Source organism: Thermobia domestica, chromosome 2, assembly GCF_964235325.1.
Source record: "Thermobia domestica chromosome 2, izTheDome1.hap1.1, whole genome shotgun sequence".
Lineage (NCBI taxonomy): Eukaryota > Metazoa > Arthropoda > Insecta > Zygentoma > Lepismatidae > Thermobia > Thermobia domestica.
In genome coordinates this window covers 144,683,841-144,828,019 of record NC_137455.1, presented here as the reverse complement: position 1 = coordinate 144,828,019, position 144,179 = coordinate 144,683,841, and the positions used below count along the sequence as shown (strand labels likewise).

Here is a 144,179-nt window from a genome sequence, read left to right as displayed (position 1 = left end):
TATTTAATCGATTCAGCATCCATCTGTATCTCCCTACTAAGAGCGAAATTAGTTTTATTTTTAAAATTGGTCTCCATAAAAATAAAAAGAAAATGGTAAATTATAGCAAAAAATTGCTTTCTGATCTGGGTAAATTTCATATCACCCCAGGAATAAATTTCATTTTGACCTTTGTCCATCGATAACTAGAAATGATGGAAATCTAAGGCTTCCAGTTGCAACAGTGATCATTACAGTGCAAAAATGATAATACATTCTGAAATGTAGAAATCTCTATGGCCTATGGAACCCAACATTCAATGTAGTATTCACAAAAGCTCTTCATTGACTTGTGCCCTTAGTCAATTGGATCCAGTTTCTACTTTGTATTCCTATTTCTACAACATCCATCCTAATATTGTCTTCCCGGTTCTAAGATTGATTCAGACAGAGAGAAAACTACAATAGGAGGTGACAAGTGGTCCTTGATATGGATTCTGAATTCCAAAAAATGATTTCTGAAACCGGAAGTGTTAAGAACTAATACAATTTCGAGTTTTAATACTGGATTGTGATAGTTTGGAAGACTACCGTGGTTTTACAATGTCAAACGAAACACATAATAATAATAATAATAATAATAATAATAATAATAATAATAATAATAATAATAATAATAATAATAATAATTATTATTATTATTATTATTATTATTATTATTACGTTAGTAAAGACGAACTGATCTTACTGTTTCTCTTTGAGAGAGCGTAAAGGAATCATATTACGTTAGATAAATTGCTTCATCCATATGTTGAAAACTGGAACACAATCTTATAGATTCATCACAACTCAGATGATAATAAAGGGAATATGATGACTCATGTTTCTGAGACATAAAACAAAAAGAAGCACATATCTAAATTTCTCCCTCAGGAATAACAAATCCTAATTTTTATTTTAGACATAAATATATTCTCTTTCTGGTAAGAAATAAAAAAATGCTCCCATATAAATTGATACAGATATGTTTCTCGCATAAATCATTTCGTTACGAAACAATTCTATGTCATTGTAGCATATCTTACAGCAAGAAAAAACCACATTCTTTTCAGTGGTATTTTTTGATATCCTTTTTAATGAATCTAACTAAACCTAACTTATTTCATTATTTTACGTCACTAAATAAGTTTACAAAAGTAATACTTATTATTATGCTAACTAAAAACTCAAATATTTTGTTATAATTATTTAACATTATTTAGAATAGTAAATAGTAAGTATGATAACTATTTACTACAGAAAGATTTAGATATTATTAGTAGATATTGTAAAAATTACTTATTAAAAATAAACATTCTATCAGGCCTTCTTTCCATACTGTCAAACTAAACACAACGACACACTGAGCAATGCTATATGATAATATATATAAAACATATAATCACGTAACAATTTCAACACAATAACTGTGTCTTCATCAGACATCCACTCCTCTGGAAATAAATTGTGAGAAAGCTAAATAGGAGTGTTAACATTGACAATATATTCAACATTGACAATATATTTATTTATAACTGATACAAAATAGATATATATTACAAAGGTTTATACTCCTTCAACGTAGTCTTCAGCATTGTGTATAACTCATCGTCAGTGAGGTGGAAGTCATTGTATACCTGTAGCAGCACCTGTTATACTGCTCTATTGGACCAGTTCACTGGCTGAAGAATATCTTGAGCAGTTCTGAAACGGATATCATGAAGAAGAATGAAATCAATGTCATAAGGACTTAAGTCCGGGGAGTAGGGTGGATGCTACAGCAGTTCCTACACACATCGATCGAATAAATTAGTTCCTCCCTGCGGTTTATGCGCCCGAGCCTTGCCCAGTAAAATGATAGGTGAATTCTATAAAAAGTGTCGCCGCTTCTTTCTCCAGGCAAGTTGTGGAACAAGAAAGGAACAAAAATGTTGCATTTTGACGGTCTGATGTGCAGGAATGGTATGCATTAGGATTACATCAAACTAGTTGTACACGAGAATCGTCATAACTTTCACATTACTGAAGTTCTGACGAACTTTAGATTTCCATGGTGACCCATAATGACGCCATTCGTTTGTTTGATTGTCGTTTCAATTGTGCCTCGTACGATTGGCTCATGTTACATCCAGCGGCGTGCGTGCCTCTCCTTCCCGTACAGAGCGTTCCAAGTGAGTACGAACAGTGTCGTATAGTAGCCATTTCTGCATTTCCGTCGGTACTCATCGTGATGCAATATTACTCATATCTAAGCGTTTCATCGAAATGCGTTGCAGAAGAGTCGTATGCGCTAATCCTGTATCTTTGGCTAACTCACGAATAGTATGGCGTCAACCAATGTCCGGTAACACGGTAACAGCATTTACGTCTTCTTCACTGACACCGGAACGATCAGGTAGTTGCATATCTATCACATTTCGGCGTCCCTCCCTGAAAGCTTGTATTCACCTTGCTACTGTTCTGTAAGGCAATGCAGGTTCTCCCCAAGAATCTCGAAGACCTTGATGACACTCTCGTGATGTGTGCCTTTTGGCACATTCATTTTTACCCAATTCTTTTGTAATTGTTTAGAAAACATTGTGACAACAATAATCTTGCCTTACACCGCCCCCATACGCGTGTGTGTTTAACATAGACCGCAAGCTACACGAGGCTCTCTTCTTCTCGTCTACTGTACTCCCCTTACATGTGACTCGGAAGAGAGAGTCCATCTGCGCTTAGGTAAGGTAGCTATGTAACTAACATGTGGTACGAGGGACACTATTTGATTTCCTTTCATAGCGTCTCCAAAGCAGTGTTGCCACTATTAAAGTTCCAACCCTCGTATATATATAATAACAAAACCCAATGATACGTGAAGAAATACATAGTTCATGGAGTAGCTCTACATAAAGCTGAACAAATGAAAGGTTTCGGCATATTATTTGACAGAAATATGAAATTTGACTATTATATTAATGACCAACTCAAGAGACTGAAATAATAATAGAGTCAATTTTCAAACAATGGTCTGAGTTTACAAGTGCCAGCTTATATATATATTTATATAAGATACTTGCAAGATCAACACTAAAGTTTGGTGCAGTTATTTCGAATAGTATATGTAGGACCTACAACATTGGCAAACAAAATTTAGACAGTCTAAAAATATTTTATTAGACCATTATGCTGTAAAATGAATGGAGAACACTATTTACGTAACTATGAATACTGGAATCAATTTTGGGGAATACAGATATTGAGTGATAGGAGAAGACTTATTGAAAGATATTTTCTTCAGGAAATACTAGATAATAGATATCATATTGAATCCTGCCTACAAAATATAGGTACGAGAAAAGTGCGAATGCATAATATGAGAAATGGAACAATATTAGTTCCCTTGAATCCAAAATTTGTAATTTTAAGAAGAATGACCAATTCTATTAATCCAATTTGAAACGTTCATTTCTAGTCAGTACAAAAGTATAAATTCTTTTGCATTAGATGCCACATCAAGATAAGTTCCTCTACCTTCAAACCTGTAACCCTTAAATCTCTTTTGGTAATACAAAGTTTCAATTGACATTTCCTACATTTTCCGTCTTTAATTAACAGAAACATCTCCACTGGTGAGATGGAGAGAGGTCGAAGTTTCAAGAAGCGGAGCATGACTTTTACAGATATCCTTCTCCTTCCAGCTTCTGTGAAATTCGGTTAGTTTTCTCTCAATTATTGGAAATAAACCAGAAAATATTATAAGGAATAAGAGAACTGTCATTGTAATATTAGTGCTAATTCAGAAACTGATTAAAGTGAAATTGTATATGAAAAACATCATTGACTAATTCTTCATAGAAACTTGTCAGTTACTAATCATACTAAGGAAAGCATGTATTAGAAGGAGGAAATCTATCTTCATGTGTTATCTCATTGATCAACGATAGTGCTTCACTTATAGGATAATTAATTGCAAATTACACTGTCGCTTATTACACCAATTCCAATTGCTACACTAGGCACGTGGGTAGGATTTGATATGTTAACTGGTACCTGTTTTGGAATATTCAAGTCGATCAGCTGAGTACTTTTAAAGCTATAGATATATGTGTTCAGTACATCGAAAGTCCCATTTCCTTTATTGCTTATTCCCTTAACCAAAGGGAGTTACATCGTTCATTTAACTATTTTCTCAATTGTTCTCGCTACGCCTGGGGAAACCACACTGACAGCACCATCTGCTCTTTCTTTCCTTTTTCCTTTTGTTTTCAGCTGACACTCACCCATGTACTAATTAGGCCCAGTGCTATTTGACTACGGGAATCCGTAGACTAGTGCGGCTATATTGGTAGCATAAAGTCGAATATTTGCTTGCTTAAAAATGTATTATGCAATATGTATTCTAAATAGAAAATAGATCAAAATGAATTATCGTCACGCAATGCATAACGTGGGGTCCATTTTTTAATTAAGCAATTGCTAGTTGATTCCATTCTTTTTGTGTGATTTATTTGATTCATCCATTGAGATTGTAGAAATATTGTATAACCAAAACTAAGGCTCCTATTTACTCATTAGGCGAAGTCATAAGCTTCCTTAAAAAGAAAATTCTAATACACAGGGGGCGTTCAATACGTTTGGTACAGATTGTTATAATATTTTTATTAGTTCCAATATGATGATGAAATTTTAGGTGAACATACTCGATCCTTTGCCTACAAGACCATGTTACTCAATATAGCCTCTATCTCCTGTGACGCATCTTGTCCAACGTTCTTTCCGTGGATTGAATACACTTTGGTAAAATTCAGGTGGCTGATTTTACATCATTGTTTCACACAAGAAATTAAGGCCTAGTCGCTCTAGAACGTTTTTCATCGCAGACGGGCCCTCAGACGACCAAACAGGAAGAAATTGGATGGAGCAAGGTCCGGACTATAGGGACGCTGAGGGACAACTTCCCATACCATTTTGATAATTTTCAGCTGTGTCATCATGACTATGTGAAGTTTAGCATTGTCATGAAATAGTTTGATGACCTTACCCTGCTGTTTCTGCTGTTGCGGTCTCTTGGTCTGGAGAACGCGTCATACCTTATTCAGTGGCAAACAATAATTCTCTTTATTAATAATGGCTCTTTATTAATTGAGGAGCAATGTTCCAAGAAGTCTATGAAAATGACACCACACTGATCCCAGCGAAAGGAGATCATAAGGTTTTTTAAACCGCCGCAACTAACACTGGGTACTAGTGTGGTTCAATGTGTGATTCCCATAAACCGGAAGCAACTTCCTATGAATCGGTGGGGTTGATTCATCGCCGACTTTGAACAGGAATCCAATTACCGACCGTCGTGAGGTCCTGATGTCTACTTGAGTATCAATTGTGGTAACGCCCTTTGCATTTATATTTTGAATTAATCATAGAATAGAACAAGGGAGTCTATTTACAAATAAATATAGAAGAGACGAAAATTATCTTCAATGAAATAAGAATTGAAGCTGAAAATGAGGAATTAGAAGAAGTGAATACCACCTATGCATACCTGATCTACGCATATGGAAATAAAATATAAATAACAGGATGTTAAACTAGGTTGAAGTGCATTCGGAAGAAACAGCTGCATATTGAAAAGTAAAATGTGAGTATGTTTAAAAAGTAAACATTTCAATGAATGAATTCTACCTGTTTTGCATATGCATAGAAGACATAGTCACTAATAAAATGAGATTTAGACCTCTGCATAATACACAATGAAGTAAGGAAATAAGTATGCTAGGAATCACCCAGAAAAGTAGTACGGATCAGAAATATGAGAGGAGTGAAATATATTATCATGAAAACAAAGGCTTTGGAATGAAGGTAGACTGCACATATTGTAAGAAGAAGTGATGACCGATGGGCAAAAGCAATTCTTTACTGGATAAGAGACAATAAAAGGCATAGGAAATGTCCTGGTACAAAGTAGTGTCACAACATCAAGAATCTCTGAGGAAAGGAGTAACATAGATGACTGGAGAAAAGTTGGAGAGACTTTTGTCCAGCAGTCGATTGGCATTAATTGACTTTAATGACAAACTTGGTTTGGCTTTAATACTATTCAAGATTGTTTGGTATTAATCGCCAAAATACTACTAAGTAAGGTGAGTTTAGATACTTTTCTCATTAAAGAAGATTTATGTTAGCTGATGTTATGATTATTTAGTTGTTAGTATAATTCCTCTCAGTGAATACATATCTCGAAAATACTAATTATGTTACTGTGTATTTTGTAAGCATGCTGCAGGAAGAAAATTCTACTTAATTCAGAAGCATATAATGGAAAGAAGTTCTGTTCACTCTTGTTTTCCTTCATTACCGTTAATTTCTGTCAGCAACGACACAAGTCATTAAGAACTACTACAACTGAAACATGTTGTGAAATGCCAATTAATTCGGTTCCGTTAGTTATTTTCTTATATATATATATATATATATAGAATTTATGGGAGAAAGAGATTTATCCATATCCTTCAGATCTTCTCAGGCACTAATCCCTCACTGAGCATTTCTACTGAATTAGGTGAGCCTTCATGCACACATTTACGTAATAATTAAGACAAATTGCATCTTTTTTAAAATAATAATAATAATAATAAAAGGCAAAATTGTATATATATATATATATATATATATATATATATATATATATATATATGATTGTATTTTTCTACACATATGTCGTTTGCAGTTTTTCGTCGCTCCAGTTGTATTTTAAGAGCACGAAGTTTTAGGTTGACTATAAGGACAAAAATGCAGTCTTACACAGGTTGGGTTATAAGTCACTTCAGAAAAATGAATTTGAATTAAATTATTTATCAACTTCGAAATGATAAAATAGTTACAAGTTGTATCATAATATTAAGCTAGTTTAGGAAGTTAGGTAACCACATCATAACGTATTGTTTACGTCAAACTGTTTCTGCTACTGTCGTCAATCGAAAAACGAATAACTGCTAGTGTAAAACGAGTTATACCCCACGCTGAACTGTAGGCCTACACTCTTTAAATTGCCAGAATGGTGTTCAAACGACAAATGAGTGGAGTGGTGTTCAATGAGTAGAGAGAATTTAAGGGTAGAGCTGATAAGCGTGCAGTGCATGTCTCTTTAAAGTTTACATTAAGCGAAAAGCATATCTTTTCTTCTCTCTTCAATCAAGAAAAATCAGTTTGTTTTTACAAAATTGCCAAATAGATTATTTCAGAATGCCTTGGAATATGTCTGTTAGTGATAGTAGAAAGAACTCATTTTGATACATAATGTCAAATCAGTTAGATATTTACAACTTGAAGACGTAAAACTAGCTTAAAAGATAGCTATTTTGCACTCCAATGTCATGCCTTGAAACAATTGCTTGGGGGGCATATCTTTCCAAAAACAAGAACCGTTATTAAAGGGACTTAAAAATTATTTAAAATGTCATTTAACCCCTCTTATGCCCAGAATTTTGAAGGGTTTTTGTTCTGTCTAGGTATAGGCAATATCGAATAAATTGTTCCGATATCGCGACATCGGAACTTTTAAATTTCAGGTTTTATAAAATTCTCCTGAGTGTGATTTTTCGTTCTACTGCGAAAAATAATTGTAGTTTACTGGTATTCTGATCAAATAAAAGCAAATCGATATTTACAAACAAATCAAAACAAAACAATTGTTTTATGTTTTAACAACCTTATAATATAATAGAAGTACGTGTTTTCAATGTGATATTTCCAGAAAGGAGTTTACTCTTAACTTGAGGTATGTTTGTTCAAAAACAAATCAGGTATTTTTTTTCATGTTTCATAACTAAATGTTTCATTAACAATCCTACATTTTAAAAATACGTTATTTCATTAGAAAAATCCATTAGGGGATTTATTATTGTGGCTTTTTGAGAAAATATTCTCAACAAAGACTTAATAAGCAATTTTGTCCATATTTAGTATTTAAATATTTAATTCACAATCTTACAGTATGGAAAAGTGATCTCTCTTGAAAAATCCATAACAGCAGTTTACTCAGTTTTATTTCCTTAAAAAAAAGAAACGATTATTAATATTTCGTAAATATTTCATTAAAAACACTAACACTACTGGAATATAGTGTTTTTCTTCTCTTTTAAAGTCAGTACCTTTCTGCGCAACATGCAGGACCAATGACAACAAAACAGGCAGCAACACCTGCCCAAAACGGCCAAAAACTGCAGCTCCAGAGAACATCATACGGATATACCCGAACGACAGGAACAAAACGCTCTTCAACAAGACTCCAGAGGCGAACACCGCAGTAAACAACGACCAACATCCACCAGCTCAAGGAAACACGGAACAGCAGCCCAAGCCACCTCATCCAACCGCCGACGCCACAGAAGCAATCAAAAACGCCATCGAAGAGATCACACATAATATAATCCAATGGGTAACTGCCGTACTCACGCTAGCGATTAAATCCAACGAAACACAAACACTCCACGCCTCAATCAAGAAAGCGACAACGGCAATATTTCATGAGAAGATCAACATTCTAAATTCCAGCCAAGGATACGCTTACATCAACGTACCAAAATCGACAAGACAAGATGTGCAGAAACCAAACTAAGCAGGACAGACCCAATCGCGCCACCACAAATATAATGTTCATCAACATCCAGGGCATTCGCTCCAAACTATATGAAACTCTAACTTACCTACAGGACTTTAATGTCGACATCGCCATCATTAACGAAACACATCTCACAAAAACTTACCCAACACACCTGAGAAAATACAAGATCGTCAGACATGACCGGGACATACCAGCCGAAGGAACGGCCATCATTCTGAAGAAGGGGATCAAATACGCCGAAGTCACCATTCCAAACACGCACTACAAGAAGATGACCACGCCAATACTGCTGAAAGTACAACTAGAAACACCCGTCCACATAGCCACTTTCTATAACAACCCTGGGTCATCCATAGAAGACTCGTTCAAACTGCTCGATCACCTGTCATAGTTTCGTTTTCCGGCTGGATCTCATGTAGTTCGGAGCCGACCTTAAGCTGTAAGCCCACAAGTTATAAAGTTAACCAAGAAAGTTCTGTCGCTTTTTCTCCCAACGCCTTTGAACATCGATATGACACCTAAGACGTACCTGGAAGATCAAAAATAGTCCCCATCAGCATTGACAACCTTCTGTCAACATTCTGGAAGGCCATGAATTCCACTGCGGTAGAACTTGGTGGGCCATGAAGCGAAGAAGGTATCAAGTACATTTTGCATCTCTACTAGGGATTTGAGCTGGCGTCGTCTTAGGTGATTGTCCAAGGAATCGGACGGTGCAACGCCCTGGGAGTATGGAAGATGCAATAACATTTCCCATCCAAGTCTTAGAATGGTGTTCCGGGTCACTCTAGCCGCGTGAGGCTTAGCGTTGTCCTGTAAAAGGAGGAACCCATTACGATTCAGAAGTTCTAGCAACAAAGTTTCGCGTTTTTCTTGAACACGGCTCAACTACTGACAGTACACAGTAGTATTGATGCTCTGACCAACTGGTAGCAGTTCCCGATGCACGATGTCACAAGCAATGCACCAAACACACAGGACGACCTTCTTCTTGTGCAGTGCTGGTTTCGACTATTTTGAAACCATTTCATGGGATGCTAACCAATGATGACGGCGCCTTGGAGCTTGCTACAGGATCCACTTCTCATCACATGTCAACACTCTACCAGAAATGGCTTCTTCCTCAAAGGAGACAGCAAAGAAACAAAGATGTCCGCTCGCGTTGCCTTCTGTCCCGGAGTCAAATCATGAGGGACCCATCGACTCAACTTGTAGTGCTTCCCAAGTTGATGGAGGGTGCTGCCGAATGGTTTTTCTACTCACACTGAATTGTAGTCTCAGTTCCTCACAAGTCTGGCCACTGTCCGTCTCAATGAAAATATTCATTTTGAACGTGTGTTGGTCTTCCGGCGTATGCTGCATCTTCGAGTGTTTTGTTACTGTCCTTAAGCTTGTTAAACCACCGCTGCACTGTTCGAGTAGTCACGACACTATCCAAAGGCCTGGCAAATCTTCCGCCCCGTTGCAGCGCTGTTTAACCCCAGTTTGAACTCATACGGCATACACGCCCTTATGACGCTCTGTGGAAGTACAATGTTCACTCTGTCCTTAACCAAGTTAACGGTGTAACGGAACTACCATAACCAGGTAGTATGTTGTATATACCAACACCAAGAACTGTCCTTCGCCTTATCTTCATTCGCATTCAACTCACAGTGTGATGGCCAATTGAACACAGATCTCCACAAAAAGCGGCAGAACTTTCTTGGTTACCTTTATAAATATATAGTAGCTGAAAGGGACGCTAAACCCGAATTCAATCAAATGCATTTTTTTCACGTATAAAATATAGGTCTATTTCTTCCGATAATGATTAACGTAGTCAGAATTTCAAGCAAATAAATTTCCTACATTATTACTACTATTATATTTGTAAGTAGCCTCAATTACCCGCTTTGCAATGTTAAAATAAGAAAAATTAATAATGTGTTAGTCAGTCACTTTTTACTATTCTGAAGCGCTCTCTGGTAGACGATATTTTATGCCTTGGGCTATTATTTTTATATATCTTTCCTCCCCCTCCCCAAGTTGTGGTGCTGAATTTGTATTTAAATGGCATCGAAAGTGTCACTGTTCATCTCAGCGACCTCGAAAACTATGGATTCGACACCAATATAGGTTATTTTCTATTATATATATATATATATATATATATATATATATATATATATATATATATATATAGGGTGGGTGCGCCATATATGGAATACGTTCCTAATATGAAATACCAGTCTATTTTGTCTGCTATGTGCTGCCACCGAATAGACTTTACGTAAACTTGTACACAGTGACACCCTCAGTCTGCGCATGAGTGGTTTGCTGCCGAACGATAACATAACATTTCCTTTTGTTGCAGAATAGTTTTTTGAAGAACTTGAATTTTTCGGACGAACATTTCCAGGCTGCTGAATATACGCAAAGAGTCATATATTATTGTTGAGTTTGTGATATTTAGATTACGTATATAGTGTAACATAAGGGCATAAAGATTCAGTACACAGAGAATCACGTAAGCGTGTGTAGGAAGATAACTATCCAAAATGGGGATTTTCCTAATATGGAATACCAGCAGGATCCTAATATGGAATATTCCTAAATAGGTTCATATGTATGTGAACTGGAAGTGATGAAGAATAACTGAATTGTAAGTTATAATAGACCTGACATTGTTTTAGACCGAGCATCAGGGAAGTCTCCTAGTTGAAACGTTTGGCATTTATGTTGTCTGTCTACAGAGTGTCCATAAAGTCTTGATACATGGGGAAAAGCACAATTTAGTCAATTTAATGTTAATGAATACTATTTTCTATATTATTTCCGTGCTGTTCAATGCATAATTTGATGTGCTTTGCAAGATTACTGTGAACTCGATGGAATAGGTCTGAATTGCCGTTGATTTCAGCACACCGACTGGTAATGCGTTCTGTCAAGTGATTTAAATTTCCAATCTTCATCGAATAAACTTTCTCTTTCAGCATATCTCAGAAAAAGAAAACAAGTCGATAAAGGTCTGGCGAACGAGGAGACCACTTCACATGATCTCTTCTCCCAATCCAGTGAGGGAAATTGTCATTCAACCAATCTCTAAGTTGCAGCAAAATGGGCAGAGGCCCCATCCTGCTGAAACCAGTCTGGAAGTCCCTCACTCAAACGCTCAATTTGACGCATGTTTAGAAAAGTTTCACTAGTTATATGTTCATCAAAGAAGAAAGATCCTAGCACAGAACGGAGTTTGTCCAAATACTGCCTGTTTCTTTAATCTTGGTGATTAATTTCCCGACGGCAGTGAAACAAATAGGTTAACAATGAGGGTGTCGAAGGTTAAATTCTTGCGCAATTTTGCGATACGATCATCCTTTTCGTCCACTTAAGAGTACCGACTCGACTCGTTCTTTTTTAGTCAGTCATCATTCAATCTGGAAAAATAAAAGCAAGTTACTAGAATTCCCTATTTGCCCAGACTTTATGGACACCCTGCATATGGGTATATGTTTGTGTGTGTCTGTGTCTCGCGATAACTCCTGAACGCATGAACCAATTTGAATAAAACTTTCACAGATTAATTATTTGTTTAAATGTCTCAACTGCCGTGTCGTATACAGTGTTACGTGAAGAGTACAGCACGACAGTACCGATTGAAGTAGTGAGTCCGCTACCACAACTACATCCGCAGCATCGCAGCACACGTAGTCGAAAGCAAGGTGGGCAAAAGTACTTACGAGTACTCAGCAGCAAAACGGTTTAGAAGCTGCCTCTACTTCATCACAACGGGCCTTTACCTCATCATTGCAAGTAATTAAAAAGATGTTTAGGTTTCTAAGCCCCACCCAACAAAATCCAATCGAAACAGCCAAAGAAAAGGAATTCACTCTACTACAAATTGGATAGTTAATCCGGAGAGTCAGTGAGAAACTTGAACGAAAGTAGGGACAGTTTAAGTGATCTTACTGATGATGTTGACGATGATGAGGAAAGCGGACATTGTGGTAAATTGTAGTCGCTCAATGCAGGAGAGGGAGATTGGTTAAAATGCCCAGTTTGTAAAAGGTAATCCCACGACATGTCTCCCGTGAAAGGTGGAGAAAAATATGTTTGTGGCCATTGTTCTGCAAAGTAAACCTTGAATCAAAATTTAGACGCCTTAAAACACGCTAATCCAGTATGTTTTAACTTTTTTTGTTTTTTTAATACTTTATTTGTCGCACGTAGTTTGATTCCCCGAATGTTTCGTTCTATTATTTTTATTATTGGTTGTAGCTAGTAAACATGCTTATTCCAAGTTAAAAGATATTATAGCTACTCCAAAAGTTAAAATAAGTAGACATTATAGCATATTACAGCAATTTACAAACATAGACCTAATAATGAATAATTCAAGTGAAGTTCGATAATTATCTTTGTACTACATAAAATTCTGGTATTTCTGCTGTTTATATTTTAATTATCTTAAGAATGTTATGTAACTTTTTGTGTACTTGTCTTATAGACCTACCAAATATGATATATAGGCTATAATACCTACAAGCAACATTTGGATAATTCGAGCATGGGCACGATCCCTGCTCAGACCACCCATCCTGAGTGAAATTTTTCTGGTTTTCTTCAGTCCTTTCAGGTGTATGGCGGGATAGTTCTTTTTCAGAGACCTTTCCAATTCGTAGACTTATCTTAAGGGCCGATGTGATCTCGCTGTTAGAGGTTCGAACCCTACCTTTGCTCCTTTCCTTGACCTAATAAATAAATTTATTTCTTAAATAAGCAAATAAATCGCTCGAATGCATTGTCCATGCTCTAATTATCCAAATGTCGCATTGTAGGCAGATGCGCATATTTTGTTCTAGTATTCCATTTTAAGAACAGGTAGTGTTCCATATTAGGAGCGGGGTGTGCCTAATATGGGAAATTGAGTTTCTTTCAATTTCGTAATATTGTAAAAAATCAATAATGTGGAACAAACTTTCATACTTGTATTTTGTTTTACAAAGGTGCCACAAGTATTATGATGTATAATATTTTTATTCTGGAATACACGTTTCTGAGAAATAAAGAAGAAACAAAAAGTATTCCATATTCGGTACTTTACCCTATATATATATATATATATATATATATATATATCACCTTCTCTCCTCCCCTAAGTTGCACCGTCAAAGTGAAATGATTAAGAAAAAAAACATTTAAGGCTCAAACCTTATCTATATTGAAATTTTGATCGAGATCGGTGGAGCGGTTCAAGTTATTAAGCCATAAACATAGTCACTTTAATTTTTATATGTATATCGATTTATTATATTAATAATTGAGAACCCCATAAGAAACCGATTGTCAATATAATAAATTACAACTTGAATATACCAATGAAGCTTCCATTTACAGCTACATTAACACGTATATATCGTTACTAAAGTGCTAGTATGAGAAAAATAAAGACCCCGAAATATAAAATGAGAAGTGTTTATGGTTCATGCTAAATTTAACCTCTTAATCCATACTAGTATACTCACTCTTCCTTCCTCTTAAGAAGCCATAACAATTGACTTAAACTATAACACAATTTTTAGCATGAAGATAAATTTACCAGCATTAACCACCAACATAAATTTATTGATACTACTTTGTACTTTTTAATTTTCATCTGATTCCTCTACTAAAGAATATTTTGTAATAAAAATGAACGAACTTTTGTAATTGTCTCTTTTTCTATGGTAAACGGATTACGTACTCACAATTATTGCGTACATTATTACCAACGAACTCTCAAAACAAACCCATGGCATATGTGAGTATATTAAGCACTTAAAGTCAGAACCATGGGCTGCTTAAAGACGTTTCCATGTATTGAGACTCATACGCAATTATATACGCTTACATATTTGCCTCAACACTGAGAGAGCTAATTTATTTTTATTTCTTCGTATCAAATCTCATTTAGAGCACAATATTTAACAATTTACCTGCGGTTGAAACTCTTGAGAAATTGTGTTTTGTTTCTAATTGAGAAAGAAAGTGCATTATAAAACGCGCTTTGCACTCCTGATTTATTTAATGTTGCATAAATTCTTATTTTATTTAAAAAAAAATGGATTGAAACATGATTTTATGGCCCCATTCACAGGGCGGAAGAACTGGAACGACAAAGTCGCTTGCAGTTTGTTCCTCCATTGCGTAATAGCTATCTCCCGTGCCAGCAAAATGTAATGGAGGAAAACTGTCTCTTACGTTCTCACCATTACAATGGATAAATCTGTAATGTTCTTCTTTTTTATTATTTAGGAGCAAAGTAGATGATCTTAATTCCCATAAGAATAATAGAAGAAGCACATGTTGCATCTCCTGCATACTTTCAATTCAATGTCTTTCTCTTCACTTATGCTTTATCATTTCTTAAATGAAGAAAATAAGTTTTTTTCAGCCATAAACGTCAAGGCTGGTTTTAATAAGTAGAGCATTCAAGTACTTTTTACACAGAACTAAAAATCAAAAATGAATGATTCAGTACTCCGAGTAAATATTCTCAATTTCCATATAGTATTCATTACTTAGAAACCAAAGTACATACACAGATTTGATAGAGATATAACCGTATATAGTAGGCCAATAATTACCTATTTAGTTTAAAATAGGGAATTTTTTCCTTCCTATTTTGAGCGCACTAATACTGTTTATTTCAATAAAATCGAGAAATAGGGAAGTTGAGTTGATTTTGAGTTTAACGTCCCTTTTCAGCAGCGAAGCTATATGAGACGTGGACCTACAGATTAACGTGGAATCCGAACCACATGAGGTCCCGCCGGGAATCGAACCCGGGTCTCCCGTGCCAAAGGCGCGTACGCTAACTGCTTAGCGACGGAGGAGCTCAAGAGAAATAGGGAAGTAGTATATATATATATATATATATATATATATATATATATATATATATATATATATACTAGGTTTATCATGAATTTTTGTTCTTTGAATTTATATTGATAATAAATACCACGTTAGCTTTACATATGTACGTATATCTTCAAGTTTGATTCTTGGTAAGTGTTTAATTTCTATCAGGCTACAAGAAATACTTAAACTTGAGATCTAACGTTAAAGAATATGCATAGATTTTACATTGAAATTCCTGATAAATCCATGTAGATATACTATAAACAACATTTTATGACTGTTTCAGATCGATTGATCTTTATGCTGCAGAAATTACGAGTTTCTAACATCCTCCTCTTAACTGGGCTGTAAAATAGTCTATTTTCACCGGTCCCAATAATTTTTAACTAAACCGATGAGATCACTCAATTCAGAAGGGGCAAGACACAAAATATAATTGTTAAACATCTATAAGGCATTTGTGCCTTTTCCTCATCCGAAATGATTGTATCTGAAAAAGACCAGCCACCAACCAGTTATCACAAACTTTATCAATAAAAATTACGACGAAGCTATAAAATAAATTTAAAACTAAAATTCTTAGATTGAGATACACTCATACATGCCTGGGGGTATTCGAGACTTATCCGTGATCATTCGCAACAATTTATGAAAATAGTATAGAGGCACGAATGTCCGCGAGACAGGCGTGGTATTCAGTGTTACTTGCACTCGCTTCTGTTATTATTTCACATTGCTTTAAACCATTATACACTTCTAAGAATTTCTTTTCAAAAACTACTACACTTAAAGTGACTTTAATGTGGGTACAGCGAAAGAAAAACAATTAAAGAAAAGAAACTAGTATTGAAATCATAACGAAAGCAAAATATATTTAAAAATTTGAGAGCAAGGAGCAGAAAGTAATTAAACAACAAAAAAGTATAGTCGGTTGTCTTCGTTTGGAATTTTGCACTTTTAAACACCGAGGCTATATGAAACTCGGACCTACAGCCAGGGATGTAATGGGGTGTATACGGGAGTATATTCACCTAACATTTTTATAGTCCAGCGTATACTCATCTTAAAGGTACGAGAGTGAGCGTAGTAGATGTCCCCGCGTATAGAAGGCCGAGTCATCAAAAAATTATCTTGTTTTCCTAGAATTCGGTGTCATTTCCTGGAATTGGGAGGCAAGTTTCGACAAGCCTTTGGTTGCTATGTTCATAGCCTTTTACGGGTAGTACAGAAGCGCGTGGGAAAATTTTGGTTTATTTGAACCCCCGTTACCCCCTACTCCTCTTTAGTTGCTATGTTCATAGCCCCTGGAATTGGGAGGCAAGTTTCGACAAGCCTTTAGTTGCTATGTTTATAGCCTTTTACGGCTAGCACAGAAGTTATCATGATCGAAGCTTCCCAATTGATTGATTGATTGATTTTTGTCTTCAAAGAGCATAAGCGATTTAGCCCCTTGGTCCTATTCCCACGAGATGTCTGGAGAATATGAACTGAAAGCATGATATTCAAATGATCGAAGCTTCTCAGCAGATTGTATGAAATTGGTCTTAGTTGCTAAGGTAAAGATTATATGTCATGATTTTTTTAAAAGCGTGAGATGAGACACACTATATGAGTCTCATAACGAAACACATACTCATGCAAAATCATGTTGATTAGCCCCTTGGCCCTATTCCCACAAAGTGTTTGTAGAAGACGTGATAGTCAAATGATCAAAGCCTCTCACGAAATTGGCTTAGTTGCTAAGGTAAATATTGTATTTCACAATTTTTTAAAGACGTGAGACATGAAACCAGATATAAGTCTCATAACGAAACACATACCTATACACTCCTTTCCCCCACACCTCCTGCGAATGGATTCCATTGATTGAGCAAATTCTAATAATGGAAACTTCTCATAGCATATCATATTGTTTAAAACGTAGGGTGTGAAGTGTGTTATATGAATATTCACAGGATGATATCTGCTATGCTAAGTAAATCGATATCACTTCCTGTTTAGTTGTTATGTTCATAGCCTTTGAGAACATCATGTTGCTAGAAACAAGATGAAACATGCCTTTTAGGGTTACCATCAGCTATAGGTTCATGAAAAAACACGCCTTTTCTAGTCGCCTTGTATTGGTTAGCTAATTTGAATTCCCAAGCCCCGCCCCCCTCCCGCAAAGACTCTTGAACGTCTACCGGATCTTCATCAGAGTCCTTTCAGTTACCACGATTGAAACCTACCAATTGATTGTGTTTTCAGCTTAAACTGTAGTGAGTGTTTTGTGCTTTAAGTTCTTAGGATTAAATCCTATCAATTGATTGTGTTTTCAACCTAAAACTGAAGTGTATGTGTGTTTTGTGATACCGCTCGTTCTTATTAAAATAGGTAAGTAAAATATATATATATATATATATATGTTCTTTCTTCATTTAGTTATAAAGGCAGTTGAAAGAACAAGTGTATTTATTCAAAGTTCCGTTCATGTTCTAACATTTAAAAAAAAACACACAGACACATATGTGAATGTCTGTTTTGTTAGTCTCTTTCTTCCTCTGTTTTGTTAGTACATTGAACTTCATCTTAAAATGGTTTAGTTTCAAGAACAACAGATAAGATGCCATTGTCAAATGTTTTGATGATACGTACTACAACGAGATAACAACACTGCCCTAGTTAAAAACACATAAGCGAACTTCTATGATGCTTCTAAGAAAAATGATAAGATGCAATTCTTGAATGTTTTCTGGTTCGCATTGCAATTGTCGCAAGAAGTGTCTGTAGACTTGGTATTTTAATTTTGATAATATGATGTATACGTCTGTCTTTCTGTTTGTAAATGAAATCTTTTAAACAATGAAGAGATTTACGTCCAACAATAAAGCCAACAAGGTCTGTCTGTCTTTCTATGTCGGTTATGCTAATGGAGGCGATGGTGATGAGTTGAGTTGATTTTAGTTCAGCGTCCCTTTCAACAGCAAGGCTATATGAGACGTGGACCTACTGATTATCGTGGAATCTGAACCACTAAGTTTTACGTCTTACAGTTATGTCGGCTATGCTAATGCAGGCGGTGATGATGAGTTGATGAGTTGAGTTGATTTTAGTTTAGCGTCCCTTTCAGCTGCGAGGCTATATGAGACGTGGACCTACTGATTAACGTGGAATCCGAATCACATGAGCTCCAGCCGGGACGATGGTAATGAGAAATGAATGAATGAAATGTTGCATTAAATTCACGTACACGGTGTTTGTCCATCGAGTTTTACGTCCTACGGTTACGTCTACTAGGCTAATGAAGGTGAGGTGATAATGAAAAAATGAATGAAATGATGTAATGAAGAAAGTGGAAGGAAACTGGTGAACTCCGAAGGGAAATCCACGCATATGATGTTTGTCCACCACAAAGTTCATAGGGCACGAACTGGGATCGAATCAGGGACCCAAGCACTTGAGGTGAACGCTCTACCACTGAGCCACCGTGCCCTCTGGAACGTAAAAATGAAATGATAAGGACGGTTTTCCGGGGACAGTCTTGTCCATCGAGTTTTACGTCCTACGGTTACGTCTACTAGGCTAATGAAGGTGAGGTGATAATGAAAAAATGAATGAAATGATGTAATGAAGAAAGTGGAAGGAAACTGGTGAACTCCGAAGGGAAATCCACGCATATGATGTTTGTCCACCACAAAGTTCATAGGGCACGAACTGGGATCGAATCAGGGACCCAAGCACTTGAGGTGAACGCTCTACCACTGAGCCACCGTGCCCTCTGGAACGTAAAAATGAAATGATAAGGACGGTTTTCCGGGGGGCAGTCAATAGCATCTTTTCGTTAAGTTGTAAAGGAAGCAGGGAATTTGTGGTCGCTAAAATTAATGACAAGTATATAGAAAAAAAGACGTGATTTGAACACGGGACCTCATGCACCAGAGGTGAACACTCTACCACTGAGGCACTGAAGTTAATTTCATAATTTTCTAATGTTAATAAGTGTGAAATCTAACGTTAAATACACATACACAAGTCAACGAACTGAGAGAGAGTTTCTGTATCTGCAATGTCTACTTGCAAAGAGCAGAAAAATAAGATAACAGAACATGTTTTGTATTTCAATGTTGTTCTCCAGCTGTCGCGTCAACATTATCTTAGGTCATGGTTTCAGACAACACGAAGCGAAGATATGTATGTGTGTGTGTGTGTTTTAGGTAATATTAAAACAGTGTTTGAGATCTAAAACTTTACAAAACTAGTGTTGCTTATTCATCTCGGATGTCGTTACCTATGTCATATGATGTTGATTGATTTTTGAGTTTAACGTTCCGTTCAGCAGCGAGGCTATATGCACCACAAAGTTCACACGGCAAGAGTTAGGATCGAACCAGGGACCCCAATCACCGGAGGTGAACGCTTTACCACTGATCCACAGCACCCCCACGATTTCAACATGGGGCACAAATCTTCAAGTTAAAACAATTGTCTATTTTCAAATAAGAGAACATTTCTCCATTTCTTTAAGTGGATCTAGGAAGTTGAACTTTATACAGTTTTCTCCATATTATAGTCTAAGCTGTATGTGATATTACTTTAAAAGGACGAAAGTAGTTAAAATATTCCCTATTATTATCATCAATTTCTTCTAAAATGCTCAGAATCCCGTCATAGAATTCGTATACTAACTATGTACACAGGCGTGCATTAAGAAATTTTTTGTTGGGAGAGGTCCAAGCTTTGGGCGACGGGACTCAAACACTACAAGCCTCTGTGTAGTATTGAACGCGTATTATTTTGCACTCGAAAAGACAATAAGTACTTGTAAAATACTGTCATCTATATTGTCATAGCGTCCCTTTCAGCAGCGAGGCTATATGAGACGTGGACACTAAATCACCAAGGTCCCCTATCGCATCACAAGTGAACGCTTTACCATAGATTCACAGAGTCCCCTAGTACTTGTAAAAATACTTTCATCTATATTGTCATAGCGTCCCTTTCAGCAGCGAGGCTATATGAGACGTGAACACTAAATCACCAAGGTCCCCTATCGCATCACAAGTGAACGCTTTACCATTGATTCACCGAGTCCCCTTAGATCAAAGTACAGTACTCATGTAATAATATTATCTAACATAAAGTTCAGTTGACGAGGGGCTCCCTGTGGGGTAATATTCATACACGTAAAATATTTTAAAATAAACAATATTAGTACCGATTCCATAGTTTTCGAAGGTGCTGTATTCAATAAAGACACTTTGAAAATAGTAACATGACATCTAAGGGGTAAAAAAGTGGTGAGCTCACGGGGTCTCCCTAGGGGGTAATATTCATACACATAAAATATTTTAAAATAAACAATATTAGTACCGATTCCATAGTTTTCGAAGGTGTTGTATTCAATAAAGACACTTTGAAAATAGTAACATGACATCTAAGGGGTAAAAAAAGTGGTGAGCTCACGGGGGTGATATTCATACACGTAAAATAATTTAAAATAAACAGTATTAGTAACGATTCCATAGTTTTCGAAGGTGTTGTATTCAATAAAGACACTTTGAAATCAGTAACGTGACATCTAAGGGGTAAAAAGTGTTGAGCTCCCGGGGGGTGATATTCATACACGTAAAATAAACAACATTAGTATCGATTCTATAGTTTTCGAAGGTGTTGCATTCAATAAAGTCACTTTGAAATCAGTAACATAACATCTAAGGGGTAAAAAGTTGTGGGCTCCCAGGGGGTGGTATTCTTACACGTAAAAAGGGGAGCATATGAATAAGACAAGTAAGACACATGTAGAAACGGTTTTCCGGGGAAAGTCAATAGCATCTTTTCGTTAAGTTGTAAAGAAGATAGCATTGAATTTGTGGTCGCTAAAATTAATGACAGTATAAAAGAAAGACATGTAGAGAGGAGGAGGAGGAAATACGGATTTCGCGTTCACTAAAATTAACGATAAAATTCTAAAACAGAATAAGTATAAAAGGCCGTGTAATCTACATATCTTCATTAGTCAATACATTTGAAAGAGATTGTGAACATACATTTGTTTCACTCCTCATTCCGTGGAATAGGAAGAAAAGTTAAAAATATTTAAAAGGTATGATGAGAGATTATTTCATTGACATCATAAAGTTCTGTCTTATATAGTATATATTTATATATCTAATATATATTGATTTATAAGTAACAAAATTCATTTCTTTTTTATTTTAGGTTGCATACAAATAAAGATAAGTGTAATCCTTTTCCCTATTCCCGTTGATATTATTATTATTATTCCTTTTAATTACTTATATATATCACATTTTACTTACTCGTATATTCTTTTAAACACTTATATACCCTTTCAAAATATTTATATACATATATATATATTCCATTTAAATAAGATTTATATATCCTATTATATATCATATTCATATACTATTACATATACCATTTACATATATTGCATTACGTATATATACATCTGAGGAAGAAAAATGGCAAAAGAGAGTACGCAAGATTTACTGAAGGAGATTACGGTCTTCATTAATGACATTGAAGAAGAAGAAGAGGTAGTGGGCGTAAATAACGAAACGCAAGTTCTTTTAAGTGAAATAAATGCCATAATCGGGATAGAAGAAGAAGAAGAAATGCAAGAAGAAGAAGAAGAAGAAGACGCAAAAGAAGAAATGGAAATAGATCATCATGAAAAAATGCAAGAAGAAGAAGACGGAGAAGAAGAAAGAATAGAAGAAGCAGCAACAGAAGAAGAAGAAGAAGAAAGAGAAACTATTGAAATTCAAATTCCAGTAGAAAAAGAAGAATATGATGAAGAAGAACTATTACAAATATTGAACAGTGCTAGCAATAGAACGATAACAGAAGAAGCATCAGGCCGTATTAAAGAAATTATAAAGTGGTTACAAGAAGGAACAGAAGAAGACGTCGAAGAAAGGAGAAATGAAGAAGAGCTGCTAAATCTCACGTTTTCCCAAATAATAGGAGAGGATTACAATAAAGAAGAGATGAAGATAGAAGAAGAAGATGATAAGTTTTACACGAATGAACTAGAAAATTGGATTAACAATTTGTTTCCCGATCCCAGAAAAGAAGAAGAAGAAGTAATATATCCCTCAATTATGGAAATATTAGCAGAGACTAGTGTAGAACACGAAGAAATGGAAGTCGATTTAGACGTCATAGAAAAAAGAATGGACGAATTGCTAGCCGTATTTCAAGCACAACGAAATTCAAATATACAAGTAGGATTCGGAAATAACAACCGTAATGATGGACACAATAGATTTCATATAATAGAAGAACGAAGAAGACAATACAGAAGATACAATATGGAGGGTAGAATGCTACGATTCCGTCTAGCCCCCGTACGTGCAGATGAAAACCCTTTTACGGCAATTGAAGCAAGTCTACGGGCACTAATAGATTATTTACTACGTAATGTGGACCAGCATGATTACGTAGGAATAACAATTACAAATGAGAGAGAAGGACATCGTCCATTTTGGTTGTCATTCAGAGAAGCAAGAAATCTCTCAGCAGAAGTTCTATGGATAAGTTATGAGAAAGTACTGCAAAGTAATGCGGCTTTTCTTATAAATGAAGATTGCATCGTGAATTTTCATCATGTACGTATGCCAAGAGGACAAGGTCCTTTGAAACAACATGTTATGAATACTGAAGAATATGTAAAGGCAAAACGTGGTATTATCACAATTAAGAATAAAGACACAAGATGTTTAGCACATGCAATCGTCGTTGCCATAGGACTGAAAAAATACAAGGGAAGAAATCAAACTGAATATAATAGATATGTAAAAACTCAAAGTAAATATATCATAGAAAAAGAAGCAGAAGAACTGTGTGAAGCTGCCGATGTAGATCTTAGTAATGGTGGTGGAATTCCTGAAATTCGTAAATTTCAGGAATATTTAAAGGATTATAAAATCACAGTGTATAGGGGCTTTTCAGGAAGTGATGTTATGTTTGAAGCACCACCAAGTGATAACGAAAGAATTGCTTTAAATTTACTGTTTATAGATAACCACTTCAACGTCATTGAAAGCTTGACATCATGTTTTAGCTGTAAATTTTATTGCGAAAGTTGTCATAAGAAATATGAAAAAAAGCATGAACATTTGAAACATTGTACAGCTGTATGTTTTCGTTGTCATCAGAAGCCACCATGTGATTTTAAAGAAACCCATATTACATGCAATGATTGTAATCGAGAATTTTATGGCCAGTCATGCTATGACTATCACAAGTCAGCGCCGTATCAAAATGGAAAGCCTTTATGTTCCATTGTGAAATGTTGTGCCCAGTGTTTGAAAATTTATGTAGTGAAAGAAAAACGTTCTCACGTATGTGGAGAAACATATTGCAATGTTTGCTATGCTATTGTACCACCCAATCATGAATGTTACATGAAAGTGAATGAAAGAAGAAAATCGAAAAAAGCCAATGAAAAAATCATCGTGGAGAAGAAATCTATGATTCTGTTTTATGATATTGAATGCACACAAGATACGAAAATAGAAGACGAGGACGCAAACATATATGAACATATACCTAATGTCTTGGTTAGTCAACATGTATGCTACCAATGCTATGAAGATAACAACATCAAGAATGATTGTGTCATTTGTGGAAAGCGAGAAAATATTTTTGACGGAGAAAATGTAATAGAAGATTTTCTAAAACATCTTCAACAACGTCGACCAAACATTAAAACAGTAACCTGTGTTGCCCATAACTCAAAGGGATATGACGCACATTTCATCATTAAGACCATGGTTGAGAAGATGAATTGGACTCCAGAAGTAATCATGAATGGAGCAAAAATTCTCTCTCTTAAAATAGGAAACGTAACCTTCATCGATTCACTAAGCTTTCTTCCTATGCCCTTAAGTAAATTAAGTGGTGCATTTGGGCTTCAATCGTGCAAAGGATATTTCCCACACTTCTTTAATCGACGTGAGAACCAAACCTATGAAGGGCCGCTTCCAGACATTAAATATTATGGAGCAGATACTATGAAAGTAGACGAAAGACGCAAGTTTCTCCAATGGTATACCGAACATCAAAACGATACCTTTAAAATGAAAGAAGAACTCATCAAGTATTGTGTACAGGATGTCGAGGTATTACGTCAAGCCTGTATTTCATTTATGAATACATTTGAATCTGAAACTAATGTCAATCCCTTACTTGAATGTATTACAATTGCCAGTGCATGTAATTTGGTATATCGTAGAAATTTCTTAAAGGAAAATACAATTGGTATCATACCAAAGAACGGATATCGATGGAGAGATGTACAATCAGTTGAAGCAGTACAATGGATAGCTTGGGAAGAAAAAACCAGAAACATCCAAATTACCAATGCTGCACGTAGTAAGGAAAAACGAATAGCATCAATGAAAGTAGATGGTGTATGGACAGATCCCAACACAGGAAAAATACACGTCTGGGAGTATGAAGGCGATTTCACACATGGTTGTATCTACTGCTACCCTAACGACAGAGATAAACCCATCTATAACAATGCTACAGATACCATGGAATTTCGATATGAAGCAACAAAGAAGAAGAAAATCCAAAAATTAAAAGATTTTGGCTGTGAAGTGCATGAAATATGGGGTTGTGAATTTAAAAAACAATTGGCAGGAAATGAAGAGATGAAGAAGTATGTTAGTAATCATCCGTATACAAAGAAAACACCATTAAAACCTCGTGACGCTTTTTATGGAGGACGTGTGAATGCCATACGTTTGTATCATAAAGCACAAGAATCTGAAGGAGAGACCATAAAATACAAAGATGTCATTTCATTGTACCCATTTATCTCTAAGACTAAGAAGTTTCCAATTCGTCATCCTACTATCTATTTGCCTGGAGATTCAAATATTCCCACCATTGAAGAAGTAGAAGGATTAGTTAAGCTCAGTATTTTGCCTCCAAAACAACTGTTTCATCCTGTACTCCCTTATAAATCAAATGATAGATTGATGTTTCCACTCTGCCGTACATGTTGTGATGAATTAAACCAAGCACCTTGTAATCACAACGATGAAGACCGAGTGCTACATGGAACATGGGTAGCAGATGAAGTAAGAAAGGCATTAGAAAAAGGATACAAAATAATAGATATTCATGAAATATGGGCATATGACGTTGTTCAATATGATGAAAAAACAAAAAGTGGCGGCTTATTTGCAGAATACATAAACACCTTCCTGAAAGCAAAAACAGAAGCAAGTGGATGGCCATCATGGTGTGAAACAGATGAATTAAAGAAGAAGTACATTCAGCAATTTTATGAAAAGGAAGGAATACGTCTAGATGAGAACAAAATTAAACATAATCCAGCACTTAGAAGTTTAGCTAAATTAATGCTAAATTCATTTTGGGGAAAATTTGGTCAACGTGAGAACATGGGTCATGTCAGCATTATTAATGAACCCAAGGAATTATATGAAAAATTAACATCTCATGATATAGATGTTCATCAAATATTCCCAGTAAATGATGACATGTTATATGTATATTGGCAATACACCGATGACGTTCCTGTTTCACTACCAACAGTAAATGTTGTCATAGCCGCATACACAACAGCACAAGCAAGATTAGAATTGTACAAATATTTAGATCAACTACAAGAAAGAGTATTATACTTTGATACTGATTCCGTCATTTATACGCAAAAACCTGGTCAAAGTACAATTCCAACTGGTGACTTTTTAGGCGATTTAACAAATGAAGTCCTCGAATATGGTAAAGAAGCCTATATTTCAGAATATGTATCGGCGGGCCCGAAGAATTACAGTTTACGTATTTTTGATCCCAGCACGCAGAAGGAGTTTCAAGTATGCAAGATACGGGGCTTTTCATTAAACTATGAATCTTCAAAACACCTAAATTTTGATGTAATGAAGAAAATGATAGTAGATAATGAAGAGGATGCAGAAGAAGAGGAAGAATCTCGTCCCACGGAAGTTAAAATTACCAATGAGAAAAAAATTTGCCGCAGGAAAGATCATACTATCGTCAGCATGCCCGAAACAAAAATTTATAAGATAAATTATATTAAACGACGTAGAATACCAGATTCATATGATACTCTTCCATATGGCTACACTACTTCCAACAAAAGAAGAAGAGAAATGTAATAAGGCCCTTTATAAATATTCGTATGAAGAAAGAATGATCATATTCTTTAACATGGACACGACGTGGAAACATCCTTTTTCATGTATTGTTGCCGGACCAAGTGGATGTGGAAAAACTTCCTTTGTAATACGATTCCTGTCCAATTTATCACGTATGGTTAATACATCGTTTCGTCATATTTATTGGTACTATGCAGAATGGCAAAATGCATACAGAGAAATTTCGACAAAAGTACAATTTATTGAAGGATTACCTCGAACAAAAGACTTTTTACCTGAAAATGGACCACATCTTATTATTATTGACGATCAAATGTGTGAAGTGAACCGCAATATAGTTGATTTCTTTACAAAGGGTTCTCATCATAGAAATCTTAGTGTACTATTTATTACACAAAACATATTTCATCAGGGAAAAGGAAGCAGAGATATGAGTTTGAATTGTTCTTATCTCGTATTATTTAAAAATCCAAGAGATAAATCACAAATTAAACATTTGAGTTATCAATTAACTCCTGAGAATCCAAAATTTCTTCAAGAAAGTTTCACCGACGCAACAAAGTTACCATATGGATATTTCTTTATTGATTTAAAACAGGATACGCCAGATGAAATTCGTTTTCAAACAAATATTTTTCCTGATGATATTTATCATTACGTTTATGTTCCATCGAAATAGAAGAAGAAGATGTGTTTATAATGTTTGTTTTAAACTGTGTTTCTTCATTCTGACAATATGTCTCCAAGAGTAAAACACGGAGATCTTCTTCGTACGCTGAGCAAAGCAAATCCTAAACTACGTAAAGCTATACTGGCCAATGCAGACTCTTCAGTGATTCGAAGTATTTGTGAATGTTGTTATAATGTATTAAAAGGGAATGTACCTCTTACAAAGACACAGAAAGCAAGATTAAAGCGATACAAGAGGACGCTTCGATATCTTGTGAAGAAAGGAAACTCCATCCAAAAGAAGAAGAAGCATTTATTAGTACAGCAGCAGGGTGGATTCCTACCGGCATTATTAGCTCCTATTTTAACTGGTGCATTATCAAGTTTACTATTCCGTTAGTACAATGGAACACGCAAAGAAGATGATTTTAGTTCCACCTGAAGTTCTGAATCGTATACAAGCACCAACATCATCATCATCATCAGCCCTGGAGAAACGTGAATCTAATTTGGATCAAGAAATGCAAGAGATTTTACAGTTATCATCGCTTAGTGATGAAGAAAAGTGGAATCAGTATAACAATATTCTTCAAAAATATTTACACTTAATACGAAAACAAGAAGAACCTGTGACACTTTCAATTACGTCAACTAAATCAGAGAAGCCTGAAGTAGAAGAAGAAATATTATTATCTATACCCAAAATGTTTCGTAAAAGAGCTGAATTACTACTACATAGAATGAAACATGATGATAATATCACGTGGGATAATAAAGGAACTGTTTACATCAGAGGTGATAAACTAGAAGGATCTCACATTGTAGATTTAATTTCTGATGTGTCGCGACCCCGGAAACACACAAATCCACCGGGATGGGAGAAATTTTGTAATTATTTATCTTCTAATAACACACCTCAAGAACTTATTGGAAATCCAAAACGTTTGTCATATATTTTACGACGAACTAAAGCATCACCAACAGCATCATCGTCAAGGGAAAAAATACCTCTGAAATCGTTTGCAGAAGACGACGAAGAAGCAGAAGAAGAAGAAGAAGAAAAGGAAAAAGTAATATCTCCTATAAGGAAAAGGAAACGTGCCTGTAAACGTCCAGTATGGTCAAGGTGGAAACCGTAAACAAACAGTTAAGCAAGATTTACTACAACCCTTCACATCCTGCCTCGTTTTCAACTGTTAAAAAATTGTGGATAGCTACAAAGAAGAAAATTCCTATACATTGTATAAGAAGATGGTTACTGCAACAAACAACATATACGTTACACAAACCTGTACGTCGTCGTTTTAAAAGAGATTTCTATGTAGTGAATAACATTGATGATGAGTGGGAAAGTGATATTAATGATCTTCAATCTCTTCATAAATTTAATGATGGATATCGTTATATTCTGACAGTGATAGATGTGTTCAGTCGATATGCATGGGCTGTGCCATTAAAATCTAAAAGTACAAATGATGTCTTAAAAGCATTGCAAATTGTGTTCAAAGACAGAAAACCAATTACATTTCGAACAGATAAAGGAAGTGAGTTTACTAATAAAACAATACAGAAGTACTTAGTGGACAGCAAAATAAAACATATTACAACTAAAAATCCTGATATAAAAGCTAGTATTGTAGAACGTTTTAACAGAACTTTAAAAGAAAAAATGTGGAAGTATTTTACAAAGTATCAAACGTATAATTATTTAAATGTATTACCTCTTCTTGTGAAATCATACAATGAAGGTTATCATTCAAGCATAAAGATGTCACCTGCAAATGTTTCTCAAAATAACCTATTACAAGTATGGCATAATCAATATGATAATAAAATAAAGAAGACGAAGAAAAAGAATCCAAATTTCTCAAAACATCTTAAGATTGGTGATACAGTACGAATTAGTAAAACTAAACGTACATTTGATAAAGGATATATGCAAAATTGGACTTGGGAAATATTTAAAGTGAAGAAGATAATACCAAGAGATCCACCTGTTTATGAAATTGAAGATTTAAACAAGGAACCATTGGATGGATTATTTTACAGAGAGGAATTACAACCTGTGACGTTATCAAAGACATTTTACATAGATAAAATCATACGTACAAGAAGAAAAGGCAGCAGAAAAGAATATCTTGTTCATTGGAAAGGATATCCTTCTTCTTTCGATTCCTGGATACCTGCATCATCCGTAAAGAAGATCGAGAAGTACAATGGAACCTGATGGAGATTTTTACGTTACGCTTCCCAGTAATAGTTCTATGGAATATTTTCCTGACAACACCTTAACATCATACACTACGAAACTTCATCAAAGAATGGAATTCCATGAAAAGTGGGAAGTGGCTATTGTTGAAATTCATTATCCTCATTCAATATTAAATATTAATGACGAAAATAATAAAATTTTTTACAAACCTGCAAAAAGTGATGAATGGAAATTTATAACTATTCCTGTACGTTATTACACTGACATATCAGAATTGATAAAGATAATAAATACGTACAATAGATTCACAAATTTACATATTTCTTATACTCGTGAGAGTAATACCTGTTTTATACGACGTCTTCATAAAGACATAGATGTAGACGTTGCATTATCACCAAGTGTTAGTGCGATGTTGGGGTTTGATCCAAGCGTTGATTTAAAGGATATGCAACAAGGCCAAAGCATTCCAAATTTACGTTTAGGACTTCCATCTACAATGTATGTGTATTGTGATATAATTCAATCTGTATTTGTTGGAGATACAGTAGCACCATTATTACGTATCATAAATATGAATCCTGTGAATCATACATTTGGAAGTAGTGTTATAGAAATTTTTAATCCTCCACATTATGTGCCTATAGAGAAGATGCATTTTGAACACATCAAAATAGATATAAGAGATAGTACAGGTTCTCCACTGGCATTCACTTTCGGAACTGTATGCGTTAAACTACATTTTCGACCAGTGCGTCAACATCGACAAATATGAATAATCCATATTTACAATATTATCAAAAACAAGCTCTTTCTGGAACTGGAAACGTTTATGTTGGCTCCCCTTATCAAGTTGGACATGGTATTGGAAGTTTCCTTGGAGGATTATTTCGTTCTGTCATGCCACTAGTAAAACAAGGAGCTAAAACAGTAGGAAAGGAATTATTAAAATCTGGAGCAAACGTTATTACTGATGTCATCATCGACAATCAACCTATTAACGAATCCTTTCATCAACGAATGGGTGAAGCGAGATCCGTCTTGCAAGACAAAGCAAAAAATAAACTGAAATCTATGCTAGGATCTGGATATCAACGAAGGAAAAGAAGAATTACACATCATTCCATCTTTAACCCTTCACCATTACACATCATCAAGCGCAAGAAGAAGAAGAAGGGCAAGAGGAAACGTACACAGAAAACAAAGAAAAATCAGTCTTATAAGAAGAGGAAGTTATCACACGATATCTTTGATTAAATCATCACCATTATGGCTTTCTTACATCATCAATCCTGCGAGTGTGTAAAAAGTGAACTAGATATTTTTTCTACAAAACCAACGCAAACCAGTATATTGGATAATCATGTCGTTACATACAAACCAATCAGTTCACTAGCTGATAATGCTCCTATAGAGTTTGTCATCCCAGGAACAAGTGATGAATACATAGATCTACCACATACTCTTCTTTACATCGAAGCTCAAATCGTTAAGCCTGATGGATCGGCATTTGGTGAAAGTGATAAAGCTGTGGCTCCTATTAATGACTTTTTAAATTCTATGTTCAGTGAAGTGGAAGTGTATTTAAATAACAAACTGATTTCATTTCCATCTCATAATCATCCATATCGATCATACATTGAAAAACTGTTAAATTATGATGATTCTGCTAAAAATACTCATCTTCAATGTGCATTCTGGTTTCAAGATACTGCTGGACATATGGATGCAACATCTAGCGGTAATAAAGGATTTCAACAACGTTATGAATTAACAAAAAAAAGTGCAAAATTCGACATGCTTGGACATCTTCATTGTGATATTTTTAATCAAGATAAATTTTTAATCCAAGGAGTAGAATTACGTCTCAAGTTAATTCCTGCAAAGCCAAACTTTTGTCTCATCGCTAGTGATGCGTCTGTTGAGGCTAAAGTGAACATTTTAGACGCTGCTTTACATATTAAAAAGATTAATGTTAGTCCTACAATAAAACTAGCACATAACAAGCTTCTACAATCAACAACAGCCAAATATCCTCTCACAAGAGTGCAAATGAAGTCGTTCGTCATTCCAAAGGATCTTCAATCAAAAACAATAGATAATTTATTTATGGGAGTATTACCAACTCGAGTGATTGTGGCGTTTACACAAAATGATGCCTATACAGGAACAATAACTTCAAATCCATTTCATTTCAAACATTTTGACATCAATTTCTTCTCTCTATACATTGATGGAAAACCTGTACCTTCAAAACCATTACAACCAATTTTCGAAAACAACCTCTATGTTTCCTCATATCATACCTTATTCTGTGGATCAGGCATTCACTTTTCCAATCATGGCAACAATATTCCTCGCCTTGACTTTCCTCAAGGATACACTATCTTTGTTTTCGACATTACTCAAGATGGAGAAGCCAGCGCTGTGCAGCATTGGAATCTTATACGTCATGGGTGTGTTCGTCTGGAAGTTCATTTTACGAAGCCTCTACCAGCACCTATCTCCTGCATTGTGTATGGAGAATTCCAATCTCTCTTAGAAGTGGATCATCAGAGGAACATCATCATGGATTTTTAAAGGTACGTTATTTAAATATCATATCATATATGTACATGTCTGCATTTTTATACATGATGTCCTCTACACTAGATTTATTGAATGCTTTGCAAACAAATTCTTTATTTCACAATCATTTCGTTGGCGTATATGCAGCCAATGAATTACCAGCACATGTTCCACTACCTGCAGCTATCATCATAAATACAGATCCCTCGAACAAACTTGGCACACACTGGATTTCCGTATATATTCATACTGATGGCCGTGCCCACTACTTCGATACATTTGGATCTCCTCCATATGTAATGCATCATATTCAATTTCTACGTAGAAATTCCACTTCTTATACATTTAATAATAAACAAATTCAAAGTGTAAAATCATCCTTATGTGGGCATTATTCATATCTTTTCCTATGCTTCAAAGCTAAAGGAAAGTCCTTAAATGAATTTCATTACACTTTCTCATCAACTCCAGAAAAAAATGATCGTCGTTTGCTGTATTTACTTTTACAGGTAATCATGTCTTCATTCTTCTTCTTCTTCGTTTGTTTTGATTACTTTCTTTTTTTTTCATATTATTGCAGGTAGCCATTTCTTCTTCTTCTTTATTATTATAATGTGTTTGTATGTATTATTATTTGTTCATGATTATAGATAAAATAAATTTTAAGTTTGTTTTTTCAATTTTTTTTCATTTCAGAGAGTAAAAGATCGTCATCGTGTGTATGGACATCATCTTCAATGTTCAGATTGACTTGTATCTACGTTTCATCATCAACATCAACAGCAGTAGTATCATCAGTGAACAGTATATGGCAGTTGTAAAGTTATCATCACAGGAACAATGGAAAGAAAATCTAACGTTCTTTTAAAATGTACTATACTTACCGTCGTTTTAATTGTGTAAATAGTTTCATCAGCAATAAACAATTTGTATTATTTTTTCTCTTTGAAAACAAATGTTTTATTTCTTATTTTCTCCGTTTCCTAATAAATAAATATGTTTTATGATCAGTTATGTAATTAAATACACATATCATAAAACATGTTTTTAAGTCATTGAATTAAAGAATTTCATAGTGATTTAAAAAAAAAAGATTCTAAAACTGATTTTTAATTCAATGATGTAATCATATAACTACATAATAATAATAATGAATTCAAATACTTAATCAGTTATTCTTTCGTAAATTAAATCAAGTATGTGAATTCAATATTATTATTATTATTATGATAGGACTTTTGTTTTTTAAAATTTTAATATTAATTATTTGAGTTCCTTTTTTAAAAATTAAAAAAAGTCTTATCATACTTAAGACAAAGTTGTATAATAATAATAATTTCAAATACTAATTTTTATTTTAACATTCATTTCAAGAATTTGAATTCATTATGATTATTATTATTATTATTATACGTATCACTTATAATATACGAGGAAAAAATATGTTAGGATTTTTTTCTTATAAAAAATTTTAAAATCCTAACATATTGAGGTGTATGAAACGAACACAAAACACACACACAAATAAAACATTTCACTTTCCACTATATATATATTTTTATTACATTTGATATTACGTTGTTTCGTATACATGAAAAACAAATCAATTTCTCCTTCTTTATGAAGAGTCGTTCACTTCATTGATACCCTCCGAAGGTTGAGTTTCGGTTTCCCCCCACCATGGCTGTGTCGATACACTATCAAATAAATCAGCCATAATTGAATCTATGAGTTTTTGTTTGCAAAATACTTTCATTTCCAATTTTAATCGTTCACCATCAATGTTCACATCACTGTTCTTATCAAGAGAGACACTTGGAAAACTGATGTTCATACCATTAATAATACTCTGTTCATCTACACAGGTATGGATTCCGGCAAGTCCTCTGCATGTAAGACACTGTAATTGTACATGATTACGAATAGTATCTGTACACAAGTCAAAATATTCACGTAGCACAACACTACAAACTTTACTGTTTTTCACAGCATGTTCAATACACGGTAATATTTCCAAGAAATAAAGCCAATCACTTGAAGATAAGTACACAGTGTTTCGAGGAGCATGAAGTGTTCCTTTCTTCTCTAACATCACTAATTTTTCACCCATTAGTTTTCGTACCACCAGTTCGTTTTTTCGACCAAGAGATTTTATAAATGTAATTTCCACTTGAGAATTTAAATAGTCCGTAACAAATGGGGTTAAATGTACAAGTTTCTCCCACTCTGCCAAATTTAACTCCACTCCAAACACAAGTCCTTTGCCAACACGAATCACTGGTTCAAATGTATCACTATCCAGACCAATGCAAATTAATTTGGTTTTCATTGAATTAAGTCCATATTCAACATTTAACAAGTACTCTTTCTTGGTATCCATAGTTGATGCACAAGCACTCAAAGACATGTTACTTCAGTCGCTGGTCAGCACAGAATAACGACACTATGCATACAGATGACTGCGCATGCATGAAGAGGAGGGGCGAAGAGGAAAATTCATGTTTCATCTTGTTTGTACATGTCACCATACACTTACGATGAGTAAACCAGTTCAGTAAATTCAAGATCGTGCATGTTACGTCCAGATACATTAATCTTCATTCCTTTATATATTAAACAGACATTCCCACTTTGTAAATACGTTAATAATGCACCATTATCTGCTTCCAATTTTTCAGTACAACGTCCAGGTAAAATCACTTTTTCACCTCCTTCAAATGTCACACAGGCCTTCCTACCATATACCGTTGTAATTATCTCACAGTTTACAATACGAAATGGTACTCCAATCTCCAAATCTCGCATTTTTGTAAAGGGTACCATTGATGGCTTATTAAGTTTATCTAATAAACTCATTGACGATGACATCTTTAAAATTTTTGACGTTTCTTCCTTTGCAACAGCTGCTAACAGAATGATCTACACAAGCACATACGTTCCGCTTACGCTCTTCGCAGGAGGGGTGAGGGGTTTGGGGGTTCAAATTATTAACCAATAAACGACAAGAACACGAAAATTCATGTTTTATCTTGTTTTCTACATCTAGCAGACGTCCAAGACTATGAGCATAGCAACAGCAAACCAGCATTTTCCCACGGGGCTTCTGTGGTAACCGTAAAAGGCTATGAACATAGCAACTAAAGAGGAGTAGGGGGTAACGGGGGTTCAAATAAACCAAAATTTTCCCACGCGCTTCTGTACTACCCGTAAAAGGCTATGAACATAGCAACCAAAGGCTTGTCGAAACTTGCCTCCCAATTCCAGGAAATGACACCGAATTCTAGGAAAACAAGATAATTTTTTGATGACTCGGCCTTCTATACGCGGGGACATCTACTAGCGTATATTGGGGTGCGTTTACAACAAGTAGTTTTGCGTATATGCTATAATTTTGAAAACGATCGAGCGTAAACCTACCAAAAATTCTAGCATTACATCACAGCCTACAGCTTAGTTTGGTACTCGAACCTAGGTCTCCCATGCCGAATCTGCTTATGCCAAGTATACAGCCACAATGGATAAAAATTGCAATGAATGAAGGAACATGTGAGGGACCTTCTTAATCTATACGGTTGAAAATATATAAGAATTATGTACTTCTACTTGTTTTTTTACTCAGCGACATTAGGATTCGTCTGACCATTCTGAACTATATTCTTGTATTGCCAATAATAATTTTATCCATTTATTTCGTGTTGTCTTTCTAGTTCCCTTTTCTTTTCTTTTCTAGCATATTTTCTTTAATGTATTTTGTCTGAATTTATTGAATTTCATGATTAAATGGTATTATTATAAGTACCTCAGTGGAATTATTTCAAAAACCTATTTTGCTTGGCTTCATTTTACATTGAAAAGATGTTCTTTTCGAATTCAACCTTCTATGTATAATTTTTATGAGTTACAAATAAATATTAAGTTCTCCTCTTGTTCTTTCTTTATTCTTCTCGCTTCCTTCCACTTCCTAATAATCTTTCTTTTTTCTCTTTCTAAACCTCTAGCCCCTTCCCAATCTATCCTATGTCCCGTTTCTTTCACATGTTTGTAAATAGCATTATTTTCTATTTTCATTCGAACATCATCTTTATGTTGTTTCAATCTGTCCATGAGCCTTTTTCCCGTCTCCCCTATGTATTTCATGTCACACTCACTACATTTCACTTCATAGATAACTCCTTCTTCTTCCTCCTCTATATTAGGGATGGTATCGAGACGAGACGAGACGAGACTTTGTACAGTCTCGGTCTCGTCTCGGTTGATAAGTAGCGGTCTCGGTCTCGATCTCGTCTCGTGTCAAAAATCGCCGTCTCGGTCTCGGTCTCGTCTCGGTCAACAGATGCTTGTCTCGATCTCGGTCTCGGTCTCGAAGGCCAAGTCTCGGTCTCGTCTCGAGTCTCGTCTCGAAAGTCTCGAAATAAATAGTATGAAATTAAAATTGTGAAAGTATTATTATCGTACAGTCTATCCTTTCCGGTTCTTACTTTGCCTTCATTATTGAAAGAATTATGGTATGATGTACTTCTTCGTAGCTAATTTGCTAGCGCTAATGCTTTCCATGCGTGTGTTCCGGGTTCAATCATCAGTGGGTATATCATACCTGGGATAAAACCCTAATAGTAACTCATATTTCACTTTCAGTAATAGACTTTGTCTCAAATAGCCTCAGTACTGCCTATACAATTAAACTCTATTAAATTAAGTCCAGTACTATACAGTAGTTTATTTACTTCCTTTGAATTAGAATTGTTCAATATCTCCTAACGTAACACATAGCAGTACGAATGTATTTAATCGTACCGAAATTGAAATTTTACAATTTCTTTGTTATTATACAAAACACTCTGCTTTGATTGCTATTTTAAAAACAGAATATAACGTTCATTATCTTAACAAATAGAGTAAATTAATATACCATATATTTTGTTTCAAATTGATCAATTGCTTTATTGCCGTTTCACATCTCAGTGTTTAATTGACACTTTAAAGCAGGCACTTCCTTAACCTTACGGTGGGAGCTACTGCACTCATCTTTGCTATCTGTGGTCTCGGGTTGGATCACCAAACAAGTTAGATTCAAAGTCTTATGTTTCGTATAGTTCGCGTCTCTCTTTAAGTACATTCAGTTTCTTATACAAGTTTATAAGGTCGTAATGTATTATATAAACATATATCCAGTGCCGTAACATAGATTAAGCTTATTCCTGAGTTCTCAGCAGCGCATGGGGCCGCGGTGGCTCAGTGGTAAAGCGTTCACCTCTGGTGCTTGGGGTCCCTGGTTTGATCCCAACCTCCGGCAAGTGAACTTTGTGGTGGACAAACACAGTGTGTGTAGGTTTCCTCGGGGTTCTCCCGTTTCCTCCCACTTTCTTTATTCCACCATTTCATTCATTACTCATCATCACCGTCTCCTTTAGCCTAACTGGCATATCCGTGGGACGTAAAACTCAAAGATTTCCTTTCATTTTTCTCAGCAGTGCATGTGATCTTTATTCGAGAAAACTAATCATGCGTTTATTACGCTGAAATTTTATATTGCTTGAAAATTACTTGCGAAACATGAACATACATATTATGTAAGTATATAGGTAATTCGAGCTATATGTATCTATTTTCTCTGTCCCGGCAAAACAAGTGATTCTTAACTTTCTAGTTTTCTTTTGTATTAATTTTCGTAGTATTGCTGCAATATGAAGGATCACATTTGTTTTTCGCTGTATGAATTTCGTTAAATTTTGAATATGTTTTTACCCTACCTTACCTAGTAAAAGTTATACATATACATAAACTTTAGAGGTAGACTATGCTAAGTCATTTTTGGTCAAAATTAAAAATGAAAATGATATTTTTGAGTTTTACGTCCCACGATTATGCCGGTTAGGCTAAAGGAGACGGTGATGATGAGTAATGAAAGAAATGGTGGAATGAAGGAAGTGGGAGGAAACGGGAGAACCCCGAGAGAACCCACGCACACGGTGTTTGTCCACCACAAAGTTCACTTGGCGGGAGCAGGTTTGAACCCGAGACTCCTAGCACCAGAGGTGAACGCTCTACCACTGAGCCACCGCTGCCCCATTGGTCGAAATTGAGTTAAGAATACTTTTTTAATAGACTATGTTCTTTCTAGTGGTGTAACAATGTAAGTCTAAAAGCATGCTATTATTTTGTAACTACTTAGTATAGTTTGAAAACAGTACTATATGTCTTACTTAAGGAACTGGTTTTTCGCTTCTCTTGTAAAATTACGAAATTATGACTTGGTTTAGTTTACCTGTAAGGTCCAGATATAATAAAATCATAGCCATAATCATAATCAACCATTGTCAATCCACTGCCGGATGAAGGCTTTTCCAAGTCTTCTCCATAACTATCTATCTTGAGCAATTCTTTCTCAGGTTACTCCCCAGTTGTTCTTGATTTCGTCAAACCTTCTTGTATAAGGACGTTTCCTAGGCTGTTTTTATCTCGTGGTATCCTGTCTAGAATTGTTTTTGTTCATCGATCATAATTTCTTGCAATATGTCCAGCACATTTTCCAGCCCATGTTAAAAATTATTCAATTAGTACTAGTCATTACTTGTCAAATAATTCATTTCTACTGTATATATTTGGCCTACAAATAGTTCAAATCTGCTACTTTTGGTGCACAGACACGCTACTTTTTGATCTTCGAATCTGGCAACACTGACTCAATGATTTAAATCAACACAATGTGAGGACCTCCATTTGGTCTAGCGGCTAGTACGCTTGACTTCGGTTCGCGTGGTCCGGAATTCGATTTCCGGTGGGGATACAGTTCAACGTCCGAAGTGGTTCGGATTCCATTATAATCATTAGCTCCACGTCTCCTTTAGACGCCCTAGCATAATCATGGGACGTTAAACTAAAACAAACCAAACCAAAAATCAACACAATGTGTATTACTAACTGTAAGTCCTTGAATACTTGCATATAGCTATATGGTATGGATCGAGTTTGAGGTGGTCGGTGGTCAAACTAAAACAAGTGAAATGTAACTAGGGTGTATTTAGAACTTTTAATTAAGCATTGTTTTGTGTACATCAGACCTAAAGCTTAGGGGAACAATTAATGTTACTGAAAAGTTATAAGCTACATTTAATTTCAGTTACAATTTGCATTTACATCTATTGCTGGAACGAAAACTTTGACATTAACATTATAAATAGCCCAAAGACTATGATAAACGTCGTCTTTTGAAACCATTCTTGCACCAGAAAGCAAATTACGAGTTATTAAAATATTTTGCAGCTTAGTTACGTTGTTTGTACTATATTTAGAATAATATTTAGCAATTTATTTAAGTTGGCAACACTGCTTAAAATAATGGAACTACAACTTGTAATTAAAACAACCAAAAACTATTGTTGTAATGTTATAGAAGTAAACTAAAACAACAATCATTATAAAAACTTAACACAAATGCGTTATTTTAAGCAATAAAACAATCACTATCCATGTGTTTGGTATCTCTGAAACGGTTTGAAATAACAATTCTTGTAAATGACGTTATGATCACTTAAGTCTTTTGGAAGCATCTACATGATGAGACGTGATATATCAGTACGTTTTCGAAGTAAAGTCTTTAGAAAAAGTTAAATTTTTCATTTCTTGTAACTTTGTTCCTTCCTTCATTCAAAATACATTACACCATGATCATAGTATTTGACGCTAAGATACAAATGATGCGCATTGCACCGTCTATGCTATTTGAGTTATTAGAGATCTCCAAAATGTTGATGTTAGTGATACTGTATTGTCCTTTATTATACTGAATAATGTATGTGGTATTATGGTTTTATTTAATATCTAAATTAGAAATAGGTAATACCTTACATAGTGCAATTTGAGAAAATACAACTTTAAAGTTGGGACCCGGACCCCCTTGAAGAGCGGCCCTGGGGGGCACCATGACATCTCCATTCGATCTGCCCCATGGCATTTCTTATTTCAGTTCATTTATGTTCAACCGTTATCGAGATATTTCCGTGGAAAGATTAAAATGGGCCACCCTATATACCGATATACCGTATATATATTAGTACGTCTATCTGTCTACCTATCTAACAACCGTTCAATTTATCATAGAGAGAGAGAGAAAGAGAAGATTATATACAACAGCAGTGGATTTTGTTTCGGGAGAGGCTTGAGGAACGGGTAAGAAACATTTGTGTTGTTGATGCAATGCGAAAAAATGATTACAAATTTATTTCGGGAGGGGCTTGAGCCCGATACCTACACCCTAAATACGACACTGTACATTAGTCAACCCTTCCCATATTATCTCATACAGCAACGAAACAAATTTTGAGTAAAGGCAAAATAACTATCAATATTCGAGACGAGACCGAGACTTTCGAGACTGACCATGGTCTCGTCTCGGTCTAGTCTCGGTTTATAGAAGTACGTCTCGGTCTCGGTCTCGTCTCGGTATGTAAAAGTCCGTCTCGGTCTCGGTCTCGTCTCGATATATAAAAGTCCGTCTCGGTCTCGGTACCATCCCTACTCTATATTGCTTTCCCTTCTTTTCTTTTTTCTTCCTTATACACCTAAACAACGTTTCTCCTCCTTTTCTATATGTCTTAATACCTCCTCCTCTTAATAACGTCTTTAGCACTTCCGTCTTTTCTCCTATGCTCTGAATTCCTTAACTTAATGAAGCCAACGTGGCTAATCCGGTATTGCTCCCATATCTTTATTATAATTCTTTTGTGAAACGCTTTCTTTAGCATTTAACCATTAAGAGAAGAAATACTAAAAGAGCAGCAGAGGGTCTTATTAGAACAAGCATGTATGTCACTGTCAGGAGGAATACTTACAAACTACTAGTTAATAGTACTATACAGCACCGGTATTTCGGTTTTAATCTAGCGTCCCTTCGGTTTTAGTCTAACGTGAATAACGTTAACGGAACGCTTTCCCATTGAGTCATAACTGTCCCCATTAACAGTTGTTTCTGCCTACTTAACATCCCACGAATGTCTGTTAGGCTAAGGAAGACGGATGATTAAGGCAAATGGATGATGACGATGGAAGAATTGGTAGAATGAAAATGTAGGAGGAAACAGGAGCACCCGAGAAAAACCAACGAATACGATATTGTCCATCTCAAACTTAATTGGCCGGGGATCGAACCAGCGACCCCTACGCACCAGAGATAAGCGCTCTTCACTGAGCCACCGTGCTTCCCTTGATAGTTCTTAAATAATAAATGATCCATTTCAGATTAACAAAGACTAAAAGCTTCATCAGACTGATAACGAACCTAATACATTTTATTTTAATTCCATAAAAATTAGTTTTTCTCGATTTTCTAAAAAAAAAAAAAAAAAAAAAAAATACTTATGACAATTGATCCTTAAGAACGACATTTTGTTGAGATCAATTTGATCTAAGCCTTCATAAATATCATATCTTCAGACAACATTTGCGTAGTAGTTTAGTAAAAATTAAAATTTAACTATTAATCATAATTTTATGCTATATCTCATTAACTATTATGCATAATGTTATCCTATCGTCTTAATGAAATGGTTAGTTAGTATATACTTCAGTGTATCAGTATCATGTTAGTAGGTGGTGTGTTTATGACAAATTATCAATTTTTATTTTTACAAAATACGTAATTAACTAGTTTTTCTCTATTTTCTTGAAAATATGTATGAGAATTTATATTCACCCGTATCATTATATTCAGTTGAATGAGATTAATCAATTAGTACAGTATATGTCTCATTTTTATCATTTTTTCGTTAAAGATTAATAATATTGTAAACTTTTTAACACATATTATGAAAAATTACAAATCATCTTCAATAGTTAGAGAATATTTATCTGACAATACAGCTCATAATAGGAATATTTTCTTCCCTAAATTAACACTGCTGAATGATTTGTATAAGATATTGGTTATTGTTTTCTTGAAGAATTTCTTCATATGTAGCTTGAAGTTCCTGTTCATCATTTCATGTTGTATTAATTACAGAAAGGTATGAACAGCATGCAAGTACATCGAGAACTTTTTCCAGAGTGGCCATTAAGAAGTTGTTCCTGCTTTTCTTATTAACTCGATTTCTGTCATGACAGCAAGAAGTAAAGTATATCGCCTTCCTTTTGGTGAAAGTGTATGCAGTTATGGAGAAGTTACGGTAGCTGAACTAAAAGAAAAAGGTATGTTAATTGATTTAACTAATAAAAAGTATGTTAGACATAGGAACAACTAGTTCTTTTGTTATTCATTAACACTTACACCACGAGCCAGATGCGTTTGTTAGTTTATTTGTAGGGGATGTAAACATCTAACAAATACTTTCACTATGTAGCAAATAATATAGGAATTTGTTTAGAGAATATTTTTCATGATTTTAGTTCCTAATTGTTTGATTCGTTGCTCATGAACGAAACTCCACATTCCAGAAATAAATTTCGTCATTCTCTTTCACAGGGAAATTTTGTTACAAACAGGAAAATACAATGTCATAACAAAATACAATCTTTTGGCTATTTTTGTCTTATAGTCACCATCAATTGTTGCACCATGAAATCAACTTCAACAAATTCTCCTGAAAATAAAAACGGTGCAGAGATATTTGAGGAATTCCTTTATAGCCTCTTGCACTTCTTCGTTGTTTCGTAAGTGATGTTCCGATTTTTCTGACTTCAACACATAGACAAGGTAAAAGTCTGATGTGGAAACATTGGTGCTGTGCACCGGGTTATTCAATATTTCCCATTCTATACTACGAATGTGTTCCGAAGTGTCTCTTGCTGTGTGGAGCCTTGCATTGTCGTCCAAGAACAAACCCCTAGATTCAAGAACCCTGATTTCTTGTGTCGAAAGGGAGATTTCATTTTGTTTAGTGTATGGCCAGAGTGTGCCACATTGACTAGTCCTACAGTGAGAAAATCAAGCAATATGATACCCTTCACGTTCCAGAATACTATCAGCATAATTGTCCCTCGCTGATTGCGACACTTTGAACATTTTCGTAAAGGATGAGCTTAGATGTTTCTATGTCATTGAGGTGACCCTGGTATCTGGAATAAGTTGTACACCCAGGTCTTATCGACTGTGATGATTCTGAATATAAAGTCATTGTCCCCGCGCTCATACTGCATCAGGTGTTCGAGGTTTCTTCCCAGGTGAGGTCTCTCGACACCTACCTTGGTGACACTTTTGAATGACTTAACAAATCGTAAATAATGTCATGGACTTGAGGATGTCCAAGATCCAATATGCATGTTACATCAGCCACGGTTACATGCTTATTGGCTAATACAATTTCCTGTACTTTATTGAGTTTTATTGAGGTGGTGGATGTGGAGGGACGCCCAGATTGGTCTTCATCTTGCATACTTTGCCTTCCTTCATTGCACGTTGTACACGAGCGCCCAACCACTTGACGGATATGTCGTCGCCTCCATAGATGCTCTGTAAGTGTCATTAAATATCTGAAACACTAGTCCCACGCACCTATTCATAGCGCTCGAAAGAACGTACTTCTATTTATGACCACGTTTCTATCACACGTCTTTTTGTTATATATTATACTTGATTGAGTTCAGACGCTCAGGAACGCCGGCTTCCCGCTTATTCTATTCTTCGGGATTCTATGCATGCGTCATTGCTCCTCTACTCTCGCTTCCCTCGTCATGACTTGAGGAAAGGTTGTATTTTGTTGTGGCAATGTTTTGTAAACTTTGTAAAGCTTTCCTGTGATAAAAAAAAAAGACAAAACTTATTTTCAGAATGTCCTTCGTACGTTAACATACCTTTAAGGATTTTGAGTTTTTACATAAAACTATAAAAAAATTGAACTTTGTTCATTGCACATATACAAAAGCTCCAATTTTCCAAAAAGTAACCGTATAAATCAATCAACCATGGAACTCTTCGCTTAGTCAAAGCCCTTCGTGTGCTCCAGCGTCATGATATAAAAAGATCAAATCGAAAAGTAACATGCATCTTACTTAATGACATTAAAAAAAATAAAGTTGGACAAAATGCCAGCAATCTTATATATGTGTCAGAACTATGGAAACAAACTTCTGGAGGTGACCCTACAAATTAGAACAATACAAAAAGTCCCTATCAACCCATGTACGGCAATGCATATTTCAGGAGCCACAGGCTTTCGATAATCATGGGATATTGCTAAAATACGTACCCATCATAAACTCGTAACCTGATCTATCCAAAGAAAAACATTTGAAAAATAAGAAGTTAAAGCGTTGGCTATGTAAGATATCAACATATCTCAAACAAATAACTGTTTCTTGTAATAGTAATCCAGTGGTTCCATTCATGCTCATTTACGCCCATATTTATTTTCCAGAGTTGACAGGAGCTGCCACTGTAAATTTCATATGTTTGTTTTTGACTAAATCAGATTACGAATACCTAATAGGTACATATTTTGGCAATAATCAGCACGAAAGTTCATTATGTCATGATTTTGGAAGCATGTAACTCCTGAACTAGTTATTGTCAGACATGGGTTTATAGAGATGAAAGTTAGTCCCCATAGTTCTGAAGCATCCTTTATACTCGTACCTCTAAGTAATATTGACTGGAAACTCCACGGTGAACCTTACAGATTCACTAATGATAGGAGGACAAGAGGGAAAATAGATAAACGATGTTATTGGCCAATTTTTCATCAATCATGACAGGACCAAAATACATTAACGTAATCCTCCGGAAGCTAAATTGTAACTGGAAAAAATAATGTTCAGAATCAAATGCAGGCAGAAGGTACCTGGAATACCTGGAATTAGGGACTTGATTGCTATTTAAATTCATCCTTACTAGTATAATGTGAGATTTCTCTCATCAGAATCAAGATTCCAGGAGATGAAAGATGATCTAGAGAAGATAAACTGTATCGAAATAAGTGAAGTAAAGAGAAAAAACAAGATAAGGTAATCGAATATGGGGGCAATGTTAAAATCAGAATTTGGAAGCTTGCGAGGTTAGATTTTTTATAAACGACAAACCAAAGAGCAATGGTTGTATCACTAGTAGAGTAGTAAAATTTGTTATCAAGGACTCTCCTAAGGAGACAAACTACAAGTGCTTCAGAAACATGAGATGAAGTGGAAGAATTCTAGGAATTAATTAGAGTTTAATTATCTAAAAATTATCATGCAGGCACGTAGCCAGGATTTCGTAATGGGGGGGCGTGACATGAAATACTCTGGTTATCACCTCAGGGGCTCGATCATTCTAAACAATTTTACTGGCAACGTATATTGGTTTGTTAGAACAATAAAATGAAAATATGTTAGTAAGTATTTTAATAAGAAACTATGAAGAAATATCGAGTAAAAGGATATTAAAAGGTATTGAAATTTTTTTACAGTAACTACGTTCCTTCCTCTGTTCATTTAAATATAACAATTTTCCTTTCATTATGACCTCAACTATTATAAAAAGTACATATCCTCTATTGTAAAAAGTACATATTCAATAAAGTACATATCCACTACTGTAAAAAGCATATATTCAATAATGTATTGTAAAATATTTTACAATATCTGCGTACTTTTCAATTTTCCACATAACATTTTATTTTTATTATTACGTCAACTACTGCCTTCCAAATGACAAGTTAAAGGAGCAATAGAGAACTGTTTCTCAAATAATATGTTTGATACTGCAGAGAAGCGATAACGAACAATAATGATAAAAAATGTCCATACTATTACAGAACGGCACTATGTTTTCGAAAGCTTGAAAATTCCATGACTAGTAGCAGAAATCCTGAGAATTCTGTAACTTTTCTAGAAATTTCAAGAAATTATTTTTGTTTCATCCTCCCTTAATTTTTTCATTTCTGGTTTCGAAGGCGGGGGTCCGGACCCCCCGGACCCACCCCTTGGCTACGTGCCTGGCAACAACAGACAAGCGAAAAATCGATAGCAAATTTCGGCTATGGTATACTTGATGAATGTGGAAATATTTTAGTAGAATTCGCCTAAGTCAATAAAATGTATATTATAAACTAGCATCAATTACCCGCTTCCCTGGATTAATTTAAGAAAAAATATTAGTCACTTTTTATTACTACTCAAGCGCTCTTTGATATTGATCATTTTCGATGATTTTTATATAGGCCTATACCCTCTCCTAACCATGTTGCGGGACACAGCATCAGAAGTGTCATTGTTCATCTCAGCGACCCCGAAAAGTATGAATTCGACACTGATATTGGTAATTTTCGATCATTTGTAACCGTCTTTCCCCTCCTTTAAGATACACCGTCAAAGTGATACGATAAAAATCATCTCATGTTCGAATTTCATCTAGGTTGAAAATTTGATCGAGGTCGGTCCGGTGGTTCATGAGCTATTAAGTTTTATTTATTTTTATATATCTCCCCCTCGTGCCTCCTCCACTAAGTTCTATCGTCAAAGTGAATAGATAAATATCATTCCAGGCCCGAACCTCACCTATGTTGAAAATTTGATCGAGATCGGTCAGGTGCTTTAAGAGTGAAGTCACATAGACAGTCACTTTCATTTTTATTTTTTACACACACACACACACACACACACACACTATATATATATATATATATATATATATATATATATATATATATCCGCATCCCCCTCCCCTACGTTGCACCGTCAAAGTGATATGATAAAAACCACTCCAGGTCCGAACTTCATCCATTCTGAAAATTTGATTAAGATCGGTCCTGTGGTTAAAGGGTGATGAAGTCACAAAGACAGTCACTTTTATTTTTATTCTTTTTACACATATCTCCCCCTCCCCTATGTTGCTGCATTAAAGTGAAATGATAAAGTCAACCCAGTCTTGAACCTCATCTACATTGAAAATTTGATCATGATCGGTCAGGTGGTTCAAGAGTTACTAAGTTTTATTTATTTTTTCTATGTGCCTCTCCTCCCCCTCCCTAAGTTTTACTGCCAAAGTAAATAGCTAAAAACACTCCCAGGCTAGAACCGCATCTACATTAAAAATTTGATCGAGTTCGGTCGGACGGTTTAAGAGATTGAGTCACAAACATAGTCACTTTCAATTTTATAATATAGATTTCTTCTTCAAGAAAGAAAGACCATAGAAAAATGGTATTGTGACCATCAATTGGAGGAGCAAGAGCAGTTAACTACTTCATGGCTAGCAGAAAATTTGGGATTCAAAACTACATGGTTATTAACATATTTAACACAGGAATGATCATAGAAAGATGTAAACTGCGACTAAAAATGGAATCAGAAAGAAGAAATTTTGTAAGATGAAAGGAACGTTTCAAATAAAGATTCTTCAAGAGCAGCATGATGTATTTCAATTGGAATTGTCGACTTGAAGAAGTTAAGGCTATTACAGAAGCTAACAAGATACAGAAATTCTGATGGATACAGTTGTGGAGATAGAAAGTACTACAACAATAAAGAGAAAGAAGTATCTTCGGAGGAACACGCCGTCTAATGAAACAAAGAAGAGAATATTAATATTAATAACGACAACCAACATCCCAAATAGAATATGAGAAACTTTACAACATAATACGGAAAGGAATACACAAGATATAAGAAAATTTGACCTAATGGTTTCAACTTAAACAGCTGAGACTTTAACTTCTGTCATAGACAACCAATGACTGAGCCAAAAAGAAGTATACTAATTTAGGTTGGCAATGGAGCGCGGTAAAGTTTCCGAACCAACATGAGAAATGGAAGCAACTAAATATTATGTAAGTTATAACTGAGAATAAATCATAAAATCTGAACCAAGCATTTCTACTTAGGTATATTAAAAGCAGTGATGAAAATTTTTTGGGAAAATTTTCCGATTCATAAAAACATACTCCACTTATTCCTACATCGTCGTATAGCCGTGATGTGAGGTTGAAAATTTTCTTCTATATTTTTCCGGAAAATTTTCCGTTAACAAATATCAATGATCAAGTAACAATTCCTCAGTATTCATAAAATTGATCGAATTTATGTATAGAAATGTTAAAAATTGAAAGATCGTTTAAAGAATCTGAAAATTTTCATGGCTCAGACAATTTTCAGTACTATGTAGGAACAAGTGAAACAATGTTTCATAAATCGAAATATTTTGTCTCGTATGGAAAAATTAAAGAACTTTTTATGAGTCGGAAAATTTTCATTATTATGAAGCAAAAAGTAAAACAACTTTTTGTGAATCGGAAACTTTCATTGCTCTGTAGAAACAAGTGAAAAGAATTTTTATAGATCGGAAAATTTTCATCACGATGTAGAAACAAGTGAAAACACTTTTTATAATCCGGACAGTTTTGGATATTATGTATAGTGATGTTAGGTGGAAATTTTTCCACTATATTTAACTGCACGTTGAGATATACAATTCCTGTAGAAGAAAATTAGACAGCAACAAATTATAATTTTCCAATTAGATTTCGGGAACCAGAAAATTTTCTAATATTTTAAGTTGGGAAGTAAAAATTTACATAGTGTTTCTCTCTCTCTCTATTATATCTACTTATTTATAAATGTTGCAGAATGTAAATCTATAAAAGTAGTAAAGCTATGAGAAAACCGTCTTATGCGTATTAAACTGACGAAATCTAATATTGTAAGATCAAAGGTGGATTCTGAGGGAAGAACGCATTGAAGTTTTTGAAACATTCTTGAAATGAAGAATCGTTAGATTTTCACTTCATGAAACTTTTTAAGACAATATTTATTACCAATAAATTTTACGGCTAAACAACGATGTAGGAATAAGTGGAGTATGTTTTTATGAATCGGAAAACATTCATGACTTTTAATAAATTGAAATTTTAAATAATAGAATTGGATATTTGTACTCTACTAACTCATGTTCTCTGCACTTTGCATACACACATACATACACACACACAGTGAGGAGTTGATTTGATTTTGAGTTTAACGTCCCTTTCAGCAGCGGGAATATATAAGACGGGACCAACTGATTAACCCCTCTGGAAATCGAAGCCAGGTCTTCCATGCCAAAGGCGCGTATGCTAACCGCTTAGCAACGAAGGAGCTCGCAGATGAAGAGAGAGAGAGAAACACTGTGTAAAATTTTACTTCCCAACTTGAAATATTAGAAAATTTTCCGGTTCCCGAAAGCTAATTGGAAAATTATAATTTGTTGCTGACTAACTTTCCTTTACAGAAATTCAATTTTGTAGCTGAATGTGCAGTTAAATATAGTGGAAAATTTTCTACCTAACATCACTATACATAATATCCAAAACTGTCCGGCTTATGAAAAGCTTTTTTCCATTTGTTTCTACATCGTGGTGAAAATTTTCAGATCTATTAAAATTCTTTTCACTTGTTTCTACAGAGCAATGAAACTTTCCGATTCACAAAAAATTGTTTTACTTTTTGCTTCAAAATAATGAAAATTTTCAGACTCATAAAAAGTTCTTCAGTTTTTCCATATAAGACAGAAAATATTTCGATTCATGAAAAATTGTTTAACTTGTTCCTACATAGTACTGAAAATTGTCTGTCATGAAATTTTCAGATTCTTTAAACGATCTTTCACTTTATATATATATATATATATATATATATATATATATATATATATATATATATATATATATATTTCTGTACATGAATTCAACCAATTTTATGATTGCTGAGGAATTGTTACTTGATTGCTGATATTTTTTTTAGAACGGAAAATTTGCCGGAAAAATATAACGGAAAATTTTCCAACTCACATCACTAATTAAAAGTACCTTGTATTACAGGTACGGCAATTTAGTATTCATTGCTGTCTTCAGTTACATTTTAAGGTATATATTCTAAGGATACAATTTAAATGTTTAAAATAAATACCTGTGGCCCTCTTTCGCTTTGAGGCATTTTAAAAGACATATGATTAGAACATGCCTCTTGGTGTCTGATGAAGGCAATGAGAAGTTGTTGAAGCTTCAGCCATTTTATATTGCTAATTTTCAGTTATAAACACATCTAAAGCTACTTTCAGCAATATACACATAGCAAATTCTGGGGAAAGTTAATACTAAAACTAAGCAAGATTTTAGCAGAGCTAGTGGCATGTTTTGCTTCCGTACTGTAATACTACTTTGTTAACGAATCATTTAATCTAATTAGAGGTATCTCAGTTGTAATTGATATTTAGATATAATCTTAATAGGGAATTTCACAATACATTACCATACTTCATTAATGTCAATCTGCTGTGTTGACTTAGATTTTATGCTGTTAGAATGCGGTATTCTAATGAAAGAGGAAATATCTCCTATAAACTTTCGTTGTTATAATATGTTTAACTTTCGCTCACGCATTTTTATCAGCGAGCTGTGAACATATATTTTATTTTTCGGCATGATCTATTTACTCATACTAAGAAACGCATGCAATAATAACGATTCGCTCTTTTAGCCGTGTAATTTTTTTCACTAATATCCGATTATTATCATTGGAACTTTATTTATCAACGCTTTCATGATTATGGAAATATTCAAAGAATAATTCGTCATTTTGTTGACACTATTTTATCATAAAGAAAATAACAGATAAAAATACAAGTAACATTTTCTTTACTCGCAAATCTTGCTTTTCTAAAATATTTTTACAGTATCAATGCGGATCGTCACAGACAATGGGTTTCGAAAAGAAAACAACTTACGTACGCAAACACATACAGCGTAGATATTCACAGATGTATAAACGTGTTATTTATAAGTGATGGGGTATACAATTGTAACTGATGCATGTAATAATAACCATAATGCACTTACGTACATTAGGTGTTCGATATTCGCTTTCGTCGTCTAGATCTAGATTTTATGAAATTTTACTTTTCTTTTTCATTTCCTTCCTCCACTCACTATTATTATTATTATTATTATTATTATTATTATTATTATTATTATTATTATTATTATTATTATTATTATTATTATTATATAATTTAAAAGCTATCAATAGCTTAATGAGACGTTGAATTTTTATTAAAGTTTGTGTTACCAGAATAAGATGTTAGTGTCGTTTGTACTAGAAGTTAAAGCGACATCTACTAGAAAGAAAAAGAGGATAGAGTACGAAAGGGAAGAATAATTTACAGAAACGGGACAAAAACATTTAAAAGAAATAAGAAAGAAGGAATTTGGTAAAGTTTTGGGAAAAGACAGATTTTAGAAGGATAGGTTTTGGAATAGAGTTGCAAATGAAAAGTATTAATATTTGGTAGTGTGTGGGACGCTGTTAACTATCAAAAATTATTGGCAACGAACTGCAATACTTTTTAGTGCCATAAAAAAATTTTCGCGATTTTCTCGAACACTGTGCGAAAATTTACACTCACCCAGGGGGACACCCACGGGGCGTCCACCCGATCTATACTCCCCCAAAAGACTTCCTAACTCAACATCATTTGTACACTTTCTCAATAAAACTAAACTTGTTTAAGAGAGAAACGATGTAGCATGAAAATTTGATCTTATACTTCATCTGTACTCTTTCTCTTATAGAAACAATCTATCATTTTTTCTGAAAATATAGGTGGAAGTATAATTTAAAATTACTTATCGTATTTTCGAGTGCAGAATAATACCCGTCCAATACTACATATACGTAGTGGCTTGTAGCACTGGACCTTCTTCCAAAGCTTATACCTCTCCCAACAAAATTTTTTGGATTTGCGCCTCCATTTGAGCGTATGAGTTTGCTCAGCACAATGAGGTCTATCCATTGGTATAAAGAGCATATATATATATATATATATATATATATATATATATATATATATATATATATATATATATATATATATATATATATATATATATATATATATATATATACGTTAGTATCAGAATATATATGTTAACATATATGTTAGTATCAGAAGTGAGACATAAACATTAAACATGTCCATCACTTTATTTTATTTTATTTTATTTATTTATGCATATTTATGGGCATTACTGGCATCTATGTTCTTAAGCTCGTCACGAATGAGGGCGAAAACACTATCCAGGGAAGGGAGAAAGAAGAAAATATCTGGACTTACAATTAGGTACCATTCTTGGATTTGCCTAGTGTGAATGAGAGAAACCCAGGTAAAATCTCACTCAAGATGGCTGGCATGAAAAAGTTGATACACTTTTTCTACTGATGTCCCATTGGCAATAGAACCCAGAATCGCTAGCACCAAAGATGAGAGTATTAGTGACTACACTGCACGAGCTCGGAACATGTCCATCAAATAGTGATATAATTAGTCTAAAAATGCACATCTATTTGCTTTTTTTTATTTCAAAATATTGCAAATCCGTAGAGCCATATTTATAGAATTACGAGTAAAAAATGCAGAAAACGTAAATTAACGGATTTATTATGTCATATATCATAGATAATTTCGAATATGAACGTCTCTGTGTCACAAATGTACAAAATGTTTATTGTTTTATTATTGTAAATGAAAATTAAATAAAATCCACATTGAAAACTTTTCTGCTTCAGTTATCTCTAAGGTATTATATGTCTCGTTCTGAAATTCCTTTTGTCTCTCTTCTAATCGATGGATTATTAGAAGATTCTTCTTCACACTTCTCCAACATTACAATTTTACTTAGTTTTCCTAATACACAATGTTCCAAAAGTCTCCGTGCGGTTGAAACAGTCATACAGATGGGCAGTGTGGTTAAAATCAGATTAATAATTATAATATGTGTAAAGTAACAGCGGATTCTTTGCAAATACATTCATCCATACAAGGTACCCGTTGTTCACGAGTTCCGAGAAAGATACTATGAATAATGTGTACTATATTGCCTCTGGTTTCAAAGTGTTCTTGTCATAGAAGGTAAGAGTATTCTGGATGTGATATTCCTTACTAATAAGGCATGAGGTTCTCTGGCTATGTAAACAGCCGGAACACAAGGCAGTAGTATACACATAAACCGCATGCATTTCAAGAACAAACCCTTCATGATTAGAAAGTTGGGTTAAGGGATGTATTTATGAGTACAACCCAAAGACACTTGATGAGTTGCAATACGGAACCTCCACCACAATCCAGAATATCGCCTCGTAAACTCAATAATATCTTCAGGAACACACAGTAACGTGTCCAGAGAAGGTGGACTCTAGACCTGCTTTGGAGATCGACAGTCGTATTCCATCTTCTCTAATATCTGCAGTGCAGATTCTGCACCCCTCACGTTAACACGATATCTTGACATTTACTGAATTCTATAGATATTCCCGGACACACTATCTTTATAGTGAGATATGAACGCATTATTGTGGGTACTATGTAGTTGATTCCTATATTTCAGCAGTTGAGAACATGTTCTTTCGCCTTTTGTGGATTAACTCATAACCTGAGACTACAATTGTTTTCACAATTTTCATTTTCAACAGTTGTCTTATGTTCTATTAGCTGAAATACTCTTCTTTGCTCGAGGATTACAAAATTACGCAAAATGTCTAAATGAAAATAAATGAGTGAAATTCATAAATCACAAAGAGGAACATCTGTATCATCTCCTGTTATGTAAGCTCTCAAAACGAATATATATTGTTGGTTACATACATACAATTCTTTCTTATAAACAGAAACGAAACATGTTCAGTCGTCAAGATACTCTCTAAGATGTGCATGTTGTACAGAGCCATGAGCTTTCCGAATGTCGATCCGAGATGTAAATAACTGTCTCTTTTAGATGATTGTTGAAGAGGGCTTGCTCTTTTGCTCCTTGATAGTGGCGGTGCATATCCATCTGGTTGCTTAAGAATGCTTTGCTGCCATTACCAAAATTTCCCAAATATGGTTATGATTTTATTGATTAGCTTTTGTATAGGATAGGAGTTGATAGGCGATTTTTCAGTAGCATTTCCTGTTGCTTTGTGGTGAGTGCCACCTTAAAGGTCATACACATTTTTTCAAGTATAGTCCTGCGTCAATTGTCTCGGTTCATTGATTGCCTTACAAATCACCTCCATCAACTTATTATGTAGCGAGTCAATTCGCTTTATGAAGAAGTTGTAGACCAAGTCCAGTCCAATTTGGGAGGAGTCTGATGCACTTCTTCGTTCGTTCCTTGACTTCGTCATCATTAAACTCAATCTGCGTCTCTGCTGGTTGGAATTCACTAACCAAACTACTATAATCACTCTTGTTTTTCCTCTACACATTTGTGCAATATTGCACATTGTCAGCATCATTGAGATCATGACTCCCTTCGGCTTGCTCGTCTTCGAAATCAAGATAGAACGTTTTAAACTTGAACCATTTGTTCCCTTTGCTAAACTCTTTCCCATTATAAGCAATCTTGATCTTTTTGCTATAGATCATAGTCTCATTCTTGGTGTCTTCTCGCAGTCTAGCAATGCTCTTGTTTGAGTGGATTAGGTCCTCCTTGTGCATATTAAATACTCGTCAATTCTCTCTAGCTTATGCTTGGACATTATCACATCTCACAAGTTCTATGTTGTTTTCTGCTTCTTGGTTGTCTCGAAATATTTTCGTAAAAAAAAAAAAACAAAAAAAAAAACGATAAATGATCATATTCATATAATTTATGTAAGGCCTATTGTTTATACTTAGTTTTTGTTAAAATTTCCTCAATTGATCAAAGAGAATCTACAAAATTTCACAATATTTTCCATGGAACATTCATAATTCAATTGCAAACGTTATATATAGACTATTCCTTAATATAATTAGACCTCGTCCGTAAGACTTTAAACACCGCTTGGCAAGGCTTAACCACAATTTATCACAATCAATAAAAACTATCGACGAAGTCATTCTCACATAAACACACAAATTTGAAACATTTAAATGTAAATAACAATAATGATATTTTTTTTCATAAGAAAGAAAAGGAAAGCAACAGAATCAATTCAAAAGTAATGAGAAGCTGATTATGTCGGAAGCTGATTATGTCGGCCACATATTAAAATGACCATGTCGGAAGAAAATTTGATTATATTATTATTATTATTATTATTATTATTATTATTATTATTATTATTATTATTATTATTATTATTATTATTATTATTATTGCTGTCTTCATCCTGTCTGCAGTTTTACGGTATGATGCTTTCTACAACATGATCACGGAAATATATACGAAAGGAAACAAACAAGGTAATGTTCTTTACTATACGATAAAAAAAAAACCTCATTGAAGATGGTTCCGTATGAAGAAGATTATAGATGTCTCCACTTTTCCTTTGCATATCTTTGATAGCTTCACAATAAAACGGTGTCAAAAGCGTTTTATTATTGTTGTTATTACTCTATTAGCATGAACATGTTAATAGTTCTTCAAAACTGAATAAATATACAGGTATATCGGATTCGACCAAATTCAGCTTAAATAAGAGAAGGTACACAAGCTCCACACCACAAAAGAATGAGATACTTGAAATATTAAGAAAATGTGTTCAATTTCATTTCTAGAATATGTACCAATTATTTTAAGCTGAACAGTTGTGTATTCATAATTTCCCAGTTGATATCGTTTCAGTTTATATGTACACTTGTGTCCAAAATTACTGTCGCATGTCTATAAATATGTTGTTGTAGGAATATAATTTGATAACAAATTCGTCCGGTATTTCTTATAATGTTAGTATGAGTATAATTGGCAAAGACACGTATGTGGCAAATTTCATGTCAAAAGAGCAGTAACTAAGAACAATAAAACGAAAATAAAACTTTCTTGTCCATTTACCAACATTTTGTTTTACTCATTTTAATTTTCGTATTTATAATTCTTTTCCCCCGAAATTTACCACAAATATACATTTCCCGATTATACATATTGTATCAGTATTAAAAGTACAATGCAAAATCATTATCAAATTATATTCTTACAAGAAGACAGTTATAATATCAACAATCATTTTGGACATGAGTGCAGATGGAAATGTTTATTTTTTCACATCTTGTTCAAGCGTGGTTACAACCCAGAGACTCCTCCCTTTGCGTACGGCAAAGAAGTGGAGTTATGTGGCATCAAAAATTGATTTTTTCTTCTATTTTCAATAAGTCTATGTCTATTGAATAAAGTAAATAGTTAGGCTTCTAAAAGTCCCGGGTACGAATCCGCTGGTCGGTCATCTTAAGTGAGTTTTTTCATTCTCAGTTTCACTAGGAGAATATCGGGATGATGCCTTTAAAATTAAGCCTGGGCTACTTTCTTCCACTTTCATTGCCACTGTCGTTTTGTTGATGATAAATTGTTAAGATTCTAGTGTAAAGTGTTGTCTGGAAATTTGTTAAATAAATTTTAATACCGCAATATTTAAACAGCTTTTTCCTTAGAATTTTTTAAGAAAAATCTAGAGTATAAACTCTGGAATAGCCTTCAATTATCTACAAGGTTCTTTTCAATAACTTCTCGACAAATAAAATTGTTTCAGTGCTTTTTTTGCGTAATTTAAAGAAAATATTGTATTAATGTAAATGGAAAACTGAAATTACTGAAAATTAAACCTAAACTACGAGTAATGAAACTCAGATTTCCCTCATTGAATATGAAGTTGGTCCTTGTTACTTCATACGTATTTATGATTGTAATATAAATAGTAATTGCTTTTTTCAAGTTTCAGGATGCTACTATTAACTCCTTACGAAGAAACGTAATGGGGTACACCCATTAGCGTAATGGGCCGAAACTCATCTAATTGTTATAGATACTGCTGGATGAATTCCCGTACATACATATCTACTCCTAAACCTCAAAGCAAACTATTCCTTTTTTGATGCCAGGAGGCATCCTGGCATCGCAAGATACCGAATCCTTTGGTATGACTACAATGCGATACAATCCATCCTTTTTCAAAGGTCCTTGGAACCCAAATTCCGATTTTGTCTACCTCAGATTAAGGCTGAAGAACCACATGCATTGCTGGAGCCAATGGCACGCACAAATTGATGGATCTAGGAGGGCAATACATAACGACATGCCACGTCATATCACGGACCAAGAGGAGATATATATATATATGCTGATCAGACAGCCACATCCAAAACACTGCTGAACGATTTGGGACTGCTACACAGCAACCAGTATTACTATGAACACTTCAAAGTCATCAGGCAGGACGGGTCACATTTGCACAGCATCCATTATTGTAGGTTTCTTTTGCTGCTCAACATAAGGTGTGAAGCTTCAATGATACAGCAAACGTAGTTCAACTAGCTCGACTTCCTCCTCTCAGATGAATTCTCCTTCTGTCTTCAGCATCGAGATGGCCGTATCCGTGTCTTGAGCTAAGTGAGCTGGGTGACATCTGCATTATATATCATCATAACGGTCCTGCACTGGGAGTTATAGTGTGGAGGATGCCACTGAATTCTATGGTCACTCGTGTCTATTAACAGATTTTTTTACATGCTAACCGTATATTGATGATATGTTGATCTCGGTTGTGGTCGTTTTACTACAAGTCGTATATGAAGATACTTTCCAACATGATAACGCACAACCGCATGTAGCATGCAACATTTTATATACTTCTTGAATATGTACGATGTTAAACTGTTTCCTGAAGTGGCGTTATCATCTGATCTTTTGCCGACTGAATACGGCTAGTCCTTGATTGTACACCACAGATCTCTCTCAGCTGCAGTTGATGAGTTATGGCAATATGTTACAGGCATATATTACACACGCTACTGATCATTGAATTCTGCTTGGCTCACACGGCACTCTCACAGATCGCAAAGAGCGGTAGTATAATCATTTCATACTTGTACCTTAAGTTACCTCTTCTTCTTCTTCTTCTTCTTGATGTTGCATTTTTAATGTCCGGCAGTGAATATACAAGAACAGCAACTCTGAAGTACTTGCAAATATTAATTTAGCTAACCGCCCAATATGTCCCGAGTATCATCACAAAACATATTGCTGTGTAAATTAAGCATTCGTTCAATTTTTTCCCTCAGATTGTAAATCTAGCAATGCAATTTTAACTCAAATGGTATGGCGCTTAGGTCAAGTGGTATAATGCAAAGGTGAACAAGAAACCAATGTAAAAGTGTTGAAAATACTGCAGTAAGAGAGAAAGAAACAATATAGAAATAATTAAAATAAGTTGGAATAAATTGTAATCTGATGTACGTGATGGGAGGTATAGCGGTAGGTAAACAAGGGAGGTGAAGAATAAAGCATTGATGAATGGTATCAAGTGAACAACTCTTAAGTCAATTTTAAAAATTGCCTTGATGTACGGAAACTTCTCAATTAGCCGCGAATGCTTTGTCAGTGATTAAATCATTCTTATAATGATAGAGATACTTGCCTTCTAATTCTCTTTAATTAAGCTATAGGTCTACCTGGCATCTTTCATTTTCATTCGATACTTGATTGGTGCAAGTCAACCCTTTCATTGGTAACATGATTAAATGACTTCACATTGAATTTAGCCATTACATTGCAATTAAGTTTCAGATTCAATTACATCGAAAACCTGTTTGTTTCAAGAACATTTGGTATTAGATAAAGAATAGACATGTTATTGAAGTACTAATAAATTAGTAATGAGCAGGAAGTTTGCAATTTGAGATGATAATAAACTTCCTTGTCACGCCTTTCCAAACTGCGAACAAAAGTTTCCTTTATAATTAATTTATCTTAAAATGAAATTATTAATACTGTATAATGAAAATTGCATATACTTTTAAATATTTTTATTGCAGTTACTTTTAGAATAGCTTAACCTATGTAAATTCACTGACTGATTCACTCACTCATAAAACCTTGAAATTTTGTAGAAAGGTTCTCCTTTCACTCTAGGTTGTAGATCAGAAGTGGTTTTTAGAAATACAATTCCTAAGACGGGATGCGGAGGGGCTTGAATATATATATATATATATATATATATATATATATATTTTGTCGTTCGCCACATACCCGAAGCTACGAGGGCTTCTAGAAAAAATTCTGCAATTTCTACAGTGACGCTAGTCGTTCCAATATTATAAAATTTGGAAGAATAGATCTTTCTATGTTTAAATTATCTTTGATTGTTTGTATAACTTTATTCGTTTTCTCTAAGAAATATCTCAAAAACTGCTTTTTGGAATGTGTCAACAATTGCTTCAGGCGACACACATTGAATACTACCTATTTTGTTTTTCATGTGTAGGAACAAAAGGAAGTCATTGGATGCTTCATCAGTTGAGTACGGACAACTTGTCATCAATTCGATATTCTTACTTTAAAAAAGTCAATAGTGTGGTAAGTTTGTCGTGATGAAGAATGATGTGACAATTTTTGTTTATTCTACGCAATTCATTGATGTTGTCTATCATTCAGCATGTACAGTTCTTCAATCTTGAAACGCTGTGGTCGCCACACGTCTCGTATACCCGAAGAAACAAGCAATCATTTGCTTGGCAGCATTCCTGAAATGAACGATTTTTGTTGATTTCGGTTCAGTTTGAAACACGCAAACAGTGGATTGCTGTCTAAGTTCCGGTTTGTTTGTATTAAAAGATTCAAGTTCCATTCGCTGTAGCGATGTAGTATACCAAATTTTACATATCTCGGTTGAACGTTTGAGCATTTGTTACACCAATTGACACGAGCCTGTTTTTGAGCTTCGATCAAATTGTATGGGATTCAAGGGCTTGAAAGTTTTCGTATGTTCAACTGATTGCTTTCATGTTAATGTGTAAGGATGGTGAATGTTATCGTATAATATTGTCTTATTGTGTACATGCCGATTTCTCTCAATCGTTTAATTCACATCATCATTACTAGTAATAACAAACGTGAACAGACGAACTTCACGAAATTCATCACTGCGATGTGTGCAACTAGGCTGGAATTCGAAGTACCAATTGTATCTGATCCTATTGGATGGTGTTTCATTTCCAAGAGCAAAATGAAGACGCTCGATCCCTCGTTTTAATGTTAAACTACATTTGGAATAATAATAATAATAATAATAATAATAATAATAATAATAATAATAATAATAATAATAATAATAATAATAATAATTTTCTTTTCTATTCCTTTCTGATACATATGTGTATATGTACGTATATATTATACACAATCACTTAAGTATGTGCATCATTTTATCTATACATAGTCAATCAAAGGAATATATTTTATGTTACATATAATCGAGATTGATTTCTTTGTTTCTCTCTCCTTGTATAGTTTAATATGCCTTCAGCATTGTCACTTGGTTATTTTAGTGTTTATTTTATATGTAATAAGTTTCATTTTCACTTTTCATGTTTTATTTTCTTTGTATCGTTCTGCATGTCTGTAACTCTTTAACGTTACCTAAGTGTGTATATTCTTTTTATTCTCGTAGTTAAAGAAAAAACTATATTATGAGATCCGATTGTAAAAGCAAAAAACTGTAAATGGGTGGGTGGAAGAAAAGGTTATGCTTAAACTCCACCATTTTAAATAAATCAATAAATCAATTAATAATAATAATAATAATAATAATAATAATAATAATAATAATAATAATAATAATAATAATAATGATAATAATAAAGGCGTTAGCAGATCTTCGAAGCTATAAAGCGTAGAACCTTAAAATTTTGCATAAATGTTCTCTGTGGACTCTAGACTGTAAATAAAGCAAAGCTTTGACAGCTACATGTCCTAAGGGGGGAATGAAGGTTGGCTAAGTAGATTTTTTTAACATATGTGTGCTTTGACTTACAGGATTCAATATCGAAAATGAAGAGAAATGGACGTAGGAAGGTAAAGAGATACAAAATTTTGTCTGCGATTACACTTTGGGATATACACTAGCTCATCATATATTCTAATCCTACTCAATAAAATATTGCTGGAATAGTTGACAAAATTAGCTATTTTAGAAAATGGAGACAGTAACTAAAACTTACAGTAAGTTCAAGAATGTCTAGGATATAATGTAAGATTTTGATGCTATTTGCTTATGTAGTTCAAAAATCTATGGTAACTGGACAAACAGTGAAATTATACAAGTTGTATATTCGAAGAGTTGCATAAGAATTTAAAAATTTTAGAAGTAATCACATGTTGTATGATATAATAAAATCGACAATAAGCACAAAATTTATAAGTGAAGTTATTGTTAAAAATTCGAAGTAACAGGTAAGTTAAATTATATGAAAATTTAGCCCATCTTTAGCAGAGTGAGCATTACGATAGACTGCTGGGCATGATACTGGATGCAATGTCTACCAAAATGAAATACTTAACGGATAAATACGATGAAGCAAATCATCAGTGTACTGAAATGTAACATTTTATGTGAAGTACAAGTAAATCGAAGCTATGACTTCCAGAAATAATGAGATATTGAAATTATAGACAATATGCTGACAAGGAACGGGCATGAACGTGTCATCCGGACATCCGATCAAACCTAGTCTGTTCGATAAACATAACAAAGATATGTTCATGCACAAAAAATTAGGTGCCATGGACAACGCAGTAAGTAACTGGGGCCCATTAATCTGTTAGTATAAAGAAAATCATAGACTCGCAGTGAATTAGCTATTGCATCAACACTGTTCATTACAAAGTCATGGTAATTTTCTTCAACATGAAACAAGCTTTTCAGAGGTGTTATGTGTTGGCGTCCATAAAACTTACCTAAACAGGGAAAATCGGGATAATTTCAGGAAAATTCCCTTCAAAAATCCCTCCCATCAAATTTGACCTCCTCTGGAGGGTCCCCGGCTAAAAGCAGATATTCCAAATGTATCTCGAAACATACTATAGAGGTTAGGAAATGGGTGTACCAGGTTTCTTTTTGATAGCCGGAATAGGTATGAGGGGGAAGGTTGTATACCAATATGATACGCTCGGAATAGGTATGAGGGGAAAGGTTGTACATAGAGCTTAGCTCACGAAACCGAACCTATGACCTGACCTATAAAGAGAACATAATATAAAAAATATAAACGCAGTACCATTTATCCTAATATCAAGCTTTGTTTCACATTCTCTGTATTATGAAGCAAACGTTTCGAACAGCAGCACTGTGCTACAGTTATATTGGGATAAACCGACGTTGTCCACCAACACTCCCATCCATGCCATTTTGTTCTCTATTCCGTTCTTAGGTGTCATACTATATTTCTTCCTTGTTTTAAGGATATACCTCCTATCCGTATACCTTTTAGTATTTTTCAAGGTACGTTCTAATTGTATACTCCTATTAGTGTGTGACTTACCAAGAAGGATGAGGGGGAAATCCCCCTCTGAAGAATTGGATGTCTCCCATAAGTTTTGAATTTCCCCATTTTAAATTTCTCGGATGTGTATTTTTATCACCCCCGTAAAATGTCCTTTAATTCACACACTGACTTCTACCGGCTACAGTGTCGGTTTAGAGGACTTCACAATAGAGCTATTTTGGAAAACATTTTTGCGACGTATCCTCCCTCTCCATATATCACGGAACAATATGCGTGATAACTATTGAAACGCTCGCTTCATTCTACAGAGAATGTGGTACACTTCTTGATATCAGCATAAATAGTATCGCGTTTATATTTTTTTATATACAGTATTATGTTCTCTTTATAGGTCAGGTTATAGGTTCGGTTTTGTATGTACAGAACGTATTGGTATACAACCTTTCCCTTCATATCTAATCGGTCTATTAAAAGGAAACTCTGTACACTCACTTCTTATCCCTATAGTATTTTTCAAGATACATTTCGGTTGTGTGCTTTTAACCGGGGCCACTCCAGAGGGTGGGGTGCTGACTGCCACAGCCAATTATTGGTGCTGATTGCCACGACTGGCGCTGATTGCCAAAATCAAGGTGCTGACTGCCACGATGGCGTGCTGACTGCCACGAGCCTGAGGAAAAGTTGCTAGACGTAACATTACCGGACGCCAAGAAGCATAAAAGAAACTAGATGAACCTTAGGATCATGTTGTTCACACCAACATCTAACAAAGGTAAACAGGTCTCTGTATGTACACTCATGTCCAAAATTATTATCGCATGACTACAAATATGTTGTTCTAGTAATATAACTTGATAACGAATTCGCCTGGTATTTCTTATAATGTTAGTATGTGTATAATCGGCAAAGACAAGTATATGGTAAATTTCATGTCAAAAGAGTAGTAAATAAGAACACTAAAACGAAACTAAAATTTTCTTGTCCATTTAGTTACATTTTATTTTACTCGGTATGATTTTCGTATTTATAATCGTATGGATTCGTATGGACACGAACTTTTCCTATGAAATTTACCACAGATATACATTTCCTGGTTATGTACATAATATCAGTATTAAAAGACTCTGCAAAATTATCAAATTATATTCTTACAAGAAGACAGTTATAGATATGCGACAATAATTTTGGACATGAGTGTACTTTCAGTTTTGTCAGGGAGCGGTGCGTACAAAATTGGTACGATTTATGTATTCTCACTTGAACTCCCTTTGTCAGCATGAACTGTGTACAGCAGTATAAACTGTTTCGAGCAGCTCTTGAAAGTTCCATCAAAAAAGCACTCCTGGCTGTCCCTCACAAGGGAAGTTCAGGAGAAAGCACTCGCCTGCAGAGAAACTAAGCATGCCATTTGAAGCCCCAATTCATGCTCATTACAAGCTAATAAAATTCCTGTACGGTTGAGAATGGTTCGAGATATTCAACTTGGAAGTTTATATGAAAAAATGAGGATATACGCATTTATACGCGTTAAGTACAACATAATTAGTAACGAATATTGATTGACATACGAATTGAAAGCTATCGGAAGTAACAGAAAAAAGTTTTGCAATAACTAACGGTTTTGATAGATACAATTAGTCATTAGTCATTGTTCACAATAATCATAGGTTAGAGATGAAAATTGACCACTGTTGTTTTTCTGTTTTATGAAGAAATGACGCAGGCAAAAGACTCCCTTGCACCATGAACATTTCATATGTGCAATTGCGTTGCATCCGTCAAGAGAACAGTTCGCAGAACCAAAGCAAAAAGCAAATTCGACAAGTGAGTCAAAAGTTATAGATTTATACTTTGTTCGCAACCTGCCTTGTAGAACGCAAACTGAAATAATCCAATATATCGCGGGGATCGGAAGTGATTCGTATGGACACGAACTTTATTTGACTGTTTCGTTGGTACACTATAACGTCCAGATGAAAAAGTTTCATCTCGTGCTATAATTTTTGATTGATCGGAATCAAAACACATCAAATAGTTGCACAAATTGTGTGCAATTCTTTGGTATCTTCTCAACCATTAGGTCTTTGCCATCCGTAATGCTACTTGTAATGGACAATTTGTCTGTGAATGGACCCCAATGATCAAGCAATAACAAGTTCAAACCATCAGGCTTCGCCAAGGGAGAGAATACTTAATGGATTGAAACGCGCATCCACTCATTTCCTCATATAAACTTCCAAACTCAATATCTCGAACAGTTCTCAAGGTACAGGGGTTTTATTACCTGTTTTAATCAGCATGAATTGGTCCTTCAAATGACATGCTTATTTCTCTGCAGGCGAGTGCTTTCTCCCAAACTTCCCTTGTCAGCTGGCTTCAGACCATCATATTCATTAAATAATACAATAAAAAATTAATATAAACAATGAAGTGTGCAAATTGTACATATAACAGAAAAGACAATTCCTTTATTCCTAGATTTGCTGCGATGATTACTAAATTAATCCCTACTAAATTAATTAATAATCATAAATTTAGTATGAGGGATTAATTCCTCTCTTTCCAAATACAGTTTCTCCCAGGCTCGTGGCAGTCAGCACGCCGTCGTAGCAGTCAGCACCTTCATATTTGCAATCAGCGACAGTCGTGGCAATCAGCACCCGTGGCAATCAGCACCTATCCCTCCAGAGTGGGCCAAAGTTGATGGGAAGGAGTTTTGGAGGGATTTTTTCCCGACATTATCCCAATTTTTCGTATTCAAATACGTTATGGGCGTCAATACAAAGCATCTCTGGAAAGCTTGTTACATGCTGAAGAGAATGATCTATATACCGTAATTTCCAATGAACAGTGTTGATGCAGCAGCTTTTTCACTGTGAGTCTACGATTTTTTTTATATATACTAACAGGATTAATGAGCCGCAGGGACTTACTCCATTGTAAATGGCATCTAACTTTTTTGTGCATGAACATATCTTTGTTATGTTTATCGAATGGACTAGGTTTGATTCGGATGACATGTTCATGTCCGTTCCTAGAGAGCATCATGCAACTAAAAGTACCAAGTCTTGTTTTCTCAGTTGTCAGTAACGTCTAAATAAAATGTTTCTTAGAGAGTCTCTTTTGATGATTAATCTCAATCTAAGGTCTGTGAGTAGGTAACTTAAATAGTTAAATTTTGTTTCAATTTGAGTTCGAGTTTCACCTCCTCATACAACATCGAAGTTAATGAGGAACAGTACCTACAGTTAACATAGGGTTAGAACCATGACAGTGCCTTGAGTTCGGTGTGTTTGCATACCATCATGCACGATCTCTCTCTCTCTAGCGTATAGGCTGTTCCTTACCACAATATACATAACAGTACCATACGTTATCTATCAATATAACATACATTATTTATCTTGCAAAAAATCCACAACGAATAGTTTACTCTTGGAGTGAGTTTTTTCGGAAGATTTTCTCAAAAGCCACTAAAACAATTTTGTTCATATCTCGTAAATAAATATTTCATTAATAATTTAATAATGTATATAACATTACTTATTTTTTCCGAAAAAATCCACAAAGAGTTCTTTAGTCATGGGATTGAGCTTCTAATACCATGCATTCATTGATTAAGTTTGTGGGTACTGTAAACTAACCTTTAAATCCAAAAGGATATGAAATATATTGATAAATGTAAAATCGAAAAGTATCATCCTACTACTTTTAGAAAAAAAGACAACCACGGAAAAGGGTTAATAGTAAATCAATTTTGGGCTATATCATTAACTATACTATATATAATTCTCTTGCTAGTGCCGTATTGAAAAGCTCAATAAGAATATGGTTCAGATTAGTTTCATTAAATAGGTGGCAGGATTATAGTACAATTTTTTTAACGTTTACAAAATTCAGTTTTTTTCATTTTTCTCGAAAATTACTCATGAGGATTTATACTCACTTATATCATTGTGGTCACCTCAATGATATGTATCGATTGGTGTTGTTTCATCTTTGGATGTTTTTTCGTGAAACGATAATAAGTAGCAGTGTCACCTATACGCCATATCAAGCAGTTTTGTTATGTGGAAGAGACCTCACGTTTATGTACTGTTGGACTGCATACATCAAAGGGGGAATTAATAAGTAAACAAATAAATAAATACATACATACGAGCTCAATCGTGTCTAAGCGGTTAGCGCACCTGCCTTTGGCGCGGAAGACCAGGTTCGATTCCAGGCGAGAGCTCACTTGGTTCGAATTTCGCGTTAATCAATAGGTGCATATCTCATGTAGCCTCGCTGCTGAAAGTTAAAGGGTGCATACATATATACGTACATAGATACATACAAACGTACGTAGATACATACATACATAGATATAGTGTCCATGTGGTTCGGATAATTGAGATTTTTTTTATGTCCGTTACGGACAGACAGAGTAAATATATAGAGAAGTTTCGGTAAACCAAACTCCTCAACAATATTATACAACATTATATAATTATGTATTTTTAGTTTTTTATACAAGAAATTATGTTATTATGAATAAAGGAAATTTGCATAAACAGCCAAGATAATAATTTGTATTAAGCTGAAGTTTATTTTCAGGTTTAACTTCTATTTGTTGCAATGCACACTATACTAGCAGTAATACTGAGCAGAATATACAATGGCATAATGGACACAAATATTGAACAAGAAATGAAACAAATTACATAAGATAATTGGGTGTACGTAACTGTTCGTTTTTTGTTTTTTTTTGTTGTTTTTTTGTAACATGTACCGGGATCATCACGAAAGTTCTTTTTTTTTTTTTTTTTTAGCAATATTGATGACTTTAATTTAAATTTTGATATTTATTTGTTTTATTAAATAATCAGGAAATATTCATAACTTGAATTATATCATTGAGACTTTTACTTAGAAAATAAAGAATAAAATAAAAGTAAACAGAATTTAGTACTATTTCCTTCCTTAACTGTATATTGTTGATAGATTTTGTTTTTAGCAAATGCAGTTTCAAAATTAATAAAGGGGATTCATTATTAACTTTTTTTGATATCTGAAAACAAATGGTCTGAAGAGCTAAAAATCATTATGCACAGTTAACTTCCTGTATTAATTTCGACTTTCTGTTTGAAATATCCACTTGATCCCATCGAGAGCGAAACCAGTACTTGTCCAGCTAAAATGATTATATGAAGAAAAACTGTATAAAAACCAGAAGGAAACTTTTCCTTGAATTCTAATTAAATATTTGTGAGGTAGGTTATGAATTGGTTGGTGGATGACGATCAATGTTTATGCTGGAGATATCTCGTCCCTCCCGCTTGAGTATTGGTTCGATTGATATTGCAGGTGTAATATTACGAACCATAGACGCAACAACCCTCTCGCTCATTGACTCCACCAGCTTTGGTTCGTTCTTTAGCAGTTTCCCCTCCTTCGCCATCATCCTTGACTGGAGAGAGTGCAGTAATCCAGGCGTTCCACTTTTTAACTGGAACACTATAAGAAGCTGCTAGGCCTTGCGCGCCTCAGAAGGTCTGTGACGCTGTAAGACGACGCATTTGGACTTCTGTGGAGGAGAGGGTTTTCTCTTTTTTTAAAAAAAGCATTGTTGGTGTATTCTTGAATGTAGGAAGTGACTTCAACGCACTACCGGAGCGGGAACTTCTTTTTTCAGTTTGTTATAGCATCAACGCGCACTTATTTTTACGCGGTTTTTCTTGTGTTTTCTGGTTTATTTTTTTTGCATTAACTTTCAGTGACAGTTGTTTTGTTTTCTTTAACAACGAAAATAAATAGTGAATATGTTGTGAACTAACGTGGATTTTATGGTGACTAATAACAGGGAACAGTGATTTGTCTTTTATTTCACCCTATTATCCAAGAGTAGCTACCAAAATTGGATTCTTTCCTATACGAAGGACTATCAATTGACAAAGGTAAGTTACAATCAAAAAAATTAATTATTAAATATATTAATAACAACTTAACTATTAAATATGTTTATTCAGTATTGCAGTCATATTTTACCATCCTTACTAAAATATTCCCCCAAGATCGAAAACTCCCACAGTTCTCTAAATAAGGTTTATTAGCATCAAATATTGTTTGAGTGCTAGTAAGTTTCTTAATGAAAGCTTTCTTCGTTTCTATTTAATGTCAACATTCGGTCGCTGACATTCTACCTTTAATAATACTTCTTTCTCATTGGCTATCTAATATTCATTTAATGAATAATGTTATAAACAGTAGTATGTATGGGCACAGTGGCTCACTGGTAGAGCCCTCATCTCTGATCCGAGAGATCCCTGGTTCGATCCCAGAACATATGAGTTTGTTGTAGACAACATATGTTTTGTCAAGGTGCTCCTGTTTCTTCCTACATTATCATTCTACCAATTCTATCATAACAATTTACTTTCATGAATCATTCTCCTTTATTCTACATTACATAATCGTGGGACGTAATATTTAAAGGATTTAATTTCGTTTCATATCAAATGTATACAATATTTAGCCCAGAACAAAATAACCCAAGTATGATTAAATAATTAATAGCTCTGTGAACAAACTAGTCCAAGTTCAAAATTGTAAGTTATTTTTGCTCAATTCTCTCAAGTATATTTGACAGGAGCCGAACAGGTTCAATATATATTGAAATTTTGAGTTCAATATCTTACGCTTGTGTGCCTTAGGCTAAAGGAGACGATGAGAAATGAATGGTGAAGGAGCAATGCATAACACCTATGCCCTGAACGAGATGCGAACCCACAAAAGATGAGACTTGCGATCGACAGCCTTGTCCATTAGACCGCTATTTCATGCCGATACACTATTCATTTGTATTAATAGGCAACCTCTTGAGCCTAGAAAGCATAACAGAGGAATAGTTAAAAGCAGGGCTGAAGTTACTCCAGATCCGTAACTAAAGATAACCAGGGGGAAACATCCCTCAAAGTTTCAATTGTTTTTGATATGTGTATATGAACGTAAAATGTGCTCAAGTTAGCTCTGAAAAATTATTTCGGTCCTCCCTATTGTAGTTTTGTGGTTATGGGTCTGAGTCACATTTGTACATGTACAGTTCGGCCCGGATTCTCAAATGTATTTCTTTAAAGTAGGATGACTGTACATTGGGTTTGCAACCAAATTGTCCCATTTTCATAAAGTCATCCGATATCCTGAGAAAAATGCAAATAGGACGCAAAGTGTCCTTTTTGAAAAAAGAAAAAAGTAATTTTTGACTCATAGTTACGTAGTATAGTTTTTACATGTTCTTAAATCCCGTACTTGAGCCTTTGTTTGGAAAGATTTCAAAATTTTGTCAAATATTTTCATACATTTGGAACAAATATCTCCATAATAAACTCTATGTTCGTATATTCGACAACCTTTAGTGGATGGATAATCGAAGGGTACCTCTTCCTTCCTAGTATGACTAACGACATAACAATGACCACTAGGCCACTTTGCCGAGTATTCCGCTTATTTTTCTAAATCCGGTTACCTTACTTCAAGGCATCGAACCGAAAAGAACCATATAAATGTGACATCAGAATGCTTTTCCCTTAGTCGATACTCAAGAGGAGTTAAATTTCTTTATGTTTAGAAATCAAGATAAACAAATGCCTTGACAGTACATTGTAAAAGAGATCTTATTTCTTTATAATTCTTTGTCTGGTTGAATATACATATTTAAGTAACAAAGTGAGAAAATAACAAATAAGAACAATCTGCAGCAGAATTTAGCGTAACTGTGACAAACGTCGAGCTTTTGTTACAGATCATTCATATTATGAGCATAAATGACGGAATATCCAGGAAAGGATCGATCTATTTCTTTCTTCATATTCTTTCCGAGTTTGTGTTTCTAGATTGATGTGATCTTCACATTTTAAACGAAAATATTGATACTATAATCATGATTGAGTAGAATTTGGTGCATCAATTAGCATAATTTATGATTAAACTATCTTCATTCATAATAACGAATTCCCTATTAATTACAATATCAAGGAGTGGACACATCTAGTATGGACTAAAAGCTTCGATTTAGCATGTCTATAAACATTTTTCATTATGCACCTCGGTTCTGTGAATTTCTTATTTATTTATTTATTACGAACATTTTAGTTTATCCCGAAATGATTATGTCTGACGGTTATACCCTTTAGGCTAAAGGAGATGAATAATTACTGAAATTAAATAATTGTGAAATTAAAATTTTTGAACTGTCCCATCGGAATCGAACTCGAGACCACATGCTCCAAATGCACGTGCACGAGCCATTTGACCAGCGGTAATGGCTGTTTTTCTTTAAAAAGAACGATGGCACAATCATTTAATGTAAACTATAGATATGTTAAGGCACCGATGGAAGCTTCAGTCGTAATTTATTATGCTATTAGTAGATTTCTATGCTATTAATAGATGAAGCTGTCGATAATTAATGTAATAAATTACAACCTTAACATGCTGTATTAATATATATATATATATATATATATATATATATATATATAAAATGAAAAATGTTTATGGTTCATATTAAATTGATGCTGTCCCTACTCCTGCTTCCTCTTAAAGGAAAAGTATTGTTAGGAATTCCTTGCAGGTGACTATACTATTCAAAGCCTAGGCCTTTATTTCCACGAGACTTGTCAAATCATCGCTTTACCTGGCATTTGCCCAAAAGTGAACCTGCCTTCTTCCGACAAAAAATGAGAGGGTCAAGGTGAACTTGATGATGGCCACAAATTCTTCAAACGATAACAGAATATGTATGTATATTACCTAAAGAAATGAATTTTTTATTCTTGATTTCAGTGAGTTAAAAAAAAAAGACCCCCACTGAAGAGTTCAATTGCAGTACTCGGCTCCTCTCGCTGTTTTAATGCACTAATTTAGAGGTACATGCTGTTCACGAGACGTGGAAATGGTTTTGCCTATCTTCACTTTTCGAAAATATAGATTAGCTAAAACTATTATAGAAAACCAGGAAAAAAATATAATCATACTTGGGAAGGTAATTCCTTTGGAAGAACGTTTTGATTATGCTGGATTAAACAGAAATTATAAAAACTGCTGATTACAAAATAAAACTGAATCTCAAACGATTTCAGAAATTATATCTATATCTATGTACCTAGGTATGTATACACTGTAAACAGTTGTTCAGCTAGTCTTGTTTAATTTGTCATGAATATACTGCACGGTTAGAAAAAGTCTAGGGATGTATGTGTAACTTATCAGCTGTCATGGTAAAATGGTCTAAAGTACAGAATAGGCTGCCAATACAAAGGTCTGTCTATCGCGGATTCGAATGTTATGTACCTACTGTCATCCTATCCTTCCTTTCATTGTCATCATTCATGTCATTCGTCATTGTCTCCTTTGATGTAAAAGCTTGACAATGGGGCGTAAACCTCAAACATGCAATGTAATAAATCTCGAACAAATAATTTACCTAGTATTACTTTATATATTACTTCGTGTATAATAATATTTTGATCTACTTGAGTTAAGTAAAGCGCTTCTAAAACGGATTTTCTTGCATTTCCAGCAGATCAGAGATTTCTAGAAAGCGTTTTCGATTAATGTCAATTGAAATTTTTCTTTCATTTCCTGTACGCGTCCTTGGCGAGGGAGATCCGGGTTCGATTCCTGGTGGAAGCTCATGTGGTTCTTCGAATCCCATGTTAAGCTGTAGATCAAAGTCTCTCACAGCCTTGCTGCTGAACGAAACGATAAACTCAAATGAAACCCAATCAAAAAGATCTTTAATTTCGTGTAACAAATTACGTCACCAAGTTAATCTTACTTTCCACATTCTGCATATATTTACTTACTTAATCGTTCCTCTTGTACTTTGAGTTGTTAATTTAAATACAACAATAAAATAGGCTTCGTTCAGTGTTATATAGTTGTATGCTATGATCCTGATTATTGTGACAATTTTCCTTTAACATCTCACAATTATGCACCGAGGCTTAGGGAGGTGGTGATGATGATAATGAATGAATTGCGAAATTGAAAAAATGAGAGAAAACGGGAGAACCCTGAGAAAACTTAAGCACACGGTGTCTGTCCACCACAAAAACCCACTTAACGCGAGCTGGGATCGAATCAGAGACATATGGACGAGAGATGAGAGCTCTACTAGTGAGTCACCGCGGTTTCTATTGTGACATGTGATTTCATCATAAACTGCAGTATCTTAACACAGGAACAATAAGACTGAAAAGGTATTTATAGAATTTATTGAATAAGCACAGATAGAAACTCAACCCAAATCGACACAAAAACTTTTCCTATATAGCGAAACCTAGTACAGCTTATTTCCTTTGGTATAAGAGAACTTCCTGTTTTCGATTTCAGAAATTGTTAATTTTTACAATGTCATTTAAATTGAATGGTTTTGAATTCTCCTGTTTCATCTCACTTTCATATTCCACAAACGGTTCCGTTAATTTTCATTTACACTTGTCATCCATCTGCCACAGTCTACAGAGTATAATTTAAGATGTCGTTTCATTTTATTTCAATGAAACGTATGTGTTATTAACGTTCAACCTAGATGTGTTATTATCGGTCAATTCCATAGTAAATTATCCAAGTTATACAAGTGACCAAATTCAGGAGGAGAATGTAATTTTCTCTTTTAAATTTTGAGGTTTCAGACCCAGCTTATGAATGCAACGAAACTTTAATTTGATAGGCATACTTTGATCTTTTAGATTTCACATCTAGTGGAAATTATGAGAAACACAAATAAATAATTAAAAAGAAGTTAAAGTTGGTAAAGAAAAATTAACAGAATATCCTAATGATCCTTTTTTTAAAAAAATCATTAAATTTATACTTGATTAGATTCAAATTAAAGCAAAGAGAATCAATTATACTCATAGTACTTAAATGTCACGAAATGTTGTATTTTTGTGGCGGCATTGTCAGTTATTTAATTCCCTCGTTGAGAAAGAAAGCTGTCAATATCCTTGTGGTTTAATTAGTATTACTAATCATTGAAATTAACTAGTGGTACTTTTATTTCTGACTGAATGTGCAATATTATTACACAACTCTTTCTTGAAAGTATTTAAAGAGAATAAAGTTAATTAACTAATTACTGTTATTATTATTAATATTATTATTGATAGTAATAATAGTATTATTTACCTCTAGCGCATTGTGACCCAATACAGATGAAAGAGGAGTGATCTGTTCTCATTAAATAGAAATATTTCCAATTCTAGGATTTTTCTTTCTTTTATTACATTACTTCACTGTATGGTACAATGCAATAGCTGAGGTAGTATTTTTAACCTTTATATTCTTTGTATCTATTTCGTATTCTCATCTCTTTTATACAATTTCGTTTGTTCTGTTTTCTTACGTCACACTAAGTTTTATACTGCATATAGAAATAAGCAGTTGAGGCAATGTTCAACTTTTGGAATACATGTTATTGTAGCACATACACATCATAGGAATGTTTTCCATAAAAATAACATCCTATCTTTTTCTTGTGTTTAACAATTTTACTATGAACAAATCAATTAGAGTTTAATCTTCTCTTCATAAAAAAAATCATATGATCATCCTAGGTATTCTGTCATTATTGGCAGGTCACTTGTCGCAACTGTAAAGCTTCCATGCTTCACAGTCTTGAGCTAACCTCTTCGTTTTCCCGAAACAATTTTCCGGTTTTGATACCTTCCAACTCTAGTCTCATTTGCTCCTTCCCTCTCTTTCCTGCCACCATACCCTCCAGTACATCCCTCATCATACAATTCCTTTTCAGTCAATGTCCTAACCAACTTCTCTTCTTCTTTGCAATTACATCTAAAATGTTATTTTCTCTCTCACCATTTCTAACACGCTCTCATTTGTTTTCTGTTCGACTCAGCTGTTTTCTCTCTATTCTTCTCCACACCCACATCTCGAAATATTTCAATCGTTCTTCATCAATTTTGCGTAAATGTCTGTATTTTTACCCCATACCGTGTAATACTCCACGAATCATTTCATGAGTCTTTTTCTCAGCTCTTTATTCAAGGACCTACAAAATAATATTTTCTTCCTTCTAAATGTTTCTTTTGCCATTTCTATCTTTGCTTGCAATCACATAAATCTTAAATGTATATGTCTTACACCACTTCACATTTTATCAGATTTACATACTTCTTACGCACAACATACCAGAGACTTGAATGAATGGCTCGAACGGGAGCTCATATTTTATCAAATTTACAAGCCCCTTACACTCAACATCACAGAATCTAAAATGCATTTGTCGAGCATCACCTCACATTTATCAAATTTCCACGCCTTTTACACATATAATATAGCAAAGACTTAAATGCATGGGTCGAATGCTAAGTCACATTTTATGCGAAGTTACGTGCTTCTTACACACAATAACGCAGAGACTTAAATGTGTGACTAGCCACATGTGACTAGCCACATGAAGACTAATGAAGTGTCTAGCACCACTTCACATTTTATCAAGTTTATCTTATACACAACATCGCAGCCATTTTATTTAAAATTTTAATTTGACTGTCTTATCCGCAACATCGCAGAGCCATTTTCGGAATTTGTCTTTGTTTTTAAGATAATAAATATGTATTATTAACAATTTACAGATAATTTAAAGGTCACCGAGAAATTATTTATTTTCACAGATCACAATATTCTTTCTTCATTGATTTATATGAACCGTTCGCATCCCAAGTGGCTTACCTTCAAAAATGAAAAATGGACTAATGCTTTTATTCACTTTTATAGATGGGTACTTATTTAAAAAAGATTTTTGTAAACAGTAAATTATAAAATCTTAAGTTTCATAATTGTAGTTTTAGTTGCCAGTTTAACAGAAACTGAATTGTTTATGAGATGTTGAACTTTAAATTTCACACATGAAAAAGATTGAATTTTGGAGTTAGGGTAATTGGAATACAAGCAGTCTATATCTATATTTGAGTGTTCGGTCTGGGACCAAGTTCTAGACCACTTACTTTAACGTATTTGGGCGGGGGCATTAGGCCAGTAGAGCAGATTAGGATGACTAGTAGTTTAGAATAGGTTACTGAAAACTGAAAATTAAAAAGTAAGTGAATAAGTTCGACTCTCAGGAAAAGAATGTGTATTTCGGATTTCAGTGGAAATTTTAAGTTTCCGTCTTACGCAATTTGACGATAAGTAAAGACTATGAAGTCTCTTTATTTATGTTGAAGTTGTGTAAGATGTTCTCTTTTCAAACTTCCAAAATTACTAAATACAGTTGCCTTTTTCTGTAGCAATTATGTGTGTACTGTAAATGGCAGTGTTGATACTTGTACAATTTTCTTGAAATGATCATAAACTAGTATTTAAATTTATGTAAGTTGTTGTTGAAGTTTATTACTTTTCTTCACTTCAAGGACAGTTCATGTTCAAGCAGATGCTTAGCATGGATTCACCGTCAATGCACTCGTGTGTATGTATGACCTTGACCGTGTAGCTCATTTCACTAGAGAACAGCTGACGTTACGCATTATCCTTTCGCTTGGAAAAAAGAAACAAGCTTTGATTCTCAGTGTAGCTGTGCAAATACCTCAAACAAATTTCCTATATATTATACTGTAAACAAATCATAGTAAATCATCATATTTTCTTAATCATTATTGTCTGACCAACATCATCCAAAACAGAATTGATGATCTTTGTATGCACAACAACTAAGAGTTTTATACAATATTAATATCCAGCAAGTAATTTTATTAATGTAGGTCATTTCTAACTAGTAGTTTGAAGTAGCCTAATTGTTTTTAATAGCTTAATTTTTCTTTAAATCTATTTAAACATCTAAATCTATTTAAACTTCGTGAAAATTAAATTTTGTGATTCATGATTTTAATATTTAGTAATTAAACTCGATCAAAGATAAAGTAAATGTAAAATGATAATGCACTATTCTTTTGAGACAGCAAGAGACATTTAAGAAGACTTGAGACAAGAAATCAATAGCACCAGATCACTAAAATTTCAGTTCATTTAAAGGAAATCAGAAAAATGATTTCCCATATAAGTCGATCGGTTGCAAAATAGTTGACGTAGATACTCAGCAGAGTTAGGATATTCTTATTTACGCGGGGAGGGGTACCGTGGCTTAGTAATACAGTACTCACCTCTGTTGCATGAAGCGTCTGATTTGATTTTGTTAGACATGTCAGTGTCTAATGGACAATATGGTATCCATGGGTTTTCTTCTGATCATCTCGTTCTCTCCAATATTTTAGTTTGACAGTTCATCAAGCGCTAAGATACTAAGAGAACCACTATGAAATGAATTTAGAATATCATCAGGAAGAACAAAGCACTCATTTAACATAACTATGTAGTTCTGTAAAGTACTGCTTCTCTCATTTTTATATTATTAATACAGGATACCGTATTGTACATTAAGATGTGTATTAATTAAGAAAATTAATACCTGCTGCCCTAATTTCTGCTCCCCTGTCTATGTTTCTTTTGATATAAAGGTTAGATTGAACACGATTTTTCGTGACTTTGTGGCATTTCTGTACTTTGTACGAAACTACGTGTAGATATACAAAAATGATTTAGTCTCTCAAATAAAATGCACGAAGTAAGATTTCTATTCCGGCGGCGGAAACTGCTTAACAAGTTAAAAAAAGAAAGAAAAGGAAAAAAAAGGTAGCGTAAAATAGTTTTGATAGCCAGCGATTTTCCTATTATGTTCTGCAAGCATAAGCATGTCATATCAGTTTTCCAGCAATTTAAATTGCTCCACTGTCATACTTCGTGAATTCAAAATATAGAGCAGAAAGATTTTATTTATTCTTTACATGTAAACAATGCACATGAATTTACGGTAGAAATTTAAAGAATGCATGCTATAATCAAATTAGTGTTCAAAATATAAACAAAAGTACATGGGACCCTCTGCTTGTTTAATGGCTAGTGCGTGGTCGCAGGTTTGGCTCCTGATCGCAAATAATTGAACGCATTTTGATGGTCTCAATCCACCTTAAAATGTAGATCCACGTTTCGTGTATCCTCGGTGCTGAGAGAGGATGTGAGACTTCAAGAACCCTCCCGCCCAAAACAAGTACTTGGTGCAACTTTGGAATGTGATTTCTTAAAACAAGATCAATCGTTTGCATCCATTTAGAGTGAATTGTTTTTGATTTTGCATATATATTATAAATTTATTTACTGGTTTGATCTAATCTAAAGGTACCTTGCCATTCTTCTAGAGCCACTTATAATTCATTTCGCCCGTCTGCTTTCGAAATGTGGAAAGGGCAAGGGCACTTTGAAAGGAATTATCAAAAGATGCAGTAGGAAGCAATACTATACCTGGAAGGTACACAACAAATTTAATTTATTGTATATAGTGCTTGTTTTCTGAGCATAATGTATTGGTACTTTTGATTTTACATCTTGATAGTTAGAAGCTTAACGTCCATGTTTTACAACATAATACAGGTGCATTTAAAAGGAATATTAATAAAACAGGATATCGATTTGTTTTTACAGAACGTCAAATAATAAACTCTTGAAGTAATTTTCTAGATTTAAATCATAACTGAAACAGCACCTCTGTATAGTATCACTCCATTGCAAGGAAACAAAACACTGATTACGAGTTCCAGTCCAGCAGCTGTCCGTCCTGGCCTGATTTTTTAAAATTTCTTTCATCTGTTTCTTCAAATGACTTTGAACGACACTTTTAAAAATAAAACTTCGCTAATATTATCTTTCATTTGGAATTCTTGTCAAATATATAGTATAAATGTGACTCACTGGGTCTGTTTCGAAAACTTGGTTGATATAAACTTAAAATTTATACAAATTCTACTTACAATTTTAATATTGTCTTAATGAAAGGTAAATTTATTGAAGCCTAAATTTTCGGCAAATGTTTATAATCTTTTTTTTTTAAAAAAAAAAAGAAAAATAAAAAGATCTAGCATCTCATTTACTACTCAAGTCCCTTCTAACTGTTGCTTGTGTTTGGAAATCCCTTGATTATCGCTAAGTCACTGAGAACTATAATTTTCCTATTTAGTAATTTATCTATTCTTTAATACCTTAATTGTTCTTTCTAAGATTAGTTTTTTTTTTGTTTCTCATCGCCTACAAGAGTTTTCTAGTTTCATGTTGTAGCTTTGTTCATTTCGAGATGGCATTAGCTTGAGCCGAGACCTCATCTATTATCGTCTTTCATTCAGAAGAGTATCCATAAAAGGGACATGATATTTAAAAACTCATAATTTAATAATAATAATAATAATAATAATAATAATAATAATAATAATAATAATAATAATAATAATAATAATAATAATAATAATAATAATAATAATAATAATAATAATAATAGAAAAGTATTTATTCGAAATTACCCAAATTACAAAGGATTTTTAAGTTAATAACTGGTTGAAAATAATCGACACGTGTTTGAAGTTGGCACTTCATGCTGCACCAATTTGATAGGGAACTCGAATGTGATAGGATTTTGTTTCCTAAAAGAAAAAAACATAATTTTGTATATAAATGTTTTCAATGCATATGTCTTTACAAACTATTATATTAGAATATATAATAGTTATATATTAGAAGTTATATTACTAGTTATATCTAATAGTTATATAGAATATACATATATTAGAATATGGAGTATATAAAATACCATATTCAGATCGTATGTATTTTTTCTATCGGTGTAAGTACTTGCTAGCTAAAGTATAAAAGTCAAGAATATATTCTATAATTTTCAATTTTCCAGTTGTTTTACCTTAAAAATTACTATAAGATTAGAGGAAACTAGTATCGATTTACATACTTTCATGAACCTTATTTTTTATTTAAAAAACGAATGCTTGTTTGTTTCTTTATCCTCTAAACACACCGTTGACTTAATATACTTGTACGTAACTGTAGTGTAGAGACTTAGCCTATAATGAGAATTTTTCCAGGCTACTTGCTGCAAATTAAGAATAGATGTACCAATACAAAATCATTACATATATTCTGTCTTTTTGATAAAATCGATTCCTCGTACCTTCAAAACATATTTTATACTCCTCGGTGTAGGTTTACTTTAGGAGAGCATCATAGCTGTAAATAGGTTTCCTGGGCAAATTTCGACTCAAAGTTGAATGTATGTTTGAATGTTTCAATGTGTGTGTGAATGTATGTCCGCTATATAAATCCACACCGTTGGCTTGGTATATTTCTAGGCATGGTACACTTCTAAGAAACTAAGGCTATTTAGAACTTTTACTAAATACTTCAACGGCGAGAACTTCAACTGGTGTTATGCAATAAATGACAAATCAAGAATATACGGACACATTTCTTTGTCCTGCATTTTTTGTCTTCAATGAGACACGGTGTCCTAATAGATCCTTACCAAAAGGAATACCTTTTATTTTTGCCAGAAATCCTTGCTCAAAAGGAATGATTTGGAAAATGAGAGTGATATTAAAGTTAGTATGTAATAATATATTAAAAATTGAATTATAATTTTAATAAAAATGTTTAATACAATAATTTGTTTGTGTAAAATACAGCCACACTTGAAAACATGTTTATCACATAAATATATCAGGTTTAGGGGAAAATTCCTTCAATATGAGTTAATCTTTTAGGCCCGTGCTATTTTCGAGTTATTTCCAAAATGTGAATAGTATTTTTTTTTGGCTGGGTGAAAGCAAGAAAATAATAAAGGAAATTACAATAGAAAGTCATATTTTCTTTTTTTTCTGATCAATTTGTCCGCATTTTGAGCATGTTCCGTTCTGTGAAGATTGAATCTTTGAAAAAAAAAATCTAAGTGCTTGAAAATTGTTAGCCACGCATGACATATGCAAAAGCGTTCACGAATTTGTCCTTAAACGTATGATTTGAGTCACGGTGATTGCCTTATCTTTCAAATATATCAGATGGATTGCAGTCAACCGGAGAAAACATAAGTTTTATTAATCACATGATTAAATAATAAGAAAATGAAGGTCATGATAATTGAAAATTTTTAGATACCATTAGAAAAATGACTTCTTTTCTTCACATTTTTTTCCTCAATTATGATTTTTTTTATAGTTTTCCTTGACTTCTACGGTCTTGCATGCAGGTGATTGAACTAGTAGATAATGTTTATTGCCTTTAAGTGTTAAATAAAATAATTATTATTTTCATAGAAGTCATTAGAAGTGATAAATGGGTCTGCATAATCATTCAAACATAACTTCGTATTTCCACTTTCTTTTAGTACATATATTATTATCTAGTGTGTCGTACCGTAGTTAAACAAGACTTTATCTAAAGAGGGATATTAAACCTCTTGAAAGCCTCAGTTTCTAGTTGAATAAAGGAATATTTCAAATTACTTCAATCAAATCTCTCATCATTTCTTTCTTGAGTTGAAGAAATACTAAAAAAAAGGTTTAAATTTAATTTTACTAAAACTTTCCATGTTTAGAGAAGATTGTCAGGAGATTGATGCCACATTTTTTACCAGAAAAATATGAGATCCTCCTCAAGTCCCAGAAATTTTGAGTTTAATGTCTTGTCTTCATCGTGGATTAAGTTAGATACAAACCCAGAATTTCACATGAAATCCAAGTCACATGTACTCGTGCCATATAGTAATTATTCTGAAATATTTTATCTAATAAGTTTTGGGAAATTAATACATGCAATGAAGAGTAAAGAATGAGTGATAAAAGTTGATAGAAATTGAAAGAATGAGTGATAGAAGTTATCACTCGGATTTTAAAAATTAACCTTATTGGAGTTATACTAGTTTTATAAAGACTATTAATTTATTAGTGTTTCGATTTTCAGTGGAGGAAACATAATTTTCGATGTTGATACCTTATCGAGAGTGATTAGGGAGTTCCTCAAATTAAAATACCGAACTCTGGGCTAGAGAACCAGAAATAACACGACAGAGGTCGATGTGCTTATTACTCAGCTGAAAGACATGGCGTATCTTCATTGGCTATTAATTTAGGAAGTTTGGTTTGAATTAATTTTAAAATTTATGTTTTTGTTTTATTTGTTTAAATTTTGAACATTGTTTTATAAAATAATATTTCTTTGATATCTAAATTTAATAGTTTATGTACTTTAAGGCAAAGTACATTACACATTTTATAATAATATAGACAGCACTAACAGCAATAATAATCTTTAAGCTATCTTCGTTTGAACGAAAATAAAAGATAGAGCGACTGCGTCAAGGTTTCTCAACTTCCATGTATGAGGTTAATTGAATCAAAAGAACCATACTTTAGAGTTATTGCTGAAGTATTTATTTATGAAATATGAAGAATATTTACAGACAGTTTCGAAAACTTTATCCAAAGAACCTCACTACATCGTTCCTTCTGAATTTCTTCGATTGAAATGAATTTTGCTATTTTTTAGTGTTACTAATTAATGCGTTATGAACGAAATCATTGTAGTTGTTTTCCAAAATCTTTTTTTCAGAAAGAACGCCCTTTCCCAACTAAACTATTCTTTCTTCAATCTCCAGACAAATCACTCACGAAACATTATAATGTTGTTAACATGTTTTTATTATAAAATATAAAGGAAACTATTAGACCCGTTTCCGATAAAAAAAATCTGAACGAAGCTTATCGCAGCAATAAATTATATAGTATGTTGTGAACAAAATGAATTATATTATTGAGTATTTAATTAAATAATTATTAGAGAAATATGAACAAAATCACAAGAGCCGTTTTCGAAAAGATTGTCGAGCAATTCTTCCCTCCAGTAAACTACGATACTCTTTCAGATTTTTTCAAAGTGTTATTTCGCTATATTATATTGTTTTCAATACAATATAAATGAACAGTTATCCAATTTTTAAATGTAAATTTTTATCGAAAAACGATCTCTGTAAAGAATGTAACTCACAAATAAATCACACCTTCTTATTTTCTAAGAAATGAATTAAGTTGTAAGGTTATCAAGAAATGAATTGTTTATTCACGAAATGGAATTAAATTAACAGAACTGTTTTTGAGAAAATAGTCTTAACAAAACTCATCCTATCAAACTCTATCTGGACTTTGTTACCAAAAAAAAAGAAAGAAACGATCTTGTAGTTATAGTGAAATATTTATTTATAAGATATGGAAAATCCCTAGAACAGTTTTCGAAAAAATCATCTGGGCAAAAGCCTCCTACCAGTAGACGAGTTTTTTCTGAAATTTTATAAAGAGAACAATATCACATTGTTGGGGTGTTCATGAAATATTTAGTTTGAAATAAGAGCGGTCTAAGATATTTTATATAGAAAATCGTAAAGAAAAGAAAGAAGAATAAAGAATATGAACTATTTTAATAACGATGCTGTTAAAAGTACACAAAAAAGGAAGAAATGGTGGAGTAATATAAAGAAATGGGACTAAAACTATAAGAGCATTGGGTGTTTTAAGTGGTTTGCTATTTGTGCTCAATGATTTTATAGTCTGAATTAGTGTCATTTCTTCATTTAACTCAATTTTTGTTTGCTTTTTCTGCATTTTTAAAAACATTGTTTTAATTTTTTAAGTTCTTACTTTTTACCTTTTGTTATAAAATGTTTTCACATGCAATTTGTTCTTGAAGCTTATCGTAGTTCCAAAATGTGAAACGTATTTCATGAAGATATCTTAGCTGTTATACTGTACACCGCAACTCTAGAATATTTTGGGTTGCATAACTAAAAGGACATATAATTTTTCTTATTAGATAACAATTAATAAGGAATTTTACGCTAAGGCGATAAGCTGGAACAAAAATGATGTAAAAATATTGTATTAAATTCAAGTTTATGTATTTTAACAAAATTTTAGAGCTCTAGTTAGTACAAAAGTACATGAAATTAAGTTGCAAGATCTGATTTTAACAAGAAAACAATTAGATAGTAATCTAATAAATGTATTGTGAAAAATGGAAAGCTAACTTACCAGTAAACTACCACTCAAAGTTTTTCTCGAAAATTGGTTAATTGCATATTAAAGGTTTGTTAATTTGATTGTGAAATATAAACAAAATCCTCAGAACGGGCTTCCAGAAAATAAAAAAAATTATTAGACCCTTTTCAAACTATAACACCCACAGACACACACACACACACACACACACACACACACATATATATATATATATATATATATATATATATATATATATATATATATATATATATATATATATATAACTACATAAGCTGACATAAATAAATTATTGAGCACTTCTCGTAGGGCTACAGTGACTAAATTTGGCATGATTGTAGCTTTCTTGAACTAACCCACAGGAAAATTGCCAAAAGTTAATACTTTTAATTTTTAGTGGGTCTAAAGAGGGGATGAAGAATTTTCCTATATTATTTAAATGAGCCTTTTTTTGGACATATAATCTCATGTTTTAGATACTTAGAATTGGAATAAAAACTTGCAATTCGGTATGTTTGTACGTTTTCTTTAGCACTACCTAAGTAAATCAGTAAAAATAAAAAAAAAAATCAACTTTAGAGTGGTTTTATAGGGAACTGAAAAATCTTTCCCATGTTATTTATATGGAATACCTTTTACACCCTCAAATTATTGATCAAATTCACGAAATTCACTGTTGATGAAAGGCCGATAGATAAGAAATGCGAAGCCGTAGGCCCAGCTGACTCGGGTGTCTGGGGGCTCCACCCCCAGCTAGCCAAAGGTTACTATATATAAATAGGGAGAGAGATACCTATCGTAATATTAGTAATATGCGTAGTTTATATTAACTTGTTTTCGATTAGAAAAAAAGAGTATTCATCAAACTAGTTAAAGGAAATATGCCCCTTTCTCGCCTTATTTTTAGCACCTTTCCTCTTCCTTTTTTGCTATGAAAACTGCCCCTAAAAATCCTAGCCCTGACTATGACCAATTTTACATAATTTTATGCCTTTCACTTTGAAGCCAAAGGCAAAATTGTAGTATCAATTTAACCTTCGAGAAGTCTGAAGCTTACTGTTAAATGAAAATGTCTATTTCGAGCTTCTTGTTACTTTTATTAACAAGGTCAAAAGAGTCACATAATAAAGCATAATACAAAATTTTGAGTAGACTTTCTGCTTACTTGGTTCCCATTTACTTTACCTATAAATGCAGGTGTGTTCACTTTCTTTTTCCTCTCCCTTTCTTAGCAGTTATATGTGTGAAAAAGAAATAAACATGCAAATGCATTCCTTTATTTAATGTGTGCTTAAACTGGATATAAAAATAAAACTTAAAAGAGTCGGTCAATGACCTGCAGCATCGGAAGGGATGTGTGTGAAGAAGCTGTGCCAGTAGATCAGGCCGCTGCACTTTCTCCTATCTCCTTGGACTTTTACTCGAGCGACTGATCGGCAAGAGAAGAAAAGAAAAAAAAACAGGAATGTGGCTACAGATGGATGGATGGACTCAACCAAGGAAGGAAGGAAGGATGTGAACTGGTCTGCTTTCGTAGCTTTGGCTACCGTGACACGAATTCCGGCTTTTGATAAACACCCTGACTTCACATATCAACTAGAGAAAGAAGAAGAAATGACCACTATAATACAACTTTCTCACCGGCTTTCAGAAAGTGTCAACATCTGATGACCATCCACTTTGTACTATAAAAAGGATGCAGAAATCATTCCTCAAATCACACTCTTATATATATATTCATAGCTACAAACAACACAAAGTAACGACGTTATTTTCCGCTCACTTGAAGACGACATGACAGTGAAATTGTTTCTCCTATATGTCTTGTATTAAAACCAACATAATAGCGAGAGACGAAAAGGTTTAAATTTTCCTGTAAAGAAAATTTGATTAAATTAGGTCTCCATAGCTCGAAGGCATTGGATGTCTTCGAAGACATTTGTAGGATGACATACTAATACATTGGTCTGTTCATGAACTGTTAGGAAAAAAAAAGTCAATTACAATTTTTTTTGTCCTTGAGGCACAACTGTAAAATAAAACAAGTGCAGCAAATAGTAACAAAAAAGAATTATTTAGAAATTGGATTCATTTATTCTCAGTATATTTGCGTAAGTAGCTGCATCACTTCCTAGGATCAATAGATATGTCACAGGACTTCCCATTTAGAACAAGAAAAGTTCTTTCCAAAGCTTTATGTTTTAACCAATATAAATATTGCAATGAAAGAAAAATATCTTGGATTTTGTATTAGTATATATATATATATATATATATATATATATATATATATATATATATACGCAACATTCTGAATTGTTAGCAGTACTAAGTAATTAATCCAGTGTTGGTTCTGCCTAGCACTAACACATGTGTCTTATTTCTATGTAATTAATTATGACATATAAAGTGAGAAAGAAAGAAGCTGTTTCAGAAATAAAACAACAACTAGTCTATATCTATAAGGTTTAACTGTATTAAATAATTTACTGTGCTACAGTAAATATATTTTAACTATGAAAATCTAGCATCAGATTTTCTTTATGATTAAACTTGCCGTGTGAAAGTAAATAAAGTGCCGGATATAAATCAAGTCAATTCAAATCATAATCTACAGGCGTGTGAAATATTAGTCTAGAAATTTCTGACATTCATTTCCTTTCTATTGAAGGTGATCAAGTTAAATACAAAGGATGCTTCCAGGAAAACCATTATAATCAACATCAAAATAAAATAATCGTCCCCCTCTTATTCAATCAACATTGAAAGTTTTACATTTACATCTCAATTAAACTGATCATGTATTTAGAGCGGCCGTCAATGTTGTCTTACCAATATAATAGCTCCATGTGTTATTTCTATGGGCATATATTGGCTTTACTTGTATTATAGTTACACTTTCAAGTAATAGTATAGTATAAGTTAATATTTCATTCTTCTGATCAATAATATGGCATGTAGCCTTTCAACCCTTCTGTTGCCACATATAGTTTTACATACACGTTAAGTATATGTCAAAACGATATTGAATTGAATTATATACCTACAAACACAACACAATTGTCAATTTAGTCAAACTAAGTTATGAACAAATTTGGATTTTGGATAGAATTTGCATTTTTATATAAAGAAAGAACTAGCCGAAGATTTAAAATATATTATTAAATAGCAAATTAAGTACAGAAAGATTAAGAATATTGTTTTTGAAAATTTCTAAAAATACTGTACACTGAAGTGATTTGTTTTCAGCCTATCAAATTGATATATATATATATATATATATATATATATATATATATATATATATGATTGTTTCTTTCTACTATTATTGTGTTATAATACACTTACGGGTAAAAAGAATGAAATTTTGACTTGTGATTTCACGTTGTACAAAATCCACAAATAAATTATTGGGCTCAAATCAATTTAGCTACTGCAATCTTCATATCAATTCGTAAGTTAAGTTAGTACAAACATTTGATTATCATAAGCTACTTGATTTGAAGATGATATGTAAATTTTCTTCCAACTACTGTGTATGATTTTCAGATTTCTCTTGTAACTTGTATTTTACAGAATACGGTATATACAGCTTATATGCTATATAATATAATAGTGTATAAACCCTTATAACTAACATGTGTTTTCGTGTATTTTCAATTATCGTTTTCCATTGTGTGTTACCTCCATTCAAAGTAGGTAAAAATCTATAATACGGTACTAAAAAGAAAAAGTAAATATTATTATTGAAGATAGTGAATGGATTTCTGTATGCTTATTTTAATGTCTTTGTGAACTTTTGTGCTGTACATATAGTTTCCCATCATTTAACATATTTTTCTTTCATTTTTGAACCAATCTTTATGCAGCAACATTCTTTGTTCCACGCGTTACCAGATTTTTATCATCTTCAGACAAGTAGCACAATATAGCGTTGCATTTATATTTTCTATTAACATTCGACAATCGTTCTTAATGTATATATTCAAGATTTTTCATTTTAAGAAATTATATTTTTCCTCTTAGAAGTTATAACACACTTTTCCTTTAAAAAGTCAGACAAATCAGGTCTCCCAATGGTTATACAGTAAAATTGTAACACCTGCAGCCCATTTTTTATTCATTCGATTTGGTCGTACCACAGGTAATTGACCTCTCAGCAGTTGATGGGTGCTAATTCGAATTGACTAGGCTGAATCAGAATGTTGGATTCTGTCCAATTATTTTAAAGAAGATTGAATGTTATTTGCCGACTTGCTCTTCTTCGAAATCAACCGGAATTTCAAAGATGCCCAAGAGAATAACTTTTGTAGCAATGTGACATGATATAACATTTATTTCACTGAATGTCATCCTAATATTTTTATTTTAGTTCATAGTTCGACAACGCTTCTAGTACGGTCTCTTCAGCCGTATTGCAACTTGTATTATATTTAACTATCTTCTGCTGAACATTCCCAGCAGTATGTGCTTTTGTTAGATAATCTAGACGACTGCTCTGGTCGATCAGATTGAATCGATTCCAGAAAATAGAACTTCTTTGAATTCAGTTGAAAATCAATTAGTCGCATTCGATCATCAGACGATTCATTCGCAGTTCTACTTATGCAGTTCACTGGAATGAAAGGGTCTTTCAGTTCGATTGCATTGACCAGAAATATAATAAGTGAAAATGCTACTTAACGAAGTGTAAAGTGGATTTTGCACTGTAATATATGCTAAGGGTAATAATTGTTTAACATAATAATACTTATTACATAATATTATTATAAATACAAAAATTGCAGCTATTGTTTGCCATAGTACAGCAAGAAGCTGAATGTAGCTTATCCTTCCAAGATCTATCGTTGTTATTATTAAGATATATTCTGAATTGATCTGAATAGTTGGCTTGGAGTGAACGATAGTTTGAAAAGTCCTGTAATACACCCGTAAAAACAAAGTGTATTAAACTAAGATTTGACACACTGGTATTATTAAATGGTACTTTTGTACATAAAGCAGACTATTCGTATTTACTCCAGATACATAGTAGATCTGAATAAACATAAGAAACGACGCACGGAAAAATGTATATCTGAGATGAATTCTTAACGAGAACTATCTACTGCGTAAAAGCCAACAAAAAAAGCAATGCATACCGTGTTTGTATACTATTTTAATCCATCGTAATTAGTCTTGTAAAACGTTACCGAAACCAACAGACTTTATTACTCTCAAAGTATGTTGTATGTATAGAAATTAATCGAAAATGAAATCTTTTGAGTTTTACGTCCAACGGTTATGCCGGTTAGGCTAAAGGAGACGTTGATGATGAGTAATGAATGAAATGGTGGAATGAAGCAAGTAGGAGGAAACGGGAGAACCCGAGAAAACCCACGCACACGGTGTTTGTCCACCACAAAGTTCACTTGACGGGGCTGGGATCGAACCCAAGACCCCAAGCACCAGAGGTGAACGCTCTTCCACTGAGCCACCGCGGCCCTCAGAAATTAATCGAATTCGAAATTCCTACAAAATTAAAAGATTTTGTGCTCACTAATGAAGAAAACCAGGATTTTGCATTACAATGGTAATTACGATCAGAATCAATATGTTTTCAAATGGCATCATTTGGTATTTCTTTTTTTTTTAAGAAAAATCTTTCTAGTACCTCAAATACAGGCACACCAATGATAAAGTAAATCATTTTTTTATCTCGATAATGACTCTATCAAATTTGTTTATATTTTATAAATCAATATGTTATCAATGTCGAAAAATCTCGCTTCTTAAGTCAGACTGCCTTATATCGAGTTAAAGTTAATTAATTTATGCAAGTATAAGTGTGTCATGAATCCATAATTTGTCCGTTCTTTTGTAGGTGTTATACTTAAATCTAATTCTAATCTGTACTCTATCCCTTCGCTGCATGCACAGTGTCTCGGTAGTAGAGCGTTCTCCTTTGGTGCTAGGGGTCCCTAGTTCGATACTCCGTCATGTAAGTTGGTAGTGAACAGCATAATGTTCGTAGGTTCCCTCGAGGTTGTTTCATTTTCCCTCACATTCTCACTTCGCCAATTCTTTCATAACCACGCACTTTCATTAATCATCTGTCCTCTTTACCATAAAATACATACGCAATTGTAGGACAAAAACTAGAAATGTCATTTCATTTTCTCTCACTGTAGCTAGTTAATTTTCATTTCCAAATAATCTTCCGAATCACAGCAGAAAGGAAGAGGCTACTCTAGTCCCATTCTGCTGGCATCCTGGTACCGGCTTTCTGCATCAAGGTTTTCAGCTATAATTGTAGAATCTGCCTAGGATTAACTCTCAAATAAAATGCTATTAATTCCTTTACAATGTTTCATTATTCATTTGTATATTTAAGTTGTTAACGGACGAATATTTCAAAACAATCTTGAAAGCAGCTAACTTCAATCATCTGTTACTAATTAGCAAATTGGATGAGAAAGTTAGTGCCCTAGGGCCACTCATTTCATCCACACAAGCAATCTGTTTTCGTAATCTACTAAATATCGTAGAGGTATGCCAATACACCTTTTTAAGTTTTAAACTATATTAGATGTTTGATTTTACTTTGAAAAGCTTGTTTTTTGTTTAACCTGTACGAATGTCACGAAGAGGTGAATTTTAGATTCTCTGAAACAAATTTGACCAGTTTCACAGAACTTTTCAGAAGAATTCAAAGAAGTTTTTAGATATGTTAAAACTCCGTATAATCCAATATTCACCTCTTGTAAAGGTCATTCTGCTAGCAATGGCTAGCAAACATTGAAATTTGAACGCATTGCATTGGTTCGGATTTCACCTTAAATTGTTGATCCACGTCTTACATAGCCTCAGTACTGAAACGATAAGTTGAACTTCACTAACTAACAACTTTTGTAAATGTAAATGATCTCGAGATTAGTTCCAAAATGTCTTAAACGTACACATTTTTTTTTCGGGAGAGGATGTAAGTTCTAGGAGTAATTCTTAAAGATCACTTGTTTGTTCAGCAGTAATTTATAGCCTTTTCGACATCCAAACTATGAGACGTAATAGGTCTAAAGCTTGATGTGGGATCAAACTCGGGTCTCACGCACAGTTATATTTAACAAAAATCTTTATAACACTTGTCTTTTTCTTCCTAAATATCCAACGAATATACCTCTTGTTGAAAAACATAAATACCCTCAATATGCCCCGAGTTGTTGATCAGTTTGGACAACTTCCGTTATCTATTACGTATAGGCACAGATACGTTTGTATAATGGTTGATATATCTACAAGATATATTATAACTAAGTTACTATCAGATCTAAGTGCCGACTTGATTTCACAAGCAATTTAAGAGACAATTTTAAAGTACGGTATATCACAACAAATAGTGTTGCGTAGGTTATCATCTCATAAAGGAAAGCTAATACAAGAAATGGCAGATCCATTTGGAATATACCTACGTATTGCCGATACAGGTGCCCGTTTTTCAACAGGTTTAGCTGCACGCATGAACGATGTTGTTCAAAACATGACGTAGGCAAGAAAATGACGAATTGGTCTTTTATTTTACCTTCTGTGATGTTTACGTTAACCCCTTCAGTGTGTAATTTTCAGATGCGAACCGCTGTAAAAAGTGTATTTTTTTGAGAACTGGAATTCGTTACCTTTTAATAACTTTTGAACCTCTCAAGCAATCACAATGAAATTTTCGGTATTATGATCTTTGTTGCTTCTAATTAGCTACTATAACTTGTCATTGTCGTATTTATGGTTATCATCATCATCATCATGTGGCTAGGTTACACAAAATTTGGGAATGCCTCAAAAGATCAAGCCCAATTTTTCTGTGTGGTCTCTTGGGGTTCCTAGGTGAGCGCAAACTCGCTAAATATTGTCGGGAATACATTACTCATACTATGGGCAATTATATTCGCCATACGCAATACAAAATAGCTAAAGCAAAATGAAAGCGTATATATACGCCATCCGCACAGCAGGTGCGTTTTAAAGACACGAGTTAACTCGCCACCCACACTGAAGGGGTTAAATAGTCACTTTTATGAAGGAGCAAAATATAGTCCATTTTATCTATTACATTCTTATAATCCTAGAACATAGTTGGATAATTCTCTTAATATTCCATGTGAATATGAAGAGAATTAGACTAGATTGGAATACGTTAAAAAGGCTAGAGATATTGCTTTTAATAACTACAAAAGAAGTATAAAACAAGCGAAATACATTGAAAGAAAAGCTTAAAATTTAACTTTTGAACCAAGTCAAAATTGTTTATTATAGACATGGCCTAAAGATAAGGAATTCTAGCATGTTTTGCTAATAAATTCAGGACACGAGGTGAAATCTTAAAAAAAGTAAATTAAAATTTTCATAAAATCAAATATTTAGATCACAAAAATCAAAGAAGGATTGATACAGTTTAAGTCCACATAATGGACATATGTACGGAGATATTATTTTGTTTTATTTGTATGGCATACGCTTGATCTAGTTAAGTCATAAAGGTATGTAGCAATAAATCAGGGCCTATTTAACCTAAACAAATGCGTGAACTTCCACTTTTGCAATTTATTCATCTTTAAAGCAAAATCTTCCTGATGTCCCGGCCCAAACAAAGCGTATGACTAATCGGATGGTTTTAGTTGGATGATCACAACAGAGGCTCCGATTGCCTTATTTCTGTCTTTGTAGAATAAAGTTCGTTGCCTCTTAATTTCAGTAGCTACTAAATAGCTCCTTGTTGCTGAGCAAGACCGGAAATCAATCACCAAAGATACACCTCGTTTCTGTTACACAAAGCAGGAAATCTATTCATTTTACGGCTAACAACTTCATTTTTTAAATTTTTTATATTTTACAGATAAAAGTTACTAATCTAAAATTAACCAATTAAACCATACTTTTCACCTAAGGAATCCATGCAAGAGAAATGAGCATCAAGAGATAATTAAATAAATAGCATTGAACGCAAAGCTCTAATAACGGAACAAACATAAACAATCCAAGTGTTCTTTTCGCACTGGCTACGTTCCACTTGCTAGTCACTGTTTCAATATTATAATATACACGCTATCACGTTTTAAGAGTAGAACAAGGAAAAATGAGACACATGTTGTTAGTTCGTTAATTATAGTATTCAAGCATGAAACGTGAGCATACGCAAGCAATAACTAACAGCACTTTAAATAATGCATATATAAAAATAAAATATGTATATTTTTTCTTGCTTTCTTTTTATTATTTAAAACATAAGAACAACAAATTCACTAACCCCATTACCTGGGAATTTTACACTTAAATTCTTCCCGAGCATTCAGCACAACACTTTTCTTGTTTTCTTGAGGTTTATTGTTATTTTAAAAGATTGGCCTCAATTTCATGTACTTGTAATTAGCAAATGAAACAGCTATACTCCCACAATTTATATACGTACGTATGTTTTCCTCCTGTAAAGAATGGGAACAAAATCAAAATATGTGCTGTACATGATACGATACAATACACGTGACAGCTCTAGGAATATTGCAGAATAAAAGAAAAAGGATCAGTGAAGCAGGATGGAAGTTTATTTCACTATAATTGATGATTTATTATTTCAAACTTTATATATATATATATATATATATATATATATATATATATATATATATATATATATATATATATATATATATATATATATAACTTAATTGCTTAACTTTAGATTAGTAACTTTTATCTGGTAAATTGAAAGGTAAACGACTAAACTAAATGATTTAATTACATGTCAAAATGTTATTTTATTGTTGCTGGAGAAATGTTGTAGACTTGTAGACATGAGAGCTGAAGAAGAAAAAGGGTAACACACGTACAAAAAAATTTTAATTGTATTGCTTGTTTGGATATAGTTTTCCCTACTTCCTTAGCAGAACGGTATTTTTCCGTAAACATAAAAAAAAGTGCCAATATTTGGTGTTATCGTTCTCTATATGATATTCAAGTTGCGGCTTTCATATAACATATACTACAGGGCGATTCTTTTAAAACTCACGGATTTCATTTGGATCTAGAATTTCTAATTGAAGTCTGATTTTCATGTGGTTTGTGGCAAATGATCAAGGAAGGATGGGAGATTTATGGACTATGTTTACTAGTTTAAATTCATCGGGGATAATATCGACCACACCTCAAGAAAAACAGCAAATATTCTTCAGAGTACCTTACAATTGGAATGAAGTTTTGGATTTTTGAAGCTAAATTGCAGAATAAAAATTAGGTGTTAGTGAGAATACAACTTAAGTGTTAGTGGTAACACCCATAAATCACCCTGTATCAAATTTAATAGCTATAGCCGGTTTGTTGCAACAAACGACGGAGAGATTTCTTGGGTGACCTAAGGAGTAGATAAGTGACATCTTCTACAACACCCGCCTGCGGAGTTCGATGCTTCCCTGTCTCACTCAGAAGCGACCCTGTTTCTTCCAGTTTATTCACTAGCGACCATATTATGTTCCTGTCTGAAGCAGAATGTGAGACGAATTTGTTTCTAAATGCCCTTTGCGTAGCAACAACAGATTCCGATCTCCAAAAACTTGGAACGATAAACTCAAGTTGTTCCAAAGGGTACATTATTCTCACTATGTGCTGATCATACTCACACAGTAGCACAGAACTGTACAGAATAAATCCCAATTCAATGGCCCAGTTTCCTATTTCTTCTTGATCTTAAAGGGGTTGATGTCTAACGCAGGAAACTCAAATCTCCACACCACCTCGAACCTCATTCCAGTTGTAAGGTACACTGGGGAATATTCGCTGTTTTTCTTGAGGCATTGCCGCTATTACCACGGATGAATTTAAACCAGTAAACATAGTTCCATAAATCTCCCATCCTTCCTTGATCATTTGCCACAAACCGCTTGAAAATCGGACTTCAGTTAGAAATTCTGGACCCAAATCAAATCCGTAAGTTTAAAAAAAAATCACCCTGTATTTAGGGGGTATTCGTGCGCCAAAGTAGCGGTGCTCCTGCTTAAGTATTTGAGCGCAATCGACCCGGTTTTACTATTCTTCCTCCTAAAAAGTAGTAGAGAAGATCACCTTCTCCCCCACCCTTATCCAAAAAATATCGAGTTCTTACACTTATTTTCATGACAAATACATAGTAAACTACTTCACTTGGTAATCTGGAGGACGTTCTTTTTAAATGAAATCAGTCTACACCCGCTTACGCTTCTACATAAATTTGTTCTTTCAATCAAAGGGAAATACATTCTTTGCCGCTACAATTAGACCCTAATTATTTCAAGATGCTATTAATACTAAATTCTACTTCACAGCTTACGTTCTTAAAAGTATCATTATAGTATAATTAAAGCTTGATTTGTCAGTTTCAATGAAATATTAAGTCCTCCTTAACCATATCATGGATGGAATCTTCGCTCTAAAATTCTCCTGTGAGCAACTTTGTCCCAAAGGATATGAACACTGACGTGAATTCTGCTGGTTTATTCCCTAGGTAAGCAATATCTACTTTTAAATTCTTTAATTTGTTCAAAACTCCAATAACACTCTTCAGGGTACGACTTCAGATAAAATATTTAATTTATATCATATTCAGGGAGTGACCATGCTTCCAATGTCCCTGATTTCCCTAACTCCTGTAATATGTCTCCTGTAAAATCAACTTTGCTACGTAACTACTTTTAAAGTTTCTCAATGATTCTGAACCCTAATACCTTTCCTTCCTCCACACTTAGAATACAACTTGAATTAAAACATATTCTTTTTCCTATGTGTACACTTTCTATACAAATTTTTACTTATTACTTGGTATAAATATCACATTTCTCCTCTCTCCTAAAATTTCAATTGACAAACTTTGCATCACAACTCTAGGTTTTTGAAAACAATGAACGGAAAATCCAGCAAAACAAAGGTTTGCTCTGGTGTTTATTTACATCAAAAGGATAATCACATTTTAATACAAGAAATAAATAATCAATAATAAAGATTGATCACGAAGATAATTATCTTTTCCCGAATATCTGGAATTTTATACGCCAGCAGCAAAGAAAATAGTATGTCCACAAAAAGATATATTGACGATCCACACACACTTTTAACAATCTGCATTATGTTTAGCTTTCCAGACCAAGGTTCAGTAGCCCTTAATTCAAGGAACTCCTCAATCTGCTTCACTATGTTGGATCGCCATCGAAAATTTTGTGTGTTATTAACAATCAAACTTGGAACTTCCAGTGGTAATTATTAGGCACATGAATGATTAAGCACAAAACTAACATATAGATACAAAATTATTTGACCTTTGTCTCTTTTCCTTTGTTTTTCACTTCTTCTTTTCTTTTTCTTTTTAATACTTTTCGGACTTTTGAAGCTTTCTTCTCAAGGGGTGCCCTCTTAAAGTCTTGTTAATTCATTGCAAAATCCAGACCTGGCATTGCGTAACATAGCTTCCATTCCTATGGTATGTTTCTATAACCCTAAAAAGGTTGCTTTCGAATGATTTTTAGATTCATTAAATTTTGCAGTTATCTGTTTCATTTATAATGGCTGTCTATTTTTTCATGTTGAATGAATACAAAATTATAGTTAAGACTGATATAGAAAAATGTAATTTCATGGTTTTGGTGTTAAATTAGTCTGTTGTCTAACGTAATTTGAAAATTTTCTGTTGAATCAAAATTGATCAACTTAGTTCTTACTGAAAGTGGATTACCAAATATTTAAAGGAGGATCATATAAGGGATGAAAAAGATGGTGAAATAGAGCTGCATGTTATTATTGTAGAAAAAGGTACAATGGAAGATGTTTTCAACAGAAGTGTAACGTACGCAACCGAAACTTTGCTGCACTAAAGATATAAGCTAACAAATTATACAAATTTTGGTTAATACAGCTACGAAGATGCGAAATATTATGGATAAGTGAAATTAGAGGAAAATGCCCTAAGTATATGAAGATTATTCTTTGTAATGGAGTATATACATACATGTAAGATATATTCCTTTTAGATTACCTGTTAGATTACCTCCAATATCTTAATGCTTCTCTTTCGCACGACTCAACTAAATACAAATTTTAATGCAAAAATGTAAAATAAATCACAAAATAGTGTTGTCTTTAGTTAATATCTCAAATAAGTTATTCGTCTATGCTGCGAATCAGAAATAATCTTTCGTGTAACGAAAAAACAACGTATAAATCAGACCTTATCATGCAATATAAAACTAAATACTTTATGTTGTATAAGGGTTAAGACAGGGATATAGAAAGTCTTCTTATATGCGTTCACACTCTTTCATTCATTCATAACACGAGAACACGTGCTAACATGATGTCACATTGTTTGGACGGTTTACGTCCTATGAATATATATGTGTGATTTATCGTTTCACGATTAGAGGGCACAAAAATATAGTTAATAAAAATATTAATTTAAATTTAATTAATTTAAGGCTAATTACTCAATTAGGGATATTGAAAACACTGTACAGAACTTAAATACATCATTTCATATACACACATGATTTGTAATTAGAAACTGGGATCATTTTTGAAAGATTAAAAGAAATATGAGTCGTATGCAAAATGGAAAAGTGTTTTCATTTTAAAAAATATGCAATTTTCGAGATAAAACTGTAACAAAGTTTTAATATTCATACTTTGAACAGAATATTATTATCGAATGTTGGATATTGCAAATTGTCATGCACCTAGGTACTTGCACTGTATCTTGACTGTGCGAAAACCGTTCAGAAACACTCCTTGTTACGGTAAGGTACAAAAGTCTAAGTGGAAGCTATCATGGATCTTAAGTGCTTATAAGTAAACATACGTGCAAGACCTGATTCTGCTGTCTTTCAAAACAATAAATAAATAACACAATAAACACAACAATATAACTACAATACAATAAATTCACCCAATGTCACTTCCATTAATATATTCGGGAACAGGACTCTGTAATATATCTTCAGCGTTGAACTTGAGAGATATGTAAAACTCATGATACACTGGTGGGATGAACTTTACCATCATCATGAGATTTTCATATCTAACTTTCTGGATAGCTCTTCCGTGCATATATTTGAAATCCAACGCGGTTTGTTGCAGGAACGCCTGCTTCCCTTTTCCCCTACGACTCCAAGGCTCACATTCGAAATATGTGTATGTTATTTGAATGACTTGGCTACCTTTCTGAAATAGGATGCACATTGTTTCCCTTATACGGAACAATTCCCTGTCTTGCGTTTTCTTGCATATTGTCAAATGAGACCGCAAATTTGGTATCACCTGCATGTCTTGTGTTGTCATTTCGATAACGTTAAATCGCTGGTTTCGTAGTGCCTTCTTGATTAACGTGACCCACTGACATGAGATTAAACTGATTGGGTTTTCCTTTTTGCCTTGTCAACAACTCCGAAATCAGCATTACAAGCTAAGAACAAGAGTCTGGAACCAAAAATCGATGTTTATTGTTTCAAAATCGGTAGTTTCTAGTATGTACACTCATGTCTAAAATAATTGTCTCGTTATCTATAACTGTCTTCTTGTAAGAATATTTGATAATGATTATGCAGGGTACTTTTAATACTGATACTATGTGTATAATCAGTATAATCAGGAAATGTATATTTTTGTGGTAAATTTCATAGGAAAAGAATTATAAATGCGAAAATTAGAATGAGTAAAACAAAATGTTGGTAAATGGACACGAAAATTTTATTTTCGTTTTGTTGTTTATTTACTGCTCTTTTGACATAAAATTTGCTACATACATGTCTTTGTCAATTAAACACGTACTAACATTATAAGAAATTCCGGGCGAATTCGTTGTCAAATTATATTCCTATAACAACATATTTACAGACATGCAACAATAATTTTGGGCATGAGTATATAACCAGAGAGCCATTATGACAGAGTTTTTGTTCTGTCCCACGCATGAATCACTATAAACTATTAAATTATGTTTATTGTACAGATTTTGTGACAAGTTCATCATCACTTTGAGAATACAACTTCCAATTCCTCATTACCGCGAGAAGCGACAGATTCTGTCCAAACACACATGGTCGATGATTCGTCGTGGCAAAAATGAATACCAAAACAATATGTCCTTAACTGTTGCAAGTAAAGCACTGTGTCTGTGCTGATCTTCGGCGTCGAGAGTGCCTGTTCTAAGTCCATGGCTATGTAATTTGTTACTACCAACATTCCGGCAATTCTACTTGTCTGTACAAAAACACTAATATGCTGCCTCAGCTTTCCGAAGATCCGAGTAGTATTCAGGGGGCCTAGTCGGCATGTGCTGAAGTATATCACATGTTTTTCTTGGGTTGATACTTGGCATTTTAAATTCAAAATTTTAGTGTCGATATACATGTTGCTTCACAGGAGAAACGTTGTCTTCCGAACATTTAGCGACGTAAAAGTCATATATCTCTTACACAGACTTAACTGTCACGATGTATGAAATTTAGGATTTGAAGATCTGCTGTAGTGTGAACGGTACCTGGGGAAACATCTGATATGATTTTTCACAGTTTCCAATGTTTCTTTTGCAATGACACGGGATTTGTTACGATATTTAGCTCTTTCGTCTTCTTTGAGCGAAAATAGTACTTTTGTTGCCGTATTGTTATTCCCCACTGCCTTTCTTTCGCCTCGAGCGGTAGGTACACAGCCTTCGTTTAGCTATTCCACGCACAATGCAAAATGCACGTCTGCACACATTCATGTTGGATTCAGAAGGCAAACGCAATATATGACAGAACGTATTCGACCGCCGGGACACTGCAATTTTTCTATTCGTGACGTATACTCATTCACAATCTGATCTTCTAATGAGGCCAAAAAGATAAGCATTTTGTTTGTTGAAATCTATCATTTGACAAAATGGAATGAATATACTGTTCATTGTGGTAACATTTATATCCTTACATCGGCACCATTCACTTTCCCAACAAACAATATCACCTCTTTTCGGAGCTTCTACATGATTGCCAATGCGGCCAATATAACTCTTATCTGAGTTCCTCTTTTCCTTTACGTTCATTATCCTTCCATTGGTTTCGTTTCATTGTCTTTTTCGCGGTTTCAGAGACGAATTCTCCACAATAGAACACGGAACACTTTCCTGCTCAGATGCCATGATTCCTAAAACTTGTTCCATCGTCTTGTCAACAGAAAACGAAACAACACCCGTGATGGAACTATCTTCTGGCACAAGCTAATTACACCGACTTATCCAACGTTACATTATCATCGTCAGGATAAGCATTTTTAATGAATATGCTAAAGTGTAAAGGGAATAGGTCGTTCTTCCACTCAAATTTTCGAACATTTTGTTTTCATTTATTCAACTACACATATCTACATTAGTATTGTTCAATGACGCATGAAATTACGTCAGTAGATGGAGGAATGATAATACATTTCAGAAATGCTAATAACTCAGTTTTCCAAATTTTGTAGGATACACCGTTTTTACACGGAGTTCTTCAAATTTTGATGACTTTTTTAAATGTTACTTATTCATATTAGAATACAATAACATGATTCAGTGTATAATCCATGATTTGTTTGATTGTTTACTTGGGATGTAATGTGCCTTCTCAACATGAAGTTGTATAAAAGATGATACTACAGTTTAACGATATCTGATTCATAGGAATTAAACCTGGCTCGCAGAAGCAATGAATAATCGTCTCTCATAAAAAGAAGAAGAAGAAGTGTTTGCCTCTGCTAGTATGTTCATTTGATGCTTTTCCATTGCACATAAATCACAAAGAAAATACAACTTTCACAATCACAAACAGAACTGTAAGTACTCTATGCTCTTGCACCCTACACAGTAAAAATGGCTGTGTTAGTTCAACACAATAGTCTGTGTTACCTGAGTTATCTTAAATTTTGACTCAAAGCTGGTGTTAATTCAACTCCATCACACTTTGGAGTAAAATGTTAAAATGGTTGTCCGTAAATCAATTACCTAACATGACGAGGAGTCATTTTAGTGGCACACCATTGGCGTTGTTTATGTAGAGTTGTCAAACAACTACTTTTACAAGAACACTTTCCTTCTTATTAAGTGGATATGACATTTGAGAAGGGATAATAAAGTATGGCATATATTATCTTAGGAGTAGTTATGAGGAACGAAATGTAGTTGGCGATGAAGGGGAACAAAGTGAACATAGGAACAGAAGATGGAAGTGCTTCTACTAATGTAGATGTCAACAGAAAATTCGTACGCTCGCAAAACTATTTTCTTGATAAATTACTGCAAATGTAATACGGTGTTCATTCCCTTGCATAGCAAAAAATAAAAATTAATAAAAATTCTCAATGTCAATTACTTAGATATTTGTGATATCCTTGTAAGGCACTCTGCACTCTTAAAGTTACAGTATGTGCGCATCTATCTGATACAGAGGATTTTAAGGCAGATGTGATACCTTGCCAAGTAATTGCTCTTAACAAATGTAAGGTTTCCTTAAACCCTGATGAATAATACAGTTATTAATATTAATATCTTAATCTCGGACCTTTGATGTTGAAATAACAAGCTAAAGTGGTAGTCATGCTGGGACCATTGGCCTCTGTTAAAATTGAGTTGTTTTAACACAGTCATTTTTGCTGTGTAAGCTACATGCTACTGAAAGTTTTAACTATCTATTATGCTCCAAAAAAAGTTAAATAGAACGTTATCAAATTTATAGATGTTAAATATAAATTTCATTTTTAAAGAAAATGATATAGAAAGTGTAAATTAAATGATTAATTCTTTACTTTTGTGGATGGATTAAATTTTTCTTTCATATAGCGAATATACCGTGTTCGATATTTTCAGACATATCCAGAGAATATTCCTTAATACACTGAAATAGTGATGTCGTCATTTCCTCTTCATTACCATGATGATCGCCTTGTTTTTTTCTAAACAAATGCATTGAGCGGTAAGAATACTGTGAAGTATACTGTTAATAAGACAACTGTAGAATATTTTGAAGACAAAGTAAAGTTAGCGGGGGAAAGTACAGATTAACAATAGAGAGCCACTACTTAGAAAATTTACGAGTGAAATCTAGAAATTCACGAAGTAATATCTAAGAGACCTTTTTCTACAGGGACCACACCTCTAGGTAAACTGATAAATAGAAATTGCCAATGTAAGCCATTACCAAGTAATGCATAATAAACAAAAGCAACTATACGCAACGTAAAATCTACTGTGTTCAAAAATTCTTTTCAAATGGTTCACCCGTTTTTCGCCTGTTGATGATGAGACTGACAACCTCGAAGTCACTCTTATATATTGAGAAAAAAATAGAAATTTCGCTCCCTACTCCTTCTCTCGTTAAAAGTGGAATTTACGGAAATACTGTGACATATTTCCACTTTTTATTGAATAAGAAGTATATATATATATATATATATATATATATATATATATATATATATATATATAGATAGATAGATAGATAGATAGATAGATAGATAGATAGATAGATAGATAGATAGATATATATATATATATATATATATATATATATATATATATATCAAGTTACATGTACCTAACATGTCTCTAATCTAAAGGGATACCAAGATATGATGATCTTATTATAAGAATAGCAGCTTCTACCAATTTTTTCGCCGTCTTTTTCTTTCTTTCTAAGGGAAACATTAGAAACGCTTAAACATTTATTTAGTTATTTTAAATGACAAGTCTAAATACCGTCATTTTGAGATATGGTCATGTTTTTTTTTTTTTTTTTTTTTAAGAATATTGCAAACAATACTCTTTGTCTTTCTTCCTTTTTTCTCCTCTTCTAGGGAAAATATTTTTTAAAAAAACCTCTGAAACACGTATCTAATTATTTTAAGGCTGCAGACTACTAAATATTTTTGAAAAACTAATAATTTTTCTTTTGCCCGTTTCTCGTAAGTGGAAAGAGGTAATAAAATGTAACTTACCACAATAATAGATAATGTTATTCTACACCTGAAAATACAAATCGGAAGAATTTTCAGTGTTGCCATCCACAGAAATTACAGTGTGACCAGAATTTGAATTACTCAAAAATCTAGGTAAAGGCAGCGACTAGAAAAATGAATTCAACGGTAATTGATGACTTATCATGCTGCCTATCCTTCTTGTTTACTACTTTTTAAATAATGTTTCTATTTATTTTGTAATGACTTATTTATTTTGTAAGAATGTATGTAAGGTTTATAAAATAAATAGAAATATTATTTAAAAAGTAGTAAACAAGAAGGATAGAGAGCATGATAAGTCATCAATTACCGTTGAGTTTATTTTTCTAGTCGCTGCCTTTACCTAGATTTTTGAGTAATTCAAATTCTGGTCACACTGTTATTTCTATAGATGGCAACACTGAAAATTCTTTCGACCCGTATTTTCGGGTGTAAAATAGTAATATCTATTATTGTGGTAAGTTACATTTTGTTACCTCTTTCCACTTTCGAAAAACGGGCAAAAGAAAAATTATTAGTTTTTCAAAAATATTCAGTAGTCTGCCCCCTTAAATGGGAAGTCCATGTATCAAATTTCATGCCCCTACCCTTCAAAGATTTGGGGGATATGTACATTTTACTATAATAATTGCCACCCACATTTTCCTTTCTGTCAATTTTCTAAAAATTCCTTAGTGGTACCTTACGTCCCATATGCTATTCCTTGTCAAAATTTCAAGTTTCTACCTTAAGCGGTGGCCTGAGTGTTGGTCAGTCAGTCTATCACTCACTTACTCACTCTCTCAGGACTTCTTTTATACATAGAAACTAAACTAGCCTTCAGCTAGCTGCTGACCTCGCTTCCAGACCCCTGGATTTGCTCGACCTACGGGCTCGCACTTCTCATATCTGCATTTCGAGATAAAATCATCTTATTTGCAATCCACACTGTTTTCTTCAAGCTTTTCTTCTTTTCTCCTTGAAACATCAAAAATCGCTAAAACACGTATCTAATTATTTTAAATTGAAAGTTTAGACACCATTTTCCATGCCTCTAACCTTAAACGATTTCAAAATCTTATCTTAACAATTGCAATTCCGACACTTTTTTTATTACCTTGTGAGAGAAATATACAAAAAAATAAATAAAACGTACTTAATTATTTTAAACAAAAATCCTTAATACCAAATTTCATGTCTTCAACCTTAGCGAAATCCAAAGTATGGCCATCTAATTATAACAACTGTAATTCTATCCTTTTTCTTCCCTCCTTTTCTCTTCCCTTTTTTTAGGTGGCAACTCGTGGTGAAGTCGCTAACGCTCTCGCCTTTGGTGCTAGCAATTCCGGGTTCGATTCCCGGTGGAGATACTCGGGGGCATTCCTAGTGTAAGAGATTTTTCAGGCTAGCCATCTTCGGTGAGGTTTTCCTGGGTTTCCCTCAAATGGTGGATAGTACCTAACATAAAGGTCCCAGGCCGCTGCCTTCCCTCCCCAATCCTTTCTTCCTTCCCTTTCATCTAATTGTGTGATCGCCGAGGGACGTCATTCCTCATATACGTGACGGACTAAATGACCTTAGATGCCAACAGCCCAGAAATCTAATTCCTAATTCTTCCCCCCTTTTTTGGCACAAATATCAAAACATGGTGATACACATGTCTAATTATTTTAAATGGGAAGAACAAATATTGAAGTTTATGTTTATAACCTTAAGAGATTTCGAGATATCTGCATCTTTTTATAATAATTGTAATTCCCAACTCTTTCTCATCCTTTTTTTCTTCTCTTCTACGCCAAATATCAAAAAACGTTGAAAGACGTGTCTAATTATTTTAAATGGGAAGCCCATTTACCAAACTTCATATCTCTAACATTCACAGATTCCGAGATATGGATATTTTAAGCTAATAATTGCTCCCTTTCCAGTCAAATTCTAATATATATATATATATATATATATATATATATATATATTCTTAATTGGACCTTACATCACAAATCCTACGCTCTGTCCAAATTTCAAGTTTCTAGTCTAAGCGATTTAGCCTGGGTGTTGATCAATCAGTTAGTCAGTCAGGATTTATTTTATGTATAAACATGTTAGTACAGAATAGCATATATTCTTTTAATTGAGTGTAGGGGGAAGGATCTCACATTGTTTCTTAATGCTTCATATCGCTTAGAAATATATTCGAACGAAAATAAATTTCGAACGAAACTAGCAATAGAAAACTGTGTCCTATAGCTTAATATTAAAATCATTATGCCTAAAAAGGTATATGTGCTTTCATAATTGAAAAGTATAAATTAATAAATGAAGAAATTATTACATTCTTCTTGTTCTTATTACTATATATATATTAGTATTTTCTAAAGAACCTGAGGAATGAATCTACAGTATCAGCATACTGCTCTTGCGTTGCTCAATTATTTGCGGACTCAACTTTGGTGCGGGAGACAGTTAAAGTATGTGCGGTTCATTGAATGTCTACTTATCTAGAGATCCATGACCGGTCTTGAAAGAGGGCATTAAATTCCAAATGAACAAAGTAATTCACAGATCTAAATAGAGCACAAAGTACGCTTAAACAAGAATTTTAGAAATGATCCAAAAAATGGATCAAAAGATTGCTACCTTGGCTAAGAATTTTAGGAATGATCCAAAAATGGATCAAAAGATTGCTATCTTGGCTAAGAATTTTAGGAATGATCCAAAAAATACATCAAAAGATTACTATCTTGGCTAAGAATTTTAGGAATGATCCAAAAAATGCATCAAAAGATTGCTATCTTGGCCAGTAGTTAGTTTTTGGATCAGGTGCCACAAACTTCTTGAATGACCTCTAAATCGAGTTTTCGTACTTTTTGCGGAATAAGGACATCATACTGAGTTAACTAATAGTTTGGGTTTGGCTACGCTATATGTAGAGTTCTCCAGATATAAGGCCTACAAGAATTTTTTTGCCTGAAATATATTGGATGTTTTGATCCAAAAATGAATCTTTCGACACCTACAAATGTGTATTAAATTGAAGTGTTTGATATTACTTTCAGTCTTTGCCATCAAACTCCATTATTCTGGGTAAAATTGTGGAAACATACAATGAGATATAAACATATAATAAAAAAGGAAAACGTTAATAACTTTGAATTGCATACATATATACCTTGAAAAGCATGTCTTAAAAAGTAATGCAATAACAAAAGTAAACCACCAAGTGCATCATTTGTTATCATTGAACTCGAATTTGATATATGAATAGAAATGAAATAATATTTTCAACAAGACAGTTTGTATTTTAAATAGTATTTTCTGTGAGACAAAAATGTATTTTGGGTGATCTGCTATGAAATAAGTAGTGGTAGTCTTGTCATACATCATTTGATAACACACATATTGGTAACACCGTTTAGAAATTAGTTAATTTTAAGTCTATGACATTAAGGGATGGGGAGTAAACTACTAGTATATTAATCAAAATTAATATTTTTATTTGCAGCTGGGAAGTATACTTCTCAGGAATCAAATTCTAAACATGAAAAAAGACAGGAATCAAATTCCAAACATGAAAAAAGAAAGATTTTTAAAAAACTAAAAATCTTCAAGAATAAACTCGGGAACATGTTGCAGGATATATTTTTTCATGCAAAAAACAATTTCACATGCAATGGATATAAAAAGATCGTTTGTAGCATACGCAGGAAGTTAGATTAACAAATTCATTTACACTTTTTCCTTGCATTCGTCTTGGCACGTGCTTTTTTCCTTTGCGATTCCATGCTTCGTAGCTATGGTAGAGTGCATTTGCGGTATTTTCTGAAGGATTTGAAACGCGTGCGTAGCAACCAGCCGTAAGACCACAGACAATGAAGGGAAAAGGCTGACGGATGTTTGAAGACGTCAGGCAATCTTTCCTTTCCGGGTCATTTTCAGGCACGGCTTCGTATGTGGGTCCCTTGGATAGAAACTGTTAAAAGTGGGTGAATGACGACTATAAGTATAAACTTAGAAATGTTTGCTTGCTTGTTTGTTGGCATTAATGCATCTCTATTGGAAGTAGGCTTTACCTTGTAAACACTTCGTATTTATCCTTTTTAGCAAACTGTTTGCTTATATGCAATAAGAAGATGCATAAGTTGAAGGACATATCCGTGTGTTTTACTACAACTTTCAAAAATCAATCAAATACCATTATCATTTTTAGGTTTATATTTTTGAGATTAACATATCCATCGTCAAATCTTGAACTACTTCACTGCTAAAAAGAAAGCTTCAAGTAGAGAACACGATTTTTTTTTTAATTGCAGGCTTTAATACAGATATTTTTGTGAGGGATAAAATTAATATGTGAAGATCTGCACTCAGACACTTTTAGCTAAAGAACTTGTCTTGCTGAAGAGTAATATGTAATTGCGATTCAATTTTCCTTAGATTCCGTGAACCAGTTGCCCAACACTGGAAGGCAAGTTCCCCGCCCGGAAGAATCACTGGTATTATTATAGCCTTGTAGAACTGATCGAAACCTATTCAAGTGCTACAATTTAAAATTAATACTTTCTGATTAAGAAGAGAACGTTCAATTGTATCTATAATGAAACTGGGTTGTGTTAAAAGTTTAATATGTAAGCTTACTTGAAATCGTAACAATTAGTTGCTAATTACAAGAGCTTAAATGCTTTTTATTGAAAACAGTAATATAACGTAACTATATCCTGCATATTTTTTACTTGAGTCTCTCTGTTTATAGCCAAACTATAAAATGCATGAATTTGGAGATTCGAAGAATTGGAAATAAACAACATTATTTCAACGTAACTGTTTCTATGAGAAGATTGGGAAATGTGATTAGAGTCATATGATAATTGTAATTTGTGAAGTGAGATATACTAATATACTTTCATTGATTTTTCTTTGATCTTGCTGGATATTGCGCAAACTTAATTAATAGTCTTTTAACGATCCTTAACACACACACACACACACAGAGAGAGAGAGAGAGAGAGTCAGAGGAAGATTGCAGATGATTTTTCAAATGTTGAATGTTTAGTACGTGGCTCGAGTCTATCTTCCAGTGCATAGTCTTTGATTGCCTCGAAGACACAAATCTGGGACGTCAAACTAAAACACAAAAGGAGAAGGAAAGAAAAAAAAGAAGAAAATAATGAGAAATTGTATTCGGTATTTTGGTAACAAAACATAAAAGTACAATTAATACCGGTACTGAGTGCAACTTTCCTACTAAAGACTACGGATATCAAATCGCTAAGTGAAACTCTTTAATAATTCTTTTCATATAACTCAGACCATACTGTAGTAACTGATTCGAAACGATTCGTTGATTCTTTGAAACGAATCATAATTCTCATATTACAAACACTTTAATGCGCGATTATTGAGAAACACAAAGAACATTAAAATATACAGTCCATCAAAATAAGCCCATATGTGGTGAGTTATTTATACCACAAAAGCTCTCTGCACGACTTGCATAACACGAGTGTTAATCAATAGCCTGTGAACTTTAAATACGTGCGATCTGAGTTTCTCGTATTTTGTTTATGTGCGGAAAACACACTTGTTGAGCTTTCATATTACATAGGTATAACTAATTTATAACTTAACGTGTGAGAGCACATACTTCTCAGCATTACGAATGACGGCTATGATCTCATTTCTCATGGTGGTGCCATATTGTATAGTGCTGTCCATATTTGTACATAATTAAAGGAAAGTAGAAAAGAAAGCATTACTATAGTGTATGTGTATAAATATAATATTTTGCTTTAATAGGACACATCCAAAAATGTTTCCATTGAAAGAATTATAATTATCTTTTAAGAGGATTTCGAGCCTATAACTAAGCATCTCATTAACACGATATTCCTGCAACCATAATTTAGCTACGCGTTTCTAGTTCTTCATAATGTCAGAGACCTATATTTTAACTACGGTTAATAATAATACAAATGGTATAACCTTACGTAATATATCAAATTTAAAAGCAAATGACGATTTGAACATATGTCACGAAATTTTAGTTATATCATTAATTAACATCTCTTCACACTTAAACTTATTTCTTTTTAATGAGTTCTTTCTCCGTGTAAGTCAACGTAGGTAACATAATATTAAAAAAAAGAGCAATATATAGCTATAAGGAATTATTCCAATTATTAGCAACTATCAACAGCATATGCATTCAAGATCAGTGTGTGTACATGAATTCTTTTTGTCCTATTACCTCTTGTACTATAACAAAATGTAACAAGTGGGATACGTACTAACGTAAAAAAAAAAGAACTTATTCTTTCTGTTCTACTGTGAAATGAAAATCTAATACAATTTTAAACTCTCATTGATATAATGTGTTACTGAAATGTAAGTGGCTATAATTGCTTTCAATGAAATGATCCCCTCTAAAAATTCAAGTAGTGAGTTTGTAGTCTGTAAGCTACGATTATGTACAAATATTACTATTTTGATTTCAAGAATATAAGTGTGTGGCCATATAGATAATTTGCTTCATTAGTCATATGTGTTTCATATGCATCTATTTTATATATCAACACATATCCAGATAAAATATTGAGCCATATTTGTAACACATTACATCTCAGTTGTGATGAATGATAGAAACTGTGATACACTATTATTCTTGCTAATATCAAATCTCAACCAATGTCTTGTAATCATGGCACGTGACAATTGCAGGAAAGTTCGACACTGACGTAAAAATAACTGGAAATATTATGCAATTAGTTTCTTTCTCTTTGTTGCATTATACCGGATATGCATATCATGAAATACACGAGTGATCAATTGAGAAAGCTTGACTAAAAATCGATATCTGCAGGAGATATCTTGATATGTAATATTTAAAGAAAAAAATCACGATTAAAATGTATTAAATTTGGCAATATTCAAGAACAAGATTTATGGATACTTTGCATAATAAATTACACAAGGTCATTTTCTTTTCGTTAGTATAACGTCAATGTAGGTGGGATCAGCATTAAGATACACTGTCAGATTCAGAGTCATGCAGCTCTAGTGCTTGTTACACTATTATTATTATTATTATTATTATTATTATTATTATTATTATTATTATTATTATTATTATTATTATTATTATTATTATTATTATTATTATTATTATTTAACTTTTGTTAGCTGATAATACCAACTATAAATGAAATCTAAATTATTTACTCATAAGAAGATAATTTTACGAGCTAAAACAGGCAAAGCTTAAAACAATCAAAGATATAAAATAGATCTTGAATTCAGGTTGAATAATAATATTTTTTTAGATAATAATAATCCATTTTTTATTAATATATTTTTAATTTATTCATTCTATGACCACTCTTAAACCAAAAAGTGTTTCGTAAAATCACTCGTTTTTCAAAATGTAATTTAAGTAAGAGAAAATACAAGATAACAACTCTAAATTGTACATGGGAAACCAGTAGAAATATGGTATTATAATGGATAGTGATAACGTATAGAATGTGAATACATTTAAATAGCCTACTTAAGGCGAATAAGAATAAAGTTAGCAATAAAATAAGTGTAGTAACAGAAAAAAGAATAATTGTTGGAAAAATGAGCTGTTAGTCTGTACATAACATTTTTGCGTTTGCAACTACAAGTATGATCTCATAAAAGTTAATTTGTCAGTTGAACTATATGGATGTTAGACTGTAGAACAAGGGAATGAGCTAAATATTAAGAAAGTCTTAAAAATAAGACGAATAAAGGGATAAATGAAGAACAAGGTATGCGGATAACTAGGTCAAGACGTCGGAAATGCGCAGGATACCTTGCTTACATCAGAAATATACGCATAGTTCATGTATTTCTTGGAGAGTCTTTGGGAGACCATTAGAAAGGCCAAGAAGAAGATAGATCATATAGTAATTGATAATAAGAAGCCTGGTTAAATTGGCTTTGCACAGAAATTCAATGTTGAGAGCTTTTAATACTACAACACTGAATTTCAAGGCTTCTTAATCCACGGAACTCGTAATTACAAATAGTAGGATGAAAAGATTAAACGTAATACAATTTAGTACTCCACACAGCGTCAAAAGTTGATTTGAGTGGAAAGTAGTTTTCCTGTTCTAGTAAAGTTGTGGACACCATGAGAAATCAGTCATTTAGTTAAAACATTCATTTTCCTCTTATACGTTCAAAAAATATAGGTGTTCTCTTAAAAGAAAATTAGTCTATCATTAAGACATTTCTTACATAATTATTTCATAAGAGATGAAAAGGAAAGGAAAGCAGAATTGTCATAAGAATACGGGAACTGGCGTTTAACATTTATTAAAAATTGTGACAGGAAGTCAATAAGGATTTCCTTAATCATTGTTTATATCAAGTTCCCTTTCTTAATTGGTTTTCTGAAAGATCAATTGTTAGGTTAGGTAATAAGAAAACAAGGAAATACATTTTTACACTATGCTTACGTTCCATTATAATATTATTTAAGTCTTAATTTAGTAGGTAAACAAGAAATATTTTAATTATGAGTTTTAACTGGTAATTGACGTAATACTTAAAGCAGGTGTCTATTGAAGTATTTTTTTTATTACTAAAGGTGAAAGAAAGAGACTGTATTATTTTAAATGAAATTAACTTCTAACATTTTTCCAGCTGATAACTTAAAAGCTCTTTTAGTTAAGGAAGTTCGACATTGGGATCAGGAATTAGGAAACATTTATTTCTAATATTACCATTGTTCAAGTAATGACCAACATCTGAATGGATAACCACGTACCTACATGTGTAACTTTTATTCAAGATTTGAGTCTTACGGGTAAAAGAAATGTTTTAAAGGCAACCAAGAGATGATGCTCTCGCGCCATAGAAAGATGTCATGAAAATGTCTTGTCTCGGCAATTGTAACTGTTTCTATTAGAAGAGCTGTCTCGTCTCGCATCTTGCCACGATAATATTGTCTCGTCTCGTGAGCAAACATATTTTAAAATGTATAAATGACAAAGTTACGTGTAAATTTTGAATAAATTTTGTGCCTCGTAAAGTTTTCTTCTTACGATTCGAAAATAAGGTGTCTATATTTAAAATTTAAAAAGAAAAAGAAAATAAAGGGAGGTTTCTTATACAAAAAGGAAAATCCTACCAAATGTGTTTTAAATGAGAAAATTGTTTTATCTAGAAAGATTGGGAGCCATAACCCTTAAAAATCCCTGAGAATATACTGGACATTTTTGCGTTTCTATTATTAACGAGAGTGCTAGGATTTTAGACAGTTACCCTCTCGGAGTTCCTTCTTGTCTTTTTTCTTCTGGTCACATTCTTGGCGTGAAACAATATTTACTATCGTTTTCCTATCATATGACGTATACGGACCGTTGAGAGTAAAAATGATTTAAATCAACGTAATGTGACTTCAAGATAAATGAAGCCTTGTGGCCAAAAAAAAAAAAAAAAAAAAAAAAAAAAAAAAAAAAAAAATCAGGAAACAAGTATAAAAATAATTGAATTTCTGGTAAAAACTAGATAAAACCTTAATTGAAGATTACAATCACATTTTTTTTAAAGTGAATACTTATTACGGGAAGGAGTATCTATCTCTACTTGAGCCATGACTCAATCCCTAAATTCACATGATATATTCCCTCCTCGAAAAAAATAATACTTGCCTTCAAACTTACTCAGCTGTCCTGACCACCAGTACCTCCTACCAAAGACATTTTGATCTTATACAAATCAATTTCTTTTCTTTCGTTCCTTCCTAAAGTTTTAATGAGGCAATTGATCATACCGTGTGAGCATCCTTAGACATGGGGGTATATGTTACTAAATTCAAAACACAAAGAACAGCGATCTCGTCTCATTCATATCATGAAGCCGTAGAATGTGTGATGGAAAAATAAAGAGCATGGATGTAATAAATTAAAACCATTTAATAATAATAATCGAGGAACATGTATATGTAAAAGTGATAATTAAGATCAAGAACAAATTGAAGAAATATTCTTTAACACATGACTGTATGCGAAAATTTAAGCACCATTGAAATTGAAAGAGTCTCTCTCATGAACCAGTCTTTTCGATATAATGGGGGAACACGATGCCTCTGTAGTAGTGCTTATCCCTGGTGCCTAGGGTAATTCCTTCGATTCTTGGTCAAGTATTTGTCATGGACAACATCGTGTCCGTGGGTTTTCTTGGGGTACTCACGTTTCCTTCCACTTTCTCATTCCACCAATTCTTCCATCATCATTCATTTGCTTTAATCATCGTCTCCCTTAGCATACTCGTAGGTTGTTAAATTGAAAGATTTCTTTTCGGTGTAACGTTGTTAGAAAAATGAAACAACAAGAGGTAAATAAAAATATACAGAAGAGAACTATTACCACCACTTTCTCTTTTGGGACATTCTCTTAACTCCTCTGTTGCCTGTAAATCATTTTTAAAAATGTAGTGCATCGGACATTCGCGCTGAAAAATGCCATTAGGTCATTCTTTCTGACTGCAGTGACTGCCAGTTTAGTTGCAGTTTCTAATGTGCCACTAAATAAGGCAAGTCTACCTTTCTTATGTGCTGGACTTATGTTCATAGTCTGTAAGCCAATAAAAATTCTATTGTGTTGCTTTCTACAGCTCTTTAATAAGTAGTTATTTTTCGTAATGATGCCAAAGTAATTTTAGTCAATAGATGTTTTGATTCGTCGTAGTATTGCTGTTTGACGCATTTGTGTTATTGTCTTTACGTTTCAATAAAGTAGATTCAGCTTTGTTAGTATAAATTGAATCGTGAAGCAAAGAGATCTTTGTCGCTAGAATATCTATTTATTTCCTGCATCAGATGGTATCCGCTTGATATTTAAATAACTTTTATTTTCGAGAATACGAAACAACGACGAAAACGTCAGGTAAGTCTTAGATAAAACAAACAAACAAAAAGAATAATAAAATAAAATAAACATTCCCTTCTTCAGATTGCCCTCAATCAGTCCAATTATACAAAAGACCAATCAATGCAGTTAGCAACTACAAACATGGTGACAGCAACAGTAATCACCTCCAAAATAACCCTAATCTCATCACATTACTTGTTTAAGTAATTTAAGAGTACAATCAAACTTAACAGGTCCAGCGTTCCGTTGAACAAGGCAACCATCCGGTGCTCTTTGTGACTTACCGTAGACTCTATGACTAATGACACTATTTTCAAACATAGGAGACTGATCCAAGAACATCGTGGGGCTCTTAACTCATTTTTCACAAAATTTTGACTTAAGTTACTCTCACTTTCAGCGGTCCATATTCTTCTATACATAAATAATTCACATAATAGCATATTATACATCATATTTCTACCTAATCAATTAAGATTTTCCTTTCCGCTTCCTAGAATAAAATTCATGGCAAAGTATTAGATGTTTGTGGCATGAGCGAAGATACCACACTATAATCCCTCTTTACTCCAATCAGAAACATCTAATGGTTCATCCATGAACTTTATGGGAAACTTTAATATAATTAAACTCCCCCGTGGCTTTATGGTTACTATACCCACCTTTGGTCGGAAGATCCGGATTCGGTGTTTGGCGACAGCTTATATGGTTTGGATCCTACGTTAAGCTGTAGATCATTATCTCATATAGTCTCGGTACTGGGATCTTTTATGTTTTCTAATTTGTATGTATCCATTGTGACAACAAAACTTCATTATTTTAATCAATAATATTACATGCATCTGAGTGCTAAAAGCACTAAAGAAGATCAGTCGAAATATACATTTATGGATGAATTGGATATGGATAACCACCGTTAAAGACATCGTTACCTGTGCAGATATTAATAAATAGACTCCATTAACGAACTGAGTAGAGATAATTGTCCTAGTTACCTGTTTCAAGAAACAGAACTCAAAAATTCACTTTCGGACGGATGTAAGTCACTTTACCTGCTAAGATGGTAATAGATTGACTTCATTAACGACTTGGACCGAGATAATTTTCCTAACTATTTAATGAAGAAAAATAGGGTTTAAAAATTTGCTTTCATCAAGAGGTGTCGTGTGGAGGAATTGACGGACGAAGATCATAATCTTGTAAGTCTACCTGCGTGATTCTAATAAATTACTACCTTTATGCCCATGTGCATATACACCAGTTTTAGGTAGATTTTAATATATATTAGAGTTTATTTTAAATTTTTTGGATCTAGTATCATTTCTACATCTTAATTTTGAAACCAGTATACCATACAGGCTCATACAGGTCCGATTCGATCATTGGATACATGTTCACAAAGCACTATGCTGTGTATGTATATATATTAAATGAAGTTCGTAAATTATGTATTCACAAGATCAATCCTCGCATGAATGGGAAGTAAAATTTTGAGTTAGGTTCACATACAATAAAGATTGCTGATGCTGTAATGCAAGGAACATACACAAATTATTAATTATGTAGAACATACTCATATTTAAGAACAGTACTTAGAAGTCTGGTTCCAAATAACATTAGTGATATGCAAACACTACAGTTACATATGGTGAAATAGAGTCTCACTGCTAAAATATTGTTTCCTCTGCTAAAGTAATACATCCCAGTCAGTGATGTTACACTAGAATTTTTGATGGGTATACGCTAGAATCTTTTCAAAAATATAGCGTATATCCATCCACATATACGCTCGTTCTTTCATACATTTAAGGTGAGTACACACTGGACTATAAAACTATTAGTTGAGTGTACGCCAGCATACACCCTATTACATCTCTGGTCCCTGTAGAGGAATATTTTTATTAAATACGGAAGATCTATGAAAGGTATTATTAATGATATATAAAAGTTGAAACACTTTATCATCGCCTCCACAGAATGGAAAACTTTTGGAGGGGCGTTCTGTTAGATTGGATAACAACACAATAGTAGCACACGAATAACAGGAAGGGATTAATTGAATTTAATTACGTCAAAGTCAACTTTTCAACACACCCTTGTCTACCTTTCACTCACGTTCTGCTTTTCAGAAAATTACTATAAAAAACTTATTAATCCTTGACACTTCTGTGTGCGGTTTCCCGTTTACAATGTCCCTAACTACTATTATCTCGTATAAAAGAAAGCATTCAACTGGAAATTACTGGTATTTCCTCTTTATTTGCAATTAGTAAGAACCAATGACAATGAAAAGTTGCTGATAAAAAAAACATGCTTTTTATATACGTGTTCATATATTCCAATATACATACAATCTCTCTTTCGTTTATTTATATATGTATTTACAAAAGAATTAACATGTGTTACATGTTATTACATCACTTTAATCAACATTTATAAAACATGTAATTCGCAAATCATACATGTACATGTAATTTTGAAATGAATGTAAATTTTACATTGCAAGGAAAGTAATCAAATATAAAGTTTAACGTCTTTTAAATTGTGCATTTAAAGGTAGTAAAATAGTAGTGAGACTGTAAAGAGATAGACAACTTCACACACTTAGGATATTCATATATGATACTACCATGGTGCAAATGCGCAAGACTACTCTTTAAAGACGAACACTGTACTACAAAGTAATCCCCTTATGATGATGAAGTGATATTTCTCTTTCTCGTTTAACGTGTAACAGCTAGGTTAAACTGAAGGTATGATAACTACAAATAAGTGGTTATGGAAAAGTCTGAATGTGAGACAAAGAGAATAACATCCGTGGATACAGTGTTGTCCTCCGCAAATTCACATGTCCTGGATTCGAACCAAAATGTCCTATTAACTATAAGTACTCTACCACCGAGTCTCCTTATCTCCTACGATTAGGGAGTTTCAAATCTTTGTCATTATTACTAAAGATCCCATCGCCAATTATAAAGGCACTTATAATGTTTGCATATATCTGTTTTTAAAAGCTGAAAAATTAAGTTTCTTGATAATGTAGTGAAGAAATAAGAAAAGCTAGCCAAACGATACTATAGGAGGAAAGAAAAATTATAATATAAATATACGCGTATTTCTGTAAAATTGTTTCTTTCTTTTTTTTTTTTTTTTTTTTGGCTTACAGGCCCGAATCTATTGTTTTCACTAGGATGAGATTAAAATGGAAATTTCTCTTCTTTCTTGTTACTTCTTTACAACTTCCAAATTACCCGAAAGAGGCTAGAAACAATCTCAAAATTTGCAAAGACCCAAGTTGTACAATGAAACAAAACTATTGTAAGATCCACTACATTACTTATTTGTAAAGTACTTTGCCAATAAGTTGTAACTGTGACACTCAAAAATAACGCTGATGACACACACAACAATTTTCTTCGTAGTAAACAATATTTAGAAAGACTGCTTAATTTGTTTCATGGTGTCTACCAAACCCTTATTATTTCAAAAATTGATGCTATTGCTCGTTTTTCAGTTTATTTATTTATTTTGAGAAGGAAAGCACCAAAAACACTGAATCTATTACATCCTCTTCTCAATTTAAGGTAGAATAGTTAATCTTGTTTTTTTTAAATTTTTTTGGTGAATATTCTGTGTCATTTAGTTGCACCAATCTTTTTAACTGTCAACTAAGTGTTTCTCGAAGCCTACCAAGTTATTTCGTATATCCTGAACGCATCGTCAATATTTTAAATTCACAAAATTGACAATTACTCACAAAACATTATTATAGAGTGTAAGAGAACAAATAATGCTTTTTTACGCTGCATTTCACTCAAAACTTTAAAACAATCTGACAAATTTTAATAAATTTGTTTATAAGTAGAACATATTTTCTTTGCACAAAGCTGCTGTTTTTGAAGATCAAAGGGAATATTTAGCAGCAAGTAAAGAAGAAAAATAGAACTCTTCTATACAACCAACATTACTAGTATGCAATAATTTATGCCTTCATTGCATGCTTTTTTACGAACTAGTCTAATTCATAGTTCCTTAATAATATTTGCTCAATTCACGGTAATTTTAGAACTCCTTCTTGATACTAATGGTGTAGCTTGCAGCAAGAAACACATCAAGATCTTTTCGATTTGATAAAAACTAATGTTTCTTCACAAGAAATGATATTATCATATGTTAAATAGAATCCCGAAACTTGCTTTCACCGGAACGGAAGTAATATCATTTTTTAAAAAAGAAAGAAAGTGATTTACATAACATAAAGATAAGATTTGTTTGTGTATAACTCTTGCATAATGTGTATGCATATTATTTTCATGGTATACAGTTTAGTGTGTTGGAAAAATATAGCATATGTTGCTGAAATACCTATAGCTACAGCGATACGACACTGTATTTTAAATGAACTCATATAAATGTGAATTAATTTTGCTACCAGTTTTCAGCTAACTGAAAGTATCATAAAAAAAAATATGTATATATATAGTACACACGAAAACAAACAACCAGAAAATACAAAGGCTATTCACTTACGACTAATAATATCAATTTTTTGAAATAATAGTGGTTTAGTAAATATCACGCAACAAATCAAACAGTATTTTAGTGCTTTGGAGGTTTCTATTCTCCCTTAGGTGTATGTACATATGTGAATAATAGAAACGTCATTTGAAGGTTGAATATGAAACTTCAGTCTTCTCAGTTCCCCGCGCAATACCTAAGGGATTAGGGCAGACAATAATTGGGAATTAGTCTGATACACTTCCTATGTAAAATAGGATATTTCTCTTACTTTTAAAATTTGACTTTAACCATATTTCCAAAAGTTATAATTAAATTACTAATTCAATAAATAGTCAATCAAGTTATGATTAAATAAAAAAAAATAGATTTGAGGGGAACAAAGTACAAGTTGTTTTCTTGAGAATCCGGTATAACATACCATCAAAACTTAAACTATTTAATTCTTTTCAAATATAAGATGGCTATTTTATTGTAATTTGTTATTTTTATTTATTTATTTTACAGAAAACATTACTATTGCAAAGATTACGGTTTTACGCAGGCTAACGCGTTACAGAAGTAAATAAAACACTACTTGTCCCCTGTAAACTTTGAAACACTATTGAAAAAACAATTTTCGGTGATTCATATTCTCGTTCACGCTTTTCTATGGTGCATATGGGCGCCCGAAGCGAAGGGCAGGGTGGAGCCCGAGCCTTCCTTCGCCCTAGCTCACGAAAATGTATTAAATTTCTTAAGATTTTCTTAATTCAAATTAAAAAATACCGAACGCAATATAGCAACCAGGAATTTGAGCCTTCCTAGAAAATTTTCTTCCCATGATGGTGCGTTTGTCTTGAAAAGATCACACATATTCGATTCACACATATCTGAAAAAGTCGATATTCGGATATTGTAAAATGATTGGAAGAGTGGAAACAACTTCTGAGAGTTATCTGCATTACTTACAGGTCCACATATGTACAGTCCGCAGAAAAAAAAACTGCAACATGAGCATGTAAGTTTATTGTGAACCGCAGAGAATCAATATAACGTCTAAATGGCACGAATCACGCCAGGATAAACCTCCCCTGTTCACTTATTTTGGAGCAAAAGACTTCGTCGTCATGATCATGTTGCAGGTTTTTTGCTGCGGACTGAACATGTGTTACTGACATGTATACAATTACATTCGTCTTTTACTGGCATGTTTATTGATGTGGGTATAATAACATATTCTTTTAGAATTTTCCACTTTTGACTATGACGAAATCTTGTTTTCCATGTCTACATCCTCCTTTTAACTAATTCTTGGAGTATTAATAAAGACCATTAGGCCTACTAGCAAATTTTACATTATTAGTGTTTAACGAGAAAACAAGTGTCCAACCAATCGATAAATATTAAAATCAAGAAAATGATATGCGTAAATGTAAAAACTCTTGCGGAGTTTTCAAGAATTTGTAAACCTAAAAATTTATTATATGGGAGAACCATGTCTTTTACTGAAGTTAAACTGGTACTGATATATCCTCGTTAAGCTCTTTATTGGCACTAACATGACAACAAAACATAGTACAGGTAATTGTATGTATAGCATAAATGTATAATTAATTCTTGATTTTGGTCGTGGGTATATGCTGTGATCTAATGCTAGAATTTTTGGTAGACACTCAACTGTTTTCAAGAAAGTAGAGTACACCTTCCTCCGTATACCCTCGTTCTTTCGTGAATTTATGGTGACTATACGTTGGACTATAAAAGCATTAGATGGGTTTACCCCGTACACCCTCTTATATACCCCAATACATCCCTAATGGCACGAGAGACCTGGGTTCGATTTCCAGCGGAAGATCGTGTGGTTTAAATCCCACATTAGGTTCTAGGACCACATCTCTTAAAGCCTCGCTGAAGAACAGGACGCTAAACACCAACTGAACTCAGCTATAATGAACTAGGCTATTGAAGTTTAACTAAAATATTGCCCGAAAATAAGACATATTGTATGTATATCAGGCAATAGATAACACCAAGGTGAATAAAATTACATGTGTGTGGGTAAATTCTCAGGTTCAGTTTTTCAGAAAATTAAAAAAAAAAACGAACTTTTTGTATCGTTAAACAGAATTTTGTATATTGCTTGTAGCCAATAATAACTGAATTTTTCTTATTTTGCTGGAAGGAATTGTTATACTGGAAGGAATTATACTGTATAGTAAAATACACTGTTCGGCCTAAGTAACAGATTACATCAATTGTTGTGTGTCTTTCCTACCCAGTTGTAGAATTTTTCGTAGATTGGGATAGTTATGTGACTTGCAGAGGTAACTGAAAATTCAGAATCAGAATCAGAATCTCAGTGGGAGAATCAGAGAACTTTTGGAGTATATGAGATTTTTCTGAGGAGATATTTATATAATTTTTTTCTTGTAAATCTCCAATCGCTTTTATAAACAACAATGATGAAAACAATTTTTCTTGGTGTTGGTCCATAGACACTTTGTGAAGTATAATGTCATTTCGAAAAATTTAGCCAGTTATTTTTGGAACATTTACTTTTCTAATACTTTAATTCTTGTATCCTACGGGACTTTTGGAAGAAATCCCTGTTTCTTTTCCTGTGAATTCGTGAATCTTCCATATTTAGTTTAAATACTATACATAATCCTCAGTGCACCAAGATAACATACTCTAAGTATGTTAGACATTTATATCGTAGCCTTTTTTTAACATTGTTTCGTATGAAACATTTAACAAACTGCGTCTTTCTTCAATTGTTTATGGAATCTCGCAGAAGCTCAGTGGGAATTTAGCTGTATGAATTAAGCTCACTGAGAAAGGGAATATGCATGTAAAAGAAGTTAGTATATTATTTACAAATGCAACAGATGTCTTTAAGCTGTATCTAGATTGTATGTATCTTACCGAGTTTCATGTATAGCAACGTGGCAAGCGAATATACAGTTGGAAGTAGGGAAGCGGATATCAAAGAACCAAGTCACTCGGATGTCGCGCGAGGAACATCATTGCTTCGGATGAGCGCCCTTCTGGTTCCGCTTATAATAACCTTATTTCTCACGGTTTTCCAGGGCACTCATAAACACCGCGGCAGGGATAATCGAGTTGTTAAACGAAGAAAAGCAGGTCGCTTGCTGGTTATAAAAGAGAAGAATTACTTTTTCTTATGTTATACAAGTCATTGGGGGGGAAAATGAAAATTTTAAATCGTGTTATCAGATATATCAGTCATAATTAATTTTTTACGAGAGTTGGATTGTTGTAAAAAACTTTAAAAAAAATGTAGTTTAGATCTTCGCTATATTCAAATCATTTTAATGCTCAAATTCATGGTACAATTTGTCTTTATCTGGATTGAGTAACAGATGTAATTACTTCCACGGTTACAGAATTGGAAGCCGGAGCTTCAGGAGAGAAAACAATCAGCTTTTAGAATCTGATTAATTCTAAAGATAAGCCTATAATCGGATTAAAGTACACAGCGTTCACAATATCTTCGAAAAAATAGGCATTCCCAAGAGGATAATGAGGCTATTGAAGGGGTGTGTTGGTTACAATAAATAGTTGAGAACTAATACGAAGGAACGTCTCTGATTATTAGGGGACTACAGTAGTTTGAAGCAGGCAGAACAGTTTATTTCCATTATCTTTCATTTCTGTTTTAAGAACGCGATTAAGAAAACCAAAGATATAAACAGAGGACTAATACTAAATGATCTTAACCAGCTGCTTGCATAAGCTGAAGATATCGACTTGACAAGAAATTATATCAGCTCACTGCAAGAAGAAGCAAATCCCTTCCTGACAGATGTACAGAAATCGATTTAAAAGTGAATGTAAAATAGATAAAGACAAAATGATAGTCAAAACTAAATTCATCATGGAACCAATAAAAACATTATATCGTATCGTGAAGGGATTTAAAATTGAATATCTGCTAAACCATAATTCTATCTGCTGTAGTATACGAATGCGAAAGTTAGACGCTAAATATAGTTCGAGTTTTTATGTATTACATTTCAATACAACTGAGGTTATGCAGTGTGACCTCTGAACCCCGACCGAGGCTTCCATCTGGTGTAGTTGACGGCAAGTTTAACCTTTAGTGGTCGTTCCACACCACTTTATCTCGCCTCTGAGAAATTTAGACTCTAGAAATAGAACAAAGTGCATGCTGAAAATATCGGGCCAAAAGTAGACGAACAAACGAGAGAATGGAGAGGGTAATATAGCCTGAAAATCCACGATCTGCATGCATCACCGAATATATTGCCAATAAATCTAAGAAAGTCGTGATTCGTGCCTCGCATGAGATATACGAAAGAGGCGTATAGAGTTTTGGACGGAAGTAAGGTGAAGAAAGATCTTTGAGTATGGCGATAACACAGTACAATGTAGTTCAAGTTAGTTTATTTTAACCGAGGCAGGGAAAGAGCCGTTGTGGCTACTTTGCACGATGCATATCCAAAATTGGAAAGTTAAGTTTATCGATGAAAAGAAGTCCGAAACAATTTGTCTGTATGTTGAATGAATGCAAGATCAATGTGAACTAATAAGAAATCTGAATGGATTGAAATAGCAGAAAATAGTATTTAAGGACAGGCTTTCGTTTCTGCTGTTGTGCTTGCTGGTTTGTTAAATCACAGAGCTAGATAGGTAATGAAATTTTAACTAGCCTGTAAGAGTTTAGTTGAGACTATGATTATTGTGTAAAAATACTTATCAACTTCATTCTATAATATTTTTTAACAGTTAGGAAAAAAATCTCAATTATAAACGTATGGCTTATCGATCCTACACACATTGACTTGTTGGGATCCCCAATACCACATATCTCATTTCACAATAACAGTTCACAATTTAGTAATAATACTATCATTTAACTAGAAGCTGCACATTTAAAGAAAATACGTATCTTTCTACTAATAAAGCTACTTTCAAACAATAACTTGTTAACATAATATGACATAATCAGACCAAAGAATATAATGTATCTGTCAATAGAACATAAAAAAGAACATTGTTTTCGAAAGAGAAATTTACTGATGTATTAGTGAATTTCAAACTTTAACCCGAAACATTTTTTGTTCAAAAACCGTATAAAATAAATAAATATTTGGTAGTTTATAGGTATACAAAATAAACACAACACAATATCCTGCTTTTCCTTATCATTGTATCTTTTAAATTCCTATATTTAAAAAAAACGGTAGTTTCTAATATATTTGCTCCCATGACATAGCTAAAATTTTTGATAAGAACGAGTAACTTTAACTGTTTTCAAAAAATATAGGCTTATCCACTCTTATATCTACCATTTCGTCCCTGATTTTATGGCTCCACATAGAGTAGTCGTTAACGTTCTCACCTTTGGTGTGAGCGGTCCCGGTTCAATTCCTGGTGGGGAAACTTGGTCGAAAAAGTGTAAAAAAGCTTTTTCAGACCAGCCATCCTGAATAAGGTTTTTCTGAATTTTCCTCATTCACACAAGGCAATACCCGAATGGTACTTAACATACAAATCCCAGACCGCTTCCTTCCTTCCCTTTCTTTGCATGATCGCTGAGAGACGTCATCCCTCATACGAGATAGTCTAACATGGCCATAGATGCCGATGGCCCAGAAATCTAAAAATCCTAATCCTCATCCTATGTCCCTGATTTAAGCTGAGTATACGCTGAACTATAAAATTGTTAAGTGCATATACACCGTATATTTCCATATATATATCTTCCATTATATCCGTGGGCGCTTCTCAAGCTTGAGGGATTACTATCTCAAATAGAAAGAATTTACTTCCAAATGAAAATAATTGGTGAGCATCAGAACTCGTTGATATTCTTTCTGTCAAAAACTTTAATGCACAAGTTGGAATTTGGACACAAAATAAAATATAATCTTGTAACTCGATGTCAAAGCTTTTTCAAGTTAAAAGTGACATATACAATTGATATTCCATTTGCCTGCTAGTCTTCCTTATAGAATAACACTGTGTTATTTGGAATTGGTAAATGCTACTCTTAGAAGAGTGAAGTAATTATAAAACTTTCTAATTATTGGTTAGCAAGCAGGTGGTGAAGCTAAGAAAAGAATTAATTTGCTGAAACGAAAAAGAAAAAAAAAAACTTTCCGTGCTTATGTGAAGGAAAGAAACTCCAATGTGATACGACTTCTGTCTTGGCAAAGAATCCGGACATTACGCAATGTTACAAAACATGAAGAGAAAAAATGTATCACAATATGTTGTAGAATTTCAATAAGGCATTGACTTGGAACACAACCTTCGCAATTTGGCAGGATTTCCTTTTCATTTAAGGTGCAATACTTGCTTTTCCCTGTCTGTCTCTTTCCTCATTCGTAGCACAGCTGTTGTTATTGCTACAGTAGCCAACGGAAGAACGTACTTTCTCCTCAACCTGTGTATAATAATAAATTCTCATTCTTCTTGGAACACATACACAAATGAACATTGATTATGTTAAAAAAAAAAAAGTGATCTCTCACCCTTCCTCTAAAAAAAAATGCACGGATTTGTTTCTGTTTCCATTGTCCACTATAGTTTTTTTTTTACTTGCTTGTATTAGTCCAAAACAATTTTTTCCGCAAAGGCTTTATTTGTTTTATAGGTACACTAAACAAGCAGAGGAAGGAATTTTTTACTTTTCTTTATCATTGTTCGTCTATTTAAAAACAAAAAAAAAACTATTTTATGAAACAGAAAGGAAGTTGATTTTTATTTTGTTTAAAAATGACCAGACTCTTTTGTGACCTGTTTTCTCTTGTTTGTTGGCGATCAGATAGTCGAGTATTGCAATTAATTTATTATTTTTTTTTAAAAAAAACGAATACTTTCTAACTTCCTTTATAAATGACAATGTGATCAACGGTCTACTTTCAGGAAAAAAAGATCTTTCTTCTAATTGTTTTTTTTTTCATTATCCCCATTCTTCATACTTCCTTCACTACACACATTACCTGACAACTTTCACATAATTCACTCCCGATACAAATTATTTTAAAGATACCTTTCCTTTGGTCTTGTGTTAAATGCAGGTCGGACAATAGCCAGACGCTCTTCCTTTTTTTTTTTTTTTTTGTATTCTGGAAGATTTCTGCCTAAACAAAACAGAAATAAAAATATATTTTTACTATTATAAATTAAACGGCTTTAAAACAGAACAATTATAACATAGCACCAGTGGCTGCTCGTGAGGGAAATTACCGATAATAATTTTAATTTTACCACTGCAAGCAAAGGGGAAAAGCTTCACCCACATGGCTTCTAAAAGCTACTGTATATAGCCTTACAAGAATATAAGATAAGGTTTCTTTTCCTAGCTTGTCGTGATAAAATTTGATTTTCTTCCAGTGTGACTTCCATTAAGAGCACAAGATTAGAGTACTCAGCATCCTTGTCATATTCTGGTCACGGGTTTAATTGTCGGATTGGACGCAGTTTTTGTGAGGCATTCGCTGCATAAACTAGGACGGGAAAACTTCACATAAACAGTAAAGTTAATACGGAATTACCTGCATTCTTTTAGCTTAGTTATTTTGTTATTTGTTTCCTGGTAGTACAGTCGCCTTACGTAGCATAAAGGTACCCATGGTTGTAATTCGTAATCGTAAAGATAGAGTTAAGAAATACGTTGTCCTAACGTACTCTTTTAAACTGTATGTTGACCAACCAGCAGTTCACCGTTATTTATACAACAGTTTCGATCTCGTACTTCCAACGTAATTCTACTCATTCGTACGAGTTATGTTGGCAAATGCTGAGCAAAGCGGCCTTATCTTTGGAGCTGCGGTGGCTCAATGGTAGAGCACTCACCTCTGGTGCGTGAAGTCTGTGGTTCGATCCCAGCTCGCGCTTAGTAGGCTTTGCGGTGGACAAACACTGTGTGCGTGGGTTATCTCGAGGTTTTCCCGTTTCTTCCCACTTTCTTCATTCCACCATTTCATTCATTTCTCATTATAACCGTCTCCTTTAGCCCACACGACATAACCGTGGAACGTAAAGCTCAGATTTCATTTTCACCGTGTGCGTGGGGTTTCTCGTTGTTTTCCCGTTTCCTCCCACTTACTTCATTTTATAAATGTCATTCATCTCATCATCACCGTTTCCCTTACAAGCAACGTACAGAACAAGGCAGGATCAGATCCGACTCAAACTTCGCCCAGAGGACACATAATAGAAAATAAAAAATGCCAAATTAGAGCTTCCCCCGTCCAGAAACACCGGAGATATGCTCCGCAATGTAACGCACTACGTGACAATATGATATAAGGTAAACCTCGCAAGATACCCGTTTATGTCGAAAACGGAAAGGATGGGCAGCACGAGAATGACATCAAAATATTTGATATGCTATAACACTGATTTGGCGGCCATCTTGAAAGCCGCGATCTTGGATATAGCGTAAAGTATTAAAATGAGAAGCGGGGTGTATGATATATCATTGTAAGGTAAAATGCAAAAAGAAAACCAATGATGTAACCGCGAAAAACATATATGTAATGGTATGAACGGGACGAAGTGTAGAAGACTCGGGCAAAACAATGGCGTGGGAGACCCGGGTTCGATTCCCAGTGGGAGCTCATGTGGTTCGGATTCCACGTTAATCAGTAGGTCCACGTCTCATATAGCCTCGCTGCTGAACGGAACGTAAAACTCAAAATCAACTCAACTCGGGCAAAACAAACGTGTATTCGGACAGAATAATAGTGCAAGACTCCACGACAATGGCACGCGACAAGTAACTGCAACAGTGTCCGTGCATAAAAATGCATCCGCCTTGACACATTATGCCTTTTGAGGATATTGGAATTCCGTTTGGGACAGTGAAAACCACAGTTGCAACCTGCGATACAAGCTCTCGTTTGGAGACTACATAAACTACAAAGGACTATTTCTTATGGAACAGCAATTCCGCAGCTCACTCCGGAGTATACTAGATATCATCTTGGATTGTTGATCAAAAGCACGATCTACCTGGGTTTGAAGCCTGGGGCAGCTCTAATTTGGCATTTTTTCTTATTTTCTATTATGTGTCCTCTGGGCGAAGTTTGAGTCGGATCTGATCCTGCCTTGTTCTATACATTGCTTGTTAGCCTCAGTGCATAATCGTGGGACGATAAACTGAAAAAAGAAACTCTCCATTTCTACAACTGAATAATAAATCACTTATCTCTCTCTTTCTCTTTCTCTCTCTCTCTGAAATGTCAATAAAAAGTAGCATCTATAATTCAACTCAAAACTCACTTGTCAACAACTAGGTCTACATTTATTCCCAACAAATTCTGGTTAAAAAGTGAGAATAACTTGGTTAAGAAGTCTTTCAACTAAGACGCCAGTGAAACATGTTACACAATGATTGGCGAGCCCAAGACTTCAGCATGAAATGAACATTACTATTAAAAGTCAATTTAGAAACAAATGAATCATGGTGAGCTATAGTTAAATAGTACAGCCGATACGAGTTTTGTATGCGAGCGCGTGTGTGTGTCAATTTCACCTCCCTAATTCCTATTTATGAAATCAGCAGTTAGAAAGAAAACATGGGACTCAAAATTCCAACATTATGTTAATGATTGTTCTCCTACCTGTGGAGAAGAGAAAGTATTTGCAAGACAGATTAACTGGCTAAAAGAAAAAGAAAGAAAAATAATAATCCGGAAAGAGGTCTTGGAATGGTGAAAAGCGATGACAAATGACGTATTCTTTGCGTTACTGAGTTTCTTTCTCTCTTCTACAGGGCCTAGGCCAAGGGCGGAATGTGGGTCGAGGTAAGAAAAAGAAAAAGAAAAAAACTTGACAATGAATTGTACAGTTCAAACATAGTCTAAGAAGGGAGTGTCATCAGCTGTTTTTCTCACGAAAGAATGGAGAGGAAATATTCAACAGTAAACCATGAGAAAATAATAGTAATAATAATAAAGGAGCAGTGAAGGGATATTATGCGAAAGAATGTACGAAAAAATACATGAATGTGTCTTAGGTATGTTGTAGACAGTTGAGAAATGTAGTGAAATGCGTACACCCAGTACAGGACTAACGTATTAACTCGTAGATTTATTCTATAGAGTGGACGTCTTTCCTTATTTTATTATTACTATGTCATTGTAACGCGCGAGAGAGAACAGTACAGAATATACAGTTTAGAAGGTAACAATCAAGCAATCCAGAAACACATTCCATTACACCTAGGTACACCATCATGAGCGTCTCTGGCATATTAAAATTAGGGTGGACGAGGACGACTAGAGTGCTAGTAGGGTCCCAACTAAAGTTACGTCAAAATTATGAGTAAACTGAAATCTACTTTACTAGCGGGACAAGCTCTTTCTACCTTTACCACACAATTCATTATAATTTTCTTCCATCACTGGTAGGTTACTTGCCGAAAAAAATAAGTTTATGTATAATGTGGTTCTTAGGTAATTTCTTCACCTTGACATTCCTACCGGTGAATTCCTGCTCAGTGTTCTTAAATGCATTTGCAGCAGTATAGTTTTATAATCCTCATATAAATTTCGATTTTTTAGCGGTAGTCTTGCGATGACACTTGATTTGATTGCAAATTTCCAATTATTGATTTTCATTCTTCTTCTGTATTCTTAATAAACTCAAAAGGTATATTATCTACCTTTTTGTTCTTCATTTTGCTGTATGTTTTTGAACTTGTCCGATGACCCGTCCTCGTTTACTTCGTTTCCCGTTTTAATGTCTAAAATGTACGGTTTATACTTGCTGTTACGCGGCTCCTCAATATATTCTTTTCATTTTCCTCAAGCTCAAGTCGCTCATTAAACATTCATTTCTATCTTTAGTTTCTAATTGTCATAGTAGTTGTCCCTTGCTGCCCTTCTACAGTATTCGCATGAAATTTACTCTCATATATAGTATCTTGGGTAAAGAAGCCCCACTGAGTGAAGACGCTCCTCCTCGAATTGCTCGAGGTCCAAGAGTCGTACAGTAGTAACAGAACTTGCCATGCTTGTGAAAGGGTACACAGTCTTGATTAAATATATGTGGAAGTTGCATCGTAGAAAGAAGCTGCTTTTGTTCAGGCCTGTTCACAAAGCTAAGTTACTCTTATTTCAGTGTCTATAATTTTAGAGAGTGAAACGTAGTAAAGCTCTTGACAGTAGTTAAATACAAGTACATGAATAAAACATAATTGCTTAAGAACTTCAGTCTTCTACAAACGCTAATGTGCTTTGTTGTGTTTCTGCGTCCATGAGTATGTCACGTGATAGACTGGGGCATCTTTGCTTCAAAATTGGGAAAGTTGCCCCAGTGAAATCGAAGTAAAGATGCCCCACTTTATAATATTAAAGGTTTAAAATTTCTGATTGGGACAACCAGTTTATGACGTGTTGCAAGGATTTGTACGTTCTTTATGTTTTAAACAATATTTGGTTTAAGTATGAAACACTAATTGTTCTGTAGTAACCTGTAATTAATTTTTCACTCAGAAGCAAACGGGAAGTTTCCGTTTGCAGTATTGATTTGATTTTCTGGCTTGGTTGCTGCTTTCGATGATGTAATATTCTATTTATAAACTTTCTTTTTCTTTTCATGACTAACGTGATAAACATTGGACTGAATGGACTTCATATATATGTATATGACACTAGTTGGCTAGCAAGTTGAATCAAAAGAATATATACGGATTGAGTTTTAAGCCATTTGTGCGAGCTGAATATGTAGGAGGGTTGTTCAAAATACTAAAAATTATCCTTGAGGGAGGGGACTTGCGACACACTTCATTTGTCACAACTTCCTTTATTTGGTTGAATTATTTTGAAAAGGTAAATCTCTGGGTGAATCAAATATCTCTTCATTGCAAAATGAAGAGCATTTCCACTATTAAATCAGATATCATCATAGGTGTACCAGTGTTGTAGCTAGCAAGTTGTCATAAGGGAAAGCATTACTTTTTCAGGGAGCAGGTTTTTACATATTAAAAGAAAGCCGTCCTTCCCTTTAGTCTAGTGGCTAGTACGTGTCCCTTTGGTGCATGAAGTCTCGGGTTCGATTCCCGGTTTGAACACCTTGGAAAATTTGAACGATTACGGTGGTTTGGATTTAAATTGTAGGTCCACTGGATTAATTGTGATCCCAAGAATACAAGTTTGGAAAAATGAACAAATGATAATAATATGTAAGGTCCACAATTCTTTTTTCTCTTTTATTTTTATCCATTGTTTACAAACGGATTTAGAAAATATATGTGGAGAATACTTGTTATTTTGTTTAAAATTTTCTTTATAATTGTATAGATAGTTAGTAGGAATTAAAGTTAGTAATATTAGTGATACAAACCCATAGTTGCCTGTTTCTATGATGTTTATGAACACATTTTGAAAAATTGTGAAACTGGGGCGTCTTTCCCCCACATGCATGCACTGTCATCGAACTACAGTGTGGCAATTTTCTGTAAAACAAACACAAAACTTTGTTCATAATTAAGAAGTTGTATGTATACCATTTTCAAATGATTTCCTATTCTTGAAGCATCTGCATTATTTCTTTAAAGTTTGACAATTTCTAAGTATTCTATGAGTAATAATAAAAACAATAATCATTTCTTTTAGCATTAACTATATATATATATATATATATATATATATATATATATATATATATATATAGAGAGAGAGAGAGAGAGAGAGAGAGAGAGAGAGAGAGAGAGAGAGAGAGAGAGAGAGAGAGAGAAGGTTACCAAAGAGCACGCACTTAATATTCATCTTGAAAAAGCTCCAAAAATAATGAAGCAAAAATTATGTAAACTGAATATAATTTTAATTGAAGGTTAAGCTACATTATAAGAAATGGAAAACTTTACTGCTAAATGTAGATATGGAGATATACGTTAAAAAGTGAAAAATACCAAATGCGTACTCTTAAGAAGCATTGTCCCAAAGAGTGGTTTCGTGATCCCTAAGAGGGCTCACTAAACACCTATCATACTTGAAACTCAAATCCCCTTCGTAAGACGAACACTGATCATGTCAACATCGTTCACAATTAATGCACTGAATCCAGTCCTCGTCAATTTGTTCTTCATACAATTCGTGACACATTAGGCTTGAAATTTGGTTGATCTCAGCTGCAGTCTTCTCTGTTGAAGTGGATGGTTCATTGAGATGATGAAAAAGTTTTCTCTTTGACTTAACATTTACTTTAATTCGTTTGCTCTGAAGGATCTTGTGAAATGAAGCACTAGTAAAAATTTCAGATCGACGTTTGATACGTGAAGTTTGTCGTATTTCTTTTACTTTGGAAGAGGAATAATGTATCTCTGATTAACAGACGTGTTTGAAGTTGCGGCTTCTGTACGTGTAAGACGTTTCCCTTTCTCTATGGTAATCGGAGACATATTTCGCTGAACATCTTCCTTCGAAACACTTCCAGAATTTTCATTTTGATCATTTTCTTCGTTCATTTCCTCACTACTTAGGATGTCGTCGCCATACCATGAAAGGCAATAGCAAACTATCATGGATTCACCATGTGTGGGGATCTTCGCGCAGAACAGAAGATCATCATCATTATCATTGTAATTTAAGAAATTCTGTAAATTGAAAATACTTCTTATAGAAGATTTACAGTTGGTGCTTGAATCGAAGACAAACAATTGCAATAATTCTATAATCCATTAAAACATTCTGTTACATTCCGCTTTCTTAAACTAACTACAGAGAATAACCATTTAGTCTGTATGATGATTGCCGCTATCCACACACACTCTTAATGAAATTATCTCAAGGAGTAAGCGCGTGATCTTTGGTAACTCATTAACGCGCACTCTTTGGGAAACAGCAGTCAATTCGAGTGAAATTCATCCAGGTGGCTGCACATGCGAGACCCCCGAAACTAAGCCATGGTAAACAATTCTATCTACATTTATGTTTTCTACCATGTAACAAAGGTACTGTAGTTAGCTATTATATCAGAAAAATTTCTTAACTAAGAGTAGACCCTACTTGAATATTACATCAAGAATTCAAAAAAGTTATTTTTATCTGTATTTTCTGTTTCGAGCTATACGTTAACATCTGTTTTCTTTGTATCAACACTCACACAAAGACACATCAAACAGCGTAGCAATAATAATTCTGTGTGTTACCACTTCAGCGTAATTGGCGCTGCGCACTCTTAGGACGTGCGTACTCCTTGGTAAAACTTATATATATATATGACCAGAAAGGAAATGCGTCCAATGACGCTAATTTGAAACATTATAAAATCCCACCTCAAGAGGCAGAAATTCTAATTTTGCTCTTAAATTTCCCACGTTATACAAATTACAAAATTTTAAAAAATAAAGAAAATCATGAAAAATGAAATCATTTTCTACAATATATGAGTAAACTATCCGTAAATTTCGATCTTCTGTTCATCAAATAGTTGATGAATAACTATTTGCTCTTCACTGAAAGAGAGTTGAAGATGTTGGTGAAAACATACATTTATCGTCAGGATTTAGTATTTACGTTATTCTTTTGTGTCACCGTATTGTAATGATTGTAACGATACTAGAAGAACTTCATTCTCCAGTCGTTTTGTGTAGAACATTTTCGAAGTTGATTTTTCTGATTTTGGTTGGTTGTTAGTTGGATTCTCATTTTGCATTTTACATTTTTTCTCCCTTATCCCAGAGCACAATGTTCATTTCTTGGAGCTTATTATTTTTGGGAATTACTTCTGCATAATGTGGTAACAAATTGCATGGACTTTTTTTTTAACGCGCTAACGCACGGCTTGTCCCCAGTAACAATAAGATCTATAAAGAAATCGCCAGCTTTGTTATAGCCCTCAAGGAATTTCAAGGCGGCTGCCATCCGCTGGGATTTGTGTTCCTCTGTCAAAATTTTATACAAAACTTACGGTAGCGTAACTTTTGGGTCAGAGCTTCATGTAATAAAATCCGTAAAATTTGTAGAAAATCAAACGACAGCTCTGCTATCGTAAAATGCCGATTTTTACGAATCTTATTGATTTTTGCGACCAGATTCTATCTCACAATGTTCGGTCGCCTACTTCGATCTTCATCGTGAATGTTGTGCGACCATCTTTAAACATGATGCACCAACACCTCACTTCACTTTTACTCACCACGTTTTTACCGTAAACTTCACACAATTCTCGATAAATGTCAATCGGTTTAGTGTTTTTTGGCCAACAAAATTCGTATGACCGACCTTGGTCAGATTTTCAATGGGAGCACTCAAGTTAAAAGGAAGCAACACGAACTTCACACTGCCTCTATTGCTGGATGTGCACTGAACAGGTAGAAGACCATCCACAAAGTGATGAAGCTCGTCCAACCGTGAGCGACTTTCTGGATAGCTTTCATATTTGCTATCATAGATTCATACTTCATAGTTGCTTGTTGAATTTCGAATGTGATCTTTTCTTTCAAGATCTCCATCTTCACCCCTATCGTCACTCAAGAGTAAAAATGATACACATAGTGAACTAATACTTTATAGGAATATCCCGTTGTTTTTTTAATTCCTATTTACCGGATATTTTCTCTAGTAATATGAAGTAATAATAGACGATTAAGATTCTCGTCTAGTAACGGGATATTCCTAGTTTGAATCTCGTAGTTGACCTTCCTGACCGAGGTATTACAGGACTTTCCTTAATCCATTAGACAAATTAAGATCTGGCTGAATTATTTTCAAAGCCCATTGTTGATGTTAATGCTACTATTGTAACATGTCTTCCCACTGAATCTGAAACACTGCAACAATAGATAAAAACTCAGGGATTGCTTAATAATGTCTTTGTAGGTCAAACCATATCGATTTGTTAATAATAATAATAATAATAATAATAATAATAATAATAATAATAATAATAATAATAATAATAATAATAATAATAATAATATAGCGGTCCCGAGTTCGATTCCCGGTGGGGGCACTCAGTCGAAAAAGTGTTAAACGCTTTTTCAGGCCAGCCACCCTGAATGAGGTTTTCCTGGGTTTTCCTCATTCATACCAGGCAAATGCCGGGGTGGTACCTAACTTATAGGTCCCAGGACGCTTCCTTCCTTCCCCCATCCTTTCTTCCTTCCCTGTCCCCGGATTGTGTGCTCACCTAGGGACGTCATCCCTCAAACGTGAAGGGGTAAATGGCCTTAGATGCTGAAAGCCCAGAAATCTAAATCCTAACCTAACCTAACCTAATAATAATAATAATATTTCATTTGTCAGGTCTTTATATATGCTAATTTTCATACTAAATGTTATACGTTTGTTGTGAGTCAATGACATTGCTACATTTATAAAGAGTTCCTTCTTGTTCTATTTTATTTTTGGTAGTGATGTTTGGTTTGTTTGCAGGTACCATTACATCCGTTCTGATTTTTTAATCGTTATTTATGATTCTCAAATACTGGATCTGGGTGATATTTGTAGTATGGCTTGGTATTTGTGATTAATTCCATGTTATGTACCAGAGAAGCTAAATGGTTTTTGTAACATTCTTGTGTCTTTTTAGATAGTTTATGGAAGCTATCATGTGACATGAACCTGTGAGATATTCCATGTGTCTTCGCATTTTCTTTTCTTTCTTTCTTTCCTTTTTTCTTTTTCCTTTCTTTTTTCTTTTTTTTTCTTTATTTACATGTATGCATTTACAGTAGTTTCGTTTTGGTGCTAGTAGTTCTGTAGTTCTGTCCTGGATGGTCATCAGAAATCCTACCTAGGTACTGTTTCGGAAAGGATTCCAGGCATTGAGCAAGGCATTTGATCTGTATTACTGTCTTCGTGTCTTCTAGGTGATTCTTAAAGGTTCTGTGGAGTTCTTTTACTCTCCATTTGCCATGTTTGTGTTTATCTGATTCATACTTTGTGATGAACTCTGTCGTGGTTAGATGAAGTGGTGTATCTTTTGTGTCTGCATCGCATATTACATGCAATAGGTGGTTAGTTTGCTTTTTGTTGCTGAAATATGGGCGAAGGTCTTCAATCTGCTCTTGGTGAAATTTTGGTATATTTGTGACAACAATGCCCTCCTTATTTTGTGGGGAGAGTCAATTGCTCTATTGCAGCTTTTTTGTGTTTCATTCTGAATTTTGACATTAAAGCACAGATCATTTGTGTTAAATTAATTACATCAGTCTTTGTTCATTTGATTAACCCAAATGAATATGTATTGAGGGATACTTCAAATGTGTTGCTAACTTTAACTTTGTTAGAGTAGTGCTCTCCTTCTTAAGTTTTCTATCTTGGAGTTCATCCATTGGAAATTCTTCAGTGTTTGCTACTTTCCCTCTCTGCAGATGCATTTACTAAAATTTGTTTAGACCTAAATCTATGCAGAGATCACGGCTAAAAGCTGTTACTATTTCTAGTAATCCGCGTAGTTAGCTTAAAGCTTTAAGTATCCATATATTATTATAATTGCGCATGTATGTATACTAAAAATAAATTACGTAAGACACAAGCTACACTTTATGAAAGAAACAGATTACTTAGAAATATCACTTTCAGATAAAAAAAAATCAATGGAACTGCTTGATTCTTCAAGTATATTGTTCTTATTAACACTCTCTAATTTCTATTTCAAGTCCATCACATATAGTGAGATGAAAATTCACTTTCCTATCTCAGTTATTGTACCATATGTTTTATACTGTGTTCGTATGCGATATAGAGCATCTGAGAGAAAATAAGTAACTCGTTGCCAATTACCGACAACTGCGAAATGTTATATTCTTGTAGCAACATTTATTTTAAAAAATACCGTCGTGATTTATGACAAGTAATCAAAATTGTAGAGTTATTTTTATATGAATCATTTGTGTATAAGAAAGATTTTAATAATATTTCTTTTTTCTTATTACAGGCCTTTGCTGCTGTCTGGAAGATGGCAAGACTAGAGTGGTTCTTCGTCGTTCTGTTGACAACAGCCACTCTCGCAGAAGAGACTGAAAGGAAAGATGAAAATAAGTGGAGCAAGCCAGTGGCTGAAAGTCGATTCATAACAGGATCATTAGTAAATGATTGGATCCCACTGAAAGCGCCTTGTCCAACATGCCGTCCTGTATCTCCTGAACCACCAGCCCTGCCACTGAAAAGTCCAGCATCATCTGGAGAACTTGTTGCAGCAGCAACATCTAATCAAGTTGCCAGTTTGTTGACACCACCGTCACGACCACAACCCCCACCACCACCTGCTCCGGCTTTCCACCACCACCAACCACTTCGACCACATAGGAACCGAGTTCGTCAAATCTCTCCTCATCTGTTAGGTAGACCAACAGGAGTTTCACCACTGCAGTTCTTTGGTGGAGGACCTCAAGTACGACCACCACCACCACCTCAATTTCATAGGCCAAAGTCTCCTCCACGACCACCACCTCCACCACCACCTCAATTTCAACAGCAACAGCAGATCTTCCAATCTCAACAGCAGCAGTCAAATCAACAGCAGAGGAATCCAATTTCGTTGCAAACACAACAATTGGGAACAATAACTCCTCAGCCGCTATTGCAGCAACAACAGCAGCAACCAGCTTCACAACAACCTGTACATCTTGTTCCTCAACAACAAGGTCCTAATGCACAACCTCTGCAAGCTCAAGGTCCTCTACAGCAATTACAGTTACCGTTCCAACAAGTTCAAGTGCCTTTCCAAGTTCCGCAATTCCTTCCACTAAATCAGCCAGTACAGAATCCATTCCAGTACCAAGTTCTCCCATCACAACAACCTTTCGGTCCAGCTTCTCTTATACAATTTGGACCACCCCCAACAGCTGGAATACAACAACTCCAATCTCCTGGAAATGGATCAGCAGAATTTGTACAAGGGCAACAAATAAATACCGTTACACCGGGAAATCCTAATGATGTTGATGAACAAGAGGAAGTTCAATTATTGTATGTTCCCCTAGAAGCCTTAAGGTCAGGTATACCAATCCCTCAACAACCTGTGGAAAATGTAAATCAGAACGTAGAATTGCCACAGACATCAACAACATTTGATAGTCAACGTAATTCATTTACACATCCGGTAACTAGTCCTTCTCCAGATACACTGGAGCCACACCAACCTCCTCTTTCTGTTTTTATGGGAAAAGATTCCAGAAACAGAAACAGGGAGGTGAAAGTAACGGATGTGTTAAACCTATTACGAGGAGCCAGAACTATTCCAGTAATAGACACAATAGACGGAAATGTCCCAAAAGTTTTCATTGGACCATCCAATTTAAAAGCTCCTAAAGGGTACGCAAAGTTTGAGTTGCCTTACTTGTCGTCGCTCGACTCTAATCGTGTTGAAAGAAAAGTCAATCGTCTTCCATTCTTCATCGCACCACTTAGCTTCCAACCTCCAGCAGGATACTCCAAGATACCGTTTCCTGCACCTCATATTGGTAGTGTAGTCGTGTCTAATTCAACTGAGTCAACAACAAATAAAAATGACTTCCATGACAAAGTAACGTCTTCTGACAAACCACAAAGAGGAAGAGTCACTCCAAGACCATACCCAACAGAACAAACAATATTACCTATTGCAACAACAGCAATTCCACCTTATTTGTTACCAGAAAATCTTCCGCCTATAAATCCTGCATTGCCACATTTAGTGAATTCGTTGGCAGAATCCTCACCACAGACACCACTGTCTTCAGTAACCGAGTCACTACAACGACAAACTGAATCTTCTGCAGGTAATCTCGGACAAGCTTCTCATATAAACCAGGGTAGTACCCCATCTTTCCCAAACGTGGTTTCCTTTCAAAATTATCTAAACAGGCCGACATTTGTCAACCATAATCCTCCATTTCAATCACAATTTCAACCAAATCAACAATCAGACTTCCAACAACCCAATCCATTAGCTGGAAATGGACAAGTGGAAGTTCAAAAATTATCAAATGTAAACTCACAGACTTTTGAAAGTGGTAAAGTTGAAACTGACACAGCGCCCCCTGCAACTTCCCCTGTTACTCCCTCAACGTTCCCTCAAACTACTAGAACAGTGCCATCTAGAAGGCCCACCAACAGAATCCGTGGCAGAACTCGTCCAAAGAGTACTTCCACAGTTGGATCTTCACCTTCTACACCAACATTACGGCCAAGATACACTCCAACTACAACTACTGCATCAGTCAATACAAGACGACCATCAAGAGTAAGGCGTCCCAACTACAGAACTACATCAACTACTTCCCCACCAGCAGAGGAAGTACAATATACTGCACAGGAAGAATATCAGGATTACAATCAGGAATCGTCCTTCGGAACAAGAAATAACGCTGCATCACTTCCTACAAAACAATCTCAACGGCAAAGACTCCAGTCATCTAAGGATACATCATCAAATTTTGAAGAACAGCGAGGAAGAGGACACTTTCAAGGATCACAGAGACTATCAGGTAATGAAAATCAGAAATCAACCATTCAATTCCCTGAACCTGAGAATGTATCCCGATTCCATAAACAGCAACCGTCTTTTCAAAGCTTCGAAAGTTTCCCAAGCCAGAAAACAACTTCAAAATTAAGGACATCTTTTGATTCGGAAAATCAAGAATCTATTTCTCACATTCAGGAACCTGTCACTGAACAGGAGCCTTATCAAAAACCTACAAAAATTCGTTTCCAGGACTCAAAGAAAAGTAACCAATTCCAACGTCAACACGGGGAGACATACCAGAGCAGTCCCTCATTTTTACCTCAACGAGAAGGAACTGAATCACAATCTGAGCAAATTGTAAGTCAATTTCAGGATACTCCAGTATCATTCCAAAGACAACAAATTGGCGGCGGAGTACCAGCGCAAGACTTCCAAACGTCTTATTTACATAGCTCACAAGTAGAGAATCAATATGAGAACCCGACAGACACCTCTGCTCGAGCTGAGCCAAATGTGCAATCCCCTGCTGAAGAACTTCCTTCTCAAACAGAAAGTACAAGAGATGTTTCATCCGTAACTCATAGTCAAAATGTATTTAGCCATGATAATATCTCACCAACAAGAGAACAAATAACAGGAAGATTTAGGCAGAAAATTACAAACGAACCTACTTTGACTCATGAGACAACACCACAGCCTCTTGATTATGTACGGCCAGTATTCCATCGTGGTGGAGCAAGTACATACAAGGATGAATTGACATCTGAGCAGCAAACAGAAAAGCCTCCTGCCGTACATCCTAACAGATTACGATTCGTGTCCAAAGAAGAAAATAGCAATGTTCCACTTGATAGCACAAGTCAAGGTCACAGTAATTTAGGAGATTCCACGAAGCAGGACGATCCATCAACACAAGAGTATAGTCTCTCTGGACAAGATTTTACTGCTGGTAGAATATCACACGAGGAAGTACAGAGAACTACAGAACCCACAACTTCTACAACTCAAACTAACAGGAAATATCCAAACTTTGTTAGTCGTGGTCGTCGGCCAACAAGACCTGTTTCTTCACCATCGTCAACCACTAGCCAACCAATAACTCTAAGAGCTACAAGGCGACCAACAGTGAGAGTCGGTAGCATTAGAACAAGAGTTCGTCGCCCACCGTCAGCAACTACTGAAGCTACCGTTTTGACTACAACTGAATCTACACCTATTAGGTCTGCATTGAGAGAGGACAGTCGTTCAAGAACCTCTGCAGGATCTACAAATCCGTCAGGAAACCGTTGGGGACATAGGGTAAGAAACAGGCCAGGTGAAGAGGAAGGATCGAAAAATGATGAGAACGAGGCTACAACTACACAACGTCCATTTAGAAACACAATCACATATAACAGTAGAAATAGAGGAGCTTCCAGATATCGGCGACCTACTTCAGATCGCGAAAGTTCTAACAGACACAATTCGGCATCACGGGGTGAGGAACAACTAGAAGGACAGGAATCAAGAGATCGCCCTGAAACAGTGGATGGATACGCATTTGTATCTATGAACGGAAAGAAAGTAAAAAGTTTAGATCTAGGTGAAGAAGAAGTTTCAACTACAACTGATAGTCAAACATCTGGAGCAGACGCTGAGCAAGTGCCTGAAACTTCAGACTCATTTGTAACTACAGAGGAAACAACTCCACACTTTAGGCAATCATATTACGAATATGTGCATAGACAGCAGCAGCCATCTGAAGAAAATCCTGATGAAATTTCTTCCTCCTCTCCTGGTCGAATAAATGTCCTTGAAGTAAAACCAAGTTATTGGTCAGAAGATCAATCATATAATGAGAATAATGAAGAATCAGATAAACTGACGGAAACCACTGATTCTCCAATTGAAATAGGTGAGATAATTGACCAAGATGTTGAACACAAAAAGGAAGATCTTAACAAGGATACATCCGACACCGAGTCGCAAGGTGATTACATAACTTTAGTGCCTGTTCCTGAAGAAGATAAGGAAACAGTCAAAGAAGAAGTGACGCAAACAGAGCCTAAGGAAAATTCGGAAGTGCCACAAGACAATAATGAAAATGACAAGGAAACTGTTAATGAAGAAGAAACTAGTGAAAAGTCCGAAGTTCCATCAGAGAAGGACAATATAGTAAATGATGAAGACGAAGAAGAAACTTCTCCTAATATTGACAGAGCTGCTCCTGTTTCTGTCAGATTTAGAGTTGGAACTACGGTAGATCATAACAGTAAGAAAGCTCGTATAGGAGAAGGCAGAAGAAGAGGAACATGGGTTAGGGTAAGATCCAGACCACGACAACCTGAGAACGGAGGATTAGATACAGCAGAATCACAAAATGTAGCCTCGGCTGCAGCTGAAAATTCAGTTTCAGACTTGGAGAAGGACAAAGTAAGGTCGTGGACACTTCCTATCTTAAAAGATGAAACAGAAAACGATCAAGAGTTGAAAGAAGAAGAGGAACAAGCTGAAGAAACACCAGCCACACCAACTGATAGAATTGACACTGTGTCAACTGGTTATACTTTACTGGATGATATAACACAGACTCCTAAGTCAGCCACACCAACAGAATCTGTAGCAGCAACAGCAAATAGTAATGGTGGTAGCACCCATTTATTTGATTCTCAGTCTGATGACGAATTAGCTGAGCATATATCTACATTTCAACCTCTTAGAGTTATAGGAACATCCACGACTACAGAAATTTCATTAGAAACAGAAATTTGCTACAGAGGCCGATGTGTAAAAACAAAAGTTGAAAATGATCCTATCCTTCGTGCCATTTCTCCCAAATGATTTGGTATATAGTCCAACGTTTTCGAGTTCCAAACCAATGATAAACGATTCATACTGACAAGAATGAAAGAAAAAGATAATTTGGTGATAATTATTTTAAAACATTCAAATTTGTTCATTTTGAGCATTTACATAAATTGCTACATCGTTCGTGAATTAAAAAATAACAACTTTTTCACACATTAATTTAGGTATAAACATTGTTCAGATATCTTTTCTGTCGTTTATAGTGACTAGCATTGTTTCAAAGCATTTGTTTTCTGATTGCCCACTATTTAAAAAAAAAAAAATATTCATTATTACCATAAGTTTTGGATCACAGTGGACTTGTGGTTTATTTCGGGGACTTTGTCTCTTTTTATGACAGAGAATTAACTGTGAAAGTTCTCGCACTTACCATACATATGGTCTCATATGTTTTCATTATGCAAGGAAACAAAGATTCGTTCAAGCTTGTTAAACTATATATATCCATATTTGTGAACCGTCAGGTTGGAAGGTGGTGTTTGTGAATTTTTTCTCGTGAAACAATACGGTTCATAATAGTATTTTTACACTGCAAATGACAGAAGGGGTTACCTTCATTCACTACATCATTTTTCGATATAAAAGACAAATAAGTATAGTGTCACCTGGTAGTAAGCTCAAGATATTACAAGTGACTATCAAGTGACCATGTGACTCATACGTGTACAAACTATGTCGTGTGTGCTTTTTGCGTGAAAGAATTAGTGCGTTTGAGAGTGAGTGCATTTCATGAACCATAATTGAACATAATATTATATTATTTTCTCCTTTGCACAAGAAAAAAACTATTTTAATTTTAAAAGAATATGAAATAGTGATAACAAACTTCTCTAATGGTGGCGAGGCAGTGCCTCAGATTTTAAAAAAATCATCCTTTGTGTAATTCTCGTGTCCTTAATTCATAATTATTCTATATCGTATTTTACATGTGCCACTATCTAGTTGCACACAGTGGTTAAATTTAAAATTTTAATTATGTAAGCTCAAAATTATTTATAATTAAAAAAACAGAACTGTGCATATTTAGTTTGCTTTTATTTATAACTGCTGTAGCTTATAAATAACTTAGTGTATGTATGTAGTTGTGAAAAATTTAAGAAAAAAAAAGAAACAATCTTCAAAAATTTAAGAGTGAGTTTTCTTTATTCACATTTAACATAAAATACCAGTATGTCCAAAAAGGTGAAATTACCTAGATATATAACTGTACGTATGTGTTCAGATAAGAATTTATCTTTATTATTATTGTTCGCTGAAGTTTTTCAGATGACACCAAGGTCGTCGGGCTTTGAAAATCAGTGGAGGCGTTTTATCACAGTTTGTAACTGAAGAGACTCAGGTATGCACCCAGGCTTAGCAAGGAGTTTGGAAGTCTTCCCGAAGAAAAAAAATGAAAGTTGACCCTCCCGCCCACGAAAATGTCATTCTTAAGCATTTTCAATTTTAATAAGTTTTTTCCTATTCATTACGAAAGAAATTATTTTGGGTTCGATCGCCTTTTGAATCGATGACTGTGCGTATATTAGCATGCTAAAGTTGTTGGATATTCCACGACAAGAGTGAATCTCTTGAAAGCTCCTGTTATTGCACTACAAATATACAGGCAAGTGCATAAATATTAGCATTTTAGATATCGCTTCACTCCATTCATTTTCATGTGAAAAATGTTTTTCTCTGTAATTATTCCTTTGTGGTATTGTATGACTCGACATTTTCTCTCGTTTTTTTCTTTTAAAATACAAGTAATAGTCCTGATGGTAATGGAAAATTGATTGAAATCAGTAGAGTCATTTCCAACTAAATGATCATTGAAGTCACTCTCCCTCTCTTTATCAATCACACAGAGAGGAAAAGGAGCGATCATTTGGTTGGTGTAATTATCCATACTGCAAACACTTGCTTCTTCTTCCTCTCTCTTCCTTTGTTCTAGTGTTTATTTGATTGTAAAACCGCGCTCCAACGTCACACATAGGCCAGTTGGAACTGACTGATTTGGAATATGAAAACAGAGACAGAAATTCACTTTTGAGGGAGGAACGACGGTTCACTCGCTTCGTTCCTAAACATTCTTATTATTTTTGTAATAGTATTTATAAGCATGATTCATTTTGCTCAGGCAAATACAATATAGATCTGATAATTATGAGGACACAGAAGTGTTTCAAATGTTATAAGACATTTTTTTAATGTAGTAAATACCGGTAAGTACGATGTGTAAAAAAGATTTTACTGAGTGCTATTATGAAGAATTCTTCCTTCCTTTCTCTCATATTAGTAGTCTCCCGAGAGTAGGCCCTACAATGACAAGTGGATACACACATCCTGCATGTAATATGTCAATAACTTCAATAAGGATTTGTTTGTTAGACTTCAAAAGTATGATATAAATAAGTTTCGAAAGTCTTATGCTTATATAGAATAGCTATATCTGTCTGTTCACAGGTATCAGAGTTAAAATAGTAAGAGATATCGAGAAGCGTTTTTCTACAATTGATTAAACGTCCCAAGAACAGGGACGTCGTTTGATAACCCTCTATTCAAACCGGACGTGGTAGAAATTAACCATTTCCGATTTCAAAGCTGATTGCTAAAGAACAAAAATGGTAAAGATAGCGACAAGTGTTTTTTCTTAATTCCATTCAATACCTCAAGAGAATATGCCATTACCACTCACAATAGTCTAACGAAACCAGAAGTGATTCAAATTTACGAGTATTCCTGATTTCAATAGTTATTTCCGTAGATTAAAAATGGTATAAGATATCGAGATGCGGTTTTACGATCGATTCAGAGCCCTGAGAATAGATTCCCTCTTCTCGGTTAACTGTCTATTCAAGCTGAGAGTGGTAGAAATAATGTAAGGATTCCCCCTTCAACGCAAGCACAAGTCACCACAACACGTGCTACTATTTAGAAACACCACAAGCAGACGAGATGCTACAACCAGGAAGACACAAACCAAAACGATGGAGCCCGAAGAGGAACGAGCCACCAGGAGACCATCTATAAAAGCAGAGCTCGAAGAGAAACCAACTATTAGTTGGTCGCTGATCAAATAACCCACACCAGTTCTCGAGGTCGCCTTGGACTAAGGGGTTCACCTATACCTAACCCGAAGTCGCCTTGGACTAGGGAATCCTAACTACACCTAAACCTCGCGAAGCTGCATTGGGCTGAGGAGGTTTCCTACAAGTATTCACCTAAAATCTCCTCAGATATTCTGGAGGCTGCAATAAGCTGAAGGGGCACCGTGCAAAACACCTTTCTCTTTCGTCTTGGTCGATCATAAGGAAAGACACTATTAG

The 144,179-nt window shown here is 34.1% G+C and overlaps 1 protein-coding gene across 2 annotated transcripts; it reads left to right on the top strand.

Moving 5' to 3' along the window:
• The first annotated feature begins 67,796 nt into the window (after positions 1 to 67,796).
• LOC145675948 (uncharacterized) lies at positions 67,797 to 141,404 on the top strand. 2 transcript variants are annotated; one of them, XM_081746773.1, is made up of 3 exons: positions 67,797 to 68,221; positions 99,927 to 100,078; positions 135,517 to 141,404. In XM_081746773.1, exon 3 carries the CDS (start codon positions 135,538 to 135,540, stop codon positions 140,845 to 140,847), a length of 5,310 nt encoding a protein of 1,769 aa, XP_081602899.1. In that variant the 5' UTR covers positions 67,797 to 68,221; positions 99,927 to 100,078; positions 135,517 to 135,537; the 3' UTR covers positions 140,848 to 141,404. The 2 variants fall into 2 exon arrangements, with proteins under 2 accessions (XP_081602899.1, XP_081602891.1); XM_081746765.1 differs by lacking the exon at positions 99,927 to 100,078.
• Positions 141,405 to 144,179: the final 2,775 nt, after the last annotated feature.

Bases quoted from the DNA above. Each gene is read 5' to 3' on its own strand.
- LOC145675948 (XM_081746765.1), top strand. From the start codon at position 135,538: ATGGCAAGACTAGAGTGGTTCTTCGTCGTTCTGTTGACAACAGCCACT.